Source organism: Aquarana catesbeiana, linkage group LG10 (genome assembly GCF_042186555.1).
Source record: "Aquarana catesbeiana isolate 2022-GZ linkage group LG10, ASM4218655v1, whole genome shotgun sequence".
Classification (NCBI taxonomy): domain Eukaryota; kingdom Metazoa; phylum Chordata; class Amphibia; order Anura; family Ranidae; genus Aquarana; species Aquarana catesbeiana.
This window is the reverse complement of record NC_133333.1, coordinates 112460001-112563937: the sequence shown is the minus strand read 5'-3', so window position 1 is coordinate 112563937 and position 103937 is coordinate 112460001. Positions and strand designations below refer to the sequence as shown.

Here is a 103937-nt window from a genome sequence, read left to right as displayed (position 1 = left end):
TACAGGGAGACATCCAGCAATACTTTGTCCCGTCTTTACGAGTGTCTCCAGACGCTACAGCGGCTGCTTTACACAGCTCAAGCCAGGCTGTCAGTATTAAGCCAAGCCTACCTGCTTTACCCCACATGCCGGACTCTAAGCTGGAAGTTCCGGTGTCCCCACAACCTGTACAGGCGGAAGCCAGCGATCCTCTACAAACTGAGGATACTAGATTGTAAGCTCTAACGAGCAGGGCCCTCTGATTCCTCCTGTATTGAATTGTATTGTACTTGTACTGTCTGCCCTAATTGTTGTTGTAAAGCGCTGCGTAAACTGTCGGCGCTATATAAATCCTGTATAATAATAATAATAATAATACAGGCAACATGGAAGGAGACATCCGAGCGTTACTGAGAGAGCTCCCCACACACCGGGATATTGAAGACCTGATTCGCCGGGTAGAGGAATCACACCACTGGGACATTCAGGCGGTAAGAGCAGACTTTGAGACACTTGTGGAGAGGGTGAACATAGGAGAGGGAACTGTGTCTTCACTTGAACAGCGGGTAAAAGCTATTGAAAAAACACAGACTTTTCAGGCTGATACAGCGGTGGAATTACAGCTCCATATGGTGGTTTTGGAAGATAGAAGCCGCCGCAACAATTTGCGGCTTCGGGGTATCCCTGAAGTGATGGAGGTAGAAGATCTCCAAAAAATAGTGAATACCATATTTCAGACGGCTTTAAAATCCCCTCAGTTGGAGGTTGAGTTAGATAGGGTCCATAGAGCCCTGGGCCTTAAATCAAGAGATCCAGAAAGACCCAGGGATGTTATATGTCGATTATATAGATATTCACAGAAGGAGCAAATACTTAGAGCTGCGTGGGAAGTAGGGAATATTGACTTTGAGGGGAACCCTGTTAAAATTTTGGCGGACCTATCTCGGGCTACCCTCCAGAGAAGAGCATGTCTGCGGCCTATTTTAGATCTGGCTAAAAAACAGGGGTACACATATAGATGGGGATATCCACTGACGGTGACATTTCGTAAGGCATCATCTTCGTATATGCTTCGTACACCGACAGATCTCCCGGGACTATTTGCTTTTATGGAGGTGCCACCTATGCAGACCCCCAACTAGCTCTTTTATATTCCACATATGGGGGGTAGATCGGGCCCCCAGAGCAAGCAAGGTCGTGGAAATAATTCTTAAGTGATACAACAATAGCAACCTTGATGCGGACCCCCACGTTCCAGCAGAACATAGAGCTAAGAACCAGGACTCAGACCTTTTGTCCAATCGAGGGGAAAAGGCGACAGAAAGATCACCAGGGACCCCTTTTTTTTTTCTCCCTCCTATCTTAGAGCTGTAACTTTGACCTCTCTTATAGGTACTAAGATAGGTACCCTGGAATTTCTGAATGGACGTTACAGATATCCTAAGACAGGACATTAATGTAGTTATTGAATTAAGAAATGGCTAGCCCTTTATTTAGGATGCATTAAGAAAATAATTATTTGCATTCAGTACGGTGTATAAGCCCTTGACCCCCTCCCCCCCCCCCCTTTTTTTTTTTTTTTCGGTTGTATGTTTTTTTTTATTGTATGTAACTATATAGGAAGTTTTGCACCCGCTGCCTCATAGCACTTAATAGGCAATCAATTACTCACAGTTGAAAGGGTATTTCCCTCTCTCCTTTCTCTTCAACACAAAGTCAATTAGTGGTTAAGGGTTTGTCTGGAACACGAGATTGCTATGTGGAGAGTTGTCAATCTAGAAGGTTATAGTCTTTTTTCTTTTTATAAGGTCACAGTTGGAGGTTCAATTATCTGTTTTTTCACAGGGCTCCTTTTTTTTTTTTTTCTCCAACACTTGGATAGCACGGGTTTTTTCTTTTTTGAGTCGTAGATTTTGGAATTTGTACTTGATATTAATTTTTAGTTTTTTTTGTTTTTTGTTTTTTTTTGTTTTTTAAAAAAAAAAAAAACACTTATTTGTGTTTTAATTGAGGCAGCTGGTGTATCCTTCCTCCTTTTAAAGTGTTTATGACACTGGTTTTTCTTTTTGAATCTGTGATTTTTTTGTTTTGTTCAGGTGTCTATTGATAGCAATATTATTTGGGGTCTAGCGGTGGCCTCCTAGTATATATATGATATATTTTGCAAGGCCCTCCCCCCCTCTTTTTTTTTTTTTTGTCCAAATGTAAAGATGGGTAAACTGGGTCTGGAATCAGCAGAAACATGGATGTATAGGTTCGTTCTGGTGTGATATTGGGGTCTCCCCCTTCTTTTTTTTTTTTTGGAAGCTTTGCCTGCTGCCCAAGAGCACTTGATAAATAGATACCTAACTATCACAATCGGAAGGATATTTTCCTTCTCATCCCCCCCCCTTCTATTTTTTTGGCCTGGAAGTAGAAGAACCAGTGGAAAAATGGGTGCATAGGTTCATGCTGGTGTAATTTTGGGGTCTCCCCCTTTTATAATTTGTTTTGTTTTTTTGGTTTTTTTTGTTGTTTTTTCTCTCTTTAAGCTCTGCCTGTTGCCCTAGAGCACTTGAGAAATGGATATTTAGCTAACACAATTGGAAGGATATTTCCCTTCTCATCTCCCCTCCCTTTCCCCCTTTTTTTTTTTGCACTCATTGGTGTTTTAATTCACGGAAGTAATAGGCACCTTCATCCCCTTTCTTTTCCTTTTTTTTTTTTTTCTTTGCACTTATTGGTGGATCAACACAATATAGCAACAGGTACCCCATTCTTTTTTTTTTTCTCTGCCCAAATATAAAGATGGTTAAACTGGGCTTAATGACTTAAATGAATATTGGGTCTTTTTTTTTGGATACATATATGTGTAAGTGTGTGTAGGTGCGATTAGTCATATATAGATAAATAGGTGGGTATGGATACTCTGTACCCTGCTTTGCGCCTCTTAGAATAGAGGATAGGTTATATGCCTAGGTCACACCTAATGTAAGTAGGAGGTCCCTGTCTGTAGAAGGAGATGGGGAGGGGGTTTTAGTATCAGGGCTGGTGCTACCACTAGGCAAACTAGGCAGCCGCCTAGGGCGCACTGCTGCCTAGGGCGCCGGGTCACCGGTGTTCGTACTCTCTTCTCTCTGCAGCAAGCAACCAAGTCTTAGCATCAGCGGGCAGACTGTGTCTGTGTCCTGACTCCCGAATGAATGGAAGCAAACAAACATTCATTGATGGGCACTGGTAGGCTGCATTTATGGGTGCTGGTGAGGCTGCATTTGATGGGTGCTGGTGAGGCTGCATTGATGGGCGCTGGTGAGGCTGCATTTGATGGGCGCTGGAGAGGCTACATTGATGGGTGCTAGTGGGCTGCATTTGATGGGCAGCATTTGATGGGCGCTTCATTAAAAAGATGGGGTATACATGGGCAGGACAAAGAGGCTGGAGTCCGGGGTGGAGCCAAGGGGGAGGCAGCAAAATGAGGTTTCGCCTAGGGTGTCAAAAATCCTTGCACCAGCCCTGATTAGTATCTCACTTACTTGGAATTATAGAAGCGGGCCCTATAGAAGTAAATATATATTTTATATTTTTGATTTATAAGGTTTATTAAGAAGAGAGGGGACCTTAGAAAGGGGAAACCTTCAGACTTTGAAGGGACATTATTATATGCTTTTGATTATAAACGGCGAATTATAAGATAATACCTTCGTGTAAGTTGATACCGTGTAATAATATAAAGATTTTTTTTAGATGGTCGGGGGGGATGGGGGGACCCGGAGCCCCACCTTCGACCATTTTTGTCCACAACCCCATATAGGTTAACGCTCAATACTGGGTTGGACCGGTGAGCGTTTTAGCAGTATACTGCTTTTTTTTTTTTTTTGTGTTTAGTTAGGTATTTAAGTGTTTATCCCTTATTACTTTTTCCCTCCCCTCCTCCCCCCCCACCTTTTTTTTTTTTCTCCTTTTTTCCTCCCTCCTCACAATGGAAACCCTCAATGTGCTCTCGCTCAATGTTAAGGGCCTAAATACACCAGAAAAAAGGAGGATGCTTCTGCATGACTTGCAGTGTCTCAAGATAGAGGTTGCATTTATATAGGAGACACATTTTAGAGATGATAAAGAACCTATTTTAAAAAGCCGGCCATATCCAATAGTTTATCATTCTACAAATCAAATGGCGAAGTCAAGGGGAGTGTCTATTATCCTCTCGAGTAGAGTACCATGTTTTTTTGTAGACGCAGTTAGAGACCCTGGAGGGCGCTTCTTGTTTGTTAAGGGCAGGGTGGGCAATGTGGGGGTTACATTGGCGACAGTGTATGCTCCCAATGTACATCAAGGGACTTTTCTGGATAAACCGCTTAAACGGTTAACTGAATTCTCAGAAGGTCAGTTGATCTTAGGAGGAGACTGGAACATGACATTAAACCCAATGGAAGATACTTCCACTGGACTGTCATCTACCTCTTTTAGTACACGGAATGGTATTGCTCAAATTCTGTACAGGAACCAATTGATTGATATATGGCGCATACTCCATCCTACAGAAAAAGATTATACTTTTTACTCCCTCCCGCATAGATATCTTTTTCGTTCCACATGCCCAACTTCACTCAGTACGAACCGCTACAATCGGCTCTATTACTTGGTCAGACCATGCACCTATATTTTTGACATATGACCTAGACAAATCCCGGACGAATAGATCGACTCAATGGAGATTGAATGAGAGTCTCCTACAGGACAAAGATGTCCGGGAAGATGTAATCAAAGAGTTAGAATTTTACTTTAGCGCCAATGATACCCCAGATTGTGATCCCGGAATTGTCTGGGCAGCACACAAGGCGGTTATTAGAGGGGTGCTGATTAAACATGGAGCTAGGATTAAACTGAAACGGGCAGAACAGTTTAAATTACTATTGGAGGAGTTGACTTCTTTAGAGCAGCGGCATAAACAAGCTCAATCCGCGTCATTAGAGACAGATCTTCTGGCTAAACGGGCACAAATTTCGGACCTTCTTCAATATAAAGCGAAGTCAGCACTACAAATTTGTAGGAAGGTCTCATACGAGTCTGGGGACAAGTGTGGAAAATTCGTAGCTAGGTCTTTACGTGAGCAGAAATTAAGGAACTATATCCCACACTTGGTTACATCTAATAAGCTTAAGGTTACGAAACCATATGATATAGCGCAAGAATTTCAAAAATTTTATAGTTCCTTATATAATTTGCAGATGCAACCCCCCCACTCAAGCCCAGATAGATCGGTATCTCTCGCGGTCATTAATGTCCCAACTGTCGGATGAGGATAGAAATAACCTTGAAAGTCCCATAACTATGGAAGAACTTCAGGAAGCTGTAAAGACCACTAAAACAGGTAAAGCACCAGGCCCTGACGGCTTGACGGCACAGTATTATAAGATTCTGCTCCCCTCTCTAGCCCAATATATGATTAAACTATTTAACGCTCTTGGTTCGTCAGCAACACTAACACAAGATACCTTGCTAGCTCATATCTCGGTGATACCGAAGGAGGGGAAAGATCCAGCTATAGACCGATTTCTTTGCTTAATTTAGATCTCAAAATCTTTACCAAAATTTTAGCAAATAGGATCCAACAGTATGTTCCAAACCTGATACACCTGGATAAAGTGGGATTCGTTCCCACACGTGAGGCAAGAGACAATACTACGAAGGTCCTGAATCTTTTACAGGTAGTGAATAAAACACAGACACAATGTGTCTTTTTAAATACAGATGCGGAAAAGGCCTTTGATAGGGTGAACTGGAGGTATATGCTGGCAGTCTTGCGATATGGAGGTTTTGGGAATAAAATGTTGCAGTGGATCACCTCCATTTACTCTCACTTGGCGGCTCGAATTCGGGCTAACGGGGTTTTATCAGAAACTTTTTCAATCTTTAATGGGACACGCCAGGGATGCCCCCTGTCACCACTCCTGTTCGCCCTGTCATTGGAACCTTTTCTTTGCATAATACGTCTGAATCAAGATATCACAGGAATACAAATCGGGGAGGCGCAATGTAAAATTTCAGCGTATGCAGACGATATGTTATTCTCTCTCACGAACCCTTTGATCACAATTCCAAATTTAATGAAAGAATTTGAGAAATATAGTCTAATCTCCAATCTCCATATTCATTTTTCTAAGTCAGAAGCAATGGGGGTTAATTGTCCTCGAATATCAATTGAGCAATTCAAGCAAAATTTTAAGTTTAAATGGACAGATAAAGCGCTAACATATTTGGGCACGTTGATTCCACCCAATATAGGTAAGATCTTTGAGTCAAATTTCCCCCCATTGCTTAAAAAGGTTAAAAGTTTACTGGATAATTGGAAAACGGGCTTTCACTCATGGCTTGGACGCTGTAACATTATTAAAATGAGCATCCTCACCAAATTTCTTTTCCTCCTACAGGCATTGCTGATAGTATACCATCTACATATTTTAAACAAACTCAGAGGTTAATCTTTGACTTTATTTGGGCACATAAACAACTTCGGTTGCAACGCAACCAATTAACACTTCCAAAAAGATGTGGGGGACTAGCAGTCCCAGATATACGAAAATATCATCAAGCTATACATCTGAGCAGAATAATTGATTGGAACAGACATAAAGATCTTAAACTTTGGGTACAGTTGGAATATGCTCAGTCGCCCGTTCCATTGGACGGAGCTCTATGGTGCTCTGCCCATCTTCCTGGAGTGCTCACCAAACATCCTTTAATAGGTACTACTATTAGGCTCTGTTCAGCCCTGTTACCTAGTATGGGCATAACACCCGAGGAATCCCCCCTATATCCGATACTGGGAAACCCCCGTTTCCCTCCGGGGATGGAAGATGTGGCATTTAAGCATTTATGGAATATGGGCCATGTACAGGTCTCTTGCTATATAAGAGCTGGGGCGTGGCAAACTGTCTCGGAGTTGATGGAACAGGCGGGTATGTTCAGATTGAGATTCTGGAATGCTCTCCAGATCACCCACATTTTTAGCACTCTTCCGGCCCCGGGACGGTTTGCCAGGCCCCTTACCATTTTTGAAAAAATGTGCGCAGAGACTGGAGCAATATCTCATACTTTATCGGTCAATTATGAACTACTGATTACACTCAAAGGAAGTAATCTTTTAAAGTGCGTTCAGGAATGGGAACAGGAGCTGGGAAAACCTTTTAGCTTAATACAGTTACAACGTATTCTTAAATTTATGCATGAATCATCGATCTGTGCGAAAGTTCAAGAGACTAATTTCAAAATTTTTGCTCGATGGTACAGAACGCCAGTGAAACTGAAGAGAATCCTTCCTGACTCCTCTGACTTGTGCTGGAGATGTCAGAGAGACAGGGGTACGATGTTACATATTCTCTAGTGTCCTAAACTAGAGAAGTTCTGGACAGAAATTAGACGTATTGTTCAAATGTTTATGGACAGTGAAACACCAGTAGACCCTGCTTTCTTTCTTCTCCATGCGTCTCATATATCAGAAAAGATCTACAAGAAATCGATTATTCGTCATCTTTTAGACGCTGCTAAAGCATGTATACCCCTGACTTGGAAAACATCGACGCCCCGACAATAGGAATGTGGTTGCGTAAAGTAAAAGAGATTAACAAACTAGAAGACCTGGTTCTTTCTGCGCGACACCAGCAGGAGCGTTACTTTAAGACTTGGTCACTTTGGAATGTGTTTATGGTTTCAGGGGAGGGAAGCACCCTCCTTGACATTAATCTGGGTAGTTAGAGGGAGTACTTAATTCAAGGTTCTTAACTCAATCCCCCTTTTGATACATGAGCACAATTGAGGTGCATTTCCATAGAGGAGCTTGACTTTTCCCCCTCCCCCCCATTTTTTTTTTTTTTTTGCCGTTTTGTTGTTTTGGTAGAAAATTTTCTTTTGTATAAAATAGATTAAGACGAGTTTGAGACTACAGGATGGTTGGACAGGGGATCCTTGGTTAAGAATATTTTGCTGATGAGTAGTGTCCGGGTAGCGAATTAATTTACTACACGATATGATTTTAATGTGATAATGGATGTAATATTTGCCTGATCTACTGTATATGTATATGTATTCGAACTTGTCTTATGATGGAATAAATAAAATAATTGAAAAAAAGAACCCGGCTTAAAACCCATTTACACAAAGCAAATCATCTGGAAAGCAGGGGCGGACTGACAACTCATGGGGCCTCCGGGCAATAGGAGATTATGGGGCCCCCGGGCAATAGAAGATTATGGGGCCCCCGAGCAATAGGAGACTATGGGGCCCCCAGGCAAAAGGAGATTATGAGGCCACACAGTATACACACACACACATACAGTATACACACACAGACACACAATATACACACACAGTATACACACACAATACACATACACACACTGAAAAGGTACTGGAGAGGCGGGGCAGCTATAATCTTGGGACCTTTAAAAAAACAGATTTTTACATACTTTCCCTGGTTTTATTGAGGCTGGCAACCCTGATGGGGCCCCTTAGTGGCATGGGGCCCTCGGGCAGTGCCCGAGTGCCCGAATGGTCAGTCCGCCCCTTCTGGAAAGAAATTCATAAACCTCCTTTAACCACTTAAGCCCCGGACCATTTGGCTGGCCAAAGACCAGAGCACTTTTTGCGATTCGGCACTGCATGGCTTTAACTCACAATTGCGCGGTCGTGTGATGTGGCTCCCAAACAAAATTGACGTCCTTTTTTTGCCACAAATATAGCTTTCTTTTGGTGGAATTTGATCACCTCTGTGGTTTTTATTTTTTGCGCTATAAACAAAAAAATAGCGACAATTTTGAAAAAAATGCATTATTTTTTACTTTTTGCTATAATAAATATCCCCAAAAAATATATAAAAAAACGCTTTTTTCACTCAGTTTCACGTTTACGTATTCTTCTACATATTTTTGGTAAAAAAAAAAATCACAATAAGCGTTTATTGATTGGTTTGCGCAAAAATTATAGCGCCTACAAAATAGGGGATAGTTTTATGGCGTTTTTATTGATAGTTTTTTTATTAGTAATGGCAGCGATCAGCGATTTTTATCGTGACTGCGACATTATGGCGGACACATCGGTCAATTTTGACACATTTTTGGGACCATTGGCATTAATACAGCGATCAATGCTAAAAAATTGCATTGATTACTGTAAAAATGTCACTGGTAGTGAAGGGGTTAACCACTAGGTGGCGCTGTAGGGGTTAAGTGTGTCCTAGGGAGTGATTCTAACTGTGGGGGGGAGGGGCTGTGTGTGACATTACACTGATCACTGATTACGGAGAGCGGTGATCAGTGAGAGTGTCATTTGGCAGAACGGGGAGATGCTTGTTTATATTAGCATCTCCTCGTTCTTCCTCACCGTGAGACGATCGCGGGTATCCCTGCGGACATCGGGTCCGCGGGGCCCGCGATCACTTTCACAGAGCTCCTGGCGGGCGTGCGCACGCGCCGCCGGCGAACCACCTCTTAAAGGGCAACGTACAGGTACGTTAATCCGACTGTACAAGCCCTTTTGCCGCAGTATATCTGCGTGAGGCGGTCGGGAAGTGGTTAAAGTGGTTGTAAACCTCATACATGAAATATGAAAAAAGCATATCCTCCTATCGTGTGTACTTGTCTCAATCCAGTGCACTATATATAATTTCTGTCTGCTGCTTTGCTCCTCTGCTATCAGCATGAGTCACTTCTGGCAAGTTTTCCTGACACCAGAAGAAAAAAGGTGACAGGGGAGGCACCTCCAGCTGATTGAAAGACTAAGCTCTGTTTCTGTGTGCTGTGTGAAGGGGGGGGGGGGCCCTTTCCTCCAATCAGAAATCACTGAGTTCTGCAGAGTGTATCCATTCATAATTCATAATTCATAATCCACAATCCATAATTCCTGCTGTGGTGGAGTTATGTTAATAAAACAAGGAATTGTATTCTACATAGAACCAAAGACCCAGCAAACTTTGCATAGTACTTTTCACTTATTTTCTGCTTTGTAATATTTTTTTTCTGTAAATATTTTCTTGCACTATTTATATTACCTTTCATTAAAATTATAATAAAAATTGTAAAGCTGAAACTCTGTATGTCCTAACCAGAACTTGTTGCCGCTTTGACAGGGGCGTGCCTAGAGCATTTGGCACCCGGGGTGGATCCTATATCTGGCACAAACCCCCCCCAGAGTGGCCTATGTTTCCCCCATAGGTTCCCTTTAATTGATAACGTTTAGCATGTATCTTGTTGTGTGGGATAGATACCTTTTTGCATACATGATTAATTACAAAATTTTACGGATTAAAAAAAAAATTGGGGATCTAGTTACAGTATTAGATCACACATTGCATAAGCCTGCCACAACATCAAGTGATGTCACGTGTAGCGCCTCTGCGCACTGCGGCCCGGAACCCGGAAGAATCCTCCTCCCTCTGCTCCCCTGGGCAGCCAGGCCCTTCCTCCTCCTCTGCAAAAACGGTGCGGACCGACCCGAGGATTGTCATCGGGCGGCCCGTGTCAGACAGGAATATGTGTAACTGGCACTGACACACTTACTATGTGCTACTACCACAGGGACGTGCGGTGAGCTCAGTGGCCAGTGAGGCACTGGCTAGTATCAGAACCAGATACACACAGGTTACATACTCTGTGATCGTTAGAGCGAGAGCAATAATTCTAGTACTAGACCTCCTCTGTAACGCACATGTGGAGCTTTGGGGTGTGATGCAGTCAATGTGCTGCCCTTAGGCTGGCCCCTGGAGGGCATCCTGCCTCGTTGGTGATGTGCCGCCGCCTCCTCCTCCTCCTCCTCCTCCTCCTCCTCTCTCCTATCAGGCACCCACGTTGAGTCAGTGACCTCATCATCCCCTCCCTCCTCATCACTGGAGCAAACCTGGCAGTATGCTGCAGCAGGGGGAGCATGACTGCCAGATTGCTGTCCTTCTTGGGCACCCCCTCTGTCCGTGCTCATGTTACTGCCTTCATCGAGCTCAGTATCGTCATCAGAGCCTTCCAAACGCTGGGCATCCTCCTGGAGCATGTACCCAACACTGTGGTCAAACAGTTCGAGGGAATCTTCATGAGGACATGGTGGAGCTAGGGAAGGAGTCACTGATGACATTGAGCTGAGGGAAGAGGCCGCTGCTTTGCCAGACAAAGCACCCTGGGCATGGGTGAGAGAGGATGAGGAGGATGAGGACGGCTTGGTCATCCACTCGACCAAGTCTTCCGCATGTTGCGGCTCAACACGGCCAGCTGCCGAAAAAAAGGCCAAGCGTGTCCCATGGCCACGTGCTGATGAGGATGCACCGTCTCCACGACCAGCACTAGACACAGAGCCTGCTTGCCCTCTCTTATTGGCTTGTGACTGTCTGCCTCTCCTTCTTGGCCTTCCAGACATACTAATGGCCTGTAGCTGCACTAAGCTGGGATAGAACACCTGTAATTTTCTTCAGGTAGCTTTATATACTGTAACCAGACAAGCCTGCCTGTCAGTAGGAAGATAACAGGAACGGATCTAGCTGAACACTGTGAGCAGGACGCACTGTACTAAATGTAAATAGTCTAGCTGCCTGACCGTGGTACTAATAGGATCAAATAGAACACCTGTAATTTTCTTCAGGTAGCTTTATATACTGTAACCAGACAAGCCTGCCTGTCAGTAGGAAGATAACAGGAACGGATCTAGCTGTACACTGTGAGAAGGACGCACTGTACTAAATGTAAATAGTCTAGCTGCCTGACCGTGGTACTAATAGGATCAAATAGAACACCTGTAATTTTCTTCAGGTAGATTTATATACTGTAACCAGACAAGCCTGCCTGTCAGTAGGAAGATAACAGGAACGGATCTAGCTGAACACTGTGAGCAGGACGCACTGTACTAAATGTAAATAGTCTAGCTGCCTGACCGTGGTACTAATAGGATCAAATAGAACACCTGTAATTTTCTTCAGGTAGCTTTATATACTGTAACCAGACAAGCCTGCCTGTCAGTAGGAAGATAACAGGAACGGATCTAGCTGAACACTGTGAGCAGGACGCACTGCACTAAATGTAAATAGTCTAGAAGATAACAGGAACGGATCTAGCTGAACACTGTGAGCAGGACGCACTGCACTAAATGTAAATAGTCTAGAAGATAACAGGAACGGATCTAGCTGAACACTGTGAGCAGGACGCACTGCACTAAATGTAAATAGTCTAGAAGATAACAGGAACGGATCTAGCTGAACACTGTGAGCAGGACGCACTGCACTAAATGTAAATAGTCTAGAAGATAACAGGAACGGATCTAGCTGAACACTGTGAGCAGGACGCACTGCACTAAATGTAAATAGCAGGAACGGATCTAGCTGAACACTGTGAGCAGGACGCACTGCACTAAATGTAAATAGTCTAGAAGATAACAGGAACGGATCTAGCTGAACACTGTGAGCAGGACGCACTGCACTAAATGTAAATAGCAGGAACGGCTCTAGCTGAACACTGTGAGCAGGACGCACTGCACTAAATGTAAATAGCAGGAACGGATCTAGCTGAACACTGTGAGCAGGACGCACTGCACTAAATGTAAATAGCAGGAACGGATCTAGCTGAACACTGTGAGCAGGACGCACTGCACTAAATGTAAATAGCAGGAACGGATCTAGCTGAACACTGTGAGCAGGACGCACTGCACTAAATGTAAATAACAGGAACGGATCTAGCTGAACACTGTGAGCAGGACGCACTGCACTAAATGTAAATAGCAGGAACGGATCTAGCTGAACACTGTGAGCAGGACGCACTGCACTAAATGTAAACAGCAGGAACGGATCTAGCTGAACACTGTGAGCAGGACGCACTGCACTAAATGTAAATTGCAGGAACGGATCTAGCTGAACACTGTGAGCAGGACGCACTGCACTAAATGTAAATAGTCTAGAAGATAACAGGAATGGATCTAGCTGAACACTGTGAGCAGGACGCACTGCACTAAATGTAAATAGCAGGAACGGATCTAGCTGAACACTGTGAGCAGGACGCACTGCATTAAATGTAAATAGTCTAGATAGAAGATAACAGGAACGGATCTAGCTAAACTGAATACAGTGTATATATATATATGCAACACCTGGGATGCATATATATACACAATACACTGTAAGTGCAGCTAACTGACTGACTGTTCTGCCTAATCTATCTAACTCAAATCAAATGACACTGTCTCTCTCTCTCTCTATCTCTCAGCACACCGGAACACACACTACACAGGGCCGCCGTGCAGGCGGCCTTATATAGTGTGGGGTGTGTACTAAATCCCCTGAGCCATAATTGGCCAAAGCCACCCTGGCTTTGGCCAATTACAGCTCTCTCTACTGACGGCGCTGTGATTGGCCAAGCATGCGGGTCATAGTGCATGCTTGGCCAATCATCAGCCAGCAATGCACTGCGATGCCGCAGTGAATTATGGGCCGTGACGCGCCACACGAATTTAGCGCGAACGGCCCATATCGTTCGCAATTCGGCGAACGGGCGAACAGCCGATGTTCGAGTCGAACATGGGTTCGACTCGAACACGAAGCTCATCCCTAGTGACAAGTAAGAGAAATATAAACAGTGCAAAACCAACCACAGACCCACAAACAACAAATAGTATATACAAGTGGATGGAGATACCGGAATCGTAAACAAAGCCAGGCCAAGGTCATACACAGGGAGGTCAGCAGATGGGTAAGGATGGGAAACCAGCAGAACATGCATGGACAGGAGATTCGTGGTATAATAATTTTATTGTATAAAAATATTGACTCATAATGGGGATATCTGTTTACCCCACACACATATTCAGATCACTCTGATGAGATGCATTTTAAAATCGCATGGACAGGGAATTTGCGGTACAATAATTTTAGTTTTGATTTTAATCCTAGATTACTGTTATTTATTATATTTTATATGTAGATATGCATTTATCTGTAATTTTTGAGGTATGCTGTGGTATGCGCTGTGCGGGGTACCAGAGCTCTGTCCTGGAATTACACTTACAAATGTGTCTCATTCGGCTGTTATTGACAGGTCGTAAAATAACACTAGGCAAATTTTCCCCACTTACTATTTTCAGCAGCAGTTAGGGTTAATGTGATGGGATAGGCTCATTAGTCGTAACAGAAGTTGTAGCCTAGCATTAGAGTGTCTGCAATCTATGGCAAAATGGCCGTGATCGCCTTATATAATCCTGTAGAGCATCCGTCTAATCATATCCCCCTGATGATGACACGTGATCCCTGTGTCGAAGACGCGTAGGGGAGGGGCCAGGACGGAGAGACTGACACAGACTTTACACCAGCGCTGTCTCAGCACAGCATACCGCACCAAACTTCCACTGATTTTGCATAGAAAGCCGTTATAGTATGGTGCACTGACGCACCAGTGCCATGTGAGTACCCCGGTGTGGGGAGCGTTTTCTTTTAATAAAAGTATTTTAACTATATTACACTGTATAGTTTCCTTTTCATTCTATGTATGGAGCCACATTGTTTCCAGCTGGAGGAGTGGAGCAGACTCTGAGACTGAGCCCAGGGGTGGCTCCAAAGCAATTTTGGACTCAGGGTAGAAGCTGAGTCACACGCTCTGAGGTGAGCACATTAGCTTAAGGGGGTCACGAAGGAGCACAGGAGCATGTTTTGCAGCACTCAGGATATCTTTGGCATGATGTTGGATTGTTGTCACAGCTGAACACCACCTGCACGCATTGTTTTATTATCACTGCTGGACATTATTTGCACACACTATTGAGAGTGCCAAAGAGAACTTTTTTTTTTTTTCATTTAAGAAAAGCAGGTTACTGTGTATTGAGCACTAAGCACACTTTTTATGTTGATTAAGACACTATGTATGGTGTAAAAAGCACTAATAAGCACTAATTTATGGTGTAACAAGCACTTGTTTTTTCACACCTTGTTTATTTATTCAACATTCATATTATTTGTATTTAATATTATCGCACTAGTAAGCACAGAGTTGGTTATTATTAATTTTATTTTTGGGGTCACCCAAGCGCAGCGCATAACTTGTAAATTTATCCTATGCACGTTATATGAAGCGTGATTAGCGCATGCAGCTGGAGATAGCACAAGCAAGGCATAAGACCATTGTGGCTCACAGAATTTTTCCAATTTGATAGAGGATTTAGTAGACCAGACTGTGTGGACTGCACAGAGGAAACCAGAAACGCATGTAAGTGAAAAAATAATGGTGTTTATTAAATAAGTGACAAGTAAGAGAAATATAAACAGTGCAAAACCAACCACAGACCCACAAACAACAAATAGTATATACAAGTAAATGGAGATACCGGAATCGTAAACAAAGCCAGGCCAAGGTCATACACAGGGAGGTCAGCAGATGGGTAAGGACCGGAAACCAACAGGACAGGGAGAGGATGGATGGATAGGCTGCAGGGCAGGGATCCAAGGGAATCAGGAGGGACAAGTACAGGATGGGCTAGAGATCGGATCGGGACAGGACAGGACAGGACAGGACAGGACAGGACAGGACAGGACAGGACAGGACAGGACAGGACAGGTTCACGGTCAGGATACAGGCATCAAGGTCAGGGCGCAGGGAGAAAGATACCAAGGCAAGCATATGAGGGCTTGCCGGGTATTTATAAGGCTGTAGTAATTGACCTCATGTTACAGCTGAGCGCAGAGGGTGCTGTTTGCTCCACACTGCCGGAGTGCACCCGCTGGTGGACACCGGTACTACGGCCCAAGGATGCAACAGTGCCACCAGCAGGAGAGTCCTCTTACTACAAGTCCTAGGTGTTGGAAGACACCCACTGGTGGACACTGGTACTGCGATCCAAGAGACCGATAGCGCCACCAACGGGTAAACCCTCTCATGACAAAATACCTGGATTATACAGGTATCTGCTCTCCCTGAAAGGTGCCACCAGAGGGGGGGGGGGATTCCAGAAAGCGGAAGTTAAATTTTTGGGTGGAACTCCGCTTTAACTGTGTGAGAAAAACATGGGATTGTGGGTAAATCGTATACACATAAACACAAGTTTTTCGTAGATAAGAGGGCTGGGCTGGAAGGGAGCATTTGTCTTTTAGACACATGCCCCTTCTATGACACTGCAGTGAGAAGCGTGCCTCTACTGCAGCATTTTTATTGGACAGTTGGGACCAATGGTACTTTACCATTGGTCCAAGACAGTCCCCAAGCTGTTCATTGAGCTCAGTGCCTCTGACAAGAAGTGAGGAGAGGCATTGTGAGCTCAACCTCTCAGCCTGCTGCAAACAGAGTGTGTCAACTTGTATTTAACGTGGCCGCTCTGTATTTAGCTTCTGACAGGCCGCTCAAGGAGTCCCATATCTCTGGAACCATAGGTCGTAGGAGCCCCAAATTTTTGCCAGTGGTGGGGTAGGACTTAGGCTATATACCACCCAAATTTGGGGTCTCTGTGATAACCCTCGAAGCTTGTTTTTTTTTTTATGTTCATGGCCCTGCCTCACCTGTCTCCCCTGACTGCACATCACTGTACTACCAAGTCTCGGCCCAGACACCCTCAGTGAATAATCAGCGCCAGCCTGACACCCCTAAACGGCGTTGGCCTGAGTGTTGCCAACCCCCGAAGTGATATTTACTGACAGGATGCCAAAGTTTACAAACGGCATCAACTTGGTAAAAAATCATAACATTTACTGGCAAAACCATGTTTTTTTACTGACACTGCAAAAAAAAGTACCTACATTGTCAATTTTCAGTGTTAAACTGTGCAAACATCAATATTTAAACTATAAACATGTAGCTGGTGCTATTATTAATGTGTTTAAGTGAAACAAAAGTCAAAAACCATATTTCTCCATTTACACGAAGGTCAAGTTAATATAACCCAGCCAGCACAGAGTTCCCCTATATATTAGAGTGTGCAGGATTCCCCCTTACAGTGCAAGGAAACTCTGACATAAAGGGGAATGCTGCAGATCATGATCTAAGGAGGAACTCTGATGTAAGGGGGGCTCTGGTGACCTGAGACCACCTTATATCAGAGTCCACTGAGTTCCCCTTTACATCAGAGTTCCCACTTACATCAGGGTCTGCAGCATTGCCCTTTACATCAGAGTTCCCTTATACATCAGGGTCCACAGAGTTCCACCTTGCACTGTAAGGGGGGAATCCTGCAGACTCTGATGTAGAGGGGAATGTCGGGAACTCTGCACTTACCTGTCTTGGTGGAACAGCTCCTCAATGTATTCTCTTCCTGTCCTCTGCTATGATTGGACACCTGGCATCCAATCACAGCGCCTGTCGTTTCAGCCAATCAGATGACGGGAAACAGATTCGAGCACCTGATTGGCAGAGAGGCGGTTTAGTGTTAGGAAAGCGACTATTCATTTGCTTTTCTAACACACAGTTGAGTGACCTAAGGGCGCTCGCAGGTCACCTTTTTTGACACCTATTAGAGCCTATGGCTCTAATCGAGTGCTTCAAATACACCCCCTGCCATTGTCATTCAGGAGCCCTGTGCCCGAAAAGGGGCTGGCAGCGGCGGCCATAGATAGATTCATGCAATGCATGAATCAATCTATTGGTGATAGAGGGGTGGCAGGAGAGAGGGGGTGGCGCCTGTGCGCCCTTATGGACGCACTGCCACTGTGCATTGCCCTTCCAGTGCTCCTTGCTGCAATAGCCCAGTTATAGGTGGGGGTAGTGGCCACTTGTTTGTAAGCTGATATTAGCAAGCACACTGGAACAGAGATCTGCAAATTACAAACTGAAACTACATTCTGCAAAAAGGAATTGTGGTTACAAATTTAAGCTCACTGACAGACAGAAGTATTGCTCGGTTCTGGGGCACCTGTAATGAAATCTTATGAGACTCACCAATTCAGTGACTGTCACCGTTTTTTTTTTTTTTTTTTTTTCTGGATTGAACAACGCCCAACGTCATTCAACCGACTTCCTGTGGGTCTAGAGAGATGGCATTGTCCGTTTGAAATAGCACAGTGGAAGGAATCCTTATCAGTTCTGTACCAATATCTGGGTCTTGAAAGTCTAAATAGAAGTCATCAAGGAGCAGTGGAGTTTTTTCCTGAAAGGATTGTTGCACATAGGGCAAGGTGTGTTTGACCCCCTCAGGGTCTTGCAAGGAGGTGAGCAATTATTGCATGTGGTGGCGGAAGCACTATACATATGGAGGTTGTGTGAAGTAAAGAAATACTTTACATCTCTCTGCGTGTTAACAGAGGAAATCATCATATTATTATTGGACTTTTATTTCAGCACAATAAGTTCTGCACAGTACTAATATTCATTGTGGATTTGTTATGTATTGATGCAGCGCTGTCACATTTATATTTTAATTATAGGTGGGGGTAGTGGCCACTTGTTTGTAAGCTGATATTAGCAGCTGATTGGCTACCATGCACAGTTGCACCAGATTCCAAGTGAACCAGTTGGACCTACTGCCAGGGGGACACCAACCTCCCTACACAGCTGTCTGCATACCAACTGTGCCCAAGGGGGTATATTGTACACCCCCCGTGCTACCCCTCACCTGTATACTGTACACTACCTGCCCACCCCACACCTGTGTACTGTACACCTCCTGCCCCCACTAGTGTACTGTACACCTCCTGCCCCCCACCTGTGTACTCTACACCTCCTGCCCCCCACCTGGGTACTGTACACCTTTTGCCCCTACCTGTATATTGTACACCTCCTGCCTCCCACCTGTGTACTGTACACCTCCTGCCCCCATCTGTGTACTGTACACCTCCTGCCCCCCACCTGTGTACTGTACACCTCCTGCCCCCCACCTGCACACTGTACACCCCCTCCCCCCACACACAGACATATACAAAAATACATGCACTTTGACACCTGCGATTGCCCTACACATGTTATGTATCACCATGCACAATGGAGTGAGAGCAATAATTCTAGCATCAGAACCCCTGCATAATGCTAACCTGATGTCCTGTAGGGGCTTTGAAAGCGGATTCGAATATAGAAGAATGAATATAGGGTATCAAAGTTTCATGAGCACATATATACAAAGTCCCTACAGGTCATCGGTTTAGTGTTACGCAGGAGTTCTGGTGCTAGAATTATTGAATGAATTTTGAAGTTTTCTTTTTTTTTTTTTGGGCGGGGGGGGAATAGCTAGTGTTGCCTAGGGCACAAAATAGTCTAGCACCAGCCCTGCCCTGTATTTATTAGCTCTGGTGACAATGCTCACCTCCCTTAAAGTGAGGGAGCAGAACAACCTTGCAATATTATATTAGGGAAAAGAGGCAAAAACAATGTTTTTAAGTGCCCTGTTCACAGCATACAGAACAAAAGATTACAGCACACACATACAAAAATTTCACTTAAAATCCTACAAGGCTATTTAACCACTTCAGCCCCGGAAGAATTTACCCCCTTCCTGACCAGAGCACTTTTTGCAATTCGGCACTGCGTCACTTTAACTGACAACTGCACGGTCGTGCGACCTGGCTCCCAAACAAAATTGACATCCTTTTTTTTCCCACAAATAGAGCTTTCTTTTGGTGGTATTTGATCACCCCTGTGCTTTTTATTTTTTGCGCTATAAACAAAAAAAGAGCGCCAATTTTGAAAAGAACGCATTATTTTTTACTTTTTGCTATAATAAATATCCCCCAAAAATATATAAAAAAACAATTTTTTTCCTCAGTTTAGGCCGATACATATTCTTCTACATAAATTTGGTAAAAAAAAATCGCAATAAGCGATTATTGATCAGTTTGCGCAAAAGTTATACCGTTTACAAAATAGGGGATAGTTTTATGGCATTTTTTTTTTTTAAATGGCGGTGATCAGCGATTTTTATTGTGACTGCGACATTATGGCGGACACATTGGACATTTTTGACACATTTTTGGGACCATTGTCATTTATACAGCAATCAGTGCTATGCAAATGCACTGATTCCTGTGTAAATGACACTGGCAGTGAAGGGGTTAACCACTAGGTGGCAGTGTAGGGGTTAAGTGTGTCCTAGGGGCGTGTTTCTAACTGTGGGGGGCGTGGCTGTGTGTGACATGTCACTGTTCTCTGCTCCGATGACAGGGAGCAGAGAACAGTGACACTGTCACTAGGCAGAACGGGGAGATGCTTGTTTACATTAGCATCTCCCTGTTCTTCCTCCCCGTGAAGCGATTGCGGGTATCCCCGCGACGATCGAGTATGTGGGACCCGCGACCTGACTCACGGAGCTTGCCGCGGGCGCGCGCACGCGCCCGCTGGACGCCTCTTAAAGGGGAACGTGATTCTGCCTGTACGTGCCCTTCTGCTGCAGTATATCTGCGTGAGGCGGTCGGAAAGTGGTTAAAGCACCTGAACATAATAAGCAAAAAAGCAAATATGGGGATTTGGTCAGACCATATGGCCATACAATGCTTAAGCCCACTACTGGGTCAAAGTACCCCATTTTCAGTGGGTCCTACACTAACCATAGAATGAAAGATCCCACTTCTTAACCATGGGAGAAATACACTCCTATTTATGGGAAAACTTAAAGGACTCCTATAACACAGGTGGACACTGATTAGAAGTACTGGTGGGGGATGAGGGGGTGCTCCATCCCAAGGGGTCTGGTCAGGACCCATATAACAGGGGTAAAATGGGGTACTTTGACGCAGTAGTGGGCTTAAGCACTGTATGGCCATATGGTGTGACCAAACTCCCACATGGTGTGACCAATGCTTGTGGGTGACATCTATCGAGAGAGGAGGACTGGTGGGAATGAGCGCATCAAAACAGGTAGCTCTGCCACAGCAGCTTCCCTGCACTGCTCTGCCTTAAAAAAACACTTGTTTGACCTTCTTGACTCCCAGTACCATGCTCACCTGACCCCTCTGTGTGCTCTCCTGAACCCCAGTAGCATGTTCTCCTGACACCTCTGTAGTGTGCCCTCCTGACCATCCAGTACTGTGCCCTCCAGACCCCTCAGCCCTCCTGACCCCCCAGTACCATGCCCTCCTGGAGCCCCAGTTCCATATCCTCCAGATCCCCTGTACCATGCCCTGCAGACCCCCCTGTAGTGTGCCCTCCTGACCCCCCAGTTCTGTGCCTTCCTGGCCCCCCTGAACCGTGCACTCCAGGTCACCTCTCCCTGTAGTGTGACCTCCTGACCCCCCAGGACTGTACTGAGCCCTGACCCTCCAGTACTATGCCTTCCTGTTCCTCCAGTACTGTGCCCTCCTGACCCCCTAGCCCTCCTGACTCCATAGTTCCATACCCTACAGACCTCCCTGCACTGTGCCCTCCAGACCCCCAAGAACCAGGCTCTTCTGACTCCTCTCTGTACCAGGCCTTCGTGACCCCTCTGTACTGTGCCTTCTTGACATCCCCCTCCCTTTACACTGCCTTGTTTACCCCTTGTCCTCTGCCCTGTTCTCTGCTTTGCTAACCCCTGTCCTGCTCACTCTTGTCATGTGCCCTACTGATCTCTGTACACTGCTCTACATCCTACTGACCTCTGTACACTGCAGTACATGTTTCTGACATCTGTACACTGCCCTACACATACCTCCCAACTTTTTGAGACGGGAATGAGAAACACCTATCAGCAAAATTATGCAGGCATAGGACACACCCCCTGCCACACCCCCTGCCAGGAGAATTGTACAAAAAAACAAGATTGGTTTAACACACAAGTGCTTTTTTTACCACTACTTTTCCTTTATAGTGGCTTTTGGAATTGACAAATGCAGCAATTTAGAAATCAGATGAAAGGTTTAGCATTGGGAAACACTTTTTGATAGATAAAAATTGCATTTTATATACATCTATATAGATCAGACCAAAATGAGGGACAAATGAGGAGGAATGAGGGACAGAGGGACATTGCTCCAAATCAGGGACAGTCCCTTGAAAATCGGGGACAGTTGGGAGCTATGGCCTACATACTACTGACCACTGTACACTGCAGTAAATCTTTTTTACATCTGTACACTGCCCTACCTACAAATGACCTCTGTATACTGCCCTGCCAACTACTGACTTCTGAGGACTTGCTAGTCAACTTAAAAAAAATACCTGTGTCACCCTGGTGATCTTTGCTGTCTTCTATGCAGTGGCGTAGCGTGGGGGGTGCAGGGGATGCCGTGGCCCCGGGCGCGACATTTAGGGGGGCCCAATTTCATGCCACCTCCTAATTTTAATCTCCTGTGTCCCCCGCGCTCCGGCCACCATGTTAATTGTTTGGCGCCCTGTGATTGGGTGTATGGGGGTCATGTGCGGCGTGGGGCTGGCCTATCCGCGATCACAGTTACTCCTGGAGTCCCGCCTCCACACATGACTCCCATACGCCCAATCACAGTGCGCCGGAGCGCGGGGGAGACAAGCACTGGAAAGTGTGAGCCGCCGGGGCCGCTGTCTTCGCCTCCTCCTCCTCCTCCTATCCTTCGGACCGATGCAGGACAAGAAGGTAAGGAATGGATAAAGGGGGGCGGGGAGAGAAGAGAGAGGTGCCGTATATGTAGTGTCAGTGTAGGAAGACTGTAGGCAGGACAGTATAGTGTAGTGGTCAGTATAGTGGTCAGTGTAGTGTAGTGGTCAGCATAGTATAGTAGTCGGTGTAGTGGTCAGTGTAGTATAGTGGTCAGTGTAGTGGACAGTATAGTATAATAGTCAGTGTAGTGTAGTGGTCAGTGTAGTGTAGTATAGTGGTCAGTATAGTATAGTGGACAGTATAGTATAGTAGTCAGTGTAGTGGTCAGTGTAGTGGACAGTATAGTATAGTAGTCAGTGTAGTGGTCAGTGTAGTGGACAGTATAGTATAGTAGTCAGTGTAGTGGACAGTGTATTATAGTGATCAGTGTAGTATAGTGGTCAGTGTAGTATAGTGGTCAGTGTAGTGGACAGTGTAGTGTAGTGGACAGTATAGTATAGTGGTCAGTGTAGTGTAGTGGACAATGTAGTGGTCAGTGTAGTATAGTGGTCAGTGTAGTGTAGTGGACAGTGTAGTATAGTAGTCAGTGTAGTGGACAGTGTAGTGTAGTGGACAGTATAGTATAGTGGTCAGTGTAGTTCACAGTGTAGTATAGTGGTCAGTGTAGTGGACAGTATATTGGTCAGTGTAGTGTCGTGGACAGTATAGTATAGTAGTCAGTGTAGTGTAATGGACAGTATATTGGTCAGTGTAGTATAGTGGACAGTGTAGTATAGTGGTCAGTATAGTGTAGTGGACAGTATAGCGGTCAGTGCAGTGTAGTTCATAGTGTAGTGGACAGTGTAGTATAGTGGTCAGTGTAGTATGGTGGACAGTATAGTATAGTAGTCACTGTAGTGGACAGTGTAGTTCAGTGTAGTGTAGTGGTCAGTGTAGTGTAGTGGACAGTGTAGTGGTCAGTATAGTGGACAGTATAGTGTAGTGGACAGTAAAGTGGTCAGTATAGTGGAGAGTATAGTGTAGTGGTCAGTGTAGTATAGTTGTCAGTGTAATGGTCACTGTAGTGTAGTTCTCAGTGTAGTATAGTCGTCAGTATAGTGTAGTGGACAGTGTAGTTCTCAGTGTAGTGGTCAGTATAGTGGACAGTGTAGTGGTCAGTAAAGTGGACAGTATAGCGTAGCGGACAGTATAGTGGTCAATGTAGTGTATAGTATAGTGGACAGTGTAGTGGTCAGTGTAGTGTAATGGTCAGTGTAGTGGACAGTATGGAGGACAGTGTAGTGGTCAGTGTAGTTCTTAGTGTAGTGGACAGTATAGTATAGTGGTCAGTGTAGTGTGTAATGGTCAGTAAAGGAATCAGGTTGGTCAGTGTTGAAATAAAGTAGGTTAGTGTAGTGGTCAGTATAGGAATCAGGTAGGTCAGTACTATTGTATTTGAAGGGACTCGGGGAGTGCTAAAAGTCTGCAGGTTAGGGGGCGCAAATTATTTGCCTTGCCCCGGGTGCTGGCAATCCACACTACGCCACTGCTTCTATGTTGTCATGGTAGATCTCCACCTCACAAAGGTTGCCTACCCTTGGTCTAAACAATAACTTTGCGATCCTGTGTGATTCATGGTGTGAACCAGCCCTAAATGCAGATTAACCTATAATTAATTGCTGCAGCACTTTTTTTTTTTTTTTTTTTAACGGGAGGCCATTGTTCTACTTTAGGAGTTTTAGTGCTAGTATGTGATTTAGAAAGTTTTGCAGATGTTTTACAGTGGCCCTCAAGTTTCTTTCTTTCTTAAGCAGATCAGCAAACAGTCAAAGAAGACAAAAATTAGAAATAAAGAAGACATATTATATGCTTTACAAGCAAGTATTAGGAAGTCAATTTTTTTTAATTTTTATAAATCTTTATTTTATATTTTCAAAAGCATATTACAAATACAAGATATCTATCGACAAAGAAAAGAGACAAAAACAGAAAAAAACATACATACATACTATATTATATATATATATATATATATATATATATATATATATATATATATATATATATATATATATATATATATACTGAGCAAAATTATAAACTAAACACTTTTGCGTTTGCCCGTTTTTATCATGAGCTGAGCACAAAGATCTATCACTTTGGCTATGTACACAAAAGGCCTATTTCTCTCAAATATTGTTCACAAATCTGTCTAAATCTGTCTAAATCTGTTAGTGAGCACTTCTCATTTGCTGAGATAATCCAGCAATAAAAGGCCACTCTAAAATGTGCAGTTTTACTGTATTGGGGGGGGGGGGTCAGAGGGGTCAGAAAACCAGTCAGTATCTGCTTTGACCACCATTTGCCTCAAGCAGTGCGGCGCATCTCCTTCGCATAGAGTTAATCAGGTTGTTGATTGTGACCTGTGGAATGTTGGTCCATTCCTCTTCAATGGCTGTGCAAAGTAACTGCATATTGGCAGGAACTGGAACAGGCTGTCGTATAAGCCGATCCAGAGCATCCCAAACATGCTCAATGGGTGACATGTCTGGTGAGTATGCTGGCCATGCAATAACTGGGATCTTTTCAGCTTCCAGGAATTGTATACAGATCCTTGCAATATGGGGCCATGTATTATCATGCTGCAACATGAGGTGATGGTCGTGGATGAATGGCACAACAATGGGCCTCAGGATCTTGTCACGATATCTCTGTGCATTTAAAATGCCATCAATAAAATGCACCTGTTTGTTGTCCATAGTATACGCTTGACCATACCATAACCCCACCTCCCCCATGGGCCACTCGATCCACAACATTGACATCAGCAAACCACTCACCCACTCTGCCATGTGCCCTGTACAGTGAAAACCGGGATTCATCCGTAAAGAGAACACCTCCCCAAAGTGCCAGATGCCATCGAATGTGAGCATTTGCCCACTCAAGTCGGTTATGATGACGAACTGCAGTAAGGACGAGACCCCGATGACAACGACGAGCATGCAGATGAGCTTTCCTGAGACAGTTTCTGACAGTTTGTGCAGAAATTCTTTGGTTATGCAAACCTTTTGTTGTAGCAGCTGTCCGGTTGGCTGGTCTCAGACGATCTTGGAGGTGAAGAATGCTGGATGTGGAGGTCCTGGGCTGGTGTGGTTACACGTGGTCTGTGGTTGTGAGGGCAGTTGGATGTACTGCCAAATTCTCTGAAACGCCTTTGGAGATGGCTTATGGTAGAGAAATGAAAATTCAATTCAAGGGCAACAGCTCTGGTGGACATTCCTGCAGTCAGCATGCCAATTGCACGCTCCCTCAAAACTGGCGAAATCTGAGGCATTGTGCTGTGTGATAAAACTGCACATTTTAGAGTGGCCTTTTATTGTGGCCAGAATAAGGCACACCTGTGCAATAATCATGCTGTCTAATCAGCATCTTGATATGCCACACATGTGAGGTGGATAGATTATCTCGGCAAAGGAGAAGTGCTCACTAACACAGAATTAGACAGATTTGTGAACAATATTTGAGAGAAATAGGCCTTTTTTGTACATAGAAAAAGTCGTAGATCTTTAATTTCAGCTCATGATAAATAGGGGCAAACACAATAGTGTTGAATTAATAATTTTGCTCAGTGTATATATATCTTACTATAGAACAACTCAGTCTCATGTAGAATTGGAGAAAAACTTTATTTATGATACATACTGTATTATATAATATATGCAGGAATGGAAGAGTGGAGCACTACATTTTATACTAGCCCAGAGTTCCCCTTTGAGACTGATTGTTCTCTACCTATACATGGCGGATAAGTGGTGGGATTTTAAGAAGAGGTATTTTGATTTCTTCCTTTGCATTCCAACTTTTAAATTTGCACTGAACAGATATTTCCCAAAGTTTGCCATGGTTAGCTTTGAGAAAATAGAAGTCTTTATCATCACCCTTAAATAATATGTAAGTGTGCAATTTGGCAATGCGATTGATTCCCCTAGGTGGCTGATGCATGTCCTTAATAAATATGGTGGTAATTTGGTGGTGTCCCTGCACTCTGTCCTTAGATTAAAGTAATTGGCAACAACACTGCCATGGAAAACAGCTGGCCATCGATATGAAGTAGCGTAAACTAATTAGAAAAACTTCCAGGCCTATTCAAGAAACAGTGTCAAGAATAACAAAGATGGCAAATGGTGGCAAGCCATTGCCTGGGGATAGGAGGGAATAATGTTTGCAGGGATAATACATTACTGAGCCAGGATGGGAAAGGGAAGGAGGATAAGGGAAGGGGGATCTGAGTGATCTAGGTATGGGCGCACAAAGACACTACTGCATATTTTAGAAAAGACGTATAGCAAAAAACATATTAGCAGAAAATATATTGATTTCTTTTACACACTAGCCCATTTTGTTTTTATCTTTCTCACTTTTTTGGATACATATACTTGTTTAAAAGCAAATCTGTAAATTGATTATATAATAAATATAAAAATCTGTTGTTTTTTTTTTTTTTCTATTTAGCTCGAATACCACACTTGTCAATGTTATTCCTTGTTAAAAATATTTAGCATAATGTTCTGTTTTACTTAACTCTATGAAAAAAAACAGTTCAAGGATTTTTGCAAGATTGTGTATAGTACTGTACACTTATTTGAAATTTTTGTTCAGCCCATCATATACCACTTGTCCTCTTTTTTGTAAAGGCTGCAAAAAAAAAACAAAATATATGTTAATTCTAACTGTACTTAAGTGGACCTTAAGCAAAATAAATGTTTGTTTTGGATAGTGGGGCTAATGGCATCTGGTTCCTCTACTCCTGCACAGCCAGGCAATAGCATTTTTCACTTGCATCTGGCCACAAGAAAACAATCTCTAAGCCTATTTTTGTTGTTTTATTACTGGTATTAACTTGGATGGGGTAAAGGGGTATGGGTTGCCCAACTTGACGGGAACAATGAATAGGGACAACTTCCTTCCTAAGTATGAAATCCTGGACTGTTCTCCTTCCTGGACGCCAACAATCTTTAGTGATCAAAAAAGCAAAAGTCCCTTGAGGACTAGGAGCTCTCAGCCCCTTTTTGAAAATAGCACTGCATGCGACAATCTGCATACAGGAGTATCACCTCTCCACTGTAGAACTGCTCCCAGCTCTACTGCCTGCAGGAACTAACATCCCTTTTGGCTGCTTGTCCACCAGCCCACCCGGCTTCTTTGAAGATTTCCCAGGGCAAGGGGTAGAAAGGGTTAAGCACAGTGCTGTCTTTCTGAAAGCTTGCTACATGTTGCAGGCCCTCCCCTTGTAAATCCCTGGGTGTGCTGATGCACTCACTCTGTCCTCTTTGCTACCTGCTGATTCTTAGGCAAGATTCCTTTCCAAACCGTAATGTTGTCAGAATCTTCCCAAGTCAGCCCGAGCTCCAGCCTGGAAGCAGAGACACCCCCACATCTAAGGGTCCCTCCTAGGCCACCGACAGTCTTCTCAGCACTCCATCTTTCACCTCAATCCCCTGCTGGCCAGGCTCCACTGTATTTAAGGACTGACTCAGCACTCTACCAGGACATTCTGCTTGGGGATTGGGCACATATGCAGATTAGCCCTCTTTGCCTCTGTCCACTAACTTCTAGAAGCTTCTCTAAATTTCTATATCCAGGGGGAGGTACCATAGAGCTGCCTCTGTGGAGCTATCCAGCCTGACCTGCAGTAACCCTGACCCAATTTCTGACTCACAAACTAACCATGAGTCATAACTTAAATATGCTCGCACTAATGCTAGTAGCACACCAGAGGGTGCTACGTGAGGAACATTAGAACCTTTGTCAGGGTTTATGTGATTTGGAATCCTCAGCTTTCTCAGAAGGTAGCTTTTTTTTAAAGGGGTTGTAAAGGTAAACATTTTTTCACCTTAATGCATTCTATGCATTAAGGTGAAAAAACTTTTGACAATACCGCCGCCCCCAGCCCCCCCCCCCCGTTTTACTTACCTGACGCCTCGAATCTTCGCTGCTCGTTCTCGTCATCTTCATTGCAGCTCAGCCTGGTCGCTGATTGGCTGCAGTGGATGGATTGAAAGCAGAGCAGCCATTGGCTCGCGCTGCTGTCAATCACATCCGATGACGCGGCGCGCCGGGGGGGCGGGGCCGAGTGATACAGCGAGCGGCTATAGCCGCCGGCTGTAGCACGGGAGCGCGCCCGCAAGCACTCACCACCATGCGAGGGAGCTCGCATTAAGGTGGTAAATGCTTGCGGGGAGAAGCTGAAACAGCCGCCGAGGGACCCCAGAAGACCAGGTTCGGGGCCACTCTGTGCAGAACGAGCTGCACAGTGAAGGTAAGTATAACATGTTTGTTATTTTTTTTTTTTAAAAAAATTTACCTTTACAACCCCTTTAAGGTTTTAACCAGCGTTTTTTATTCAGTGGTGGGAAATAAGTGTAAGTTTCATGTAAGGACCATTTTAAATAAAAACAGAATGCTGTACAAAACCAGTGTCGTGTATGTGCCTTATGTGCTATAATATTTATTTGTACTATAAAGACTTTATATAAATAATAAAAAGATATAAAACAGCCATTTAAAAACATTTAGATAAAAGAGAAAATAAAAAAGAAGTAAAATTATCTCTGTTGAAGTATATGTAAGCTCTCACCTTGTAACAACCCATTCCGTTTAAAATAGAAATAACAGGTAAAACATTTGTGTACAGATATAAAAAAAAAAATTATTAACACTTTCCTCTCTCTTTTTTTTTTTTTTTATAAGTGATCGCATTCAACCTGTACTCAGCTGCATAAGAGCTGGAGGAGGAGAAACAGCAGTACACTGATCTTATCAGTGAAAGGATAATGATTAAGCACTAACGTGTGAAACCAGCAGAAGCTTTTCCTCCTTTTTTCTTGGGGGGGGCAAAACCGATCACCAACCCCCCCACCCGGTCTGTTGGCCACACCCCACAGTTGCTCGATCGCCAGCCCAACAACACCGCACTTACCCCATCTAGGTCGTGGGCAGCACTTCCTACTTGTTGACTTCACCCTGTGTTTCCTCCTCCTCAGCTTCACGGCGGTTTGCCCTGCCTCTTCTCCTCCTCCTCCTCAACAGCTTCTCCTCTCGGCCAATCGGGTCTTAGGACCCGCTATCTGATTGACCGAGAAAATCAGGTAATCACGTGCTTTTAAAAAAAAAAAAAAAACCGCACTGGAATCCATGCGTCCGGCACCCTGCATGTAGATTAGGGGCCGGAGACATGGATTAGTGGGCGGCGCCCCTGCGCCCCTTATGGACAGGCCGCCACTATGTTAAAGGCGTTTACTGTCTGTCCTGTGTTTTTTATCTATATAGGTTGAATAAATAAAGAAGCCTGTTTTTTGCATCTTGGAGTGCCACTGCCTTGTCTCTTATCTCCAATGAGTAAATATAGGCATGTGGTCAGACCCTATGCTGATGACAGTTTTTCCATACTTGCATGCTGTTTATCATAGTGCTCAGTGCACTTATGTAATATAAGAACAACTATATTTTTTTTATTTGCTTTTCTTAATGAAAATTTTGGGTGTTGGATTTGGAATGATGGGAAAGAGTTCCTTTATGAAATAATCAAGTATTCACACCTGGATGTTTTTTGGCTATTTCTCTGCCCTGCCTTCAGCTTCCTCATCACTGCCTTTGATTGACAGCAGCCAGTGGCCCCCATTGCCTCAGCAAAGTTGAAGCCAGGAAGTGAGGGGAGAGAGCCGCTGCAGATGGCCAGAGTGCTGGATCAAATGAAAACTCAGGTAAGTGTAAGGGGAGGGGGGGATGCATTAAGATAAAAAAACCTTTTGTGTGTAGCAGCACCCCACTAATTACTTACCTGAGCTCCATCTCTCTCCAGCGATGTTGACAAATGTCAAAGCCGTCCGGGACACTCCTCCTGATTGGCTGAGACACATCAGCGGTGCCATTGGCTCCCGTGGCTGTCAATCAAAGTCAGTCAGCCAATCAGGGAAGAGAGGGGCAGCGCCAGATCCAGGCTCTGTGTCTGAATGGACACACGGAGCTGTGACTCGGCTCCAGTGCCCCCATAGGAAGCTGCTGACTGTGGCGGGCACTCGATAAGAGGGAGGGGCCAGGAGCAGGTAAGAGGGACCTGAGAAGAGGATCCAGGCTGCTCTGTGCAAAACCAATGCACAGATGAGGGAAGTTTAACGTTTATTTTTTAAATTTTTTTAAACGAGCCTTTACAATCACTTTATGCAAGGAAAGCCTTTATAACCACTTTAAAGTGATTGTAAAGTCTCGTTTTTTTTTTTAAATCATAAACATGTTATACTTACCTGCTTTGTGCAGTGGATTTGCACAGGACAGCCTGGATCCTCCTCTTCACTGGGCCCTTTTAGCTGCTCCTGGCCCCTCCCTCCTGTCGAGTGCCCCCATAGCAAGCATCTTGCTATGGGGGCACCCAAGCCAAACTGCAGCTCGGTATGTCCATTCGCCCCATCTCTCTCCTGATTGGGTAACTGACAATCAGGAGGGAAAGTCTTGGGTGGCCGAGGGACTCGTGGACATCGCTAGATAGAAATTTGGCTTAGGTAAGTATTAGGGAGGGCTGAGGGTGGCTGCTGCACACAGAAGGCTTTTTATCTTTATTTATAAAATGCATTAAGGTAAAAAAACCTTCTGACTTTACAACCACTTTAAGTCAGTGCATCCTTTAACATTCCATTTTAAAACAAAACTATTAGTTTTACACAGGGGCGGACTGACCATCGGGCAGTTCGGGCACTGACCGAGGGCCCGTGCCCAGTAGGGGGCCCCATGACAGCTTCCACTTCGGGACCCGATCTACCCGACAGCTAGCTGTGATTGACGGGTAGATTGGGTTCCTGCTCACTGCTAAGAGACTGCAGTGTAAACAGACCTCTCGTGATGCGCTCCTCCCCGCCGGCCCTTCCTTCCCTCCCGTCCACCCCAGGTGCTTGTATTTGTCATCACCTCGGATGGACGAGAAGAGAGGAGGGGCAGGCAGGGAGGAGCGCATCACGAGAGGTCTGTGTCCCTCTGTGCCCTCCACCTCCCCACAGTGTCCCTCTGTGCCCTCCACCTCCTCACAGTGTCCCCTTGTGCCCTCCACCCCCCACAGTGACCCACTGTAACACCCACCCACAGTGTCCCCCTATGCCACCTCCCCACAGTGTCCCCCTGCGCCTTCCACCCCCCCCACAGTTTCCCCCTGTGCCCTCCACCTCCCCACAGTGTCCCCTTGTGCCCTCTGCCCCCCACAGAGACCCCCTCACAGTGTCCCCTTGTTCCCTTCACCCACCCACAGTGTCCCCCTGTGCCACCTCCCCACAGTGTCCCGCTGTGCCCTCCACCCCCCCACCGTGTCCCCCTGTGCAATCCACCGTGTCCCCTCCATCCCCCACCGTGTCATCCTGTGTGGTCCACCCCGCACAGTGACCCCCTGTGCCCTCCCCCCCACAGTCTCCCCCTGTGCCCTCCACCTCCCCACAGTGTCTCTCTGTGCCCCCCACCTCCCCACAGTGTCCCCCTGTAATACCCACCCACAGTGTCCCCCTATGCCACCTCCCCACAGTGTCCCACTGTGCCCTCCACCCTCCCACAGTGTCCCCCTGTGCCCTCCACCTCCCCACAGTGTCCCTCTGTGCCCTCCACCCCCCCACCGTGTCCCCTTGCGCGATCCACCCCGCACAGTGACCCCCTGTGCCCTCCACCCCCCCCCCACAGTGTCCCCCTGTGCCCTCCACCTCCCCACAGTGTCCTCCTGTAACACCCACCCACAGTGTCCCCCTGTGCCCTCCACCCTCCCACAGTGTCCCTCTGTGCCCTCCACCTCCCCACAGTGTCCCCTTGTGCCCTCCACCCCCCCGTCCCCTGTGCCACCTCCCCACAGTGTGCCCTCCACCCCCCCATAGTGTCCCCCTGTGCCGTCCACCTCTCCACAGTGTGCCCTCCACCCCTCACAGTGTCCCCCTGTGCCCTCCACCTCTCCACAGTGTGCCCTTCACCCCCCACAGAGACTCCCTGTAACACCCACCCACAGTGTCCCCGTGTGCCCTCCACCCCCCCACGTGTCCCCCTGTGCCCTCCACCTCCCCACAGTGTCCCCCTGTGCCCTCCACAGTGACCTCCTGTAACACCCACCCACAGTGTCCCCCTGTGCCCTCCACCTCCCACAGTGTCCCCCTGTGCCCTCCACCTCGCACAGTGTCCCCTTGTGCCCTCCACCCCCCAGTGTCCCTCTGTGCCCGCCACCTCCCCACGGTGTCCCTCTGTGCCGGCCACCTCCCCACAGTGTCCCCTGTGCCACCTCCCCACAGTGTGCCCTCCACCCCCCCACAGTGTCTCCCTGTGCCGTCCACCTCTCCACAGTGTGCCCTCCACCCCCCAGTGTCCCCCTATGCCCTCCACCTCTACACAGTGTGCCCTTCACCCCCCCACAGTGACCCCCTGTAACACCCACCCACCGTGTCCCCCTGTGCCCTCCACCTCCCCACATGTCCCCCTGTGCCCTCCACCCCTCCCACAGTGTCCCGCTGTGCCCTCCACCTCCCACAGTGTCCCCTTGTGCCCTCCACCCCCCCCAGTGTCCCCCTGTGCCACCTCCTTACAGTGTGCCCTCCACCCTCCCACAATGTCCCCCTGTGCCCTTCACCCCCCCCACGTGTCCCCCTGTGTGATCCGTCCCCCACCGTGTCCCCCTGTGCCCTCCACCTCCCCGCAGTGTCCCCCTGTTCCCTCCACCCCCCCACAGTGACCCCCTGTAACACCCACCCACAGTTTCCCCCTGTGCCACCTTCCCACAGTGTCCCCCTGTGCCCTCCCCACCACAGTGTCCCCCTGTGCCCTCCACCTCCCCACAGTGGCCCCTTGTGCCCTCCATCCCCCCAGTGTGCCCCTGTGCCACCTCCCTACAGTGTGCCCTCCACCCCACCCACAGTGTCTCCTTGTGCCCTTTACCCACCCACAGTGTCCCCCTGTGCCACCTCCCCACAGTGTCCCCCTGTGCCCTCCACCCCCCCACCATGTCCCCTCTACCCACCAACATGTCCCCCTGTGCGATCCACCCCCCACAGTGACCCCCTGTGCCCTCCACCCCCCCCCCCACAGTGTCCCCCTGGGCGGAGACACAGGGGGCCCCATGATCTTCTACTGCCCGGGGGCCCCATGAGTTGTCAGTCCGCCCCTGGATTTACACAATTCAGCAACATCGTAAGACATCCAATATTAGAGATTATTTATGTTTACAAAGCAATATGCAGTGCATTCATAAAGAATTGAGATCCCCTTCACTTTTTTCAATTTTGTAATGTTGTAAAAATTATTATTATTTTTCTCATTAATCTACACTCTGTACCCTATAAAGACAAAGCGGAAACAGAATTTTAGAAATGTCTGAATTTATTTAAAAGAAAAAAATGAAAATCACGTTTTATTTAAGTATTCAGACCCTTTACTCAGTACCATGTTGAAGTACATTTGGAAGCAATTATATATAATTATAGTCTTATTGGGTATGACTAGGGATGAGCTTCGAGTTTGAGTCGAACTCATGTTCGACTCGAACATCGGCTGTTCGCCAGTTCGTCGAACAGCGAACAATTTGGGGTGTTCGCGGCAAATTCGAAAGCCGCGGAACACCCTTTAAAAGTCTATGGGAGAAATCAAAAGTGCTAATTTTAAAGGCTTATATGCATGGTATTGTCATAAAAAGTGTTTGGGGACCTGCCCCAGGGGACATGGAGCAATGCAAAAAAAAGTTTTAAAAACGGCTGTTTTTTCGGGAGCAGTGATTTTAATAATGCTTAAAGTGAAACAAAAAGAATGTAATATTCCTTTAAATTTCATACCTGGGGGGGTGTCTATAGTATGCCTGTAAAGGGGCGCATGTTTAGAACAGTCTGACAGCAAAATGACATTTCAAAGGAAAAGAAGTCATTTAAAACTACTCGCGGCTATTAATGAATTGCCGGTCCGACAATACACATAAAAGTTAATTGATAAAAACGGCATGGGAATTCCCCACAGGGGAACCCCGAACCAAAATTGAAAAAAAAAATGACGTGGGGGGTCCCCTCCTCCATCTTCTTCTTCTGGTTCTTCCTCCGGTGTTCTCGTCCGGCATCTTCCTCCGCGGCGTCTTCTTCCCTTCTTCTCCTCGGGGCACTCCGCATCCACGATGGCATGGTGGGAGGCTCCCGCTGTGTGACTCTTCTCCTCTTCTGATGGTTCTTAAATAACGGGGGGCAGAATGGATTTTCTGCCATTTTTCTTTGCAAATCCTCTCAAGCTCAGTCAGGTTGGATGGGGACCGTCGGTGAACAGCCATTTTCAGGTCTCTCTAGAGATGTTCAATAGGGTTCAAGTGAGCGGGCTCTGGTTGGGCCACTCTAAGACAATCGGGCTCTGTTCACACCTGGGGGACTTTCAGGCGTTTTAATTTGAGAGTTTTTGAGCAGTGTTGGAAGTATATTACAAGCGTTTTATAGCTTCAGGCGTTTTTTGTTCAGCCAATAGAAAGCACTAGAGGAAAGAGAGGGGGGAGTAGGGATGGAGAACTGTTGTTTGAGCAGAAAATTCATGACAAAACTTGTAAAATGCTCATGTCGCTCATTTTCAGGCGTTTCTATTGAAGTCTATGGGGCCCAAAATGTAATATAATCTACCAAAAAGAAGGTCATGTACTTTTTTGAGTGACAGGCATTTTGCTTAAGGCGACAGAATGCTCATTTTTGAACAGAGACTATTGAAATGAATGGGATTTGGCTTGTTGTGCATATTAGAGCTACAAGCTTCAAGCAGAAGCTTGTCCCTAAGCGACTCCTGTGTTGTCTTGGCTATGTGCTTAGGATCATTGTTATGTTACAAGGTGAACCTTCAGCCCAGTCTGATGTCCTGAGAGCTATGGAACAGGTTTTCATTGAGGATATCTCTGTACTTTGCTCCATTCAGCTTTCCATCAAACCTGACTTGTCTTCCAGTCCCAGCTGCTGCAAGACACCCCCACAGCATGATACTGCCACCACCATGCTTCACTGTTGGGATGGTATTGGGCATGTGATGAGCGGTGCCTGGTTTCCTCCAGATATAACATGTAGAATTGAGGCCAAACAATTCAATCTTGGTTTCATCAGACCAAAGAATCTTGTTGCTCACAGTCATTGAGAAATTCAGGTTCTTTTTTGTAAACTCCAAGCTGGCTTTCATGTGTTTTGCACTGAGGAGAGGCTTCTCTCTAGCCACTCTGCTATAAAGCCCAGATCGGTGGAGGGCTGCAGTGATCGTTGTCCTTCTGGAACTTTGTCCCATCTCTACTCAGGATCTCTGGAGCTTAGTCGGAGTGACCATCAGGTTCTTGGTCACCTCTCTTACTAAGGCCCTTTTCCCCCCAATTTATTAGTTTGGCCGGACAACTGGCTCTTGGAAGAGTCCTGGTTGTGCCAAACTTCTTCCATTTGAGAATTATGGAAGCTACTGTGCATTATCAGTTATGAGGCCTTTTATAGAGAGGTGTGTGCCTTTTCAAATCATGTCAAATAAATGTAAGTATTTTACTCCAGGTGGACTCCAATCAAGGTGTAGAAACATCTCAGCAACGATCAAGAGAAATGAGAGGCACCTGAGCTAAATTTCAAGTGTTGTTGCAAAGGGTCTGAATATTTATGCCAATGTGATATTTCAGTTTTTCCTCTTTCATACATTTGCAAACATTTCTACAAATTCTGTTTTCACTTTGTCATTATGGGGTACTGAGTGTAGATTAATAATAATAATTAAAAAAATGAATTTTAACAACTGTAGTATCAGGCTGCAACATAACAAAACTGAAAAAAGTGAAGAGGGTCTGAATACTTTATGAATGCATTTGCACATTAGTGCTTGCTAGTATTCCAGCGTTTTATTTTCTCCCTTAGTTTATCTCCCTCATTCGGGCAATGTGAACTCAGTGATGGAGAGGGGCTGAGGAGGGGTACACAAGGAGGTCCTCAGGTGCCCAATGTCCCCCTTATCAACCTATGATTTCATCTGTTGATGCCAATAGCTGGCCTACATGGTGCCCAAGGTTCTAATGGTGCACAGTGAAAAAAATGCAGGCTTGACCCAACTTCAGGTAATAAAAAAAGGCAGGCTTGAACCACCTGCTGTCTTGTTGACAATTCGTTGTCAAATACCCCCAACACAACTTACCTCATAATCAGGGTGAGGAACAGGTGGGGGGCGCTCTTTATTCCCTGATAAACAACAAAAAGAAACAAAGTTGTGTTATTTACAATATAAGATCCGATGTTGCAAGATCTTTATATTCGCCTGATATTGTGTCATTCATTTTGTACAATATTTTGGAATTTTACAGTTTTGATTTTGATAAGCGCTGCTTCCTAAGGTGAGATACTGTACATAAACAAATACATATGCATTAGCTTCATTACATAAAATCCTTCTAAATTTGTAGACAATGATGGGAAAGATCCTGCGAGCCACACAAAACTTAGTAAAGCACTACTCAGCTGCGTGCGTTAAACACGTCTCATACGCATGCAAAATGACAACTATAAAAAGGATTACGCTGCGCTAGAGTGTGTTAAAATTGACAAATGCATATAAACGCATCAAAGTATAAATGCAAATTCAAATGTGAAATAAGACAGATTAACGCATCAAAGTGCACAGGTACCAATAAGCATAACTGAATCACAGCATTACTAGATAAATTAATATAAACGCATCAAAGCGCAAATGTGCCAATATGCATAACTAAATGACAATATTACTCAAATGTGCAAAATATAAACGCATAAAGTGCAAATGTGCAAATAAACATACTTATTACAAAATAAATAAATATATGAGCATGTAAAAAGTGCTAAGTGCAAAAAACACAAAACAAAAAGTAATTTGGAGGGGCCAGAACGGAGCGAGAGACAGCTGAGTTGCCTATTGAGGAGACGCACACCATACCCTCACGAAAAGTATCATACTTGCCATGTTTAGAGCGGGCACTGATGCACCTATATATTTATTGTGAGTATCCCTTTTTGGGGAGAGTATCTATATCTTTTAATACATTTTAAAACGGTTCTATACTATGTCGTTTTTTCTTCCCATCTATATGCTCTTTACTGCATTGGAGCCTGGGATCCTGTGATCTACTTAGAACCTGGGGTGGTTCACAAGCATGGTTTGACTTTGTCTAGCGACTTGGTCACACGCTCTGAGGTGAGCGCATTACCTTTGGGGTCACCGAATCGCACCATTGCATGGTCTGTGGCACTTTGAGAGTTACTAACAAGTTGATTGTATCACCAGTGGACATCACGTATAGGCACCTTTATACCTTTTGTAGGACTTCATGGTGAACTATATTATTTGGTTCCATTGAGGACTTTTTTACACATGAACTGTGTGACACCAAATTACTTTTTGTTTTGTGCTTTTTGCACTTAGCAATTTTACATGCTCATATATTTATTTATATTGTAATAAGTATGTTTATTTGCACATTTGCACTTTATGCGTTTATATTTTGCACATTTGAGTAATATTGTCATTTAGTTATGCATATTGGCACATTTGCACTTTGATGCATTTATATTAATTTATTCATTGCACTAATGCTGTGATTCAGTTATGCTAATTGGTACCTGTGCACTTTGGTGTGTTAACGTGTCTTATTTCACGTTTGAATTTGCATTTATACTTTGATGTGTTTATATACATTTGTCAATTTTCACATTTGCACTTTGATGTGTTTATATTAATTTATTCATTGCAATATCTAGTAATGCTGTGATTCAGTTATGCTTATACTGCTACCTGAGCACTTTGATGCGTTAATCTGTTTTATTTCACATTTGAATTTGCATTTATATTTGATGCGTTTTATATCCATTTGTCAATTTTCACATTCGTATTCAGAGTATTTATCTATTATTAGGTCCACTTGCCTTGTAGTGGTATTGTGTTTCCCACATCCACATGCGTTTATTTAGACGCAGTTGTTCTATCATGCTTTAATTTAGTAGCATGTCTATCACACTCTAGCGCAGCGTAATACTTTTTATATTTTTCATTCTAAATTTGTAGTGTTCAAAATGAAACAAATACAATTAAAAAAAGTAAATTTACCAGAAAAAGGTCAAAAACTTCTATACATCGATGATGTTCCCAGTTTACCAAAGTCAACCATTAGCATATTGGTATATTTTACCTCTGTTTCGGCCTGCAGGTGCCATCTCGCTGCTTCTAGCAGATTTTCTCTTCCATCCAAAATAAATGAAAAGAGCTACACCAAGTGTCACCAGGCAATCAGCTATCAGGATACCAGCTACCAGAAGAACGGAGACCTCTATGCAGTTTTCACATACTGCAAGGAAATGGATAACGTTAGTTCAGGATAGGTTACACGGCCATCTCTGCCACAATTTCCATCATTTGGAAGGTCCACATGTGGATTAGAAAAGACTGAATAACAATCCCTGACACAAACTGAACACGTAGTAAAGAGGATGACTTGAGCTCCCAACAGGGTATTCTTTATAGGCAACACTTTGGGGTTGATATACTAAAGGCAAATAGGCTGTGCAATTTACAAAGTGCAGTTGCTCCAGAGCTTAGCAAATGAGGTAAAGCAATCACATGCAAGGAAGAAAAAAAAAAACAGCATTTTTGCTTGCACATGATTGGATGATTGAAGTCAGCAGAGCTTCTGCTCATTTACTAAGCTCTGGAGCAGCTGCCTATTTGTCTGTAGTAAATCAGCCCCTTTATGTGCAATGTATTTGGAACTTTTTTAAGGGTGTTGCTGTTCTGTGACTTGTGTGAGGAGGAGAACTGGAAAAGAAGAGCAGGAATTGGAGAGCAGGCTTAGAGAAGAAAGGGAAATGGTAAAGAATAGTAAATGAGCAGGGCCAGAGAGGGAGAGCAAAGACAAGAGAAAAGGGTGAGGAGGTCAGAGGTAGTGGGGAAAGAGATGAGCAAGAGGCCATGGAGATGGTACAAAAATTGAGGAGGACCATCTAACACTGTTTCAGAGTAAACTAAACCTCTCTCAGTAGTAACCAAATGATGAAAAAAATATTAAGATATTAAAAATAGCTTTTATCGCTTCCTATGAACTGTACCTTGGCATAAGCTAAATTATTATGTGTGACAGGACGAGACGCTGTCACTGTGAAATTGGTGATTTAAAGGACATATATGTATATATCTGCACAGAAACAAGGGATATCATTTACAATTGGCATCTTCTAAAAAGTAATTACCTTTTGCAGGAGCTGCCCCATCAAAATTGCCACATCATACTGCCCCCTATCAAACTGGCCCATCATATTGCCCCAATCAAAACTGCCACATCAAATTGCCCCCATCAAAACTGGCCCATCATGTTGCCCCCATCAAAATTGCCCCATCATACTGCCACCGTCAAAATTGCCCCAGCAAAACTGCCCCATCATACTGCCACCATCAAAATTGCCCCATCAAAACTGCCCCATCCTATTGCCCCATCATATTGCCCGCATTATATTGCCACCAATATACTGCCACCATCAAAATTGCCCCATCATATTGCCCCCATCAAAACTGCCCCATCATACTGCCACCATCAAAATTGCCCCATAAAAACTGCCCTACCCTATTGCTCCCATCAAAATTGCCCCATCAAACTGCCCCATCAAATTGCCCCCATGAAAACTGCCTACATCAAAATTGCCCCATCGTACTGCCACCATCAAAACTACCCCATCAAAACTGCCCCATCCTATTGCCCCCATCAAACCTGCCCATCATAATGCCACCATCAAAATTGCCCCATCATACTGTCACAATCAAAATTGCCCTATTAAATTGCCCCCATCAAAACTGCCCCATCATACTGCCACCAACAAAATTGCCCCATCAAAACTGCCCCATCCTATTGCTCCCTTTTAAAACTGCCCCATCATACTGCCACCATCAAAATTGCCCCATCAAAACTGCCACATGGAATTGCCCCTATCAAAATTGCTCCATCATACTGCCACCATCAAAATTGCCCCATCATACTTCCCCTTCCTATTGCTCCCATCAAAACTGACCCATCAAATTGCCCCTATCAAAATTGCCCCATCATACTGCCACCACCAAAATTGCCCCATCATATTGCCCCCATTATATTGCCACCATCATACTGCCCCCATCATAACTGCCCCATCATATTGCCCCCATTAAAATGCCCCATCATACTGCCACCATCAAAATTGTTGTTTTCAGTGGGCAGGAGCGGTGGAGGAGCAGTGTTCACCGCTCCTCCACCGCTGCAGGGAAGCTGCTGGCAGGACTTTTTGTGACGCCCTGCCAGCACAGCACCCCAGTGTGAAAACACGCGGGCTTTCACACTGTGTTTGCAGCTGAGGCTTTTTTCAGGCGCTATACAGTCGCTATTTTTAGCGCTGTAGCGCCTGAAAAACACCTCCGGCGTGAAAGGGGTCTTACAGACCAGTTAGCCTAACATCAATAGTATGTAAACTCTTGGAGGGGATAGGGGACTATATACAAGATTTTAGTAAAGAAAACAGTATAATTAGCAGTAATCAGCATGGATTCATGAAGAATCTTTCTTGCCAAACCAATCTATTAACTTTCAATGAGGAGGTGAGTTGCCATCTAGATAAAGGAAGGCCCGTAGACGTGGTGTCTGGACTTTGCAAAAGCATTTGATACAGTCCCCCATAAACGTTTACTGTACAAAATAAGGTCTGTTGGCATGGACCATAGGGTGAGTACATGGATTGACTGGTTACAAGAGCAAGTTTAGAGGGTAGTGATAAATGGGGAGTACTCGGAATGGTCAGGGGTGGGTATTTTTTTTTGTAAATTCTTTTTTTATTTTTAAAGTGTAAAAAATTAAGTAAGAAATACTTTTTCTTTGTGTAAAAAAAGGTGACAAATTAGGCCTGGTCTTCAAGTGGCTAGAAAACATCCATTATATATTTCATCTTATAGATTACTATATAGGAACCAATAAAGACTGCTAAAATACTCTTGTGACATCTCCGGAGATCTCACTGATTCTGCAAGGCCTTTCTCCTAGATCTGGAACACCTTGGCTCTGCATATAAAACAGTGAAGTGGTTCTAAAGTCCACACAGCAGCCCTGATCCTCTTCTTTTCGGGTCTCCTGCTGGTGCTTCTGGCTCCTCCCCCTCGAGCAGTGCCCCCAAACAACACCATTGCACAGAGCAGGTGACTATAACATGTTTGTTATTTTAAAAAAAGAACCCGTTACAATGACTTTAAAATGATTCGTTTTTACCTATTAGAACCTATTAGTGGCGATTTAATATCATTTCTATGGGGAGAAAGGAAGCGACTTTGAAAGTCAATGTAGCAAGAATGTAGTAGTCAATATAATACGTTAAAATAAATAATTTTCTGCTGTGCTTATATTCACACTTCAAAATAAAACTAATCACATAAGTAGCAGCTAGCACAATATTGAAGTAATGACAATAAAAAGTTATAAAAGTTATATGAGTGAGGTGCAGCGCTTGTATAGACGTCCACAAGAAATAAATCCAGGAGATTTACTCCCTACGTCGTTTTGCTCCTGACTATGTAATTCTGTGCCAAAATGACGTAGAGAGGATTCGGTGACGTGGCACTGCTGTATGCTGGGATGCGGCGGCCATCTTGTTGGTGGGACTGCTGGATGCTTATCCAAACACAAGTGTGTTTTTTAACTTGGAGAATGTGAGTTCATCTCCTGTTTTACTTGCAATAAAACGTTGGTTGACATGCTGCACCATGAGGTTTATCTCCTTTTATCTACATGGGATGAATTACTTGAGGTGACCACTATTGTAACGTTGGAAAAGGAAAGCTGTTACCTGGGGCTGGTGTATCCATATTCCGGTGAGCTGTCCCAAGATCAGTATGTGTGGAGATTGATGGGCTTCCTGTTTCATTTACATGCTTATGTGGCCCTTGTAATGAGGATCCACTAAGGAGGGTAAGCGGCGGTGTGATTGGGTGCCGATGATGGTTTCCTCTATGTTTCACCTTCTGCTGACCAGCTTGTGAACTGTGTTGAACACGGTCTCCTGGATTTATTTCTTGTGGACTTCTATACAAGCACTGCACCTCACTCATATAATATAATACATTGCTTGTGCCAAAAGAAATGCCATTATCAGTGACCTGCACTGCACTTTGACATTCAGTTTTTAAGATCAAGAATCTAATACAAAAAAAGCTTTGAGTTACTTGTCATTTGCAGCCTAACCTTCCTTTATTGTAGCATCTTGTAGGTTAACCATGCTTACATGTTTAAGCCACACCTTGTCTAATCTAATGCCCCGTACACACGGTCAGACATTGATCGGACTTTCCGACAACAAAATTCATGGATTTTTTCCGACGGATGTTGGCTCAAACTTGTCTTGCATACACACGGTCACACAAAGTTGTCAGAAAATCTGATCGTTCTGAACGCGGTGACGTAAAACACGTACGTCAGGACTATAAACGGGGGCAGTAGCCAATAGCTTTCCTCTCTTAATTTATTCTGAGCATGCGTGGCACTTTGTGAGTCAGATTTGTGTACACACGATCTGAATTTTCGACAACGGATTTTGTTGTCGGAAAATTTTATAGCCTGCTCTCAAACTTTGTGTGTCGGAAAATCTGATGGAAAAAGTCCGATGGAGCCCACACACGGTTGGAATGTCCGACAACACACTCCAGTCGGACATTTTCCATCGGAAAATCCGACCGTATGTACGGGGCATAAGGCTCCATGCACACTGGCTTTTTTCCCCTGCAAAGTAAAACCATAATGGGCTAGTATGCATTGCATACTAGCCCATTATGTTGCACTTACCTGCAAATGAAGCCCGCAATGTCTCCATTGGTGGCCGCGTCCATCTTCAGCCCTCTTCCTTTCGGGGCCGTGGACTCCAGCTCTGTGACTGACCAGAGTCGCGTCATGTCACTTCCGCACATTTATAAAGGGCACGATTGGGCCCTTTCTTCAGAGCACATGCGCCAATGACGTTGGCGTAAGCTTATATGGTAAATATCTCGTAAACCGTGCAGGTTTAGAAGACATTTCCAGTACCTATAGGTAAGCCTTTTTATAGGCTTACCTGTTGGGAAAAGTGGTGTGTAAGGGTTTACAACCACCTTAAAAATTGTTGCTTCTTCAGGAGTTTTGCGTTTTGCCTGAAGGAGCAGATCAGTGTTATTCAATGTCTCCATGCACATTAGGACGATTAGAGGCATATTTTAAACTCAGCGTTTAGAGGCAGAAAAAAAACCCTTCTGGTTTGCGTTTTTGATTTGAGCTTTCAAGTCGAAAAAACGCTAAATTCTCCTAAGCTCTCCTAAACTCCTGTACAAAAATGTTCTATATGAGCATTTTCTTTCTGCCAAGGGAACTGGAATTTTTTTAAGCCCAGTGTCCATGCAGCCTAAAGCTGGCCATAGTGGACTGTTCAAAAAAAAATTAAGCTGATTTCCCCCATCCACACAAGCAAGGTGGAAGGAGGAATCCTCCCCGCTGTGCTATTGTATTCTGACAGCGGGGATGGACTCTAATGTCTGCAGCGCTGATTAAACAAAATGTTACTAACAGTCCAGCCAAAGCCACTTTTTGATTTTGCACATTCTGGGGCATCTTTTTTTTTTTTTTGCTTGGATCAGGGCTTTGCTCTAGATAGATGGCTTAGCTCTGGGATAGATGGCTGGAGTCAAGTTTCTTTGGCTTTCTCTGAGCAAGAATTCTAATGTTATAAAATACAGAAAGGCAGGACAACTTGAAGGGACATATTTAACAACCTTTTGATACTCACCATATGCCTGAAGGTAGAGACGCTTGTTGTCACAGTCATACTCCCCATTATCATCTGCTGAAAAATTGTCCTTTGTATAATTTCCTCCAGTAGAAAGCTCTCCCTGTTTTCCCTTTTTTGTCAGCTTCGTTGCACCTGCAGGGCAAGTGATCTTGACCATAAGCCCAGAGATTTTCACCTCAAAATTATCTCCAGTTATGCCTCCTATAATATAAACAAGAGTTTTCAAAATGTCAGAGAGGAATTAATATAGACTAAGAACAATATGGAAGCATGTTAAGTAGAATGATATGACCCAACTGACATAGTTTGCACATAGGGTATTTGTAATTATTCCATGACACATAGGCATTTGTACAACTTCAAAGTATTTTGTGGGGATGAACATTTGTCATCAGTTTACGATTGGTAATTATTTGAAAAGCTGAAAACCTTTTTTTCTAACCAGTCTTGGATACTTTCCTCTTTACTGCAGACTTTAGTATTTGTCTTCCATGTCCCATCAAGGGATACAGGGATATGGCGAGTCTAATTTGTCCTCGGAAACTAAGATGAGTAAAGCTATTTTATATGTTCCACATGTAGCATTGTCCCAGGCCTCTTTTGGTTTAATGGTTACCTCCATAGTAAGGGAGAGCTGACATCCTTCAGTGTAGAATGGGTTACAAGGCATGGTGGGTGTAATGCAAGATGAACAGGTGGGCGCCAGACACTTTTTGAATGCAAAGAGATTTATTGTCTCTTAAACAGAACTGTGGGAGAGAGGGTTAGTAGGGGTCAGGGGCGGATCCAGAGTCTAGTCTCGGGAGGGGCACTGCCAGAAAATACGTTTTTTTACAGGCAATTTATCGTGGAAATGGCTGGTGTTGGTGCTTCAATCATCATGGCACCATGGTTCTTATGGTGTCAGGATGATTGAAGTGCACTATTTCTATTATTACATTGGAATATGAAATAAAATAGTTCAACGTACCCTAATGCAGAATCAGTGGGAGCCCTGAGTGTGTCACTTGCCACCGTCGCCTGCCACCAGATGCTGATTGTCACTTGCCACATCACCTGTCACACGGTGCGAATTGTCACCTGCCACCAGATGCAGATTGTCACTTGTCATGTCACCTGCCACAAGTTGCAGATTGTCACTTGGCACGTCAGCTGCCACACATTGCGGATTGTCACCTGCCACCAGATACAGATTGTCACTTGCCACATCACCTGCCACACGTTGCAGATTGTCACTTGCCACGTAACCTGCCACACGTTGCGGATTGTCACTTGCCACGTCACCTGCCACACATTGCGGATTGTCACCTGCCACACGTTGCAGATCGTCACTTGCCACGTCATCTGCCTGCTACAAGGTGCGGATTGTCACTTGCCACGTCACCTGCTATACGTTGCAGGTTGTCACTCGCTGTGTCACTTGCCACCAGATGCAGATTGTCACTTGCTGTGTCACTTGCCACGTCACCTTGCCACCAGGCAGCAGAGATGACGTAATCTCTCTGCTGCCCGCGGCTGCACAGAGAGGGCAGGAGAACGGTGATGCAGGGCGGGCGGTGAGATATGATGTCATCTCACTGCTCCCCCGCCTGCCTGCTCACCTGCCGACTGGCCTGTTCATCCGCTTACCCGCCAGCCCACTAACTGATCCGCCGGCTCTCCCGCCAGCCTGCTAACTGATCCGCAGCCCCCACTAACTGATCCGCCGGCTCTCCCGCCGGCCTGCTAACTGATCCGCAGCCCCTGCTAACTGATCCACCGGCTCTCCCGCTGGTGGATCAGTTATTTCAAGGGTCCTCTGTATTAAAAAAAAAATTGAGAAAGGCTGGCCTTGGGGCACAGGGTGCTGAAACTAAAGCAGCCCATATAGATGAGTAAATTTTTTTTGTTCAACCGGGGAGATGAACAAAAAAAACCAGGTTAAATTCTCCCATCCACACACTCATGTAGATGGGGAAATCCTCCCGCTGAGCTATTGTATTCTGACAGCAGGGAGACTTCCCCGCCATTAGAATACACTGATCAGCTCTGCCGGCTATAGCCAGCTTGAGCAGCAAAAATCCGACAGGATGGTTGTACAGAAGTTGATCGGTAGAACCGGCCAAATTTTGATCCATGTATGGATGGCTTTAATAAACCTTCAGCTTTTAGTTTTTGTTTCCCTCTAGCTCCATGTTAAAGTACAAAAAATGTCCCCTCCCCCCCTCCTAACACCTATGCAGACTCACTAAAAAATGAACATATTTACCTATTTTCAATCCACTCCAGTCCGGTCATGTGAACCCATTCCTCTGTGCCAGTCAGAGGCAGCTGCAGGAGAGAGGAGGGAGTGTTGACAACGACAAGGACAATGGGGTGATATCACCGCTCCTAGGAATTCCTGCATAGCTCCCAACTGTCCCTGATTTCGAGGGACTGACCCTGATTTGGAACAAGGTCCCTCTGTCCCTCTTTCCTCCTCATTTGTCCCTCATTTTGGTCTGATCTATATAGTTGTATATAAAATGCACTTCCAATTTCTAAATTGCTGCATTTGTAAATTTTAAAAGCCAATATAAAGGAATAGTGGTAAAAAAAAATCCCTTGTGGATTTGATTAACCTTTTTTTTTGGTTAGTTCTCCTTTAAGGGGGTGTGGCAGGAGGCTTGTCCTATGCCTACATACGTTTGCTAGTAGGTGTCCCTCATTCCCATCTCAAAATGTTAGGAGGTATGATTCCTGAACGCTCTCTCCCCTGCAGCCGCCCCAGACTGGCACAGGGGATCATGTGACCGGATAGGGGCAGGCTGGAACTAGGTAAGTAGATAAATCTCTTTTATACAGGTTAGTCGGCATAGGTGTCAGGAGGGGGAGGGGGCATTTTTAAAACGAGTTCAATTCAGTCTGGAATTCTACTTTGATAGCTGTACTAACAAAGCCTTTTTTTTGCACTCTTGCTCCAAAACTATTTCTTTTACCACTTCAAAAATTGTCCGCTGCTGTTTTGCTTTCGCAGCCAGTTGGGGAGTGAGCGCTGAACACATCATCACCTGATTATATACAAATACAGCCAATTTGCCTTTAGTAAATTGACCTCCGGGTGACAGAATCTATAGAAGTGCTCTACAATTTACAAGTCACTCCAGATACAGTATAGAGTATGTTACATGCAGGGGCGGACTGACCATTGAGCCACTCAGGCAGTGCCCGAGGGCCCTGGGCCACTAGGGGGCCCCATCAGGGTTGCCAGCCTCAGTAAAACCAGGGACAGTATGTATAAATCTGTGTTTTTTTTACATCTGTCTGTGTATACTGTGTGTACATGTATGTGTATACTGTGTGATTGTATGCTGTGTGTGTGTATACTGTGTGGCCCCATAATCTCTGATTGCCTGGGGGCCCCATAATCTCCTATTGCCCGGGGGCCCCATGAGTTATCAGTCCGCCCCTGGTTACATGTCAAATGAAGTTCATTGTAAATATAAATGAAGTCATTTTTTGGGGGCTTTAAATATGTTTGCAGCATTAAAGGCTCCCGACAGTGAAAAATATTGAACTTTGGTTACTATATGTTTTTAACAGTAATATAATTTCGTATATGATTTTTTTTTTTTTTTCATATGCCTTTATTTATATATTCTCCACATTTACAGTACATGCAGACCAAGCTGTCCAGCAAAAGTGAATGTTACAGGGGTTAAGGGTAACTATATAAGACTGCCAGGGGTGCTTACAACTGTTAGCATGTATTTAAATGGTTTACCTACTTTTGCTGTAACTGCTTCAAAAGTGTTAGCCGGAGTTTGGCTCAAATTTGTTTACTGCCTACCTAAAATTGCATATCCTTCTACAATGAAAATGTTTCCCCAAAACACTGCATTGGACAGGTGTGAACGGGTCCTAAGACTGATTAAGCTAGATTTATTCACTATCAAGTTGAAGAGTTTAAGGCTAGGTTTCCACTAGTGCAATTTTTCATGCGATTTGGGACTTTCATGACAAGTCGTACCACATGATTTCCAATGAGTACCATTCATATCTGTGCAAAGTAGACCCTGCACTACTTTGGTCCCACTTTGATGGGACCTAGGTCCATAGACCTCAAGAATATACAGGCATTGCTTCAAGTCGCAGCCAAAAATCGCGGCAATATCGCGCGACCTTTGGGACGCAATAGTGGAAATATAGCCTAAAGCAGTATTAAATCCAAAAGTAAAAATTTAATATATAGCAGCTTAGCAATCATTAGATGTGGTGACTGCATTTGTTTTCTTTTTTTATAGGCTTTTTTCCCTCTGTTTTCACCTGGTGATCTGGCCAGTAACACACCTTTCGTATTACAGTGCCCCACTCTGGATGAAGGAGCACAGGGGGCAACTTTAACCACTTGCCGACCGCCGCACGACTATATACGTCGGCAGAATGGCACGGGCAGGCAAAAGGACTTACATGTACGTCCTTGCCTGCCCGCGGGTGGGGGGTCCGATCGGACCCCCCCCCGGTGCCTGCGGCGGTCGGCAAATGTCCCCCGGCGATCGGAGGTGAGGGGGAGGCCATCCATTCGTGGCCCCCCCCTCGCGATCGCTCCCAGCCAATGGGATCATTTCCCTGCCTCTGTATTGTACACAGAGGCAGAGGAAATGATGTCATCTCTCCTCGGCTCGGTATTTTCCGTTCCGGGCCGAGGAGAGAAGACTGAAATGTGAGTGCACAACACACACACACACAGTAGAACATGCCAGGCACACAAATCACCCCGATCCCCCCCCCGATCGCCCCCCGATCCCCCCCCCAATCACCCCCCCCCCCCGTCACAAACTGACACCAAGCAGGTTTTTTTTTTTTTTTTTTTTTTTTTTTTTCTGATTACTGCATAGTGTCAGTTTGTGACAGTTAGTGTCAGGGCAGTGAGTGTTAGGCCCCCTGTAGGTCTAGGGTACCCCCCTAACCCCCCCTAATAAAGTTTTAACCCCTTGATCACCCCCTGTCACCAGTGTCGCTAAGCGATCATTTTTCTGATCGCTGTATTAGTGTCGCTGGTGACGCTAGTTAGTGAGGTAAATATTTAGGTTCGCCGTCAGCGTTTTATAGCGACAGGGACCCCCATATACTACCTAATAAATGTTTTAACCCCTTGATTGCCCCCTAGTTAACCCTTTCACCACTGATCACTGTATAACCGTTACGGGTGACGCTGGTTAGTTTGTTTATTTTTTATAGTGTCAGGGCACCCGCCGTTTATTACCGAATAAAGATTTAGCCCCCTGATCGCCCGGCGGTGATATGCGTCGCCCCAGGCAGCGTCAGATTAGCGCCAGTACTGCTAACACCCACGCACGCAGCATACGCCTCCCTTAGTGGTATAGTATCTGTACGGATCAATATCTGATCCGATCAGATCTATACTAGCGTCCCCAGCAGTTTAGGGTTCCCAAAAACACAGTGTTAGCGGGATCAGCCCAGATACCTGCTAGCACCTGCGTTTTGCCCCTCCGCCCGGCTCGGCCCAGCCCACCCAAGTGCAGTATCGATCGATCACGGTCACTTACAAAACACTAAACGCATAACTGCAGCGTTCGCAGAGTCAGGCCTGATCCCTGCGTTTGCTAACAGTTTTTTTGGTAGCGTTTTGGTGAAATGGCAAGCACCAGCCCCAGGCAGCGTCAGGTTAGTGCCAGTAGCGCTAACACCCACGCACCGTACACCTCCCTTAGTGGTATAGTATCTGAACGCATCAATATCTGATCCGATCAGATCTATACTAGCGTCCCCAGCAGTTTAGGATTCCCAAAAACGCAGTGTTAGCGGGATCAGCCCAGATACCTGCTAGCACCTGCGTTTTGCCCCTCCGCCTGGCCCAGCCCAGCCCACCCAAGTGCAGTATCGATCGATCACTGTCACTTAAAAAAACACTAAACGCATAACTGCAGCGTTCGCAGAGTCAGGCCTGATCCCTGTGATCGCTAACAGTTTTTTTGGTAGCGTTTTGGTGAACTGGCAAGCACCAGCCCCAGGCAGCGTCAGGTTAGTGCCAGTAGCGCTAACACCCACGCACGCAGCATACACCTCCCTTAGTGGTATAGTATCTGAACTGATCAATATCTGATCCGATCAGATCTATACTGGCATCCCCAGCAGTTTAGGGTTCCCAAAAACGCAGTGTTAGTGGGATCAGCCCAGATACCTGCTAGCACCTGCGTTTTGTCCCTCCGCCCAGCCCACCCAAGTGCAGTATCGATCGATCACTGTCACTTACAAAACACTAAACGCATAACTGCAGCGTTCGCAGAGTCAGGCCTGATCCCTGCGATCGTTAACAGTTTTTTTGGTAGCGTTTTGGTGAACTGGCAAGCGCCAGCGGCCTAGTACACCCCGGTCGTAGTCAAACCAGCACTGCAGTAACACTTGGTGACGTGGCGAGTCCCATAAGTGCAGTTCAAGCTGGTGAGGTGGCAAGCACAAGTAGTGTCCCGCTGCCACCAAGAAGACAAACACAGGCCCGTCGTGCCCATAGTGCCCTTCCTGCTGCATTCGCCAATCCTAATTGGGAACCCACCACTTCTGCAGCGCCCATACTTCCCCCATTCACATCCCCAACCAAATGCAGTCGGCTGCATGAGAGGCATTTTTATGTCCTCCCGAGTACCCCTACCCAGCGAACCCCCCAAAAAAGATGTCGTGTCTGCAGTAAGCGCGGATATAGGCGTGACACCCGCTATTATTGTCCCTCCTGTCCTGACAATCCTGGTCTTTGCATTGGTGAATGTTTTGAACGCTACCATTCACTAGCTGAGTATTAGCGTAGGGTACAGCATTGCACAGACTAGGACACACTTTCACAGGGTCTCCCAAGATGCCATCGCATTTTGAGAGACCCGAACCTGGAACCGGTTACAGTTACAAAAGGTACAGTTACAAAAAAAGTGTAAAAAAAAAAAAACACAAACAAAAATATAAAATAAAAAATAATAGTTGTCGTTTTATTGTTCTCTCTCTATTCTCTCTCTCTCTATTCTCTCTATTGTTCTGCTCTTTTTTACTGTATTCTATTCTGCAATGTTTTATTGTTATTATGTTTTATCATGTTTGCTTTTCAGGTATGCAGTTTTTTATACTTTACCGTTTACTGTGCTTTATTGTTAGCCATATTTTTGTCTTCAGGTACAGCATTCACGACTTTGAGTGGTTATACCAGAATGATGCTTGCAGGTTTAGGTATCATCTTGGTATCATTCTTTTCAGCCAGCGGTCGGCTTTCATGTAAAAGCAATCCTAGCGGCTAATTAGCCTCTAGACTGCTTTTACAAGCAGAGAGAATGCCCCCCCCCCCCCCCATCGTCTTCCGTGTTTTTCTCTGGCTCTCCTGTCTCAACAGGGAACCTGAGAATGCAGCCGGTGATTCAGCCAGCTGACCATAGAGCTGATCAGAGACGAGAGTGGCTCCAAACATCTCTATGGCCTAAGAAACCGGAAGCTACGAGCATTTTATGACTTAGATTTCGCCGGATGTAAATAGCGCCATTGGGAAATTGGGGAAGCATTTTATCACACCGATCTTGGTGTGGTCAGATGCTTTGAGGGCAGAGGAGAAATCTAGGGTCTAATAGACCCCAATTTTTTCAAAAAAGAGTACCTGTCACTACCTATTGCTATCATAGGGGATATTTACATTCCCTGAGATAACAGTAAAAATGATTAAAAAAAAAAAAAAATGAAAGGAACAGTTTTAAAATAAGATAAAAAAGCAAAAAAATAATAAAAAAAAAAAAAAAAAAAAAAAAAAAGCACCCCTGTCCCCCCTGCTCTCGCGCTAAGGCGAACGCAAGCGTCGGTCTGGCGTCAAATGTAAACAGCAATTGCACCATGCATGTGAGGTATCACCGCGACGGTCAGATCGAGGGCAGTAATTTTAGCAGTAGACCTCCTCTGTAAATCTAAAGTGGTAACCTGTAAAGGCTTTTAAAGGCTTTTAAAAATGTATTTATTTTGTTGCCACTGCACGTTTGTGCGCAATTGTAAAGCATGTCATGTTTGGTATCCATGTACTCGGCCTAAGATCATCTTTTTTATTTCATCAAACATTTGGGCAATATAGTGTGTTTTAGTGCATTAAAATGTAAAAAAGTGTGTTTTTTCCCCAAAAAATGCGTTTGAAAAATCGCTGCGCAAATACTGTGTGAAAAAAAAAAATTAAACACCCACCATTTTAATCTGTAGGGCATTTGCTTTAAAAAAATATATAATGTGTGGGGGTTCAAAGTAATTTTCTTGCAAAAAAAAATAATTTTTTCATGTAATCAAAAAGTGTCAGAAAGGGCTTTGTCTTCAAGTGGTTAGAAGAGTGGGTGATGTGTGACATAAGCTTCTAAATGTTGTGCATAAAATGCCAGGACAGTTCAAACCCCCCCCCAAATGACCCCATTTTGGAAAGTAGACACCCCAAGCTATTTGCTGAGAGGCATGTCGAGTCCATGGAATATTTTATATTGTGACACAAGTTGCGGGAAAGAGACAAATTTTTTTTTTTTTTTTTTTTTTTTTGCACAAAGTTGTCACTAAATGATATATTGCTCAAACATGCCATGGGAATATGTGAAATTACACCCCAAAATACATTCTGTTGCTTCTCCTGAGTACGGGGATACCACATGTGTGGGACTTTTTGGGAGCCTAGCCGCGTATGGGACCCCGAAAACCAAGCACCGCCTTCAGGCTTTCTAAGGGCGTAAATTTTTGATTTCACTCTTCACTGCCTATCACAGTCTCGGAGGCCATGGAATGCCCAGGTGGCACAAACCCCCCCCAAATGACCCCATTTTGGAAAGTAGACACCCCAAGCTATTTGATGAGAGGTATAGTGAGTATTTTGCAGACCTCACTTTTTGTCACAAAGTTTTGAAAATTAAAAAAAGAAAAAAAAAATTTTTTTTTTGTCTTTCTTCATTTTCAAAAACAAATGAGAGCTGCAAAATACTCACCATGCCTCTCAGCAAATAGCTTGGGGTGTCTACTTTCCAAAATGGGGTCATTTGGGGGGGGTTTGTGCCACCTGGGCATTCCATGACCTCCGAAACTGTGATAGGCAGTGAAGAGTGAAATCAAAAATGTACACCCTTAGAAATCCTGAAGGCGGTGATTGGTTTTCGGGGTCCCGTACGCGGCTAGGCTCCTAAAAAGTCCCACACATGTGGTATCCCCATACTCAGGAGAAGCAGCAGAATGTATTTTGGGGTGCAATTCCACATATGCCCATGACCTGTGTGAGCAATATATCATTTAGTGACAACTTTGTGCAAAAAAAAAAAAAAAAAAAAAATAAATTGTCACATTCCCGCAACTTGTGTCAAAATATAAAATATTCCATGGACTCAACATGCCTCTCAGCAAATAGCTTGGGGTGTCTACTTTCCAAAATGGGGTCATTTGGGGGGGGTTTGTGCCATCTGGGCATTTTATGGCCTTCAAAACTGTGATAGGTAGTGAGGAGTAAAATCAAAAATGTACGCCCTTAGAAATCCTGAAGGCAGTGATTGGTTTTCGGGGCCCCGTATGCGGCTAGGCTCCCAAAAAGTCCCACACATGTGGTATCCCCATACTCAGGAGAAGCAGCTAAATGTATTTTGGGGTGCAATTCCACATATGCCCATGGCCTGTGTGAGCAATATATCATTTAGTGACAACTTTTTGTAATTTTTTTTTTTTTTTTTTTTTTTTGTCATTATTCAATCACTTGGGACAAAAAAAATGAATATTCAATGGGCTCAACATGCCTCTCAGCAATTTCCTTGGGGTGTCTACTTTCCAAAATGGGGTCATTTGTGGGGGTTTTGTACTGCCCTGCCATTTTAGCACCTCAAGAAACGACATAGGCAGTCATAAATTAAAGGCTGTGTAAATTCCAGAAAATGTACCCTAGATTGTAGGCGCTATAACTTTTGCGCAAACCAATAAATATACACTTATTGACATTTTTTTTACCAAAGACATGTGGCCAAATACATTTTGGCCTAAATGTATGACTAAAATTGAGTTTATTGGATTTTTTTTAGAACAAAAAGTAGAAAATATCATTTTTTTTCAAAATTTTCGGTCTTTTTCCGTGTATAGCGCAAAAAATAAAAACGGCAGAGGTGATCAAATACCATCAAAAGAAAGCTCTATTTGTGGGAAGAAAAGGACGCAAATTTTGTTTGGTTACAGCATTGCATGACCGCGCAATTAGCAGTTAAAGCGACGCAGTGCCAATTTGTAAAAAGTGCTCTGGTCAGGAAGGGGGTAAATCCTTCCGGGGCTGAAGTGGTTAAACAGCAACATTGTCAGCCTGGGGGGGAGGGAAGTGTTAGATGTATCAACAGATTTAGATACACTAACAAATTGAAGACAAACATAAGCCTACACTTTTTTAAGCAGTTAGAGCAACTTTTTTCCGTTTTGGGATAAAGGTTTTATATAAATAAATAAAAGCTGATCATTGTAAGCACCCCCTCTCAGTGGTAAATGGTTTGTCTCATTGCTGTAACTGATACATTGTGCTGAAGAGTTTGGTCTTTTGAAAAACAAGAGACTTACTGGCCAGATCACCAGATGAAAATAGAATAAAGAAAGCCTAAGAAAAACTAAAAAGAAAACTAATGTAGCCATCATCTAAAAAAATTGTAAGCTGGAATAAGTAATGTTTGCTTTTGGATTTAAAGGCAAAGTTCACTTTTTTTTTCTAAATTCCAGCTTCCCTATGCACCAATATACAGTGCCATTAATGTACCTCTTTTGCAGAAAAGAAAAAGCTTTCTATATGACCTACACCAGGCACTACCTCAGCCTCCAGCTTGTTGTATAACATTACTTCCTGGACGGCCCCCCAGGAGATGGCTCCCACCCACCTCTGTACACACATACAATCAATGTCAAAGAACAACATTCTCACTGAATGCACAACCAGGGTCTTCCTCGTTTTGTACCTTATCGTCTTCATGCGTTAATCGCTCATTTGGCAGAGTGTTCAGGAGCTGAGCGATCACTGCTTATGTGGAGCAGAGCTGTAGTATTGAAAACAGAAGTGTGTCCCGGAAGTCTGTAAAGCTCCCCATACACTATACAATTTGATTGCACAATCCCCTTTAGATTTGCCATAAACTATGTAGTGCAAGAGTCTGCTTAATTGGATACAGAGTGATTGGATAGATGGTGTATCCTCCTATTATATCATTTTGGTAAATCAAAAGGAGATCGTACAATCAGATTGTATAGCGTATGGCTGCATTTATACACCTAAAATGAACTAGTTGTATTTTCAGTGCCATTAATTCTTAAAGTGTTGCTATACCCAGGACCCTGTATTCACTATATCTGGTCTCTCACAGTACACAGAACATGGAAATGCAATAGTTTTAGTAAATATAAACTGCTAAATACCTTTTTATTATCAGCAATTAGAGAATTCTTGTGACTTGTATCAGCATCTGTTTAAAGCTTGTAAGAGGAGTTTTTATTCTCCCATGATCCTCTGTCTGGACAGTGCCGATTGGCCCTATGCTGATTACATGCACTCTCCCAAAAAAAAAAAACTCTCTAGCAATGCACACCAAACTGAGCATGTGCAGCCTGACTCCTAATGCTCAATTCTACCAGTAGATGGGTCGGAGTCAGTTAAAGAAGAGGAGGATCAGAGAAGACAGGATCAAACAGCCTTTATACACAATGCAGAAGATTAACCCCTTAGGTTCCACAGTGAGTATAACAAGCATGCTTTTCTGCCTATACAGACTGATTTTACTGTTGTGTGTTTAGTAACACTTTAACAGAACACCAAACACAGAAGCAAACACACATTTTGCTACGTGAAAAATATAGCAACAAATGCAGCAGAATTCACAGTAAAAAACATGTAGACTGCAACATGCCAAAATGTCCCATGAGCTACTTTGCCATGTGTAGGGCAGCCCATTGAAATCGATGAACTGCACTATGCGTGTCAAGGAAAAACATGCCAAAAAAAAAATGCACTCCCACTATGCTTAGTGTGAATGGGGCCTGAAAGTGAAATTGGTGTGTTTACACAAGAATAATGAGGCTCCAATTACATCTGTGTGTTTCCGAAAGCATGGCAAACTGCACAGAAAACATGTGCTTTGCCATGTGTTTCAGAAACGTGCTGCAAATGCTCATCTTGCTTGTGTTGTCATTAAATGTTAAAGGCACTCCAAGCATGGGTAGCAAGCATGCGCACCAAAAACTGCAGTAAAAACACAGCACTCTCCACTCAACCAAATTCTGGAGCTTCTTTGGGGCGATTGCCACATGTAGGGCAGCCTGTTCAAGTAAATGGCTGCCCTATGCATGACAAGCTGAAACGCTCCAAAACGCTCCAAAAAAATACGCATGTGGGAATGTGAGCGTCTGCTATGTGGAGATTTGGATGGAGCCTGACAGCTGAGTGTCTCCATACACTCCCTCCTATGCACTTGTATAAAGATGGACATACACTATGCAATCTGATCTTACAATCTCTGCACAATTGCCTTTATATTTACCAGTACAATGGAATAGGAGGTTACACCGGACCAATCCATTCAATTACTATCAAATCAGGCAGGCCCTTGTACTACATATCTGATGGGATATCTAGAGGAGATTGTACAATCAGATTGTATAGGAAGTTGGAAATAAAACAAGAGGTATAGTAATGAAAGAGGTGTGGTCCAGAGCAGTGGGATACAATCTACTGGAATCTAAAAACATTTTTAAAAATCCAAATAGACAGAAGGAAGTTCTAAGCTGTTATAGATGAGGCAAGTGAGACTGGGATAGCTGTGGCAGAAATGGCGTTGGAAAAAGCTGCTATTTATTATGAAAAGTGAAATTCTGCCCAAAAAAGGTGAACTTAGCCTTTAATACCACTTTAATTGGAGCGTTGGGGAGATTCTTCCTCTCTATTTCTCTTGTTTACCATTATCACTGAGAATGAAAGTGTAAGAAAATCTCACATTTTGGGTTGTCACCAGAACAGGAATAAAGGGGAAATCTTTCAATGGGGACACTGGCCCTGGTGACAACAGGGATTCTCTTACTTTTGAGAGATGTACCTTTAATTTCCCGTTTTGCACATTTTTCATGTATAATTACAAAAATGTAAATAGAAAAAAAAAGAATATATATATATATATATATATATATATATATATATATATATATATATATATATATATGTATAAAAAAAATTTCACCTTACCTGAACTTTCGCTCACAGCTGACATACCTGAAACACGGACAAAAATGGATTTGTTTATTTCCAAGGCAAACACATTGACATTCAGGTGTTTTATTTTCAGATTTTGACATTTACCTTTTTATTTTTACTGAAAGCAAATGGGTGACATAAAACATAAAAAAAATGCATTTGCTAGTTTTCCAGAACAGAATAGAGAAATGACAATTCAAGATAGTAGAAAAAGCTTAAGCTTATTTCAATATGTTTCTCTCACTGGCTGATGCACGGCTCGCAACAGTAATTGGGCAGGACTCCGGGAGCAGGCAGACGTGAAGGAGCCTTGGAGGAGATCACTCCAGTCTGCTTACTGGTGCTGCACATGTGACATGTCAGTAGAGCTATGTTAGTGCTACCCTTGGGGTCTCTGCATCTCTGGGGGGCTGGGGGGAAGATGGCTTGACCTCTATGTGTGTGTGTTTTTTCTCTCTGGGGGGGCAGCAGTTGCTGTAATGGGATGTGTATCTCATCGGTGCCCTGCACTGACAGCCATGCACTGACATACTGTCCTGCACTGACTGCTCTGCACTGACATACTGTCCTGCACTGACTGCTCTGCACTGACATACTGTCCTGCACTGACTGCTCTGCACTGACATACTGCCCTGCACTGACAGCCATGCACTGACATACTGTCCTGCACTGACTGCTCTGCACTGACATACTGTCCTGCACTGACTGCTCTGCACTGACATACTGCCCTGCACTGACAGCCATGCACTGACATACTGTCCTGCACTGACTGCTCTGCACTGACATACTGTCCTGCACTGACTGCTCTGCATTGACATACTGTCCTGCACTGACTGCTCTGCACTGACATACTGCCCTGCACTGACAGCCATGCACTGACATACTGTCCTGCACTGACTGCTCTGCACTGACATACTGCCCTGCACTGACAGCCATGCACTGACATACTGCCCTGCACTGACAGCCATGCACTGACATACTGTCCTGCACTGACTGCTCTGCACTGACATACTGCCCTGCACTGACAGCCATGCACTGACATACTGCCCTGCACTGACAGCCATGCACTGACATACTGTCCTGCACTGACTGCTCTGGACTGACATACTGCCCTGCACTGACAGCCCTGCACTGACATACTGCCCTGCACTGACAGCCATGCACTGACATACTGCCCTGCACTGACTGCTCTGCACTGACATACTGCCCTGCACTGACATACTGCCCTGCACTGACAGCCATGCACTGATATACTGCCCTGCACTGACTGCTCTGCACTGACATACTGCCCTGCACTGACTGCTCTGCACTGACATACTGCCCTGCACTGACTGCTCTGCACTGACATACTGCCCTGCACTGACAGCCATGCACTGACATACTGCCCTGCACTGACTGCTCTGCACTGACATACTGCCCTGCACTGACTGCTCTGCACTGACATACTGCCCTGCACTGACTGCTCTGCACTGACATACTGCCCTGCACTGACAGCCATGCACTGATATACTGCCCTGCACTGACTGCTCTGCACTGACATACTGCCCTGCACTGACTGCTCTGCACTGACATACTGCCCTGCACTGACTGCTCTGCACTGACATACTGCCCTGCACTGACAGCCATGCACTGACATACTGCCCTGCACTGACTGCTCTGCACTGACATACTGCCCTGCACTGACTGCTCTGCACTGACATACTGCCCTGCACTGACTGCCCTGCACTGACATACTGCTCCCTGACTGCCCTGCACTGACATACTGCTCAAAGAGCGCCCTGCTGCTACATTCCATACACTCTATAATTCTGCCATTCTTTCCTGCACTATGCTGCATCATTTCTTGTTTATTTTACTATTTCTTTAGCCCCATAACTAAAGTGCTCTTACATACCTCCCAACTTTTGAACTTCAGAATGAGGGACACTGAAGGAGTAAAAAGACCTGCGGCACGCTACGTAAATTGTGGGCGTGGTTAAGTGCCTAACAGTGGGAGGGGCTTAAGTGATGTGGTTAAACAAAACCCATGCTTCCTTGTAGCTATAAAATATGCTTTTATTGCTTTGTCTGAGCCTAACTTAAAGAACTTCATTAAAATAGTCAAAGACTGCATAGCAGAGGTATGGATCTAATACAGGAGATGGTCAGAGACTACAGACTTGATACAAGAGATGGTCAGAAACTGCAGATATCATACGAGAGGTGGTCAGAGACTGCGGATATGATACAAGAGACTGTCAGAGACTGCAGACATGCTCCAACACACTGTCAGAGACTGCGGACATGATACAAGAGACATGATACAGGAGACAGTCAGAGACTGCAGACATGCTCCAAGAGATGGTCAGAGACTGCAGACATGTTACAAAGTTACATAGTTAGTCAAGTTAAAAAAAGACACAAGTCCATCTATCTCAACCATAAAAAAATAAAAATAAATTAATAAATAAATAAAATAAAGAATATCGTACAATCACATATACCCAATCCTATACCCACAGTTGATCCAGAGGAAGGCGAAAAACCCCCCAGCAAAGCATGATTCAATTTGTTACAGCAGGGGAAAAAATTCCTTCCTGATCACCCGAGAGGCAATCAGATTTTCCCTGGATCAACTTTACCTATAAATGTTAGTACCCAGTTAAATTATGTACATTTAAGAAAGAATCCAGGCCCTTTTTAAAGCAATCTACTGAGCTGGCCAGAACCACCTCTGGAGGGAGTCTATTCCACATTTTCACAGCTCTTACTGTGAAGAAACCTTTCCGTATTTGGAAATGAAATCTCTTTTCCTCTAGACGTAAAGAGTACCCCCTTGTCCTTAGTGTTGACTGTAAAGTGAATAACTCAACACCAAGTTCACTATATGGACCCCTTATATATTTATACATGGTGATCATATCCCCCCTTATTCTCCTCTTCTCAAGAGTGAATAAATTCAGTTCCTCTAATCTTTCCTCATAGCAGAGCTCCTCCATGCCTCTTATCAGTTTGGTTGCCCTTCTCTGCACTTTCTCCAGTTCCGTTATCCTTTTTGAGAACTGGTGCCCAAAACTGAACTGCATTTTAAAGATGAGGTCTTACTAATGATGATTTGTACAGGGGCTCTCTTTGGAGTCCATACCTCTCTTAAAGCGGAGGTCCGCCAAATTTTTTAAAAAAAGTCAGCAGCTACAAATACTGCAGCTGCGGACTTTTAAAATACGGACACTTACCTGTCCAGGGCGCCCGCGATGTCGGCACCTGAAGCCGATCTGTCCCTCGGTCCTTGGATGCTGCCCCTGCCATGTTCGGTAAGGGAATCAGGAAGTGAAGCCTTACGGCTTCACTTCTTGGTTCCCTACTGCACATGCGCGTGTCGCGCTGTGCAATCCGAATGGTCCCTGCTGTCTCTGGGACCTGTGTGTCTCCCAGCAGACGGGGGGGGGGGGTGGTGTAGCCCGGAAGTGGGTGCAAATACCTGTATTATACAGGTATCTGCACACCCCCCTCCCCCCCAGAAAGGTGCCAAATGTGACACTGGAGGGAGGGAGGGTTCCGAAAAGCGGAAGTTCCATTTTTGTGTGGAACTCCGCTTTAATACAAGAAAGGACTTTGCTCGCTTTGGAAACGGCAGCTTGGCATTGCATGCTATTATTGAGCTTATGATCTACTAAAACCCCCAGATCCTTCTCCACTACGGATTCCTCAGTTGTACTCCCCCTAGTATGTATGATGCATGAATATTCTTAGCCCCGAAGTGCATAACTTTACATTTATCAACATAAAACCTCATCTGCCACTTAGTCACCCAATTAGACAGTGCATTGAGGTCGGCTTGTAAACTGGAGACATCCTGTAAGGACGTTATTCCACTGCATAGCTTAGTGTCATCTGCAAAGGCAGAAATGTTACTTTTAATCCCAGACCCAATATCATTTATAAAGTTATTAAAAAGTAGGGGTCCCAACTCTGAACCTTGGGGTACACCACTGATAACCTTAGACCATTCAGATAAGAATCTATAACCACTACTCTCTGAATTCTGTCTTTTAGCCAGTTTTCTATCCATTTACAAACTTATCTTTCGAAGCCTGTAGACTTTACCTTACACATGAGCCGTGTGTGGGGAACTATCTCAAACGCTTTTGCAAAATCCAAGTATACCACGTCCACCGCCACCCCTCTGTCCAAGGTTTTATTACCTCCTCATAAAAAGAAATTAGATTTCTTTGGCAACTTCTGTCTTTCATGAAAGACATGCTCCAAGAGATGGTCAGTGACTGCAAACATGATACAGAAAATAGTCAGAGACTGCAGACCTGATACAGAAAATGGTCAGAGACTGCAGACCTGATACAGAAAATGGTCAGAGACTATGAACATGCTACAGGGGTTGTTGGAGACTGGGGGCATGCTTCAGCAATCATAGACTGGAGACATAGTACTTGACATATTACAGATAAAGATCTGCAGGGGACCAATGGGCCACACAAAAAATGGCAATGGGCTACAAGTGGCCCTAGGCACTAAGCACTGAATTGTAAACCCCAAGAGCTAGCTCTTTTCTCCAGCTCTGGCAACACTGCCAGGATGCTTGCTATGAGAAATGAAATACAATCTATTGCTGAGATTGGGGAGATGCAAGGGCCAGTCTTCACTAGGGTAGCCACATTTTCAAACTGCCATTCACTTCCCATAAAAAGATGGGGGGGTTTGGGGGAATGTAGTCTCAGGGTTGATGGGGAATTCGGCAGCAGGGGTGATTTGTCAGGCGAATGGCTGGTGTTGTACTACATTGTAATCAGGCCTGGACTGGTCATAGAGAAAACTGGGCACTTGCCCGGTAGGCCAGGGTCGCAAGTCCTTGCTGGGCCCGAGACAGCTGGGTTGCTCTTTGAGCCCATGACACTCACCCGGTCTCTCCGAGGCCGCTCGGCTGCTAATTAAGCTCAGCCATCGGCGCCGGGGGGAGCTCTCTGCAACTGCACTTATAGTGAAGCCGTCTGTGCCGGGGCGTGACCACAAAGGGGGAGAAGCTAGACGAGACACCTCTGCGGCCGCACGTATAGTTCAGCTGTCCGGTGCCCCCTGTGCTCTCCACATCCCCCCATGCTCTCCGGTGCCCCCTGTGCTCTCCACATCCCCCCATGTTCTCCGGTGCCCCCCTGTGCTTTCCATATCCCCCATGCTCTCCACTGCCCCCTGTGCTCTTCCCCGCCCCCCATGCTCTCTGCTGCCCCCCGTGCTCTCCACCTCCCCCCATGCTCTCTGCTGCCCCCCTGTGTTCTCCCTCTCCCCCCTGTGCTCTCCCCCTGGCTCTCAGCCCCCCTATGCTCTCTACCTTCCCCCATGCTCTCTGCTGCCCCCCTGTGCTCTCCATTGCCCCCCTGTGCTCTCCACCTCCCCTATGGCTCTCAGCCTTCCCATGCTCTCCACCTTCCCCATGCTCTCCGCTGCCTCCATGTGCTCTCCACATCTCCCCAATGCTCTCCACCTCCCCAATGCTCTTCGCTGCCCCCCGTGCTCTCCACCTCCCCCCCATACTCTCCGCTGCCCCCCTGTGCTCTCCTTCTCCCCCCTGTGCTATCCCTCTCCCCCCTGGCTCTTAGCCTCCCCGTGCTCTCCACCTTCCCCCATGCTCTCCGCTGCCCCCCTGTGCTCTCTGCTGCCCCCCTGTGCTCTCCACCTCCCCCCTGGCTCTCAGCCTTCCCCGTGTTCTCCACCTTCCCCCATGCTCTCCGCTGCCCCCCTGTGCTCTCCACATCCCCCCCAATGCTCTCCACCTCCCCCGTGCTCTCTGCCGCTCCCCTGTGCTCTCCACATCCCCCACGCTCTCCGCTGCCCTCCTGTGCTCTCCACATCCCCCACCCCATGCTCTCCACCTCCCCCCTGCTCTCCCTCAGTGCACTCCAGCCCCCCCAGTGCTCTCCAGCCCCCCAGTGTTGTCCATCTCCCCCCCAGTGCTCTCCAGCCCCCAGCCCCCCCACTGTTGGCTGCCTCCCCCCAGTGCTCTTCACCCCCCTGTGCTCTCCAGCCCCCCCAGTGTTGTCTGTCTCCCCATGTACTCTCTGCCCAACCCCTGTGCTCTCCTACCCTCTCTGTGCTCTTTGCTGCCTCCCCCTTGTACTCTCCACCCTCCCTGTGCTCTCCTGCCCTCCCTGTGTTCTCCAACCCCCCACCTCCTGTGCTCTCCGCCCCCCTGTACTCTCCTCTTCCTCCCTGTGTTCACTGTCTCTCCCCTGTGCTCTCGCCCCACCCCATGTTCTCAAGGTTCCTTCCTGTGCTCTCCACCCCCCCTTCATATTCTTTCCCCCCCCCCTGCACCTCTGCCGGGTAACCCTCTCCCATCTCCCGGGGGATCCGTCAGGGTGGAGAGTGGGGAAGGGGCCGGTTAACATGTCATGGGCTGCTCGGTCCAAAATGTCCAGGCCTATTTTTTGTCCCAGTCCGGGCCAGATTGTAATATATAATGAAATAGTTCATCTCACCATAATGCAGAATCAGTGGGAACCCTGAGCTTGTCACTTGCCCCCAGATTCAGCGTGCCACTTGCCCCCATTGCCTGCCACTAGATGCAGCTTGTCACTTGCCCAAGTTGCCTGCTGCCGGATGCAGTGTACCACTTGCCACCCATTGCCTGCCACCAGATGCAGTGTGTAACTTGCCACCGTTGCCTGACGCCAGATGCAGCGTGTCACTTGCCACTGTTGCCTGACGCCAGATGCAGTGTGCAATTTTTCACCTGTAGCCTGCAACCAGATGCAGTGTGCCACTTTCCACCCATAACCTGCCACCAGATGCAGTGTGCCACTTTTCACCCATAGCCTGCCACCAGATGCAGTGGGCCATTTTTCACCCATAGCCTGCCACCAGATGCAGTGTGACACTTTTCACCCATAGCCTGCCACCAGATGCAGTGTGACACTTTCCACCCATAGCCTGATGAAGGAGCATGCATGCTCCGAACGCGAGTGCTATAGTCACGCCCCCCGTTCTCAAGCATCTGACGTCTCCCACCGACGTACCTGCTGACATGCTCACTGTGGGAAATCCAAACCTTGGAGCTACGGACGCCACTGGAAGCAACCGGGGTCTGACCCCCCACCGCAGACCAGCTGGAAACCGGAGGATAACTGATGACGGAAAAGAGAACTACCCTATCCCTGATTTTAACTACTCAAATGTGAGTTTAGCCTGCCACCAGATGCAGCGTGCCACTTTTCACCCATAGCCTGCCACCAGATGCAGTGTGCCATATTTCATCCATAGCCTTCCACCAGATGCAGTGTGCCACTTTCCACCCATAGCCTGCCACCAGATGCAGTGTGCCACTTGTCACCTACAGCCTGCCACCAGATGCAGTGTGCCACTTTTCCCCCGTAGCCTGCCACTAGATGCAGTGTGCCACTTTCCACCCGTAGCCTGCCACCAGATACAGTATGCCACTTTCCACCCATAGCCTGGCACCAGATGCAGTGCACCACTTGTCACCTATAGCCTGCCACCAGTCTGACACATCGGAGCCCCAGGAAAGTGAATGCCCCTCCCGCCACTGATGTTACTCCTCTCATGCGGGGGCCGGGGGGTTTCACATCTTTAGCTCTGAGGGGTTGGTGTTGTGACACATCACCTAAAAGTGAAGGACTACCATGAACCCTGCCCTGATATCTAAGGATGTGTCCTACTTCCATCCCTTCCAGGGTGTAATCTCATCTGTCAGTGTCCTCTCCTTTTCTGCCAGCATACTTATCTGCCTACCATCCTCTTATCAGTGCTAGCTCCAGGTTGACACACACCAATTAGTAGGTGCGGAGAAGGAGGAAGTTAAATCCTCCCCGCTGTAAATGCTGGGTCTCTAACTCTCTCCTCCTCGTGACGTCACTGGTTGCTAGACGCCAGGCGGGTGGCAGCTAGCAACCATTTGGGCACTAAGCCAGCGGCTATGTAAAAGGGGTCTCAGCAGCCAGGGGTCTACCACAGGCTGACAGTGAGTTACAGCAGGGATGTGAGGGCTAGTTTAGGGGGCATCACATCGGCCCAGGGCCAGGGGGCAATTCCGGGACACTGTATTGTCCCAGAATGAGGATGCCCACGGGATCAGGGACGGTTGGGAGGTACTACCCCTGTAAGGGCCTGCTGGTGATTGTGGCTCATCTCACACCCTGCACACTAATTTCCAGAAATAATTCAGTCAAGAAGCAGTCCTTGTACTTTGTTTAGTTTTATTAGGGGAATAGAACTTGGATGGGGATAGGGTGCATATGGGATACCCACGTGATTGAAAATAAGAAATGTAGGGACTGAACTATATACACCACTGGTATATACAACTTCTTCTCTTCTCCTCCAGCACAAACCTTGCTTGCAGACTATGACTCCCAGGACCAGCTAGCACTGTCAGGCCCAAAGCAAATGCCCTTTGCAGGCAGGGGCCGCGGGCCCTATAGTGTAGCAAAAATAGGTAGTCCTTAGTGCTACCTGTCCCAAATGTGGCTACTGCTTCTAGTACCAACTCTTCAGGCCCTGCCAGCCCTCCTGGCTGCAGCTGGCTCTTTCCACTGCCTGTGCCACCACAGCCCTCTTGACAGGCTCTGCACCCATCCCAGACTGCTCTATCCCAGTCCTCTCAGGTGTGCCTCCCAGTCTTCCTGACTGCGTCACTCACCAGCCCTCCTGGCTGTTCCAATTGCTCCTGGAGGCACTGTTCTCCAGCTGTCCTCCGCAGTGCCTCCTGTCCAGGACACCTCCATGTGTCTTGAGAAGGTCCTGTCTGCACACGAGCCCAGGCCCAAGGCCCCCCCCCCAGAATGGGGAGCTCCCTCAAAAGCCACAACAGCCTAACACTTCATCCCCAGCTTCCACCCGAACAACTCTGTCCCCAACTTGGATTGACAGGGCCTGCCCCCTGCCAATCCAAGTTGAGGTCTGGTTAGGGCCCTCAGAATACTCCAGGCAACTCCACCTTACCACCCCTCCCATTCTTATAGAAGCTTACAGAACATTCAGAAGTAGGAGGGAGGTCTCAGTGATGCTGCCTGTGAGTCATCTAGCTCTCCCTGAATTTCTGCCCAGGACAAAAACACAGACAGAAGGGCTCTGAGGAAGAAGGTTTCCCTTTGAAACGCGTCAGCCGGCAGTGGCCCGCAAAATCTTCTCTATTACCATCTGGAGACTGTTGTCGTCAGACTGATTGCCATCATCTGAAGGCTTGTTTATATTGCGGTTTTCTTTCACATGTTTGTGAGTAGTTTTTAATTTACTCTAATAAAATATATCTAAGGATAATGCACAAGGTTGGTGCGCTCTCTCTTTTATCCATTCCTCAAAAACAGACAGGCTTGGCTGCCAGCCAAGCCTGCATAAATTTACCTACTCCTCACAAAAAAACCTCTAGCACTCTAGCCCTCTAACAACACAGCTAGGGGGTGCTTCATACAGTATGCTTAAAGTGATTGTAAAGGGTTTTTCTTTTTTTTCAAATAACAAACATGTTATACTTACACAAAACCCTTGCACAGAGCAGCCCAGATCCCCCTTTTCTAGGGTGCCCCAGCGGCGCTCCTGGCTCCACCTCTGTGCCACCACAGAGAGTCGATTTCCCTGGGTACACCCGTGCGGACGCGCTCACGATTCCCGCTGCTGCGTCCATTGACACAGACAGCAGGACTCGGCCCCACTTCTGGCTCCTGTGTCACTGGATTTGATTGATAGCAGCGGGAGCCATTGGCTATCAATCTATCCAATGAGGACCCGAGAGTGCGGCTGGAGAATCGGGTTCAGATAAGAAAAAGGGGGGGTCTGGGGGGCAGCTGTAGCACAGAATGTTTTTCACCTTAATGCATAGAATGCATTAAAGTGAATAACCATGAGACATTACAACTCCTTTAAAGCTTGGCACTAAATTAACTATGTACCTTTTTTCAAAACCACGCCCATTTTAAATGAATGTCCCACCCCTAATTAAAGTAGTTCTCTGCCTACAATGGCTTGCTGAACCTAAAGCGCAATAAGGTGTCCCTGAAAATGTTTTTTAAATGTTGGCAACTATGTATTTGGGGTGATAGTAGACCTGAGTACGTTTAAGAAGAAGCAGTTGTGTGTGGCACAGAAGCATCCAGCCATCACCTGGACATCTGCTTTAAGAAAGGCACTCATATGTGGCAGAGAATCCAAACATTTTGGAAAAATTGCATTGAAGTCTATGGGTTGTGAATCTTGCTAGTCTTTTTTGTCTACTTGTAGGGTTAATAGGCATGCTATTGTAAAAGAAAAGTATGTGAGGCTGGGCACTACCATGGGGACCTGTGGCAAGGCCATTTTTTAAAAAAAATACTGTACAACAGGGAGAAGGTCCTTTTCATAGAGATTCAACGATTACATGGAACATACTGTAGACACATTAGTTAAAGTGTTACTAAACCCAGAACCTGTATTCACTATATCTGGTCTCCCACAGTACACAGAACATGGAAATGCAATTATTTTAGTAAATATAAACTGCTAAATACCTTTTCTCATTAGCAGTATATAGTCTTGTGACTTGTATCAGTTCCTAGTAAAGTTTGTAGAACGAGTTTTCATTCTCCCCTGATCCTCGGTCTGGACATGTCTGGACAGTGCTGATTGGCCCTGTGCTGATCACATGCACTCTCCCAAGAAAATCAAAAACTCTCTAGCAATACACACCAAACTGAGCATGTGCAGCCCCTCCACTGGCTCTGTAAATATCAGGTTATTTTTTGGAGACAGCGGAAGAAGAGGAGGATCAGAGAAGACAGAATCAAACAGCCTTTATACACAATGCAAAGGATTAAACCCTTAGGTTCCACAGTGAGTATAACAAGCATGCTTTACTGCATATACAGACTGATTTTACTGTTATGGGTTTAGTAACACTTTAAATTACATGTTTGGAGAAGCCATAAAGCTGCCTGTGGTCAGGGCTGGTGCAAGGATTTTTGACAATCTAGGCGAAACTTCATTTTGCCGTAACTTCGCCCCACCTCCCCCTGGCTCTGCACCTGACTCCACCCCCTGTTTCTTGCCCATGTATACAGTGGAGGTTGCAGGAGTCAGGAGTGTTTAATGTACAGAATGCAGGGGTCTGCATTTTGTTTACTACATTCTTTTACTATATAAAGAGTGCAGAGTTGCGGGGTGCGCTACGCACTGAGTGCAGGGTTGCGGGGTGCGCTACCCACTGGGTGCAGGGTTGCAGGGTGCGCTACGTATTGAGTGCAGGAGTGCGAGGTGCACTAAGTACTGAGTACAGGGTTGCGGGGTACGCCATGTACAGATTGCAGGGTTGCAGGGCTGCACTGCATAAAGAGTGTGGGGTTGCGGGGTGTGCTAGGTACAGAGTGCAGGGTTGCGGGCTGCACTGCATAAAGAGTGCGGGGTTGCGAGGTGTGCTAGGTACAGAGTGCAGGGTTGCGGGGTGCGCTGCATAAAGAGTGCAGGGTGCGCTATGTACTGAGGGGGGGAGGAGGAGGTAGGGAGTGAGAGGAGGAGAGGGGAGAGGAGGAGGGAGAGGAGAGGAAGTGGTGGGAGAGGAGATGGTAGAAGAGAGGAAGAGGAGGGGAGAGGAGGGGAGGAAAGGGGGAAAAGGAGGCAGGGAGAGGAAGGGAAGAGTGGGGAGAGGGGAGGAGAGGAGGAAAGGAGGGGGGGAGAGGGGGAAGAGCAGGCGGGGAGAGGAAGGGAGGAGTGGGGAGAGGGGAGGAGAGGAGGAGGGGGGAAGAGGAGGCGGGGAGACGAAGGGAGGAGTGAAGAGAAGGGAAGAGAGGAAGAAGAGGAGAGGGGGAAGAGGAGGGGGGAGAGGGGGAAGAGGAGGACATGTACTTGGTATGATGACATCACACATGTGAGGACAGATCAGATACTATACAGTATATACGTCAGTGTTCTTCACTAACTCACTCTCTACTCTGCTGCATTGGACGACCCTGCCAGGAACAAACCCTGCCTCCAGCTGTCACCAGGCACCGACCCCAGAGTGCCCACTACTCCTATAGACTACATCACACTGCCGCTGTACAGGGCAGGTCGGGAGGGAGCATGGCCTCTACAAATAGAGGTGACACAGGAGGCGGGGTCACTGGAATCACTGAATGTATGGGCAGAGCTGGCTGTACTGGGACGATCACCAGGGAGAGACAGGTTACTGATAGGTAAACAAAGATTTGGGGGGCACACCCTAAAAGATGCATTAAAGATGGTACAGCCATAAGACCATATAAACAGAACAAAATATTACAGCGCACACATGCAAAAATGGCATTTACCTCCTGCAAGGCTATTTAAGACACCTGAACATTTTCAATTTAGTCACACCATATGGCTATATGGTGCTTAAGCCTATATTTTTTGAAAATGTTCATGTGTTTTAAATAGCCTTGCAGGAGGTAAATGTCATTTTTGCATTTGTGCGCTGTAATATTTTGTTCAGGTTACTGATAGAGGCGCGCAGGGGATATTTGCTTCCATTCCATCTGGAGATATCAGTGCTGTGCCTAGGGAGTAGGGAAACCCAGCTGCGCCCTAGGCGGCAGTGCACCCTAGGCGGCTGCCTAGTTTGCCTATTGGTAGCCAAAACATTTTTATTCCTCTGTAACTAGGGTATGACACACATTACCCTTATGCGTGTCTATCCCCATCAAAGTTAAAACCAATATTAACCCTATATTATATATTTAAAAAAAAATAATTCTTGTATTTCACACTGTGTACCATTTGCATTTCACACTTTTATTTACTAACTATTTACTGACAAGAGCTCACAATTCTCCACAAAATAAGAGGGTGTTGAAGGAGCCTCACATATACCACTATGTTATTATGTTATGTGCACGTTATGTATTCCGATTACGTATGTCATTACATTATTGTGTGCGTCACATCACAATGCCCATGCACTGTGTCATCACACTCATGCCACAACAATTGCTGGAGTCATCTTTAAAGTGGAGTTCCACCCAAAAGTGGAACTTCTGCTTATCTGCCCCCCCCCCCCGCGGTGCCACATTTGGCACCTTTCGGGGGGGAGGGGGGAACGGGTACCTGTTATTGACAGGTACCCTTCCCCACTTCTGGGAGACAGCACCGCCATGCTGACCCTCGAAAGTTAGGCCCCCCTCCTCCTTCCTACGCCACTGGGCTAATTAGAAAGCGCAGTGCACTTCGCGAATGCACAGTAGGGAACCGGCTGTGAAGCCGAAAGACTTCAGTGCCGGTTTCCCTTACGAGGAATGGTGGTGGCAGCACCTGACAGCCGATCCGAAAATCGACTGGGGTGCTGACATCGTGGGGACCCTGTACAGGTAAGTGTCCTAATATTAAAAGTATTTGTAGCTGCTGACTTTACATTTTTGAAGAGGGGGGCGAAACACCTCTTTAAAGCTGGCCATACACTGATTTTTTTAAGCATCCAAACAGCGGCACCCACCACTGTCAGAATACATTCATCAGAGGCTACAGCCCCTGATTGATGGAAATTTTTCCAACATGTCCCTTCCACAGAAGTCAATGAAAAAACTACTTCTGTCAAGTGGGAGAGCCCACATGCTGATTGAATTTCAGCTGGTCCCCGCTGGACTGCCCAAATTTCGATCAGTGTATGGCCAGCCTTAGACCCAGTTTGTGTTCAATAATTCTGATATAATGTCTCTACATTTAGGCTTGCCAAAAATGATATTCCCTTATAGATAACCTCTTCACAAAACCTCTGAAGTCTATATACGATAGTAAAATTTTCATAAATGGTCAAAGAATTGTGTCTTTGTATTTACCAGTATTCTCCATAAAACTTTAATTTTGAGAGGTAGGGCAACACAGTGGTGTTTCCTGATTTTTATTAAACTCGGGTAGAGCATAAAATGTCACTATTTTTGTATTGTTATTTGGCATGCATTTGAATTCCTCTTTTAATATTATTTTTAAACCCATGGCTTTTATTAGGTACCTTCTAATTCCAAACCGCACCTTCTTGTGGGATCTTCTTCCAAAACACAGTCATTGTTCTGCAACAAAGTCATACTTATCTCTGTCCAACAGAACCAACTTTATGCCTTTTTTTAGCAGGTTTCATTAAATCAAGATTCTGTTCCAGATGTCCCAAGGCCATTCCTTCATTTCTTGTGAGATTGTAATTTTTTTTTCTTACTTTTTTTTTTTGCTATAAAAGATGTAATTTTGTTTCAACCAATTTCTCCATTATTTGAATATTAGGGTGTTACGGAACAGCATTTTTAGGAACAGCCATAGTGACAGTGTATCTTGATAGCTGTGGGGTTGATATTTTTTTTTTATTTACAATCAACTTGTCTGAAGCAGCACCCCAATGTAGTATTATTTGAATCAAACCAGTTAAAAAAACACATCTTTTTAGGTAGATTTTGTAGCAACACATGTTTTTATCAAGTGGTACTAAACTTGCTTTTACTCGCAGATAAAAATTTGCCAGGCATTCGATAAAGCTGCCCCCCCCCCCTTCCCACACACACACACCATTTGCAATAATCTTCAAGACAACCAGACAATGTCCACCCTTTCTACCAAGCTACTCCATTCATGGAAACTATATTATGAATTAAACAGGCTTCAGAATGTAAGAATCTAGGACAGGAGGATGAATGATGGGTACACCCTTCCATTCATAGATCACGTTTCACAAACTCGAACCTCATCCCTAATGATATACCATATCATTAGTTTCATTTGTCCCAATTTGAAGTCATGGTTCTGGATTCTTTACCTTATGGATCACTGATTGGTGTCTAGTTCCAGCATGTGTATTTCCATCCCAGACATGCAAAAAGATATACTTGATATACTGATACTATGACGTCACCAGAGCCAGATAGTTCACAAAGCAATTTAGGCAGGAGCCCAGGGCTTGGTGGACTTCCACAGGGCCGAGCTACAACCTCCTACCTGAAGCAGTGTTTTATATTTGTTGGACTCCTATAGTAAACAGGAGGCGTAATTGGCCAAAGGTGTGCATCTACCACCAATTTCACAAGGGATGATGGGATGATGGGGTAGACAGTTATTGTCTGATGAAGTGCAACATACAAATACAAACAATGCAATACGTGTGGCATCCCTGTGCCTAAGTGCAGTCCTTAATAGTGTCAATCAAAGAGCTACGGGGTCAAAATTGCAACCTTGCCTTGTGTCTTTGGAGGCCACCTACTCCAAGTGTGTATGTCTCTCTACATATTACTTACTGCAAAGATGAGACTAAACTTACAGTGCATGTGAAATATTGGCAGCTTCTTAACCTCGCCAAATCATTTTCAGAATTAGAACATTTTTAGTTTCAATTTGCCATGCGATTTCTTTGTTTTATACCTGGTTTAACCCTGAATTCTCCTAATATGTTTCAGCCTTAGCTTCTTTTTTTTTTAATCTTTATTTAATACATTGTACAATTACAGTGCCAACAAAGAAACACAGCCATCCCCCAGGCCTGGATTCCTTAGCTTCTAACAATGCCATGTGCCTAAAAATCAAGGTTATGCTACACATAATTTGTGCATAGCTCTTGGTTATGTAAATATTTGTTCTTGCTATTCACGTATGTGTTTCTTTATTTAACTGTTAATATCACTTGCAGATAATTATCGCTCATCTATCTGGCTTGGTCCTAGCAGTCTAACTGCTGCCCAAACTTTCCCCTTAGGTTTTAACTGCTGTATTTTCCTGGTTTTAACTGTTATATATCCCCATTGTGTTGTATTTTCTATCAGATTTCTGTCTGTGTACCCAGGGAGCAGATTTTTCTTCCTTCATTTGTCGTTCTAAAATACATTTGCTGTAAATTTTAGGATGAATTACTCCACAGTGTGTGCAGCTACAGAGGTCTTTGAGAGCTTTGTTTAAAGCTTGTTTATTGCTTATTATGAATTGAATATCAATTGAATTTTAAGCTCTTTATTTACAGCTATTCGTTCTGATCATCTGTACAGTTTTTCTACATTTACATTGAAATCTGAAAATCAATACAAACTTTATACTAGAAAGACAAGCTGAAATGTAAAGGCTGTTTTATGTTCACTGACATATATATTAATAAACAGGGCAAAAGTCACCTATATAGGTAAATAGGACAGAACACAGTTTTTATGTTATCTGCATCATGAGATTGCTGTTAGTCCACATTGCTGAACTAAGGGAAATAATGTATGTACAGTTAGTATATGTGCAAGTGAAGATCTGCTTTATAGTAAACCTGCTGTTTTGTTCTGCATGAAAGCTCAGATTCACTTAAAAAAAGAAAAAATTAGATGGCTCATGTGATATCTCTCGGGATTCATCCCTAGAGATATGTGGAAGTTTATTCAAACTAAGCATCCCCGATTACCCCCACTATATGCACTACCCAAAGTGCATAAGGATATACATAATCCACCGGAAGACCAATTTTTTCCGGTAATGGATGTATCTCAGAGGAAATCAGCCAGATCATAGACCAACATCTTAGGCCACATGTGATGAAATTGCCATCCTACACCAAAGATACCATTCATTTATTGCAGATCCTAGAAAATTTGGAGATCCCTAATTTGTCCATATTGGTAACAATTGATGTTGAATCATTATACAACAGCATTCCACATGATTTAGGTGTTGCAGCTGTGGGACGAATACTCCAACAGAGGGCAACACGGGAATGGAAGTTAAACCAATTTGTTTTACAAATGTTGGACTTCATCCTAAGACATATGTCTTTCTTTTCAAAGGCTCCCACTACCTCTAGGTACAGGGTGTGGCTATGAGGACCTGTTGTGCCCCCTCATATGCCAATCTGTATCTGGGGGAGTGGGAGAAAGACTTTCTATTGGGAGAACAATCGTCTATGTTTACCCGCCACATTCTAATGTGGCAGAGGTACACAGACGATATATTGATTATTTGGAATGGTCCAGAAAATAGACTGAGAGACTGCCTGAATTTGATGAACCAGAACAATTTCAACTTGTTCTTTACAATGATCTATGATTCATGTAGAGTCGACTTTTTGGATATTAGTATCCTTAAGAATCAAAGTGGTGGGCTCACCAGTAAACTTTTTAGAAAGGAAACTGCAGGTAATACATTGCTGCATGCAGATAGTTTTTATCCTGAACCTCTGAAAAAATCAATACCATTCAGTCAATTTCTACGTATAAAACTAAATTGTACTACAGCTGAAGATTTTCAGAGGGAATCTAATGAGCTCACTACTTATTATACTACTTATATTATATTGGCAAGGGGATACACCAAGTCCGCTCTAAAAAAAGCATTTAATCGTGTCAAGGACACCAAAAGATAGGATCTCATTTTTAAGTTCAAAGGCAAGAAAAAGGGGGATAATACCACTAGAATTATTCTGATATATTCAAATGAATATAATCAAGTGAGGAAAATCCTTACAAAATATTGGTCTATTTTGACTGAAGATCCAATTCTTGGAAATTTAGTGACTAGAAATCCAAAAATAACATAAAAAAAAGCTGGATCTATTGGTGGAATGCTGACACAGAGTGAATATAACGGTAACTCAAGGATGGACCCCTGCAAGACTTGGGCTACCTATCCTTGCAGATCCTGTTCGCAATGTGCAGTTATTGGCAAGAGGACCTAATTTATACTGCCCAATGGGGAACATTTCTGCCTTAGGCATTTTGCAAATTGCAAAACGCAAGGTGTGATTTACCTCATGCAGTGTCAATGTGGTGTCTTCTATGTAGGCAAGACACGGAAGGAATTGTGTAAACGCATTGAGAAACACATGCACAGTATGCGAATAGGCAATCTGTACTTACCTTTGGACGGACATATTGTCAGGAGACATAAATACAGAGTGCCTAATGTTAACTTTACAGTTTTGAACAGAATACATATTCCTACCAGAGGAGGTGACTGGAACAAGATTCCGCTCCAGCGCGAAATGCGCAGGTTCAGATATCTTAAGGCTACAACTCCTCCAGGCCTCAATGAGACGGAGAGCTTCAGGCTCTTTCTGGATGGTTTTAACTCAGGAAAAACAGATTAACCGAGGGCACCCCTTGGTAGGATGATTCAATGAAGATATAGGGATCTTGTTCCCCCATCTATATATTTTTGTTTCCAAGCGAAGGGTTTTGTTCATAAATAGGTGGTTCCTCTTTTCAATCTAAATCAATTTCTTCCCCATGGATGGAATTTCTGTAGATAATATTTGGAGGTAGCTTTTCTTCCTCCTAGCTCCATGATGGGATTTCCTCATCCTCATACTTTGGAAGCTGAAATATTGATGCTACACCTTTGGGGTTCTTTTCTTTTTTTGTAATATTTAGGTTCCTTCCCTCTCTATTTTCTGTTTGCATTTTTTCACTCCATTTAGATTTGAATATATGCGACAGTCTATTGAGGGAATGGCATATATTGTAATCATTTAATTTTTTGATTTGTAATGGCAGAGGCATTTCCCAGTTGGTTTAAATTATGTTGTCTTTTTACAAGCTCTCCCACCTGTACCCGGCACACAAAGGCCTTTATATTTTATATTGGGGCCGTTTGTTCTCCTCTGGTTGTATTGGTAATCCAATCACCAGGGACTGCAGCTGGCGCCATTCCTCTCCTCCACATGATACCAGGAGGAGTCAAAACCGGTGGAGCTGTGCCAATACAGGCGGTGGAAGTACTCTGGAAGGGTTTGCAGATCTGCTCCCTAGAGGGATGTTTTACATCCCAACAGATGGAGCTTTAGTGTGGGCAATGTATGTATATACATAGCACCCATTGGATTCATTTTTCATTATTCATAGGCCACTGTGAATAATCACATTTCCTGTTCCTGTGAAGTCACAACCAGCTGCTTTTCGTTTCCTGCTTTCTGGTTCCCAGCCTCCTCTGGATACATGTAAGATCACACCAGTGCCCCAGGCTACAAAGGGAAAACAGGATGCCAAATAGGATGTTTATGAGACTCCAGGGTTGGCGATTTTCACAACATACTGAACTCATCTAATTTAACCTATTATAGTCCAAGAGGAAGATATGTCACATTCCAGGTATCGACACGCGTTGGAGAGGGAACAGGATGGTGCATGAGGCAGTGGATCGGTCTCAGCAAGAAAAGGACACATTAGTTCAGCGGACACAACGTTCTCTTTGGTCTTTTAAAGAGTGGTGCACTGTAGCACCCATGAAATGTGAGTACCCTAAATAGGGGGTTAATGTTTAATAATAAATGGAGTTTAAACGATATCACATTATCTAGTCTCTCTTATTATATACATGTGGAAAATGTGCCAGCAACCAGCCCAGGATCCCAGTACAAACACTGAACCCAGAGGTGATTCATATGCGTGCTTTGACCAAGCTTAATTGCAAGGTCACACGCTCTAAGGTGAGCGCATATACAGAAGGGGGGAGCACCTGAGTGGACACAAGGACACGCTTGCTATCACCAGTTTTTCGGATTTGATTTTTAAGTTTTGGAATGGACTTTATATATAATTTTATATCAACGCATGTCTTCACGTGAATTTGTCAACATAGAACTTTGCACATAGCACTTTTAGTGTACTGGAACACGTTTGTGTAGACAATTTGAGCACTTTAGTAATGGACTTTCTTTTATGACAGATGATGATAGTATTTTATACGTTGCATTATACTGTTGCACAGTCACTTTATTGATAATTAGATGTGTCACTAGAGCACTTTATATATTTGTTTTGCTATAGATATATTTTATGTGTATATTTATGTGGAAGTACACAGAGAAACAATAATTAGTACAGGTTAGCGCAGCACTTTCTTTTATTTAAGTTTATATATAATCTTTGTTGTGATCTTTGAGGGTCTTTAAGAATAAATTTAACTGTTCAATGACTGGAAAGCTCAGTGATGACTTGCTATAGGGCTTGCTCATATTGACAGTAGCTAGCTATTGCTGCCCTTTGAAAAGCAAAAGGTGTGCAGCCCCAGTCTTTTGAATAGACCACATTTGGTAGCTTTGCTGCCCGGTGAATGGGACAGGGGGTATAATTTCTGCCGCAGTCACAAAGCAAACACTGAATCTGCAGACATGTGTACAACCCTGAGCAGCTGCATGTTATCTTTCAGGTGGGTGGTGGGAGGACTCAACCACCTGTTTTTACCACCACCGGGATGCCCCTGGTGATGGTGAATGAGGCCTTAAAGTTATTTTTGATATGTAAATAATTTAATGTTAAAAGTCTGGGCAGAGATGCACTTTACAGCTACTGGGAAAGGCAAACTAATGGGTAATGTGCAGTTTATGTTTAGTATACAGTAAAGGGTTAAAGTGTTCTCCAAAATGCTATACAGTAGAAATGTAAATGGTAAAAACATTAAAGTTTTAATTTGCATTGAATAGTATGTGTAAAGTCAAGTTAATTTAATTTGAATGAGAAGGTAAATAACAGAGTGAATGGAAAGAACGCACTAAACGGCTAATGTATGTGATTGTTAAGGTTGCAGTAAAGGCTAAATGTACACATGAATATTAATTGCACAGTAAAATGCTAAATCAATGAGTACTCTAAAACCCCTTTCACACTGAGGCAGTTTTTAGGTGTTTTAGCGCTAGAAATAGCGCCTGTAAATCGCCTGAAAACTGCCTCCCATTAATTGCAATGGGTGCTTTCACACCCGGGCGGTGCATTTGCGGGACGTTCGGAAAAGATGCTGCAAGCAGCATCTTTGGGGCGGGTTGGAAGTGGTGTATGCAGCGCTCCTAAAACGCCCCTGCCCATTGCAATGAATGCTTTTCAGGCGCTTCGGAAACGCCGCAACACGGGAGGTTTTAACACCTTCTTTGGGGTTAAAAGCACCCCGCTAGCTGCCGAAAAGCGCCGCTTAAACAGCGGTAAAGCGTCGCTAAACCGAACCATTAAAGCACAGTTGACCTGCTTATTTAAATATGAGGTCAAAAAAAATGTGGGTTCTTGAGTGAGAACTTTTGAGGGGAAAGGAGGAGAACATGTGCAAGGTCAAGAGTGGATAATGTCATGTGATCACAAGAAGGGAAGACACTTTAAATGTGAACATTGTGAATATTGCTCTAAGCAATTAGTTATTGCTTCCTAAAGACACAGTACAATATTGTAGTTCTTGTTGCACATGCAAATTTTGCACATGTATTTTGGTGAAGCACATTTCACATTTCACATCCCACATTTCATTTTGCACAGTTGTTGTTTTGAGTATGCACATAGCACTTTAGGAGATTCAATATAATATATACAACCTTCTCGACCCCCTACACTCCGGCTTCCATCCACAACATTCCACTGAAACTGCCCTACTAAAACTCACCAATGACCTACTAACTGCTAAAACCAATGGCCATTACTCCATACTCTTAGACCTCTCTGCTGCCTTCGACACAGTTGACCACCTGCTCCTCCTCAGCAAACTACACTCCCTTGGCCTCTGTGATTCTGCTTTATCCTGGTTCTCCTCCTACCTATCTCAGCGCACTTTCAGTGTCACTTGCAACTCCATCTCCTCCGCTTCTCTTCCTCTCTCTGTTGGGGTACCCCAAGGCTACGTCCTTGGGCCCCTCCTATTCTCGCTCTATACTTCTTCCCTGGGCCAGCTTATGACCTCCCATGCCTTCCAATACCACCCCTACACCGATGACACCCAGATCTATCTCTCCATTCCTCAACACACCCCCTCGATCCCCTCATGGATCTCAAACTTACTGAATGACATATTGGTATGGATGTCACATTACTTTCTCAAACTCAATCTTTCTAAAACTGAGCTTGTTATATTCCCTCCTTCCCGGTCCCCCCCATGACTTTGCCATTAAGATCAACAGCACAACCATTGGTCCCTTTACACATGCCAGGGTGCTGGGTGTAATCCTTGACTCTGACCTCTCCTTCAGCACCCACATCCAATCGCTGGCTAAATCCTACTGCCTTAACCTCTGCAACATCTCCAGAATTCCACCCTTCCTGACTAATGACACTACAAAGCAACTTATTCACTCCTTGATTATTTCCCGCCTTGACTACTGCAACTCTCTCCTTAATGGCCTACCCTTACGCAGGCTACCCCCCCAGTCTATTATGAATGCTGCTGCTAGACTAATACACCTCACCAATCGATCCGTGACTGCTGCCCCTCTCTGCCAATCCCTTCACTGGCTTCCTTTACCCCACCGTATAAAATTGCTAACCACAATATACAAGGCCATCCACAACATCACCCCCAGCTACATCACCAACTTCATCTGCAGATATCGCCCAAATCATCCCCTCCGCTCCTCCCAGGACCTCCTGCTCTCTAGCTCCCTTATTACCTCCTCTCATGCTCGCCTTCAGGACTTCTCCAGAGCCTCTCCCATCCTCTGGAACTCCCTGCCCCGGTATATCCGATCAGCCCCTAACCTGTCCAACCTTAGGAGATCTCAGAAAACGTACTTATTCAGGGAAGCCTATCCCTTTTGTACCACCACCCCCTCCCTTTAGAATGTAAGCTCTATGAGCAGAGCCCTCCTGTCCCTTCTGTATTGAACTGTACTGTAATGGTACTGTCCCCCCTCTACATTGTAAAGCGCTGTGTAAACTGTTGGTGCTATATAAATTGTGTATAATAATAATAATAATATGTAATAATCTGAGCGCTGTTCATAATTACAAAAAATGTCCTTAATGCAAATAGACTGTTCAGTTCGCAAGGGAAGTATCCGCAGAGCTTAGAGAATGAGGTGAATTTCACTTTGCAAAAAATACCCAAACACATGCAAGGAAAATAAAAAAAGAGCATTTTTGCTTACATGTGATTGGATGATGATAGTCAGGGAAGCCTAATCTTATTTACTAAGCTCTGGAGCAATTTGCCTTGCAAAATGCCACTTCCCTTGCAAAGTGAGAAGCCTATCAACCCCCTACTGTCTCCAAGTCCTAGTGAGCACCAAGGCTGAAAGTTAGAGAAATTCCAAAAATCCAAAAATTTGAGCTGTCATCAAAATGAAAATAGATGTGAAATCTTGCAACCGGGACACTAGACAACTATCTAAAGCATACATTGGTCAGCTTTTTTAAGTCAACCAGCGGGTTGAACAAAGAAAACTGACCCAATTCCAGCATCCACACAAATGATGTGGATGGGTGAATCCTCCCACTGTGTCTCTGTATTCTGACAGTGGGAAGCCTTTCATGCCATCAGAATACACTGATCAGCACTGCAGTCTATAGCCTGCAGCGCTGATTGAGCAGAAATATTCCAACAGGGTGGTTAAACAGAAATTTATACACAGTGCCCACATATGGATAGAAATGTTGCCAGTCCCTGCTGAACTGGTAAATTTAAATTCATGTTTGGGCAGCTTAAGAGAGTATGTGCCTCATGTGAGATTTTTCTTGCGTGTATGTTTGTAGTAGACAAGTTAGATTAGGGGATACCTTAGGAAAACAGGGCTTTATATACATGGCTTTATGTACTTTATCAAATCCAAAATATATATATTGATTTTAAAATATGGGAGAGAACAAGTATGCTGTAAAAAAGTGTATATGTCTGTGCTTTGTTTCACACATTTCTTTGCTTAGGTCTGTATTCTTAGTTGCTTTTTTGTACTGTTGTATACGTGAACTTCTAAAAAAGCAAAATAGAGACCTCTAAAAAATATGGGAGATAAATTAACATTTCACAAATACAGCAAATCCATCAGAAAAGGCTGATTAATTCAGTATTGGAACATTATTGTACATTAAAAAGTCATTGCCTAATGCATCTATATATTCTGCTAGGAACTGTAAAATATGTTTGTACTATAAAAACAGATAAATAAATAAACCTTGGTGTACAGCCCAATCCATTTAGCCTTATCTTAAAGCTGAATTCACATTTAAAACAAGCAAGCAAGCTACAACGATTTGTTGTTAGCCATTTTAGGCAACATAAGGTAATATTTATGTCCTTCAATAGTCATATTTGCCAGTTAAATTGAAGTAATCAGAAAAAGATATTTAGGTTTTTAGAGACCCTAACCTTAAGTATTATTTCATCTGTCAAGTTAATGGAAAAGCACATAATCTAATTTTAATTATTGTACATTTACATGAAGCAGGTTTAGTCGTCTTCCATTAAATTGGCATGTAATGTATAAGATCATAAATATATCTGAGAATTATATACAAATGTTAAGAACATCGCAGAATGGGCTTTTCTAAATCATTATTATAATCATTTAAATCCATCACCAGTCAACAGAGAACTAGAACTTAACAACTGTTGTCAAATAAATATATGTGCCACATAAATTATAAACATTATAATAAATATCCAAAACTTGCTTTGAAATAAAAAAGCATGATCCTTTTACATACACACATTTATAGTGATGTGTATGTAAAAGCATGATCCTTTTACATACACATCACTTTAAATGTCATCTTAATAACATCTATAATAATAATACATCTACTGCCTTTTGTTTTTAATTTCCAAAAATTTTACTTTTTACTATACTATACTGTATGAATCTCTCAAAAATAAGAAATCCTTGTAATACATTTTAAAGAGAATATCTACATATGGACAATAGACATGACAAACCAAAAAGTTCTTACTCACCAACACATAGCCATGCAAGCAGAAAAGACAGAAGGAACTGCATCTTCATGGTCCCTTTGTAAGCTTATTTTATTAAAATTACTTTATTTTTCAAAATTTGGCTAAATATTTCTTCTTCTCTGTTTGCTGTTGTTTTTTTCACATTCTCGCTTCTTTTTCTGTTTAACTGAATTTGTTTGATGTGTGCCTTCTAGTCTATGTGTTTCCTTTACAACTTTTTTTTCAACCCCTTATGCCTGTAAGTGTCTTTCTCATATCTAAGCAAGTCATTTTGCCACACAATGTCACCTGCTTTTGTCAGAGTAACCAAACATTTTGAAAATGCATAAACCCACAGTTGTAACCACATAGATTTTCCGATTTGATGTTCACAAAGTAGGTCTTTCCGGAGCAGATGAACGGCTGCAAAAACAGCATAAATGGATTCTGTAACCGCTTCTGCTGAATTGCGCACTATTGTCTCATATGGGCTTTTTATTTTTAGCTAATAGTTTAAAAACTTTTAGGCTGGGTTCACACTATTGCGAATTGGATGCGGCTTTCCCGCATCAAATTCACAATAGCTGGAGATTTTGACCGACTCTCCATGGAGCCAGTTCACATATCTCCAAGGCGGCTCCGGTGCAAATTTGCACAGGGGTCCTGTGCATCTTTTGGTCAATTTCAGGTCTGAATTCAGTCATAAATTCGGTCTGAAATTGGACCTGAAATGGTGAACCGGACCCCTGCTGTGAGCCGCATGCGAAGATAGTGTGAAGCCAGCCTCAAGGTCAAAGCTTTTTAAAAGGCCCTTTCTAATAATGCAGAGCTGGACAAGATGTGCAATGAATACCCTAGTTGAAAAAAGTATCCTAAATAGTAAAAAAAAATGCAGAAGAGGCACCACTGTTGGTAGCTTTGTGAAGTGGTACAACCAGTGCCAATGCAACATCATAGATTTTTTTTTGAACCATGCTTGGTTGCAAATCTGAATTCTTATTTAACTGCTAATCTTGTGACAGACTTATTACTGAAAAGGTCTAAAATGCTAGATGGTATAGGACTTGCCAAGGGCTATGTATTGTTTTATAACCAGCCTGTCACTGTCTGAATTATATCATGTTTTGGAATAACCTCAGACACCCACCCATGTAGGCGCACAACCTTCTGTTCAAATTTTTTAAAATCTGAACTTGACTAAATTTATTTTGTTTTACAGAGCATAGGGTAGAGTTAAAAGTTCCGCTGGGTTTTTATTCTTGTCTGAAACCCCATTTGGGACACTTTCCCTTACTCCGTGTCCTTGTGATGCCCATATAAAAATAGGGTCAAGGCTCATTTTTAGGGTTACTAGCAGCAGTTTTGTATTTTTTAAATTTTTCCAACCTTAATAGTTTCAACAATTCTTTTGAATTCGGTTCTGATCAGGTGCTGCTGCATTCCTTTGCTTAATTAATTTATTTTTTTAATCTACGGTAGGTCAGATAAAGCTGAATGGGGTGATTTAAGGCTTCGGTGTAACCTCATTTTATTTTTTTACACTTCTTTGAATAACTTTAATTTTTGAGAGATAAAAAGTCTTGTTTGATTTTTTTTTTGACAGGTTTTCTTTAATGAGACATCATGGATCTTTTAGACCCCTGATGTCTCACCTGTCAATAAAGCTAATGGAGTAAAGCTAATGGAATTTCCAAATTGGGACACCTGTTCTGGTGGCAACTGTCTAAGCAACCATTTTCCCCTCTCATTTCCCCTTGTGTCTGCCAGAAAGGAAATAAAATAAAAGCTCCTCAATGGGACACAGATGGCAACACTGGTTTAACCACTCCCTACTCTTTCAAAAACAACAAAAAAAATTTTTGCATGAGATATACTTATGAACTTGTCTGTAATTATAACTGGAGATGGAATCAAAGAAGTGGATCATGGATGTAGAGCAGATTACATTTTAAAATCCTTTCATGTAGATGTCCAAAATACATTTTTTATGGATTCACAAACATTTTTACAACTCCTAAAGTAGGAAGGATGTGGAATAATTGCTACAATGGACTGTGTTCCAATGAGGAGATGTGCAGTTTTGCTGGGAGGAAGGAATTTGGTAGAAGGTTGGAGGACATTTTAAATTATATGAGAGAGGCTGAGATAGCTATAAAAATGTGGTCAAGACAAAGAAAATAAAGAATAAGGATTTGTAAAATGAAATGGGGATATAGTAAAGGGTGGGGATAACAACAACAATAAAGAGGCAAACACTATTGAAAGAAAATATTTATATATATATATATATATATATATATATATATATATATATATATATATATATATATATATATATATATATATATATAATCTATATATATATACTAAGAAAAAACATGGAGGAAAAAATGTAAACTATATACATTTTTAAAATGTATAAATTAGAAAATGCTAGGGTTTTTTTCTTTGGGCTGGATTTGGACTATGACTAGTGGCGGTTGGTAAAGTTTTAGGATGGGGGGGCGCCAGACAGCACTCCCCCCGCCTTGCGGCTCTGACAGCATGACAGTCCCCCCCCCCGCTCGTGGCTCCAACAGTACCCTCCCTACTTGCGGCTCTGACAGCAGCCCTCTACGCTTGCGACTCTGACAGCACCCCCCCCCCACGCTCACGGCTCTGACAACACCAACCCCCCTGCACTTACCGCCAGTGCTGAGTCCTGTGTCTCCACCAGAGCAGCAGCGGTGGGGATGTCCTTCCTCATGTCCCCTCTGCTCCTGCCTCCTCTTCCTAAGGCATCCCTGGCACTTTGGCCAATCGGAAAACAGGTCTGACAACCTGCCTGATGATTAGCGGGGAGGAACATTAGTGTGAAAATAGCGAAAATTAATTCGCTATCATCACACAATTGGGTGGGATCAGGGCACACTCTCTGTGCCCCGAGCCCACCCTATTTTGAAGCCTATTAGAGCCTCTGGCTCTAATCAGGTGCTTCAAAAATACCACCCCTTCCCACCCCCGCCATGGGAATCCATGCGTCCGGCGTCCTGCAAGGGGCCGGGCGCATGGATGGGGGGGCAGCACCCATGTGCCCACAATGCACGGGCCGCCACTGACTATGACATAGTGACAATATTGCACCTGCCTGGAGGAATTAGATAGAGAATTTGGAAAGTGTTTTTAAAGGCTGAAGGTTTTTTACCTTCATTTTTTCTATGCATGAAGGTAAAAAAACCTTCAGTACGCAGCTCCCCCCACAGCCCCCTTCCCCCCTAATACTTACCCAAGTCCGATCGCGATCCAGCGATGTGCACGAGAGCAGCTGCTCTTCCAGGTCCTGGGTCTCTGCCTCCTCATTGGCTGAGAGACAGCAGCAGGGCTCAGGAGAGAGTAAGCACGAGTGCCCCCATAGCAAGCGGCCTGCTAAGGGGGCACTCAGAGAAGAAAAGGAGCCAGGAATGCTGGCGGGGGACCCAAGAAGAGGAGGATTGAGGCTGCACTGCACAAAGCTGGTAAATATAAAAAAGTAATACATTTACCTTTAATATCACTTTAATAACTTTGAAGATGACCATATATGGATAGAATGCCCTGTTGACAAAAGCCAATCTTTCAACTAAAGGGTAACTGCACTTTCGGAGGAAAAAAATTGCAAATAAAAAAATAATAATTTACAATTGCGACACAAGTCATCTTGCAATTGAATGTTATTAAAAATTACCTTTCCTTTTCAATCTGCAGCTCTGTAATTTTCTGAAAATGCAATGCAATGTGGCTACCTAGAGGTGTTCTGTACACATAATGCACATAATGTGTACAGAATGCCCTTCAAAAACATAATTTCCTGCTTGTGTGATTGTCTCACTGATTTTCCCAGCAGTCTGCACTGTCAGATATCAGGCATCCCTGGAAAAAAAATCATTTTTGGTCAGATACTCCTAATAGGAAATCACGTCTAAAAGGATGCAGACCCTACAATTTTCCTCATTAGAGCCCTGCAGGTACAGCAGCTAGTTGATAATTACGAAACCACTCCCATTAGATTCACTTACCACATGGACACAGACAAACACACAGGAATTTCTTCAGAATGACAAAAGGTAGAAATTTTGCAATGTACATTGATCACCCAAAGAGGAATGCTTTTTTTCTCAACAAAAGTGGAGTTAGGCGTTAACTTTTGTCAAATGACCTGGGTGGAAATGTTTTGGTGAACACCGCCTACAACCAATCAGGTGCAGGCACTGTTCAGGTATTTCGCCAGCTGTATGTTCCGACTGTCAGAATACAATAGCTTGCACTGTAGATTCGTCCATTCAATCTTTTTAATGTGGATAAGGGTATTCGACTGTATAAGCAAAAAAAAAATCTTAGGGTGTATGGTCAGCTTAAAGCCTGGTACACACTATGAGTTTTTCTCCATTCACTGCCAGTTTCTCTTACCACAAATGGCAGCGACAGCACCCGAGATCCGAAAATTGGCTGGGGTGCCGACATCGCGGGCTCCCTGGACAGGTAAGTGTCCTTATATTAAAAGTCAGTAGCTACAGTATTTGTAGCTGCTGACTTAAAAAAAAAATCCCCAGGCTGGAACACCGCTTTAAGTTTATTTACTAGTTGCCAGTACTGGATGGTTAATTTAAAAGCTATAAACACTGCTCTCGTTATACAGCACCATAACATGTTCATACATTCAACACATTCATGTTTAGGCCCAGTGCATCTTCAGTCCCAAAACTAGGCGTTTAGGAAAGTCTGTGTCCTGTGTATTGTAAAAGTCATAGATTTTTAACCACACTACAAGACAACTTTTTTACAACAATGGCAATCGAACCAACAATTGTTTAAGTAGGATAACAGTTACACTAGGAATAATTTACAAAGATAACAAGTATAAAGTCTCCATTGTTACAGCAAAGTTTATCTCCATTTTAACTTTGTACTATTTATCTCCTAGTTTATATCACTTTTATCTCAACTTACCAAACTTAAATCTTTTTAATTAATTACTGATTCTATGCAGACTTTTTTTATCTCCACTTTAGCTTGTGATGTTTTTATTCATAAAGAAAACTGCACTTTTTTCTCTTCTAAATGGCACAGAATTTTTTGTTTTGCTATAAATTGACAGGACCCTGCTTTGATGCTTGTTTCTCTAAGCTAGTTTTCCTTTTTAAATATACATAATAATAAATCATATATAAGCAAAAAAAACACACCTACAGCCAATAACAGAGAGAAAGTGCAGCTCACCTTATATTTTGATAAGCAGTATACATTTAAAACTGTTTCATTTAAAAAGAGGCAGAACTACATCTTAAAAAAAAATAAAAAATGCCATCCTAGTGACTAAATAATTATATAGGTCTCAACACATATATATACTATATTGTCAAGTTCATGTGCGTGTAAAGGTAGGCGCCCCAATACTTTTGACAAAATAGTGTTCTGTTAAGTGAAAATTGAGTGTGTTTCATAATGCCTTTGTTACCAATATCTATTGTGAATAAATAATATTTTGATTCTAAATCCAACTGCACAATATAAATGAGTGTGCAGATCAAATAAATACATAAACAGAGCATGAACAAATTAAAACAAAAGCCCAAAGTAGTGCATATGCTTGAGTGATAAAGTTCAAATAATCTACAAAAATCCCGGTGATGCTCCTATTCGAACAAACGTGCTCCCCAAAAACATATAGCCCAGTCTAAGGTGATTCAGATGCCCAAGTAAAAAACACAAGTTTATCGGTACTCCATATCCCCCAATTACAGATTGGTCATGACAACCATAAGAATTGAATCATCCAGCATAACTTTCACCAGGCATCTCCAATGGTAAGTATCTAGCGCTCTGCATCAACAACCATATATGTACAGGGGAAGAAATACCCACAATAGTGTGACTCCACAAACAATTTATTGATTAATTGCTTCCTAGCCGGCCACTGTACATATATGGCTGGATGGGAGCAGTGCTGATGCGGGTGGATGTATCCATGCATCCTCCGCATCGGCTGCTGATGCATGTTCTCTAAAGTGCGCAGCAGCGCGATCTGTGACCAATGTGTATTAAGCAAGGCTATCATTCATGACATCATGATTACTACTGTGTGATCCCTGTGATTGGTCACAGCAATCACATGGTACTAGGGCCAATCACAGCGATCAATCACAGCATCACAGTAGTGAACAAGGTTTCATAAATTAAACTTTTGAACAGTTTTACAGATTGCTTATTATAGTGATCATCACTGTAATAAGCAATCAAAGTGTAAAAAAATCCCCCCAGAGTAGAAAAGTGTCACTAAGGTGACACTGCAATGCTATGGTGACAATATGTAAAAATAAAATTGTTTAAAAAAATTGTAATTTTTTTTTTTTTTTACATACTGTCATCACTTAGTGTTCTGAATCACCGCCGCACCAGTCACAGTGTCCCTGATCACTGATCACCACCACCACATCAGTCACAGTGTAATTTTTGCTCCTTGAAAATCCAAGGATACTCCTTCAATTTTTGTCCCCTCTATGCATCTAGGCTGCAAAAATGTCTCACACATGTGGTATCCCCATACTCAGGAGGCATTGCAGAATGTATTGTGGGTTGTGATTATTAGTATGTCTATCTATGCTGTATCTGAGAAACAACTTGTTAAAATTACAACTTTGTGAAAAAACACATTTTATTTAGTTTCTTAATATTCCAAAAAATGTTGACAAAAAAATTAACACTCACCATGCCTCTTACTAAATATCTTGGACGGTATACTTTGAACTGTATACTTTCCAAAAAGGGGTCATTTGGGGTATTGTATTGTCTTGGATATAGGCAGTCAGTACATGAGGATTAATCAATTTTCAAATATGTATATATACCATAGTGTAAACTATATAACTTTAACACAGACTAAACAAATATACACTGATTTGGGTTATTCTTACCAAAGAAATGTAGCAGAATACATTTTGGCCTAAATGTATGAAGAAAGCTTATTTATTTGCAAAATTTGCATGATTATTAATTTGCAAAACAGATACTAAAAACATTCGGTATTTTTTCATTTACATAGCAAAAAATAAAAAAACTCAGTGGTAATTTAATACCAACAAAAGGAAGCTCTTTCTGTCTCAAGAAAAAATGATAGCAATTGCTTTTTTTTTCTCAAAGAAGTTTATCAGAAAGAGAAAAATAAAAGTGAACAGTACATATAATGCAGGTTCCAGATAATACAATGTTATAACCATTATAACAAGCAATCACATTCCACCAATGGATTATATTGATTACCCTCAAAGCATGTCAACCTTACAACTCAATAGGGCCAACTGAGCTTCACACTAACAAGTGGTTCTACAATCTTAATCTCGGTGACAGGTATATTAAAGCCGCAATCTGTCCAATACCAAATCCACTGGAGAGAGCCCAGAGGTATCTAACCATGGGGACTGTAGTTTAGTAAACTTGCCAGGGTGTCCCCTGTGTTGGAAAATATACTTCTCCAAACGCACGGTGTCCCCTACTTAGGTAGTCCATTCTTTCAATGTGGGAGGGTCACCTGCCTTCCAATGCCTTAGAATAAGCTTAAGGGCCTGAAAGACAGCTCTAGCAATGGCCTGTTTAGGATTATCCTCAATTGGAAGGTCATCCAGAATACCTAATATACATGGTTTAGGGTCTGCTTTGATGTTGACCTGGAAAACCATATTAATGATATTAAGAACCCCTGTCCAGTATAGATGTAACTTAGGGCAGCACCACAAAAGGTGAATTAGGTCACCATGGTCTGTCGAACATCTAGGGCACTCAGAGTTCTCCCTTACTCCCATTTTAAACAATCTCGCGGGAGTAAAATGCACCAGCAAGATAATATATAGTTGGGACAGGCATTGAGCTACATTAAGAGAACATAGCTGAGATCCTCCCACTGTTCCTAATCAAATGTGCCCACAATGATAGCAATTTCATTTGGGTACAGTGTTGCTCACCTAAGTAATTGTCGTTAAAATTGTTACAGCGTCGAAAACTGAAAAATAGCCTAGCTGGAAGTGGGTGAAAGTGTCCGGACTTGAAGTGGTTAAAAGTTAAAGGGCAAATAATCGCCCCCCCAGAATCTTTTTAATACATAACAAGATAACAAGTTGGACACGTGACCTGGCGACCCCCATTGATTTAGAGCATTCAAACAAAATCTGGTCCAAGGTAGGTAAATGCTCTTTTAATACGAATATTCTAGAATCAGCATACAAGGTCCACTTTCAATGGTACTGGGTTCCAGGCTGGATAACCCAATTACTCTGATGTTTCCGAAGTGGTGACGTATTACATACAGTATCTCACAAGAGTACACCCCTCACATTTTTGTAAATATTTTATTATATCTTTTCATGTGACAACACTGAAGAAATTACACTTTGCTCAAGTAAAGTAGTGAGTGTACAGCTTGTATAACAGTGTAAATTTTCTGCCCCCTCAAAATAACTCAACACACAGCCATTAATGTCTAAACCCCTGGCAACAAAAGTGAGTATACCTCTAAGTGAAAATGTGCAAATTGGGCCCCATGAGCCTTTTTCCCTCCCCGGTGTCTTTGGAAAATAGACGTATGAGTGCTGCCAGCATTTCTGCAAAGGTTGAAGGGGTGGGGGGTCAGCCTGTCAGTGCTCAGACCATACGCCGCACACTGCATCAAATTGGTCTGCATTGCTGTCGTCCTAGAAGGAAGCCTCTTCTAAAGATAATGCACAAGAAAGCCTGCAAACAGTTTGCTGAAGACAAGCAGACTAAGGACATGGATTACTGGAACCATGTCCTGTGGTCTGATGAAACCAAGGTAAACGTATTTGGTTCAGATGGTGTCAAGCGTGTGTGGTGGCAACCAGGTGAGGCGTACAAAGACAAGTGTGTCTTGTCTACAGTCAAGCATGGTGGTGGGAGTGTCATGGTCTGGAGCTGCATGAGTGCTGCCGACACTGGGGAGCTACAGTTCATTGAGGGAACCATGAATGCCAACATATACTGTGACATACTGAAGCAGAGCATGTTCCCCTCCCTTCAGAGACTTGGCCACAGGGCAGTATTCCAACATGATAATGATCCAAAACACGCCTCCAAGATGACCACTGCCTTGCTAAAGAAGCTGAGGGTAAAGGCGATGGACTGGCCAAGCATGTCTCCAGACCTAAACCCTATTGAGCATCTGTGGGGCATACTCAAAAGGAAGGTGGAGGAGCACAAGGTCTCTAACACCCTCCAGCTCCGTGATGTCGTCATGGAGGAGTGGAAGAGGTCTCCAGTAGCAACCTGTGAAGCTCTGATGAACTCCATGCCCAAGAGGGTTAAGGCAGTGCTGGAAAATAATGGTGGCCACAAAATTATTGACACTTTGGGCCCAATTTGGACATTTTCACTTAGGGGTGTGCTCACTTTTGTTGCCAGCGGTTTAGACATTAATGGCTGTGTGTTGAGTTAATTTGAGGGGACAGTAAATTTAAACTGTTATACAAGCTGTACACTCACTACTAAAGTGTAATTTCTTCAGTGTTGTCACATGAAAAGATATAATAAAATATTTACAAAAATGTGAGGGTGTACTCACTTTTGTGAGATACTGTATATGTTTATTAGGTCCTCTATAATATTTTAGTCACAAAGATTATGCTTTTTTTGGAGATTTAGCTCTACCTCTTAAACACTTTTACATAATATTGAATGCAAAAAAAAAAAACATTGGTGAAATATCAAAGTGTATGTCTATACCCATAGTGATCGATAGGGATCCATGGGTTGCTCCCAGCCTCTGTAAACACACTAATCTGGTGTTCAAATGTTCAATGAATATATAAGACTCTATAAAATACACGGGGAGATTATTATCATCCTGTATGCCCCTTGCAACTCTCACTAATAACCCCTCTTTTTTCTTTAGTATATGAAGTGCCACACACATTCCTGTGGTGGTCTAAAGCAGGTTTCCGTCAGTATACAACTTATGCTGACTATGCCCTATATGTTAAGCTTCCCCTTGCTACAATCCCCTCACCACTTTTCATCTGCAGATCCGCAGAGTTGCTTCAATATCACTTACATGCAATCTATCCAAAAATAAACAGATTATCCTCTGACTCTCACCGCAATCCTTTTTCGGTCCCATCTCTACTTGAGGGTGACGTGGTGTGCCCTCTGCTTTATGTTTCCCAGTGGGTGTTTATGCTTCCACTGTTCAAACAATACAAGTGTTCATTAGGTGACACATATCTTCATAAACACTCAAGTGATTGTGCTCAAATCCCCTGTGCTGTCACTCCACCTTTAGGTTCAATACCTGCTCACCTTAGTAGTGCACCTACACTTAGTTGGTCATTTGCGCTTTGCTAAGTGATCTTTGTGATTCCACCTCCAGTTCTATGCAGCTACTTCGCACTTGCGGTCTCCTGTTCAGTATTGGCTCAAAGGAAGGGGAGAATACTCATAGTGCACCCTGTAATATAATTAAATACTTGTATTGTGTAAAATATACACTCACATAGAGATATAATAAAAAGAGCAGTGTTCCAACCAAAAACTTGTCGGTCCTCAGTACACTTCCAGTATGCAGATGACCATAATTGATATCATCGGCTCCGCCTGGCGCGTTGCGTCACTAATCATGTAACTTTTTCATGGTTAAGATTCAGATACCCTGAACCCAGATACACAGACTTTAGCTAAAGCCTGGTCGCCCGGAACCATTACACGGGTGAAACAAAAATGTCATGGTACTAAATTTAAAAAAACAGCTGGTGGCCATCCTACATGATAAAGTAGAAAAAAAATGGAAAAAGGTCTGAAATTTGTGGATCTCACAATATTTTTGAGAGATTTCAACAAGTCTCTATCGACAATCTAACCCTCCATGGACCGAGGGCTGTATGCAGACATCCACGATGGCCCGACTCTAACCCTTTATCCCAATCCCCATCCCACTTGCTTTCTTCTTCCCTACTCTTTTCGCTCTGCATACTTTCTTTTTTCAGTCTTTCCCTATCGTTTTGGTGTCTTCTATCTTTGCAGTACACATCTTCCTTGCCTTTGAAACGATCCGAGGGCACTCCCCTGTTAGTGGATTCCCCCACTACAGTACTAAAAGTTATTATAGGGGGGGTTTATTGTAACTTCAGACACCCCGGTGAACATTAGAGCCCAAAAGATATGTCTGCTATTTAATTTGCAACAGGAGCCCTACATGTTCTCATCATGTGCTACACCTCAATGCACTCACAAGCGGATTTGTATCTTATTCCCTATGTCAGGGTATGTTTTAAGTTTATCTGAGTTTTTGTACACTGGTTATGTAAAACTTTATTAATAAAAATGTGTTGAAACAAAAAAAAAATGTAAAATGTATGTCAAGCCAAAAAAATAGTTTTTGTTTTGTATAGAGTGGGAAAGGATTAGGCATCCTGTGTGGTATTTACTGCCATCTAAGGATCTATTAGTCTCCACCAATGATTGTGGAATTGTTGGGATGGGGTTACGTGCCACTGACCAGCAATAATTGTGGGATTGTTTTAGAGAGGTTTAAAACAAGAGGTTTTGGGTTTATCCTTGACATCTAGCATCTAGCCATTGCACACAATGCAATATCGGTGCAATGCAATTTCATCCTCCAGGGATGTAATCCTCCAGTAATGGAAGGCTTGCACATGGTTCAGTGGTGACATTAAAGGCTAAGCAAACCTTAATTTATTTTTTAACTATTTCAATATCAAAATGTTTCTGCTTTTCCAAATTGTTGTAGCAAAACATTAGATCATTTTTAGGGTGTCCACTTTCCAAATATAGCTAATTTTGAACTCTGATTTAAGGGGGAACACTGAGAACTCAGATGTATGTAGAGGACTCTGAGGTAAGGGGGAACACTGTAGCCTCCGGTATAAAGGGGGACTCTGATGTAAGGGGTGCTCTGAGAACCCTTTTACCTTAGTGTGCTCACTCAGAGGCAGGAAAGAGAAGGGGGGAGACTTCAATCACTACAGGGATGGATGGTGAGCTCACTTACCCTTGGCAGTCAGCACCTCTCATCCAGATGTATCTGAGGCTGCTGGAGTTCAAATTTCTGGCCCCCACGTTCCTTTTCTGAGGCACAGCGCCAAGGATTGGAGTGTGGGCAGACACAGAGGGGTAGGGGCAGGAGGAAGAGGTGCAGTTTGAGCCCTCTCACCTCTGTGTGTATGTTTGGGTGGGGGGGTTGATTGTTAGTGCTTTGGGCAGTGTGAAAGAGAGTGTAACAGACAACTGCAGCCAGCAACCCACCTGGGTTGGCCATAGTCGTGTCTGAATCATGTGTCCGGGTTTCAGGCAGTCTGACGCATGATTCCAAACCCGAACTGTCTGGGTAAATCCCAGACAGGTGGCAACCCTAAATACGGAGCCCATAGCTTTGCATTAAATGTGATAAGACTAAGGAATGGACCATTGCTAGACATGGGGGGGGGGTACTGTCTGCTGGGGGAGCAGATGATCAGCCCCATTGCAACGGATGACTTTTAATTTTCTTGGAGTTGGGCTTTAAAACAGAACTTTACTATACCCCCTCCTCTGGCTTTTCCCATCCCCCGTCTCCTGTTTCCTGTGATGTTGGGCTCTCAGCAGAAAGATCTCAGCAGATCCAGAAAGTCCCGTCCTCTGCTGTCATCTCAGCAGATCCAGAATTATCCTGTCCTCTGCTGTCAACTTGGTGCATTCAGTCATTGGTAGCCTGTCTGCCCCTTTAGGATTCAGGTAGCCAGAAGAACCCCGATGATGCAAGCCAGCTATATGCCCACGTGCTCTGTGAATGGGCTCCCACAGCCTCCTGGGATATGTGAAGGGATATTTGCAGGAGTAGGACATATCATTCTATCATAGGTTAGGCGGACCACAAAAAAAAAACAAAAAAACAAACAAACAAATGATCAGGAATCTAGAGCCAATTTCCAGGGTGAAGGTCTACTTTGAATACCACCGAAAGAAAACTCTATCTGTCTCAAAAATGATATAAATGCATTAGGGTACAGCATTACATGGCCAAGTAATTGTCCTGCAAACTGTCACAGCTCTGAAATCTGAAAAACGGCCTGCACAGGAAGGGGGTGTAACATGCCTGTCTTTAAGTAGTTACATAAATGTTTGATCTCCATTATTTGAACACACAAACATTTTGAAGAGTGAATCAACACACTCTCTGCACCTATATGACTATGTGACTACTAGAGAATAAATACATTTCTAATCTGATCTGATGCATCTCAGCAGGAAGATATACAGCACTTTAGTAAAGAACGAAAAACACTTAAACCATGCTTCCCCCTTGCCCTTTGATCATGAATACAAACAAATCCAAAACAATGCAGATTGAAATGTTTCCATAAGTGTTTAACTTTTGCCCACACTTTCCTATCTGTGTAGTAATTTGTATTCCATTATATGGAAACCCAACCACTAGCATCTCATATATTTCAAAAGTTTCATGTTTTTTTTAAATCTTACAATAATACATGTTGATCCTGCCACAAAGTTCCTTGTTCAGAAACTTCCTGTTATAGAGTGACAACACTCTGTTCATGTCTTCCAATAATATTTCTGTGCTGGGATAAGGGCTTATATGCTTAGGGCTCTAATGGTGACTACAAGTGGCCATGTTAATACATGTAGCACTACTGCCATAGGAACCGCTAATTTGTCCGGTTCTTTTCCAAACAGTGCAGAGAACACTATTCACACAGGCAACATTCCATTCACACCATTAAACAGTCTGGGGGATGATTTATTGCTTCTAGAACTGGTAACAGGCGAAGGATTGGGATGGTATGGGATACTCCAGAAATGCTGACTTGTAACAGGACACACTTCCCTAGTTGCAACTCTTTTGAGCAGATTTTAAACTGGTAACCAAGGGGAAGGCTACAACCGAGTATGAACAGTCTCAGAGAAAGAGCAACCTCTGGCCCCCAAAGTATAACAGCACACTGTCATTGGATTCTTGAACTTGGATCAGTACTCACAATTTCCGATGGCAGCCGCACACCTCTCAGCTCCCACCAGGCACTCTGCAGTGGGTTCTCCAGACCAAATCCTTAGCCCCAGAAGTAATTAGAAATAGGCCCCCCAGCTCTGCTAAAGCTGGGACCTCAATCAACGTCAGCAGGCTTCAGGAGAGCTGCCTCACGGGGCAACAGCCCCTGAGTCTGGGAACTTCTCTAGCAGGAAAGAACAAGGCTGCTCCAGGCCTCAGACTATTTATGCTTCCCCTCCAGCCACCTACTGCAGGGATTGACTAAAGCACCATAAATATTCAGGCTGTCCATTTGACCCTCAAAGCCCTCTTAATTCTGGAAGCCTTCAGAATGCATGGGGAAACAAGCTCTGCTCTCTGCACAGGGCACGTGCAACACGGTGAAGATGTCACTGCTACTTATACAAGTTAAAAACTGGGTTTGCAAAGGCATTTGGTGCACATGAAATGGATTTCTGTCCTTTGTGGGGAATATATTTAAATGAAAGTTTCTGTGCCAAGAGTTCAACTTTAATAAAAATAAAAAGGCTATATGGAATAAGCAGTTAGAGATGTGTAAAAATATTATAAATTCAAAATCCCCAATGATTCCCCTGATTTATTTGCTTAGTAGCATTGATATCTGTTGGAAATTGGGATGTTACCTAATAACAAACATAAAAGTTTAGTATTGGGAATTAACCAGGTTAAGGGTTGTTAAGGATTAATTAGGGAAGATTAGGGTAAAGACAGACAAGCTTCAAGTGAAGAGTAAGGGGGTTACAACAGTATTAAACCCAAAAGCAAACTTTTTCATATTGCAGCTTACCAATTCTTAGATGTAGTGGCTGCATTAGTTTTTTTTTTTTCAGGCTTTGACCCTGCCAGTAAGTCTGTTGTTTTTTAACAGGACGAGCTGTCCTGGAGATGTAGCAGTCAGATGGTTGAGACCAACCATTTAACACTGACAGGGGTTCAAACAATGCTCAGCTTTTGTTTATAAAACCTTTATCCCAAAAGGAACAAAGCCGTTTGCTGTAATGCACACCCCTTCCCCCAACTGACAATGCTGCTGTCTGCTGTGCCCCCTATTCTCCTTCATCCAGAGTGGAGGCACCAGGTCCGTCTTTAATATTTATTGGACCCTGGGCAAACATTTTGTTGCTCCCCCCATGCAATTTAACTCTCCATCTGCTCTGAGACATAAAATAAATAGCAGCTAGACTCAAAATCAGTTTACTGAATCAGATCAGGCAACAATTGCGATTGGTTGCCAGATGTTAGAGTATATCATTACCGCTCACTGACTGGCTGCTAGAGGTTACAGCACACATTATGGCTCACTAATTATTTTCTAGAGGTTACAGCACGACTTCTGTTTGTTGATTGGTAGCTAGAAATTACTGTACATCAATACTGCTCACTGATTGGTTGCTGAAGGTTACTGCACATTATTACTGCTCACTGATTGGTTGCTAGAGGTTACTGCATATCCTTACTGCTCAATGATTGGTTGCAAGAGGTTAGTGCACATCATTACTGCTCACTGATGGGTTGTGTAGTGCCCTGGGGTTTAGTCAGGGAGCTTCTCACCAAATTCCTTTTCAGGAGTAGCTACTGTAGTTAATTACTAGGGATCCATTGACTTCTCCCTAGGTTTGGCCTGGTTGTACTTTCCTCTACTGCCACCAGGTGACCGGGCACTTGGAGCTATTAGATTGAGAAGGACAACTTAAGGTCAGGTTATGGGTATATGGGGTATCTCAGCCAATGGGCAGGCGTTTTGTTGGATCCCTTGGCCTGCTGGGAGAGCCTATATATTCGGGTGAGGTCAGGTGATCCAGGTTCTACTGTGCCACATAGACCGCCATCGGGGTGGACGTGTGTCGTCTGCCCCGGGCTGCTAGGCCGGAGATTGGGCCTATCCCTGGGGCATCTGGCTGCCAGGCTGTGTGAGGGCCTATTCAGAAGTAAGAGGGCAGCGCAAGGTTGGGACTGCGGCTTGCAGTCCAACCAAATGTGATGGTTCTGCTGGCCGGAGAACCAGTCGTGGTCGGAGGTAGAAGGGAAGCTGTCACCACTAAGGGACCAATCGCCTTTACCAGGGACCACAGTGAGTAACTGAAGCAAGTACTGGAGCAGTATTCTCACCGAACGGGCATGGTGGAGAATCGAGAAACTTCAGGAAGTGATCAAGTCAGGGACCCAACCAGCGGAGGAGATGCTTGCAGAGCAGCCTTTTGTGTCAAGCTAGGGACCGAGCGGTCAGCAGGGGTGAAGCTTGACGGTATCCGAAGTGCCAAGCTAAGAACCCCGCAGGGAAGCGTGGGTGACGCTTGAGGGAGATACCACTGCAAAAGCCTTGAGGAGCTCACGGGATTCAGAGTCAGTGAATCAGAGGGTCCAATGAGAGACCAGGAGCGCAAGGGGCTGAAGAACTACAAGGAGAAGTTGTAGTACAGCTGAGAGAACTATTACTTTGTGTTGGGAACTGTTTAAGTACTGTTGACATAGGAGAAAGCAATCCTGCACGTTCAGAAGTGGCGCCTTGCTGGGACATTTCCCTGTATGGCTGTCCTCCTGTTGAAGTCTCAGAGTCTGCCATTTGAAATTGCAACTATATACGGGTGTCCTGGTCCTAACCCTCTTTCCCTTCCAAAATATAAAAAGGACTGTCAAAGAAATAAAACCTCTTTTACATCCAAGAAGTGTCTGGCGCCCAATGACTTTTACCACCTTTGCACCCGCTATGCCTCACAACCCACCACATATTGAAGGATGTCAGCTATCTTTGGCCTTGAAGGTTCCCATTAGACTGGAAGAGGTCAGAGACTCTGCTACAGTTGCTAAAGGTTACAGCACATCATCTCCTCACTGCCTGCACACCATGGACTGGGGAGGTGAGGGGGCCCATCAATAGACAGAAAACTCCTAGGGATCCTAGGACTCCTGGGATCAGTGGCAATGCTGGGGGGTTGATGGGATCAGTGGCAGTGGTGGGAGGATGGGATTAGTTAGGAGGCAGTACACTGTGGCAAATTCTGAATCATGTAGCGCAAAGCTGGAAATCTTTGGCAAGTATATAGTGGGGGATTCTACAATGATCACCAATGTGATGGGGAATTTACAATGACCACCAATGTGAGGGTGGATTTACGCTGCCCACCATGTAACGGGGGATTTTACACCACGCACCAATATAAAGAGGGATTTCTACACTGACACCAATGTAATAGGAGCATTTACACCAACCGCCAGTGTAAGGGGGTGTAGCGGTGTATTTGCCACTAGTAACAGACAATCCACCAATTCACCCCGCTGCCAGACTCCATACATCACTTACAGAGAAAATGAACAGTCTTTTGCTGGTTTTGGTTTTTTTTTATTGTTTATTGGGGGGGTACAACTTGGTTGGGGAAAAGGATATAAGGGATGCCCATAGGATAGTTTAATTGCCATCATATTTTAAAGATTACACACATTGGCACATAGTCAGAGCCAGAAGAGGTGCATTTATAATTGCTATGATCTTCCTCCTGCATCACCATGCAGACTGTTGCTCCTCCTCTGCTTAACTCCCGCAGACTATTGCTTCCAAGAATTCCCCATCCATTACCGTGTAAAGAATGAGGACATCACTCTAGACGTGTAAGATGGTCCCAGAACTTCTTTCCTCCTGCACAAAACTTATCTTAAAGTGGAGTAATGTCACATCTTCTTCTGTGAGCAAGAAGGACCCACTCTGAATAAGTCCTTAAGCTGGCACTGGTTGCTTGTGGCTACTAGACCAGAGGCCTGCAGCACCTCTCCCGGAGGCCTAGTAGTTTAAAAGTATTTTTGTCTTGGATGGTGGACTACTGTTCCCAGCCAGCCCAGCTTGCAAATCCTGTGCCCTCAGGCCACATCGATTTGACACATATCCCCACAGTCTTTCCTCTGATCCAGGACTCCACATCATTCACCGTGTAAATGATGAAGACTTTGCTAATGACCGTGTAGAAGCAAAGTACCCTCACAGACTTCCTGGCACATCCAGCCCTCCACTGTGGTAACACTCACCGACCTTTCACTGCCCTGAGTCCTTGATGGAGAACTTGACCGGACCATATGTTCTGACAGCTTCACCTGCCCCTCTGCTCTAGGAGTTCTTTATCAATGACCGTGTGATGATAAAGACATTGCCAATGACCGTGTAGAGGCAAAGTTCCCTCACAGCTCTCCCTGGGCCTCCTCCTGCGATCGGCGCATCCCCCCCCCCTGCTGCTGCCTAGTATTCCATCCTCCACTTCACTCAGCCGACTTCCTCCCCAGTGGCATGTTACCTCAGCTTATATAGGAGGCCCGCCCTCTGCCCAAACCAGGTCAGGGCTCACACATGAGCTGCCTGCCACTCCAGTTCCATTCCCTGCCCTTCTTCCAGAATATTCTCCCTGGAAGCAGGGGAGGCGCCTCAGAACTAGAGTACAGGTGGTCACACCCACTGCTACACTGACCACCCCCAGCCCCCCAGATCAAAAACAGACAGCAGACAGGCCTAGCTTGCAGCATAGGCCTGCCCAAAAATGTGCCTGTGCTGACAGTTCCTAGTAAAACCTATTACTAGCACCTACCTATTGGTAGAGGGTGCTACAGGGGAATATACAATGACGTCCATGTAAGGTGGAATTTATACTGACAACCATTGTCAAGGAGATTTGTACTGACCACCAATGTAAGGTGACACTTCTACACCGACCACCAATGTTAGGGGGGCTTTACACTGACAACCAATGTAATGGGGGATTTTACATCAACAACCAATAAAGGGGGATTTCTACACTATCCACCATTTGGGAAAAAATCTAAACTTGCATTTGTGGTCAGTTTCGAATCCTCCCTTACATTGGTGGTCCATGTAGAAGCCCCCTTTAAATTGGTGGTGAGTGTACACCCCCCCGATTTACACTCACCACCCATTTAAAGGGGGCTTCTACATGGACCACCAACATAAGGGAGGATTCGAAACTGACCACAAATGCAAGTTTCCATTTTTTTACCGATTTAACCACTTCAGCCCCGGAAGGATTTACCCCCTTCCTGACCAGAGCACTTTTTACAATTTGGCACTGCGTCGCTTTAACTGCTAATTGCGCGGTCATGCAATGCTGTACCCAAATTAAATTTGCGTCCTTTTCTTCCCACAAATAGAGCTTTCTTTTGATGGTATTTGATCACCTCTGCCGTTTTTATTTTTTGCGCTATACGCGGAAAAAGACCGAAAATTTTGAAAAAAAATGATATTTTCTACTTTTTGTTCTAAAAAAAATCCAATAAACTCAATTTTAGTCATACATTTAGGCCAAAATGTATTCGGCCACATGTCTTTGGTAAAAAAAATGTCAATAAGTGTATATTTATTGGTTTGCGCAAAAGTTATAGTGCCTACAAACTACAACAAGCCTTTAATTTATGACTGCCTATGTCGTTTCTTGAGGTGCTAAAATGGCAGGGCAGTACAAAACCCCCACAAATGACCCCATTTTGGAAAGTAGACACCCCAAGGAAATTGTTGAGAGGCATGTTGAGCCCATTGCATATATTCATTTTTTTGTCCCAAGTGATTGAATAATGACAAAAAAAAAAAAAAATTACAAAAAGTTGTCACTAAATGATATATTGCTCACACAGGCCATGGGCATATGTGGAATTGCACCCCAAAATACATTTAGCTGCTTCTCCTGAGTACGGGGATACCACATGTGTGGGACTTTTTAGGAGCCTAGCCGCGTACGGGGCCCCGAAAACCAATCACCGCCTTCAGGAATTCTAAGGGTGTAAATTTTTGATTTCACTCTTCACTGCCTATCACAGTTTCGGAGGCCATGGAATGCCCAGGTGGCACAAACCCCCCCCCCCCCCCAAATGACCCCATTTTGGAAAGTATACACCCAAAGCTAATTGCTGAGAGGCATGGTGAGTATTTTGCAGCTCTCATTTGTTTTTGAAAATGAAGAAAGACAAGAAACAATTTTTTTTTTTTCTTTTTTCAATTTTCAAAACTTTGTGACAAAAAGTGAGGTCTGCAAAATACTCTCTATACCGCTCAGCAAATAGCTTGGGGTGTCTACTTTCCAAAATGGGGTCATTTGGGGTTTTTTTTTGCCACCTGGGCATTCCATGGCCTCCGAAACTGTGATAGGCAGTGAAGAGTGAAATCAAAAATTTACGCCCTTAGAAAGCCTGAAGGCGGTGCTTGGTTTTCGGGGTCCCGTGCGCGGCTAGGCTCCCAAAAAGTCTCACACATGTGGTATCCCCGTACTCAGGAGAAGCAACAGAATGTATTTTGGGGTGCAATTTCACATATTCCCATGGCATGTTTGAGCAATATATCATTTAGTGACAACTTTGTGCAAAAAAAAAAAAAAAATGTGTCTCTTTCCCGCAACTTGTGTCACAATATAAAATATTCCATGGACTCGAAATGCCTCTCAGCAAATAGCTTGGGGTGTCTACTTTCCAAAATGGGGTCATTTGGGGGGGTTTTGAACTGTCCTGGCATTTTATGCACAACATTTAGAAGCTTATGTCACACATCACCCACTCTTCTAACCACTTGAAGACAAAGCCCTTTCTGACACTTTTTGATTACATGAAAAAAAATTTTTTTTTTTCAAGAAAATTACTTTGAACCCCCAAACATTATATATTTTTTTAAAGCAAATGCCCTACAGATTAAAATGGTGGGTGTTTAATTTTTTTTTTTTCACACAGTATTTGCGCAGCGATTTTTCAAACGCATTTTTTGGGGAAAAAACACACTTTTTTAAATTTTAATGCACTAAAACACACTATATTGCCCAAATGTTTGATGAAATAAAAAAGATGATCTTGGGCCGAGTACATGGATACCAAACATGACATGCTTTAAAATTGCGCACAAACGTGCAGTGGCAACAAAATTAATTTTTAAAAGCCTTTAAAAGCCTTTACAGGTTACCACTTTAGATTTACAGAGGAGGTCTACTGCTAAAATTACTGCCCTCGATCTGACCTTCGCGGTGATACCTCACATGCATGGTGCAATTGCTGTTTACATTTGACGCCAGACCGACGCTTGCGTTCCCCTTAGCGCGAGAGCAGGGGGGACAGGGGTGCTTTTTTTTTTTTTTTTTATTATTATTTTTTTTGCTTTTTTATCTTATTTTTAAACTGTTCCTTTCATTTTTTTTAAATCATTTTTATTGTTATCTCAGGGAATGTAAATATCCCCTATGATAGCAATAGGTAGTGACAGGTACTCTTTTTTGAAAAAATTGGGGTCTATTAGACCCTAGATTTCTCCTCTGCCCTCAAAGCATCTGACCACACCAAGATCGGTGTGATAAAATGCTTCCCCAATTTCCCAATGGCGCTGTTTACATCTGGCGAAATCTAAGTCATAAAATGCTCGTAGCTTCCGGTTTCTTAGGCCATAGAGATGTTTGGAGCCACTCTGGTCTCTGATCAGCTCTATGGTCAGCTGGCTGAATCACCGGCTGCATTCTCAGGTTCCCTGTTGAGACAGGAGAGTCAGAGAAAAACACGGAAGGCGGGGGGGGGGGGCATTCCCTCCCACTGCTTGTAAAAGCAGTCTAGAGGCTAATTAGCCGCTAGGATTGCTTTTACATGAAAGCCGACCGCTGGCTGAAAAGAATGATACCAAGATGATACCTAAACCTGCAGGCATCTTTCTGGTATAACCACTCAAATTCGTGAATGGCGTACCTGAAGACAAAAAAATGGTTAACAATAAAGCACAGTAAACGGTAAAGTATAAAAAATTGCATACCTGAAAAGCAAACATGATAAAACATAATAACAATAAAACATTGCAGAATAGAATACAGTAAAAAAGAGCAGAACAATAGAGAGAGAATAGAGAGAGAGAGAGAACAATAAAACGACAACTATTTTTTTTTTATTTTATATTTTTGTTTGTGTTTTTTTTTTTTTTTTTTTACACTTTTTTTTGTAACTGTAACTTTTATAA

At 44.0% G+C, this 103937-nt stretch overlaps 1 protein-coding gene across 1 annotated transcript; it reads right to left on the bottom strand.

Moving 5' to 3' along the window:
• Positions 1-26834: 26834 nt before the first annotated feature.
• On the bottom strand, positions 26835-82276 carry CD3E (CD3 epsilon subunit of T-cell receptor complex). Its single transcript, XM_073602464.1, has 6 exons — positions 81952-82276; positions 57373-57399; positions 44163-44366; positions 38543-38698; positions 36523-36566; positions 26835-27042 (listed from the first exon to the last, which is right to left on the bottom strand). Exons 1-6 carry the CDS (start codon positions 81998-82000, stop codon positions 26986-26988), a joined length of 537 nt encoding a protein of 178 aa, XP_073458565.1. The 5' UTR covers positions 82001-82276; the 3' UTR covers positions 26835-26985.
• Between the last annotated feature and the right edge of the window lie 21661 nt (positions 82277-103937).

Coding starts and splice junctions, on each gene's coding strand:
- CD3E (XM_073602464.1), bottom strand. CDS start 82,000: ATGAAGATGCAGTTCCTTCTGTCTTTTCTGCTTGCATGGCTATGTGTT. Junction 38,699..44,162: donor TCTCTACCTTCAGGCATATG/GTGAGTATCAAA, acceptor ATTTCCTTGCAG/TATGTGAAAACTGCATAGAG. Junction 27,043..36,522: donor TTCCTCACCCTGATTATGAG/GTAAGTTGTGTT, acceptor TTTTTTTTGCAG/CCTTTACAAAAAAGAGGACA.